This window comes from Ochotona curzoniae, unplaced genomic scaffold (genome assembly GCF_017591425.1).
Source record: "Ochotona curzoniae isolate NIBS_2020 unplaced genomic scaffold, NIBS_Ocur_1.0 contig_50, whole genome shotgun sequence".
NCBI lineage: Eukaryota > Metazoa > Chordata > Mammalia > Lagomorpha > Ochotonidae > Ochotona > Ochotona curzoniae.
Genome location: NW_024466446.1, coordinates 5,949,105 through 6,069,557, shown reverse-complemented (window position 1 = coordinate 6,069,557; position 120,453 = coordinate 5,949,105). Strand labels below are relative to the sequence as shown.

The window sequence follows — 120,453 nt, the reverse complement described above, 5'->3', positions numbered from 1 at the left end:
AAACCAACAGTTATTGAGTACCTCCTTGTAGTAGCCACTCATCTGTTTCCACAGTTCTCACTACAAGAAGCAGGTGTCACTGTCCCCCATTTTAGTGGGTGAACATCGGCCGTGGGGACAGTTGCAGGTGACTTATCAAAGGTGAGCTTCCCGCAGGAGCAGAGCCAGGCTGTAAGTTGAGGCAACGAGTCTTCCCTTGGTGATCTTTATTGCTCTGCCACATAAGCGCTCACCCGGGAAGAGAGAGAGAGAGAGAGAGAGAGAGAGAGAGAGAGAGAGAGAGAGAGAGAGTGAGTGTGTGTGTGTGTGTGGCAGACCAACTGCAGAGTCAGGTTCTATGAACCGTGATTTACTTTGAAGAACAAAATGTAAGCAGTACCTTCTTAGATTGAAAGTGGATCATTACATTGCAGCCTCCAGAGCTGTGTTCCTTGCAGATCGACACCCCTGTGCGCTGCTTTCCCCGATTCTCACGGCTACACCAACACTGTCTTCATTCTGCTGTAACACGATAGACCGAGGAGTGCTGGTTATAACTCTACATATTGACACTTGTCAAGAATGGCTTAAATAGCTAAATGTCTTGTTTTTATTGGACTTTTTTTTTTTTTTGGTTCATTCTTCGTAAGTATTGTAGTTTGTATCTAGAAAACAGGCACTTTTAGAAGGTCATAACCACAATGTAATTGTCACACAATTTTTGTTTGAAATGTCCTTAGTGGGTGTTTATATTGGTTTATTGGAATCGGTCTCCCAGTAAAGACCTCACACTGTCAATGATTGTGATTTTGTAAGTACCTTTAAATCTACACATCGCCTTATATTTATCCTCTCGGTCTTTTTTCCCCCACTCTCTTCACCTTCCACAGTTGTGTTTGATATTGAGTTGGTTTTGATGCATATCTGAAGCATAGAGCTGAGCATACTTTTAACAGGTTTCTCTTTACTTTATTCAGACTTTTTTTTTACTATTTGGCCCGAATTTCTCCTTAGGGCTGTCACTATCTTTTTGTTCATATAAGTGGAGTTTAAAAATAATATTTTAATAACATGAGTAACCAGGACTTTTAGTTGGAGAAGTTACTACTTCCAGATAGTGTCGTTCATTCAACAAATATGTGCACGCAAGTCAGTCTCAGGATTTGAGGTGAGCTTTGTGAAACTAGTACACTCCAGGTGTGCCCTCAGCTGTCTCAATGCTGAAAGGATAACTCAGCTGGCAGAAAAGGACCCTGCCTTTATACATTCAGCTTCGCATTTCGTTGTAAATCCTACTGGTAAGAGCTGGATAAAAAGAACTACTCTTACTTGCCCGTTTTCCCACCAGGGACTAAACATTTACCAATTCTTCTGAACGCCTTCAGTGTTGACAGTGAAAATCTGGGCAAATGGAGACTCTAAGGTGAACTGTGTCAGTCAGTGAATTCTAGAGAGATTTCATCGCGCTTGGAGTGGCAAGATTGGCAGCAATTCAGATGCTCAACTATCAAAACTGCTTGAGCAGGACCCTCGGAGCATGCCCCACATCAGGGACGTGGGATAGATGGGAGGCTGGCTGGGGCTTCTCCCTTTATCTCTCCCCTGACCCCAGATGCAGAAAGAACAATGATGTGAAAACAATGGCTACCCACGTTCCTGTAGCCCTTGACCCTTTGTGCCCTGATCAACTATGTAGAGATTATCAAAATAAAATAATTATCAAAAAAAAAAAGGTAGAACCATGGGACTTGCACTAGTGTTATGCAGAGAAAATTCTTTGAGTTTTGGTGACGGCTTAATCTATTGATTATTTTATGTCAAGGATCATGCTTGCAATACCAAATGTCATTTTTAAAATTGGGAGGAAGAATAGGTTTTTATACAAATTCATTTTCCCCTTATTATTTCCAAACTTCAATTTTTTAGTTTTTATTTCTTCCTTTGTACCTAAATATAATCCTGGATTGTGTGATTATAGTAAGGCCTTTTCTTTTAGAGCTTGAAAATGTTTCATTTTTTTGTGGCTGCCATGACCTTGATATGAAATCTGTTATTTATACAGTTCTTCCTTATGGATGTATGTTCTCTGGCTCCTTTCAAGAATTTGTCTTTAATTTTCAGAAATGTGTTCATATGTCTGAGAATGTTAGTTTCTTTGAGTTTACTCAGTTCTGAGTTCACTCTCTCTCTTGAATTTACACGGAAGTCTTGTGTCAAACTGGGCAAATTTTGAGCCGTTTTTTTTTTTTTTCCGATTAGTTTCAATACTTTTCTCCTTTTCTTGCCAACATGAATATTAGATTTCTTCTGTAAGTCTCTGAGATTTTATGCCTATTTTTATTCCGTTTACATTGTAGACATTGGGAATGACCTAGCTCACTGTCACTTATAGTCTTTAACCTTCTCATCTAGTGAGTCACAGAGAGGTCTTCCACCCACTGATCCCTGGGCCCATCTGAAGCCAGGATCCAGGAACTTCCTCCAGGTCTCCCCTGTGGCTGCGGGAGCTTGGGCACTTGGGCCAACTTCCTTTGTTTTCCTGGAAGCATTAGCAGGGAGCTGGATTAGAAGTGGAACAGTCCTGACTCTTAACAGGTGCCCACGTGGGATGCCGGCACGGTAGGTGACAGCTTTGCCCTTTATACCACAGTGCTGGCTTCCAAAGTGGGTTTTATTTTGTTGTTTCAACTTAACCCAGTTTTTTGTCTTCTAAAATTTCCACTTGGGTCTTTCTCATGCCAGTTGAAGTTGAGATTATCTCAGTTCTTGATATTATTGGAAATTTTTTAAAGAGATTTACTTTTTTTTATTTGAAAGCCAGATTTTACAGAGTGGAAAAAGAGAGAGAGGTCTGTCATCCACTGGTTCACTCCCCAAGTGGCCGCAATAGTGGGAACTGAGCTGATCCGAAGCCAGGAGCCAGGAGCTTCTTCCAGGTCTCCACTGCTTTTACAGGCCATAAATGGAGCTGGATGGGAGAGGTGTGGGCCCACATGGAATGCTGGGGCTGTAGGCAGAGGACTGGCTTTCTAAACCATACTGCCAGCCCCAGTAATTTTGTAGTATGTCCTAAATGTCAGTATCTTGAGACTGCGTTTTGAAGAAATAGAAGTGGGTCTGCATGCCCCTCCTGGCCCACCTCGCCCGGGTGTGGTTGGATCTCATTTTAGAATTCACCGCCTTTGCAGGGCTCTTCTGGTCTGTCCCAGTTGGATATGACCCTGAAAGCCTCTCTTTCCGCTCGCTCTGCTGACTGCACCCAGGGCAATGCCTGAGTGGCCAAGACGTCTGCACCAATTGAAAGAATCCCTCTCTTAAGCTCCCTTCTCTCTCTGATCTCCCCCCACCCTCTGGTTGGCATGGTTAGTGTGCTGCCCTTGGTAGCTGGTGACTCGGTGCAGTGGTTGGTCTTCGGGGTTCAGTCTCTCTCTCCCTTCAGCCTGGGGATGGGAGTTTATTTCCCTATGGTGTGGCCCTTTAAGTGGGTATGTTTAATGAACTGGTTCATGTTTGTTTTCCATCTTCTCTGCAAGGCCACTCTTCACAGTCCTTGGATGGGAAAGCAGGCTTGCTTTGCAGCCTGCCTCCCTGGACAGTGTGGAGTCCTAGGTTTCCCTGGTTTCTGAGCCCAAAGAAAGGAGGGAAAAAGATCAAGAAAAGCCCAGGAAGCCTAGTGCCAGGTTATTCCTCACATTGCACGGTGCCTTGCCAGACCATAGCCTTTTTTTTTTTTTTAACTTAAAGAAGCTTTGGATAGTTGCAGTGTATATTTCATCCATGATTTTGATTTATAATCGCTGGGAGGAATATATTTAGACCATCTTGTGTAGAACCTGAAGTCCCCAAAACAATCTTTCAAAAATGCGATTTTTTTTTAACATCTATGAAGCTTTGGTCACAGCTCTTCTGCCCCCCCCCCCACACACACACAGGTGTGCTTCTTGCAGCCTGGACAACAGCCTTGGCCTGCACTGACGGGGCCTGTGGGCAGGTCGTGGGGTGTCTGCAACCTGAGCAGGGGAGCTCCCAAGCCCTGTGATTTGTTGTCCTTCCTTCAAGCCCTAGGCCACCTTCCTAGACTAAACAGATTCTGGCACACACTGAAATTGTTGAAGAACCTTTGGTCGGCCGCTCTTGCCGGGGCCATGTCATGCTCAGCAGCATTGGACTTCAGCAGACACTGCCCCAAGGGAAAGTGGCTTTTCTGACAAACTAGCCCAATAGTGTTGCTAGCTAGTCCTCCACTTAACACCTTCCAGAATCCTGGCTGCTTGGCTGCCTCCCCCGCTGGCCCCAGCATGTGCTCCCCACTGTCTTCTGAAATGCACTGGCAGCAGCAGCTTCTGATGTGTGAACCATCTAGATTCTCTGTTGGAGCTAACAACGCTGGCGTAGTTCACGTCGTAGAAAATGTCTTGAATATATAATAAGCAAGTTGCCATTCTTTCTGCCAGGCTTTTAAAGCCTCTGTGTTGCTCGTTCCTTTGGCTGCCCGCTCAGTGTGAACGGGGGCTGGATCCACTTGTTTGTGGCAACACCATGGAGGCAAAATCTGCATTTTTTTCAGGCTGCTGACCTTAATCCTGAGGCTGTTGGATTCCATGCTGTTTTCTGGGAATTTATGACCATGACCTAGTTAGAGACTGAAGTCTTTGAGTCTCACCAAATTTTTGTTTTCTTTGCTTCAAATGATCTTTAAAAACACTTTTGTAATAAGTTAAAAATGTCTTACCCACAACTGAAGAGTACTTTTACTTGTGAGGTTCAAGTACAGTGCAACAGAAACAGGTCTAACGCCCACCCATTTCTTTTGCATCAGTTCTAAAGACCCTAAAACTCTTAGAAGAGCTGTCCTCTTTCATTTGAATTTTATTAGGAAACAGTTTTAGATGCTGGCATTGTGGAGGAGTCGGTTAAGCCGCCTCCTGAGTATACGTGAGTATCTCCTATGGGGGCAGCTCATGTCACAGCTGCTCCACTTGCAACCCAACTCCCTGTTAACGGCCAGGGAAAGGCAGCAGAGGATGGCCCAGGTGCTTCAGTCCCTGCCACTTCCAGGGAAGATCTAGAAGCTCCTGGTTTCGAACTGGCACAGCCCTGGCTTGTGTGGCCACTGGGAGTGAATCAGTGGATGGACTCTTTCTCTTGTCTTACCTTCTCTCCATAAACCTGCCTTTCAAATAAATAAACCTTCCATTTTAAAGAAAGGAAGGGCCTGGTACAATTGCTTAGTGGCTAAATCCTCACCTTGCATCTGCTGGGATCCCATGCAGGCCCCAGTTTCTGTCCTGGCTGCTCCACTTCCCATCCAGATCCCTGCTTGTGGCCTGGGAAAGCAATAGAGGATGGGTCAAGGCCATGAATTCTACTCGCATGGGAGATGCGAGTAGCTCCTGTCTCCTGGCTTCAGATCGGCTCAGCTCCTGCTGTTGCGGCCACTTGGGGAGTGAACCAGCGAACAGATCTTTCTTTATCTCCTCCTCTCTGTATGTCTGTCTTTCCAATAAAAAATAAAAATCTAAAAAAAAAAAGGAAAATAATTTGTAGTTGACTTTTTTACAACCTTATGCAGAATATGTTGAATTCAGAAGAAATTAGAGCTTGGCTTGCATTTTAGAGGTCAGCTTAAACAAAAGTCAACAATCTTTGACTTGATGTAGATCAAAATGAAATCTCGTTTTTATGAATTTGCAATGAACACTCCTCAAATGGAACAATAATATAAAAGAGAGGGGCTAACATAGAAAAGGCTTACTGCTTTTACAGAATACCTCTGTCGGCTCTAGGCACCATCTTGTGCTCCAAATTGACTTCATTTCCCAAAGAAATACCAGTAGGATTGATGAAATAGCAGAATTATGACTTCCATAGCATCGGGGACTTAAGTAGCCCCAGGAAACTGCATGTGGAGGAGGTGGTGAGGGAAGGGGCGGGCGGGGGGGGGGGAGTTCCAGAAGAAAAGACAAATGTGTCTGAAGGCTGGGAAGTTAGAGCTTAACAAAATGAAGCACCAGCTGAGAGATTCCGGGGCCCAGGCAGGAGGGGAGCAGAGAGAGGCGGCCAAGGGGTACAAACGGACAACACACAGTGTCGGCAGGGTGGAAGAGGCAGCTGGGGGCAGGGGCAATGACACATCAGCACACAGCAGCGTTAATCATGCATGTCCGGGTAGCTGCTCACGGCCACCGAAGGGAGCAGCCCTGGACTCCCATCTCTCATGGGCCTGGGGTGTTGGCAGTATTCCTGGCCTCTGTTAACCACCTCACAGACAGTCGCACCTTGGGGATGGTCACTCCCTTGCTTAAGATTCGGGTTCTTGCATCATATTTGGGCTCCCAAATGGTCCCTTCAGTTAACAGCATCTCTTGCCAGCTTGGTTTAGCGGATGTGGCGGGCACTGTGAGTCACAGCCGGCTGTGGAACTAGCCTGTCAGAGTGAGGCTGGAATACTAGAAACAGCCAAACCCAGGGAAAGGGTTCTTTCTCAAAATGCTAACATCTGCATTAAAAAAAAAAAAATCCAAAGCCCATCCCTTAAATGCAATGGAGTTCTAAACAAAGAATGCCAAGAGAAAAAAATTGTTTTTTGGGTTTTTGACTGATGACAGCAAGCTTCTAACTGCCAAGGCTGGGTCATGGTCAAAGTCAAGAGCCAAGAATTCAGTCTAGATTGCCCACATGCATGGCGAGGGCCAGTGCCTGCTGCTTCCTCCCATCTACCTGAGAACCTCAGAGGAGGAAGCTGTCAGCCCAGAGTTGTCAAACCCAGGTACTTCAGGGTGGGATACTCAGCTCTTCACCTCCAGCTAAACACCCTCGCCCGAGAGGCAGTTCATGGATCTGAGCGAGACTTCCCAAGACAAAATCGGAAGCTCAAGCCCAGATCAAGAACTCAGGTGCCATTTGATGGGCGTGGCAAGCTGTCCGAGACGGCAGTGGAGATGCTGAAACGCTGGCAGTCATTGACGGCCCACGGAGTGGGGGACCAACTTCGGATCAGATGTTGGCTGAGGGCAGGGATTTGCTACAGGGTGTGGATTTCATGAACCTACGCGTTTCCAACTAAGCTAGGCTCCTAGGCTCCTCTCACTGCTGCGAGTGGCCTGAGGTCCGTGCCAGCGGAGCGGTGGGCAGAGGGCATGTCTGTGTGCGTCCTCCTCGGGCTCCCCTGGTCTGTGCAACCCCATTCAACACGCACATTCTGCACAGCGCCATGACTGTACTTCATGCCAACATACTGTACACCTACCGAAAGTGTTCAACTGGATGTTTTCTACTTTGCCACAATAAAGCACTTTTTAAAGTTGAAAACACAATCTACACATTCTATGGAGAGGTCCCCTCTTCCATGCCTGGCCGACACCGGGACAGAACGGCGCAGAGCCAGTGCTGGAGATCAATTCCTGGATCTGTCCGCTCCTGCTGCTTTCCAGGCGTTGAACACCTAGTGTGTAGAAGGTCCTGGCTTGGTGACAGGGAGCGAAGACACACACTCTGTTCTCCGGGAACTTGGGCTGAGAAAGAGACAAAAACTGATTCTAGAGTAAAAATCATTCTTTTTTTATGCTAAGGATGTGGGAGGGAACAGACTAAAGGCCAAGACAGAAAACAGAGTTATCCACATGCCGCACTGGCAGCTGGGGGTGACAACCTAAACCCATGCTGGCCAGCTCTGTGTGAGCAGAAGTCCCCGCGCGGGGCCCTGGGGAAGCAGGGTTGCATGGAATCTGCACGCTTGCCTCTGCCCCTGGCCTTTGTCTAAAGTCTACAGTGAGTACGTGTCGCTGCCTGGGTTTGCAGCAGCCCTCGGAGACCCTGCGGCTGACAACTGCCTACCAGAGGAAGACTGCAGGGGCACCGCTTGGGGCCGGCGCCCTCTAGCATTAGGGGAGAAGAGAACCACTGCCTTCTGAACTTCCATGGTTGAGTTTCAGATACCTACAGCCCAACACAAGGCCAGAGTAACCTTCACCGCTGGCATCCCACCTGTTTCTTCGGCTAGTTGAAGGCAAAGCCGGTACCACCACGTGGCTGGCTGGGTGGAGCCTCGCTGCCCTTTGCTTCCCTCCAAAATTAGCAAATGGACCCAAAGGAGGGCGGGCTTCAAACTGAAATGTTTTTATTAGACTACTGATCAATGCAGATAAGAAAAAGGAACAACTTACGATAGAGGGGGGGAAAAAAGAGAGAAATATGGCAATGCTCTTTACAAATTAGAGAAATTAGAGGAAAAGGGCTTCTTCAGAGTGTACAAAATGTAAACATTCGCCCTGGGATTGCCCGAAGATGGCACAGTCCACAAGGACTTATTTGGAACGAAGTCTCCACTAGAGCGCAACATCTGCATGCCCGCCACACTGAAAGTTAGAATTTGCTAGCATACCCCCCAGGTCCCTGTGCCAAAAACCTACAGGACTGCCTCCCGGATCAATAACTGGTACATGGGGAGGCTGAGAACGAAGGCAAATCAATCCTGCAACAGTCAATTTCCACTTAGTCTGCTAACTGAGACAGTGATTACAAAAATATACACAGTATATAAAACCCCTACTGAGCCGGGGTGGGAGGTGAGAAGTTTCTCGCATGCCTAGTGCTGCAGAGGGCCGCATCCCAGCAGTCCCTGGGAGCCAGGGCGGGAGGCCTAAGAAGACGCCCTCTTCTGCTCAGAAAACGGGGACTCATAAACTTCCATGGGAGGGCAGGTGCAAACCAGGTGCTGGTCTCCATATATGTCATCGATGCGGGCAATGGTTGGCCAGAACTTGTTCTCTGGCTTCACAAAGGGCTGCAAAAGACAAAAGATGCAACACTGTGGAAGGTTCTGGTGGTTTTTGGGAGAGAGCAGATGGCAATGAGATTCCCATCCCACAGCTCAGGGGACAACATTTAGGCCAACAAGCACCTTGCAGGATGGGCAAACAGCAAAACAAAGCCAGAGAAACTCCACAACATCTCAGCCTGATCTAGACTCACACGGCCTGCGGCTCCTTAGAAAGGAAGATGGCACTCAGGGCCCTCCCTCGCCCGGGGGTTCTCACGCTGGGCACGAATGCTGGGCTCGGACCTCAGGCTTGGCAAAGCCAGCTCCTTTGCTCTGCGCTCCGTACCACCCCTGCCCCCCGCCACTTCCCACTTCCTAACGTGCTGTACCACTTGGCTTCCACATTGAAGTATGTCTAAATGGGGAGACGAGCTTAAAAAGGGGGCTCTCTAAGAATAAGCGCAGCACATACGTGGGAACACCACCCCGCTTGGCACAGTGAGAACTTACGAGCGGGAAGGCCGCCACCTCTCTGGAATACGGCCGGTCCCAGTTGGAGGATGTGACGCAGGTCAGGGAGTGTGGTGACATCTGAGCGTGGAGATGAGGAGTGAGAGGGAAGAGGGGTGAGAAGGGCGCCTGCGTTCCCCTCCCACCCGCACACAGAAAGCAGCTGTGCCCTTCCAGTTCAGTGAGGGGGACATTTTTGTTGTAAAATAGTTCAACTATCAGAAGGTGATGGTAACTACACAATAAACGTATCAGCCAAACACCAGTCAACTCGGTGTGTGACATTCGCGTCACAGTTGAACGCGACAGGCCGTGACAGTCACAGCATGGCGAGCTCTCGCCCGGCGAGCCCTCTCTCCTGAATTCTGTGTTTGCTGTGCTTAGCACGTCTCTTTTGCCTCGCAGATGAATAAACAGCCCTGAGCAAGACCTGATCATATGAAACCTTATATCCTCCAATGGGGAAGATTTCCCAATGGTTTTCTAAGTATTAAGTTCTTTGAGCAGTCTGTTTTGCCAGTTTTAAAAGCAGAGCATCCAGTGCAGTAGCCTAGCAGCTAAAGTCCTTGCCTTGCAAACGCCAGGATCCCACATGGGCGCCGGTTTTAATTCCGGCAGCGGCCACTTGGGGAGTGAATCATCAGACCCTAACCTCTTTGTCTCTCCTGCTCTCTGTATGTCTGAATTTCCAATAAAAATAAATCTTAAAAAAAAAAAAACAGCTAGAAAGAATCAACTGTGCACATAAAAAAGCAGAAATAAATAACAATAAAGAATGACCCTACTACATTGCCAGTGTGGCATCAAATGCCTTGATTGGCACCCGTCTCCTGCCAGTGCCTGCCCCCAGGCTCCGCTTCCCGGCAAGGCAGTTCTGGAACTTGTCCCAGCTCCCACCAGCATCCGAGACTTCTTGTCTGCTATGCAGCTACCAAGACACAGCCTGCGTGGGCTCCTCGGCTTAGGATCATTCAGCTAAACGCCAGGACCCAACAGGAAGCTTAGGGTTCTAACCTGACATATCATTACCATGTATTGGAAAGAGGCAAAAAAAAAAAAAAGCCTTGACAAACTTTTCTCCAACAGGAGGCAAATACATTGCAAAACATCCAGCTCGAATACCAATCCAGTTGTCCCCAGAACGGACAGTTCCAATGTAAAAAATTACGTGAGATAAATGCATACATTATATTGATGCTATAAATTCATGCTAGTGCATCTGACAATGATGGAGATTCACAAAGAATTCCTCAGCCAGGGTCCCTGAGCTTCTGAGAAGGTGCCCGTGGGGAGTCTACATCCCATCCCTGCATTAACCTTGACCTCACGCTGCTCTCACGTTGTTCAGGACGAGTTCAACCAGGGTGGCCAGAGCAGCCAGTTGTCAGGGGAATTTCCTTATCCTATACATGAATGCCATGGTCAGATATAAGTTCCGGGACTGCTGTCCAGATGCTGGTTTCTAAGGAAAGGAGCCCCTACGGCAAGTGCAGTGCCCCCGCACCTTCAGTGGGTTGACCTTGGGGTCAACGCGGCCATCCTCAATGTCGGCGATCTCCTGCCGGATGCTGATGAGGGCATCACAGAATCTGTCCAGCTCGGCCTTGTCCTCCGACTCGGTGGGCTCAACCATGAGCGTCCCTGCCACGGGCCAGGACATGGTGGGGGCGTGGAAGCCTGCAAGAGGGAACCAGGCTGACTGGCTGCAGCCTCCTCCCCGTGCAAGGAGATCTTCCCTGTCCCTTCTAAGGAAAGCATCCAACACACTTGCAAATAGATATGTGGGAATTCATCCTAGCACTCTGTAGAAGAACTTAAGAAAAGAGACACATCCAACAATTTGGTTTGGTTAAACAAATCTTACCAAGTCCCCCGTACAACGAAGTGTGCAAGCATGCACGAGTTTATAGATTGGTCAAGTGGGGTAAACACTCAAAGATACTAAGTGAAAAAACACCAAGCTATATAAAAGTGTTATCCTATTTTGTTATTAAAAAAAATACAAAACAGGATCCTTATGTGTTTTTAGAAGGGAGGAATCGTTGCAGAACACCAAAGGGTTGTCAAAAGGGAAGGCTGGGATTTTTCTTTCACCTTGAGGAGTTTCAGGATCTCTCCATAATAATCATACATAACTTGCAAGTAAGAGAAATAGCCAGATGTCAAAAGTAGTTAGGAACAAGAATTGTGGTCCCTGAGCTAAACCTGACATCTTCATTTTACGGATGAGGACACCTGAGGACTGGCTTTTATTCTGAACACGGGTGGAAGATGTTCATTTCCATGTTTCCAAAAACTTCCACATGGAAGCTGAACGAACTGAAAAGATGCACGGTGAACAGTTTTCCTGAACAAAAGGAAAAAAAAAATTTTGTTTCTCCCCTACTGACTGCACTACTTTCTGGGAAAAGACGAACAGCATCCCAGTGGAAACACCTGCCAGCTTTTCCTGCCCCAGCGGCTCCCAGACGTGGGGATGTGTCATCAGTTCCTGGCGGTGCCTGAGTCAGGTCTGAGTGTATAAGGGATTATCATCAGACACGTGGCTCACTTGAGGCCCGTGAGCACCCCTCGATTGTGCAGTGGAGTCGTCCACTTGACCATTCCTGAGCTCATCCATCGGGCCACCTCTCTTTTTGATATTCTTCCCTGCCGAAGCGCTCGGAGATGCATGATGAGCTGACGTTCAGGATTTGTTTGTGTGTTGTTGTGATAAAGCGTGCAGCTAACCACACTACATTTAACCGTGCCAAATACACCCGTGGGCTCCCTCCCTGCCTGTGCCACTGCAGGTGCACTGCGTGATGCAGGCAGCACAGACAAGCAGCGAGATGCCCTGACTCGGCCATTTCGCAGTTACTAGTGGAGAGGCAGTCACGGGAAAAACATTCAGGTTATGGAATTTGCCAAGAGATCTGGACCGGGTGACTGCTCGCCCCATGAACAGAATCTCTGGCTTGCACGTTTCTGTTAACTAGGAATCTACATAGAGATCACACAGATGGGACTCCCACTATGCCACAGTAAAACATTTCCATTCTTTCCACATTCTTTTGGAAAACATTTCTTTAAAATTCAGCTAGGACAGGGCCTGGCGCGGTAACCTAGCTGCTAAAGTCTTTTCCTTGCAAATGCAGGGATCCTATATGGGCGCTGGTTCTAATCACGGCAGCCCCTCTTTCCGTCCAGATTCCTGCTTGTGGCTTGGGAGAGCAGTCAAGGACGGCACAAAGCCTTGAGACCCTGTATCCTTGAGACTCTGTATCCACTGCAAGAGGCTCCTGGCTTTGAATTGGTGCAGCTCTAGCCCTTGCAGCCGCTTGGGGAGTAAATCAACGGATGGAAGATCTTCCTCTCTGTCTCTCCTCCTCTCTGTATATCTGACTTTCTAATAATAAAATAAACCTTTAAAAAAATTCAGCTAGGGTGTGGCCTAGTAGGGAAATAGTGGGCACCTCCCTCAGGGTTACCACCCTCACTGGACAGCACGAAACCCAGGCTAGGAGCAGGGGGGCTAGACAGAAAGGCACCTGCAAGTAGGTGTATGGGCTGGATAATAGGTTGGTTGGGTTGAACTAGGCTTCAATGTCCATTGACGTGCGTGAGAGATAAATGGGATGTGGGACAGACTGGACAAGCCTGCGGTACATACTGGCAAGCATGGGAACCAGGGTAGGGGGCAGAATTGGTAGGGGTTTTGGGGAGTCGTCCCAACTAGGCTGCAGCTCCAACTGGTTTGCATGAAGACCGAGTATGAAGTGGGTAGAATCGAGCTGGACTACAACACCCGTTGGTTCACAAGGAAGACAGGGCTGGAAGCCGAACGGACCCAGCAATCGCAACGACCAGCATATGCATAAGCTGATGGGTGTGACGAGCAGTGTTGGAGTCTGTACTAGCAAACTCACTTAAGAATCAGATCTGGGATCAACTCAGATGAAGTTTCTTTGGATATTTCTCCAACTGAACTGCTGATCTTGGAACCCCAACCATCAAGAGACTGTCAGCCAGTGGACTCTGAATAGGTTTCATTGCGGTTGGGACGGTGAGACTGGCAGCAATCCAGAACTGATGAACTATCAAAACTGTTTGAGCAGGACCCTTGGAGAGCGCCTGGATCGGGGATGGGTGGGAGGTAGGGTGGGGCTTTTCCCTTTGTTACTCCCAAACCCCAGATACAGGGCAAAATGATTATATTAGTGTGGAAACAATGATATTGCCCACTTTCACCCTGTAGCCCTTGATCCTTTGTACCCTAATGAACTAAGATTATTAAAAATAAAAAAAAAATCAGCTAGGACAGTGTATCTGTCAGAAGGTCAAATTTCCATCCTTTCTGAGAGTAGAAGGATGCTCAATACTATTAATAATATTGATAAAGTCTCTAGGAAGCTGCTTAGCAAAAAGTGCTATGCTAAGTGAATACAAGGATAAAGAGCCCGTGTTTCACAATGCTCAAAGAAAGTTGCTTTTCTTTTTTCTTGGGAAAACGGCTGATAGTAAAGAAGCAACTATGCCCCTTGGGCATTGCAGCACAGCAGGGAGAAGCCACCAGTGTGACCTCCACGTTGCAACCGCAGTACATGGGACCGAGTGCCACCTCTGCCCCTAGCTCCGACCCCACTTACCCCTGGATCCCACTCTTGGAGGAAGCCGATGGCTTCCAGTGCTGGGGTCCCTGCCACCAGTGGGACGCCCAGATGGAGTTCTGGGCTCCTGGCTACGGCCTGACCCTGCTCCAGCTGTTGTATTTGGAAATAAACCAGCAGACAGAAAATCTCTTCCTCTCCTTTCTGCCTTTCAGATAAATAAACAATACTGATGTATTATTATTATTATTATTTTAAGGAGCAGTTAAGCCATGATTGAGGTCGCTCTAAAACTCCAAGGCACCTGTCTCTAACTTGGCCAGGTGACTTCCTCCACTTCCCGCCACCCTGTGCCAGCCCACCTGTCCATGGACTCCAGTTATCAGGACAGAGTAAGAACTGACCAGAAATGTGGGCAGCAGCAAGCAATCATTTTCTTTGGGGTTAAAAATCAACTTGAGCTTTTTTTGCCTGGCTCTGATGGATCTGAGATGTGTGTTTCATTACCTTTCAAGGGCAGAACTGACACAGTCGAAGGCCAGTTGTGTCCTTTTCCCCCGTCTGTTTATTTCCAAGGTTGCCAAGAACCCTGGAGGCCCAGGAATCCCAAGGATCAGTTTACCACTTGTCTACCCTGTGTCTGCGGTGCGAGGAAGCGATCCGAGGCTGCCTGCACAGCGGCCGGAACCTTCACGCTCCTCCCGTTAAGGGCACTCACCGTAATCCTGAAGCCTCTTGGCCACGTCCACGGCCTCGATATTGGCAGACTTTTTGAAGGGTCTCGTGTCCAAAATGAATTCATGGGCCACAAAACCTGTCCAGGAAAATTGTTTCAGGTCAAGATTCACCTTGCTGACTTCTTGTACTCAAACAATGAAGGAATAATTCATTTTATGTATTATCCGTGAGGACCGAAAAGCTATAAGCATTTGGTAAGTTGACAGTTGGTCATGAAGACTTCACTCGATTCCGATCAGAAATACAAACTTGCAGCACATGGATCCAACATGTCTTGATTTCATTACACACCTGTTACATCTATTGCAGCATTCCACGTGAGGAGTCTGGGGATGACACTGCTTCTACTCTCAGGATCCAAAATCGACTAGAAGCTTCTAAATACAGTATCACCTCCTGAGCCTCTTATACAAGACATTTTGGGAACTAAGGAGCATTTGACACTTCTCAGCCACTGTATCCTCAATGCCAGGTAACTGCTACACATACTAACAAGACTCCGACAGAATCTGATGTGATTTTGAGGTTTGGCTTTGGAAGAGAATCAGAAATCAAGAGCAGCAAGGAGTTAACGAGGCTGGAGTCTGTGCGGATCTCTGGGTTCTGGCGTGCAAGCTGATGGCTTCCCGGGGTCCAGGCAGCTCCACGTCCCCACCCACCAGAAGCCGCTGCTCCATCATCAAGCACAAACCACTGAGTCCATCAGCATTTTGACAGAACATTCCTGGAGCTTCCATGCTTTTACCAGCTGCTGGAATTTCCTTCAAGGAAAGGATCACCTCATCAGATTCTTATAACCCTTAATCCAGTTTCTGGCTCCTCGGCACACACTGAGTCCCCTTATGACAGGCAGAGCCGACTTACGGCAAGTCTATTGGGCATAGCTTGGTCATCAGCCGCCCGGAGCGGTCTGTGAACTACTCTGTTGCACACACGATGTATGAATATGGAAGAACTGTTTGACTTTGTTTGGAAAGAAATAGATGGGAGCCTGAGGCTGAACAGATTGAGACTGCATATTTTTCTAACAATGGAGAATACATTTGTCAGGGAGTGGGATTTCCCAGGAGAAAATTCTATTCATGGGTAAGTACGCTCAGAAAAGAAAGTGTCCAAACAGAATAGCCCATGGAGAACACTGTGAGAATACTAAGTCCTTATCAAATAGTAACTTCAGGCCTCTTTGTTAATGGATATTTATTTACTTGAAAGACAACAGAGGCCACAGGAGGGACACACACACACAGCAGGATCCTCTACCCACTGATTTCCCTTGCAATCCTAGAATGTTCTGCCTCACTACCTTAGCCCGGGAGCCCAGCATCAACCTCTGTCCTCTCTCATCTAAAAGCCACCCCGAGCGCTGTGACAATGACAGGTGGGGGAAGGCTACTGGCAGCTCGCTGCTACAAAGGGCACTCAGAGGGAGACAGGAGGGACACGCATCGTTGGAGGCCAGCCAAGGGGACGGTCTTCCAGCAGGGATTCACTAACAGCTGGAAGACATCAACCAGAGCAGCCAGGGAAGGTTCACATTGAGCCACTGAGGCCGGCATTGTGAACCTGCGGGTGGCGTCCCGTCCTGGAGCGTCAGTTTGAGTACCAGTTGTTCTCTTTCTGGTCCATCTCCCTGCTAACGCACCTGGGAAGGCAGAGGATGATGGCTTGAGGGTCTGGGCCCCAGCTTCCCACGTGAGACACCCGCATGGAGTTCATGGTTACTGGCTGTGGTTCCTGGTCTAGACCCAACTTTTGTGGCTATTTGGGAGTGAACTAGCAGGTGGCAAGTCTGTCTTTCCCCTTTCAAACAAACAAAACAAAACAAAAGAGAAAGAAAAACCAAGCCACCCAAGATTTTATTTTCAGAGGGCACTCCAGAGCCTAGCGGTTTGGGAAAAGCTCCATTTAAAAAATGAAATTCAGATGTGATTGTGTTCAAATGGAAGTAGAAGTTGAGCTTTCTCCCTCCTTTCTCTGAGCCCCGGGAAAAGATGGAATTTATATTTGGTGTCTGTCACAGGTCAGATCAGGTGGTTTAGCTTTAGGAAAAAAGATACATAAGCCTTGCATGGAATATGGTTAAGTCAGGGCCATGGGAAGTAAAAACTGTACAAACTGTTCAACACAAGTTTGAGTTTTCACTGAGTACATGTTTTTGCTGGGCTGACCCATGACTACAAGTGAGAATCTGAAAAGATGCCAAGTCCGAGCAGGAGGAGGAGGAGGAGGAGGAGGAGAGATGGAGAAGTGTCTTGGCTCTAAGTGAGAATCATCTCGCTCTAGCCCCTAAGCCGATTGTTTCCTGAGACTGAAAACAACATGGGCATCTCAAAACCGTGCCACAGAGATGGGACTGTATCCTTAACCCTGCCTCCTCGAGGGGGCTGCCTGGGAATGTATGGAATTCAGGAGGTAACTGTCCTGTGGCCCATCAGGGTGGACACTCAAAGCTCCTTCAAGCTCTTCAGCTGCAATCCAGAGACCCTCCTTGGTTGTTCCTCCGAGCCTGAGGTCATGGAAACCGGGCCTCTGGTGTCAGCGGGATCATTTTCAGCCTGGAAATATGAAAAAGTCCAGCCCTGAAGAGCTGCAACCACCCATCCAGGAAGTAAGAGCTCCGCCGGAAGCCTGCTTAGGGACGCGGAGGCAGACTCAGGATCCTTTGGGTGAGGAAATCAGTGGGTACATAATGGGGATGCCAGCAACAGCCACTGCCGGGACCTCCGCTTAGATCTCACAGTGAGCCCAGCCTGGCCCAAGACTAGCCACTCGTGACACCTCTTGACAAACAGGATGCTGCTGACAGAAGTTCTTTTTCCCTTATGCTAGCAGAACAAATCCCTCTCCACACTTGCCTGTCACTTTTTTGTTTCTGGAAGACCAAAAGTTGGGATTACAGTTTCTCCATGAAATGGTACATAAAGACAGGCCTGGAATTAATTAAGGGCCCTGGCGTGGTGGCCTAGCAGCTAAAGTCCTCACCTTGCACATTCTGGGATCCCAAACAGGCGCCGGTTCTAATCCCGGCAGCTCCGCTTCCCATCCAGCTCCCTGCTTGTGGCCCGGGAAAGCAGTCGGGGATGGCCCAAAGCCTTGGGATCCCGCACCCACATGGGAGGCCCAGAAGAGGCTCCAGGCTCTGGGCTCTGGATTGGCGCAGCTCCGGCCGTTGAGGTCAGTTGGGGAGTGAATCATCGGATGCAAGATCTTCCTCTGTCTCTCCTCCTCTGACTTTCCAATAAAAATTAAAAAAATTTTTTTTTAAAAAAGGCCTGGAATTAACTGAAACAACTGCATCATGGTCGTCTGTGACCCCACAGTCTCAGAGCTGGGGAGTACTAAGGTGAGGAGCAATCTTCAGACAATGCCATTAAACACTGCAGAATACAACTTGTTTGTGAAGGACACATCTATTTTGAGTTTTCAACAGCTTTTGATGTCACAGACTTTTGGATACATTATAGATTCTGTAATCACCATCCTACCTCTGCTTGCAATGAGAAATACCATTCCATCATTTAATTATGGGGTGAAAATGTCAAAAATAAAGGCAAATTTCTTTCATCTTTTCCTGCTGTGTCTGCCTAGTGCACTTAAATGTTGAGCCTGCACTAGGTACCTGTTCTCTCAAGCATGACACTCCTCCTGCTCGCCCTAGCCACGTTCTCCCTTTAAAAAATGGAATTTCACATCACACAACTGCGAACACACAGAAAAATCACCGAGTGACACCATCCGTGGGTGAGTGCACAGTACGGTTTGCACGGCTATTTTAATAAAGCTATCAGACACATTGAACAGAAGACAGTTTTCAACAGTTAGGGAACAACCCCAAGCCTTATCTGCTAAACAGTAAGGTCATCTTCACAAGTTGGCAACGACAGCGTGTTTTCCAGTTTGTTTTTCCGTTTAACAGTCAGTCTTCCCTACGATGAAGGGCAGAGTCCCCGGCAACACACTGGGGCCTCATGGATCAAGAACTACAACACATCCGTGTCCTCAAAGAAGCAACTGGATAGTTCTTTTAATCTAAGTAAACATTACTAGCGAGAGCATTGTAATAAATGCAAACAGCAAGGGACAAAAACGAAGTAGAAGTGATGACGTCATGGTATAGTCACACAGTGATATTGATGTAGCCTCTGTTCAAGAATATCTAATGATACAGGAAAATGCTAATGGTATGGGAAAGCCAAGTTGAAGTTTAAAAATAGGCTTAAAAACTGTATTTGTGACATGATTTCAATTGTAGAAAAAGTAAGATAAAATAAAATACAGTGAAATATTCATACTGACAATGTGTGATTGCTAGGACCAGGGGACATAATATTCTTTAAGATTTTTTTTTTAATTCCAAAACTTCCATGATGAACATTTATACACAACTTCAACAACCAGATAAAATAAATATGTAAGCAATTAAGACACGGTGAAGACACCTGTGTCCCGTGTGTCACTGCCTGGATTCAGCGCCCAGCTTTGGCTGTCGACTCCAGCATCCTGCTGATGAGTCTGGGAGGCAGTGATGACGTTTGAGTGGTCTAACTACTCATGTGGAAGACCTGGAGTGGGCTTCTGGCTCCCAGCTGTGGCTGCAGCCCAGTACTGGCTGTTGTGTGTGGGCTACTAAATGGGAATGCTCGCCCTCTCTTTCTCTCTACCTCTAAAACAGAAAGAAAAGAGAGAGAGAAATAGCTGTGTCCTACTCAAGCAATGCCCACACATTCCCCTCATTGCTTCTCCATCTCCCATCCTCTGCTAGTTCTCAGTGCATTTTCCTCCTGGTGTCTACCTTACCATTTGTCCAAACTACATCCAAAGGTTACCAAAGCCTTGGTTACAAATGCCTTGGGAAAATGCTGTGGGGGTTCTAAAGCTCCCTCGGGTATGAAGTGCCTCTTCCTTGCATCTTAACGCAGTCCTCTGCCAGAGCTGTGCTGCATTCCTCCACGTTCTTGGCTTTTGCATTCCCAGGGTTCTACTCTCAGACTTGGGGCCCACTGCCAAGTATCCAGGTGTCTGTCTGATTCTTACCTGCATCACCATCCGTTACTGCCATGGTGACTTGGTTCTTTTTTTTTTTCCCAATCGTATGAAAGGCAGGGAGATAGTAAGAGATCTTTCATCTATCCATTCCCTTCCTCAAACTCTCTCAACAGCCAGGCCTAAAGTAGGCCATAGACAGGAGTGTAAGACTTATTTCAGGCCTCTCACGTGAAAAGTTCTTGAGCCATCATCTGTGACCTCCCAGGGTGCGCATGCGCAGGAAGCTGGTTCAGAAACAGACGCTTGTCCTGAACCCTGATACTCTGATGCAGAAGGTGGGCCCATCTGCTTTGCCAGATGCCCACACCACACCTCTCTCAATGAGTTTAACAGTCTCTCTGGGCAGCTGTTCTCCTGCTTATAATTCTTCAATTTAACCACCTGGAAGTTTTCCTAAGAACTTTACACTTTCCTCTGGAGTGGACAAAGAAACAGGAACCTTCCATCCCCTTCACAAAACCACATCCGGGTCGAAGTTTCTTTAGCCAAAACAAACCAAAGTGATAGTAGACTGAACTTGATACTTACCTCTTGCACCCCTAAAGAGAACTCTGTAGTGTTTCTCCAGTCTCTTGGCCATGTAGTTGGCATTTAATATAGCAATTTCTGTAGCCTGTTTAAGGCCCTTGCCCCCCATCATCTGAGCAGAAAGAAAAAGAGGCATCAACCACCAAACAAGTGCACCACATCATCCACACTCTACCCAGAAACCACCCCAGGTACATTCCAGCCACAGGGCAAGCCGCCTCGAGTCGGAATTATTCTACTAAATATACAACAAGTGGAAAACCCTAAGAAAGATATCTGTCCTCTCTCAGTCTAAAATAATGCTTTCTCTTTTGAATAGTAATTTTACATGTGTAACAGGACAAAGTTGACTGTCAACCACTGTGTTGTTGAAAGACAAAAAGGGATTGTTCTTAGGTTACTCTGCAGGTGGCTGAAGGAGCACCAGGAACCCACGAGATCCTTGCTGCAATAACCACTGAACAGATCTTTCATGGTTTGCCCGTTGTCATGGCAGTTTATGCTTAGCAAGTGCCATGGTCCGTCTTATTCTGCTGTTAACTAGCTCCTTGAATCATGTGGGATGAACAAAAATGACCAGCAAAGAGCTTAAAATCAGGGCTACACTAATGTTTATTGTCTATTTGCTTCTTGCAGTACGTACAATGGAAACTTGATAAATACCAAGCATATCGAAAGCAAATGGGAAACGAAAAGCAGAATACCAATAGCAAGTCTGACAGAGGACACATTTTCCTACGATAGTCAAAGAAAGCTTCCTAGATTAAGAGTTACTTGACTAGAAACATAAAAGGATTCAGATAAGCAAAGAGAAAAGGTAAAACACTTCGGATAAGAAAAGTAGAAAAAATCAAAGTGTGGACAAGTAGGCCATGTGACGGTCACCAAGCGGTCACTGTAGGGCAAGGTGGATTGGGACGACATTTTGTAAGTCTCAGACTTTTGCTTGAAAGGACTTGGACTTGGTTCAGCTGGCTACTGGCCTTCAGTCTATGCATCCGAGTCCCTGAGTACCGAGTCCCTGAGTACTGATGGCTCAGGCCCAACTCCAAATGCCTACTGGATTGGATTCTCTCTGGGATGTGGGCCTGTGTATGTCCCCCAAGGATTCCCTGTGGGCTGCTAAGGACCAGCAGGAAAGAGAAGAGGAAGCCAGGAGAGGCTTGTGGGCTCTGAGGGTGAATCTAGGTATCTTGTGGGAATGCCTGACATAGATGTCCGCAGACAGAAAAGAGGCCAATGATGCGAGAATCCAAGACTAATAAGTAACATCAGCCTGAAGTAAGAGAAACTCAAGGCCGAGGGGGTCCATTATTTATGTATTTTTTGAACCTAGGCTCTGCCTGCCAAGGTTGTTGCAGGCAGAGGACCAAATCAGCCTTGAGGGCATTTATTTTCTATATGTGGGAAGCCATGCTCAACCCAAACAGATTTATACAGACAACTCTAATTGAAGGAATCTGGGGGTCAAAAGAAACAAGGGAACTTGAATCAGGCCTTTTTTCGGTCTGGGGGAAGGGAGGCCAGTATGACCAAGATGTGTACAGAGTAAACTCTGGCCCTGCTGCTCCTGGGGGAAAAGACAAAGGAAGGGAACCCTGACTTCTGACTCAGCCTAATCGCCTCGAAGAGCACAGATCCACAGCCTTCAAGGGCAGAGAGCTTTTGGAAACTGCCCCCGCCAAAAAAAAGTTTTCTCCCACTTTTCAGTTTATCTGTTGGGACACAAAGAAACAGAAAGCAAAGAAAGATGTATTCCTAACATGTATGCCGGGAGCTCAATGAGAACGTGATGATTAGTCATCACAGCACTTCACTTGCAAGGGACTCTATAAATCCTGCCAGCAACCAAAATCATGTGGCTAGAACAGCCATATGACTCATGGGAACTTCACTGTGTCTGGAAAATGCTATCTGCTGCGTCAGTTTCCCTGACCCAGGATGCAAGCCCAACAAGAAATCACATGGTGGGAAGAACTAAAATGAACTGCAGCTGATTTCTTCAGGAAGGTCCTCTGTGCTTGCTGAGCCATTTCTTCCTTTTTAAACAAAGGGAGATGCCTAAGTTCTCAGTTTCCCCACCCACACATCACACACCAGCCCACCTCTGCACATTCTCCGGCCTCACCTTGATATAAGCCCAGGAGATAGGCAAGATGGAACTGGAGCCCCACGGGGCAGCACTGACAGTCCCTACAGGCCAGGCATCCTCATTTGGCTTTACCGAAATGATGGGATGATTGGGCAGGAAGGGCGCAAGGTGCTTCTTCCTGTATTGGTGTGAAGAACAAATGCAGAAGATGTAAAAAGATCTAGTCCATCCAAACCTGCAGATTCTGTACTCAAGGGAAGGTCTGTTACAGAGGAACTCTGACGGTGAAGAGGACCTGACGCCTGCTAAGGGACAGGTGTCCATGAAGGGCTCTTGGCTTCCCCCTCTGCAAGGGGCTGGCCCAGCATCCAGCAGCCTCCCAGTGGTTCACTCAACAGCTGTGATGGATTTTGCAGAGGCAGCAGGCATGGAACAGCATGTGGAGCCATGGACTCGCCAAGAGGTTGGAATGTTCCAGCTTCAGACCCCACCCTTCCAGCCCTAAGGACACACACATACTCTCTCAAGCACCTATGGGATCCAGAAGACTGATGAAAAGAAACTGCTCATGGCCTGCATGCTGGAAGCCAGCACATGAACGGTATTCACTGTATCTCCTCCAGAACTGAGGCGCTAGGCTCTCCCACTTACTTATGTAGGAAAACAACAAAACAGAGCAAACAAACACAAAGAAGGCCAAGTTCTCAGCCATCTTGAATACTGGTCCTTCTGGCATTTTTTTTTAATAGGAGTTCTGGAAAAGACTCCTCTCACTGAAGCACGAAAAATTTTCAGCAGCTAAGACATATGTTTTTAGCCTTACTATGACTTCATCCAATTATTTCTAGTAATAAGAAAGGCATGCTGCCTCCTTAATTATCTCAGATATAATAAGATTCAGGATGTAAAACATTCAACATCTTTGATCCAATTTATTTTAATGTAGCCATTAGCCAATTTAAAAAAATGTAAGAAAGAAGGAAAGAAAAGCTGCTTATAAATCTAAAAGTACAAAAATATTAGCACTTTTGGGCATTAATATTCCAGTTCTGATCTGTAACACTCAAATTCGCCTTTCATGTAGCTTGAATACACTTGCTCTATCTATGCAGGACTGGGAGTTCGGTGAAACCTCAGTGGTTAATAAAATCTAATTATACTTCTCTACAACCCACTGCTTCTCATCCAGCCCCAACAAGTGCATTATGCATGCGTGAAGACCCCGACGGGAAGAACAGCAGTAGCCTATCTCTTCATTCTATCTCCAGGGCCATGTGGGAACCAGCAGCCCAGAACTCACACTCCGATGGGCCCCATGCCAGGGCCACCTCCTCCATGTGGGATGCAGAAGGTCTTGTGCAGATTGAGGTGAGAGACATCAGACCCAAAATCTCCAGGACGGCAGAGCCCCACCTGCCACCAAGAGAAAGAGCCAAAAGTAAAACAGCCAGGGCTTGGGGAAGCACTCCAAGCAAAGGCCACCCCTGGCGACTTGGGACTGCCTTTCTCCTTACAGGAAAGACAAATCCTTGGCGGTCATGGGTACAGGTTCCCTAACAGCCCAGCTCTGCAGTCAAAATCTCATATCCCATAGGCAGAGCCACTTGCTGTTTCTATGGAAACAGTAACTGATCATTTAGCCCAATTTACATATAAAAACACAGATATGAACACACAGTCAAACCCCGATGATCCACCCCAACAGGGAGGAGAGGAATTTCTAACACAGGAAACAAGAGGATCCTTTTGCTATTCTCAGGCAGTCCTACCGTGCCCTGCAAATTCAGCATTGGGGATGATGCCCATTGTTGAATGGCCCATTGGGCACACACTCCCCTCCGCCTCCCTCTAGCATCTTCTTTTTTGGCATTCCAAAAGAAGGTGCTGGAGGGAGAAGGAGGGCGGCCACTTGACTCAGATTCCAGCTACAACATTCATTTGGCCTTCCTGCCATTTGAGTATCAAGACTAATTCTGAGTGTGGCCAAACAAAACAGAATTCACTTATGCCAATGAAGCAACTGGCAATTCGGGGCCAAAATTTGTAAAACTACGAAACAGCAAGAGAAGCAGAAAAGAGTCTGCAATGGCAATAAAATAAAGCGGGCAAAGGAATACCACAAAGTGTGGAGGAGAGCCAGACTGACCCCCCTCCTCCAGTGGCTCCTCTTACACAGGCCCTCCTCTCCACCACTCCAAGTGGTCAGGGGAGGTCCCAGGGGTCCTATTTTACAGCGGATGAAGTTGGAGCCTGATTACATGGCTTGTCCAAGGTCATAAGGAGAACAACATCTACCGGTAACCAGTACTTGGGTTTGATTTCCCTTGGTCTGACAGTCGTGGGATCTTGTTGACTTAGAGGTCTCCCCTGATCATCTAAGAATGCTTAGCTTCCTCCTGCTCTCCTTTAACCTTTTTACTCTTCTCTGGCCATGCACTCTAAAGTTGGTCATGAGCGGAGGCGGATTTATTGCCAGCCTCTGAGTTCAGTGTCACGTTTTAGGGTAACCCAAAAGGTCAGAAGAGAATTTTCCTTGACTTATTCACGTTCCCAGGGGTAACGAAGCCCTCTTCTCAGTCAGCAGGAGACAGGGAGCCAGCCTCATGGTCTCACCTGAGCATTCATATTTGCCCCATCCAGATACACCTGTCCTCCGTGCTGATGGATGAGGGCACACACATCACTGATACTCTCTTCAAACACTCCGTTGGTGGATGGGTACGTAATCATGATGGCTGCCAGGTTCTCCTTGTGTTTATCCACCTGCGAGAAAAAACAGAGAGGGAGACTAAGGGAGAAGACGTTTCTTGGCCAAACCATTGCTTTTTTACTTTTATTTGCGTTTATTATTTTTAAGGGGTTAAGAAAGGTCTGGCCCTTGACAATCCCAGCAGTGTGTCCAACAATGACAACAGCAATAAAAAGATCCACAGCCGCTCCTCCCCATCATTGATCATCCCAGAGAACTAGCAGGATCCTTTGGGTTCTTTCTCCATTGTCAAGACAAAGGCCTTAGGGAGATTTTTGGATATATTGGGTGCAATTCTTTAATCCGAGTTTTCTTTGGTTCAAGTCACCTCAAGAATGACCTCAGAACATGCCCTAGCTATCTCTACCTTCTTTCCCTCCTATTCTGTTGAAATTAGAATTGCCCATATGCAGTGGTCCTCCTCATTCTTCCTTCGGATACAAGGTAAGTATGTTACCAAAGGCACATTCCAGTGCTGCATTTTCACGGAGCAGCCACTCAGACCAGGGCATGTGCAAATAGGATGGGTTGGAATGGGGGGTGGGGGGGGGAAGAATCATATCCTACACTCATTGCAACTACTACTGTTCAGAATATTTTTGGTGAGGGGATGGAAGGCTGGGATGGATATGGACCAAAGAGATGGGCAACATCGTGTATTTTCAGCTTCCCTCTGAAGGCAACTGCATACAAGCTCCCAGTCTCCATGCCTAATCACCCTGACAATATCACATTGCTATTCCACTGATTTCCTTCCTTAAGATTCAGCCTCCAGTCCACTGGTGGAAGGCAGATATGGTTGCTTAGCAACCTCTTCCTGGAGGTTGGGAGGTTGGGAGAGGGGGTTGTTGCTAGAGAAAACAAGGTGTGGGAAGCGGCCTGCGATGCTGCAGAGTATGACTGGGACCGTCACAAGCCCGGACAGAATCTACATTTGTGTTTTAATTCCCAAACAGAGATTGAGTTTAAGCATGACTGGGAGTTTGGTTATTAACAGGGGAGAGCAGAGGGAGAGGGAAGGTTGGGCAGCAAGCTGCAGGCAGGTCCTGCTGCAAGTAGCACTGGCATTCTCACCATGAATAATTCATCCAGCCTCTTCCACAGGCACACATTAGAGGGCAGGGATTCTAGCTTAAAGAATCTTCTCTCTCTGGTGGGGAGAGGGTGAAGGTAGACTCCAGCCATTTTTTAACGAAGGATCAGAATTATGACTATCTTTTTTTTTAAAATTTTTTTTTCATATTATAGAGACAGATTTTCTGATTTTAAACACTTTCCCCCAGATCCATTCAGGGCAGAAACTTCGTCTTCTCATTGGAATGCAAGAGGCAGTGACACCCAGTGCCCAATGCTCGGCACCTCTGTCTAAAACCCAGACTCCCCACTTTGGTTAAAGAGAAGGTGAGTACCATTTCCTTGAGGTGAGTGACATCAACACTCCCGTATTTATCCACCTCCACAGGCTGGATCACCATGCCTGCCATGTGGGCGCTCGCTGGATTGGTTCCGTGTGCTGACTTTGGAATGAGACAAACCTAAGGAATGGAGAGAAAGGAAGCAAGGGCAGAGAAGAAATAACCAGCAAGCCATTAATAATGACAGATGAGTCTCACAGCATGCATGTGAGCACAAACAAAATGGGGACCACATGTTTTTATTTAAGCTGATTACCACGGCCTTAAAATCTGCTATAATTTAATTATTACTCTTATTGCAAAACAACATCCAAAAGAAGAATGCGCAAATCCGTTTCCCTAGAGAAAGGCATTTGGTGCAACAGTAAGACATCTCCTGGGATCCCTCATCTCATACCAGAGTGCCTGGTTCAAGCTCTGGTTCTCCACTTCTGATACAGAAGGCAACAGCTCACGTACTTGAGTCCCTACACCCACTTCAAAGAACCGAACTGAGTTCCAAGCTCCTGACTTTTTGGCCTCACCCAACCATGGCTGTTGAGGACATTTGGGGAGGGAGCCAGAGAATCAAAGATCTATGTCTGGTCTCCATTTCTCTGCCTTTCAAATAAAATGAAAAATAAACAAATAAGTTTTAAATATATATATATATTTCTACAAAAAATATGGTCAATGTTTGTGGGAGGTAGATGTTAGGATCCCCAGATTCAAGTAATTTTTCATTTCTTCCAAATTATGCAAACATAGGCAAACACACATTTGATGCAGGACAACAGAAAAATGCACCTCAATGCTCCTCGCAACAGAGAAACCTTTGCCAAAAGAGAGGCAAGGGTTACCCTGTAAGCCAGCTTCCCAATGGTCATCCCAGAAACAATGGCAAGATCCCCTTTGAAAAGGAATGGATGGGCATTGTAAGAAATGGGCTTATGAAGGGGAACAGCAGTTTCTGCCAAAAAAAAAAAAGCCACTTGAGCAACTACGTGCATATACTAGGAGTCTCTCATCAACAGTGAACAGAATACACTGTGTCTCCCCTGCTGACAGAAGGCATGTAGCCTCTTGAATGGCCATGGGCCTCATGCTGGCTGTGGCTGCCTAGCCTCAAATCCCTTTTTGTCACTGCAATCCTTTTTGTAGTTACAATTTGTTCTTTAATTTCTCAGAAGCAAAGCTGGTAGCACTACCGCGTCCTCTCTCGCAAGGCCTAAAAGGATCACTTGAGGAAACATCCCTTCGGGGAAGAATATTGACAAAAGGAAGGTGAAAAGGGAATGTTAAAGATGAATATTAAATATTTATAAGAACCCAGAATTGAGAATTCATACCAGACAAGTTCTATTAAAACAAAAGCATTTGAACAACAGCAACAAAATGTCAACCATCTTGTGGTAAGCTAAAACAATGAGCCCTCCCACAATAACCACGTCCAAATCCCTGGGGCCTGTGAACAGCAGAATAAGACTTTGCCTGTGTTGATTGAGTTAATGGAGGATCTGGAGATTGGAAAATTCATTCTGGGTTCTCAGTTGGGCTCTAAATGTATTCAGATGTGTCCTCACTAGAGGGAGGACGAAGGAATGGGTACAGAGAAGGGATGTAATGACTGAAGTGAGAAGCAGGAGTGATGGAAGGAAGGGACCAGAAACGCAAGAGAATTCAGACACTTGAAGAGGCAAGGAAATCAGTTCTCCCCAGATCCATGAGAAAGAACCAGTCTGCTAACAACTTGACATTAGCCCAGTGAAATGAACTTTAGATTCCAGTTCTGTGTGTGAGAAGATAAAAGTAAAAAGTGTTGTCCTAAGCTACTGAAGACTTACATAGAGAAAGATCTTCCATCCACTGGTTCACTCTCCAAATGGCTTCAGCAGCAGGAGCCAAGCCTATCTGAAGCCAGCAATCAAGAGTTTGTTTCAGGTCTCCCATGTTGGTGCAGGGCCCCTAGGATTTGGCCCACCCTCCACTGCTTTCCTAGGCCACAAGCAGGGAGCTGGATGGGACGTGGAACAGCTGGAACATGAACCATGCCCATATGGAGTTGTGGCACTTGCAGGTAAAAGATTAACTAATTGAGCCATTGTGCCAGCCCCTCTAAGTTATTAATTTTATAGCAGCCATCGGAAAGGAATACCACCCTGGCATGAAGAACAGAGAAAAAGTCTTAGTGCTTTTGCCAATGTCTTGTTTAGTATCGCTACTAGATCTCTCTGGTTTTCCCATGTGGACTTAGAGAACTGTATTATTATTATTTTTAATGTTAATTCTTCTTCACTCTAAAATCATAGTAGTATGAAGGACAAGGAGGTAGCAGGACCCAGATTTTAGGATGTGGTCTAAATGAATTCAAGTGTTGGTGCATTTGAAGTAAACGTGGTTCCTAATCCCCAGGTGTCTGGCATCGAATCTGCATAGATCATCCTCAAAGACTTGCACAAGCAATGAAGCACCAAGGATGTTCTTGTGCAAGGAGACTGACGCCTTCTCACCAGTCAAATCCAGATGCCAAAGATCATGACTCCACCGAGGCAGCTAAGAAACAGGATGGTTACCAAGCAGCTTTTGGGGTTTTTGTTTCCTTGAGCCTATAAATTAATAACTATACCTAAAATGTTCTTTGAATAGAAAACACAAGCTCTGATCAACAGTTATTTGATTAGAAAATTTAGATAATAACTAAAAAAAAAACTTTTTAGGACTCTTCCTGGGACACAAGTGCTAAATATTTGTTAAATAGATCTGTATTTGCCCAAATTAAACTGTTAATCAAGAACTTGAGCATTCTGTTTTAGGAACCTCTGAGCAAATTGTGAACCTGAGAGCAAACGGGAAAAATAATTTCCAAAAGCCACTTGAAAGCATCTTGCAAGAAAAGAACCATCAAAGAACCCTGGTGGTTTGGTAGCACATGACTTCCCCAAATTCATTTTCAGAGAAGGGATGTATTTTACTGGATCCCATTAGCAGCTATTGTGTGTCAGCAGCTGCTTCAGACATCACTGATGTGAAAAAAAAAAAATCTTCCCTGATGATTTGAATAATGTCATTTTCTTCCATAATTAAAATCTTTGATCCAGAAGGATGCACTCACTTCTAGACTCTTGGGGGTTGTGTTGCCACAAGCTCGGCATCTGGGTGGTCCCTTCCTTCTCACCACCCCCAAGCACAGGCATCCAGCTCCCACAAACACTGGCAACTTTGGTCTCAGCAGTCTATCCATCAAGGAAAGAATGGGCCCCAGTGTTCCCTTCCAGGATTCCCACCACACTCGGGAAGCTTGAGGCGAAGGAAGGCAACAGCGAGAGGTTTCTGGGACCACTCCACCATGTGGAATCCGCAAAGGAAATACAAAGAAGGTATCACCTTGCATTCTCTCACTGAACAATCAAACTCCCAAGTTTTCTTTCTACTTCTGGGAGAGAGCTGAGGCTCTTGTACCCCAAGAGCAATGATAAGCTTAAATGAACCTTCCTGTAAAAGTCAGAGTGTCGGGGCCAGCAGGGTAGTGCAGTGTGTCAGGCTGCAGCCTGTGCACTGGTATTCCCTATCAGAATGTCAGTTTGAGACTCGGGTACCTGGGAAAGTAGTGGATGGATCAAGTACTTGGACCCTGCCACCCATGTGGGAAACCAGGATAGAGTTCCAGGCTCCTGGCTTTGACCTGGCCCAGCCTTGACTGTCATGGTCACTTAAAGAATGAACCAAAAAGATGGAAGGCCTCTTCTTCTCTTATTTTGCCTTTCAAATAAATAAAATAATTTTTTTAAAGTCAGATAGTCTGTCATAAGCACAAAAAAATCCAGTAAACAAACTCAGGTTGGAATGTCAGGGTCTGTATTTAACCAACTCATCATCTGCTCTCTTTCTGGATTGTTGCAGAATGCCTTCGTCCGAGCTGAGGGTTCAACAACTTACCAAGCTCAGGAGCGGCCTTTGTTTTCAGCTATCGTTAAAATGATTCTGTTCCCCAGCCAGGATGAAGGCCTTGGAAGATTCGCATACGTAAACAGGATAAGAAAGGAAGACAAGAAGAGAGAAGATGCCCCTTCTTTTTCTCTGTTTCTGAAGTGACATGGTTTCAAAAAAAACTTCACGGCAAAACCTGGGCCATTCAGCCATAAGCAATATTCCAGTTTTAATAAAACTAGAAATGTCCTAAGACTGGGTCACCACACACACCACCCCTCTACACTGGGCAGCCAGCACGATCCTGCATCATTTTCTCAAACTCTCGTGTGCCCTGCAGACCCTGTTACCCCGATACTTGCCCCTTCTTTCTGTTGCCTCTGAGGACTCCAACTCCAGAGCTCACAGAAACCCTAATTTGCAAAAGAAGAAAGTAGAAACACAGGAACAACCACACTCCCAGGTCTGGGTTACATCAACCATCACATGTGCCGACCGCCGGGGGTCAGGGTAATTCTCTGCACCTGCAGGCAGGGCCTAGCTTCTCAGAGCAAAGGAAACAATGGGCAGAATGGTGACTCTGCTTCATGTTTATTTTCTTACTTAGAGCTGGAGAACCATGGAGTGGAGAGTGTATGTACCCACAAATCTTTCTCAAGCAAACCTACGCTCAGAGTTCTGTGTAGGCACAGGAGGGGGGGATACCACAGAATCAAAGGGTGGTCTCTGCCCTGCGTGCAGGCCCAGGCCAGGGCTGAGTCAGGGCAAGCAGGCTCAGAGGAGCAAGATTCCTGCCCTTAACTCCCTACAGAGAGCTGCCGCAGGGCCAACTGGCTGACTTTCCCATTCTGACTTGGAGCCAAAGCCTTTTATCTCTTACTGGTTTCCCTTGACATGCACAAGTGGGGTGTCTTGGAAGCCAGAATCACCAGGATCGGTTCACAGAAATTTGGAGCTTGACTCAGTGTCCTTGGTTTCCAAGAAGGCTAGGAGGGGATTACCCACAACACGAAGGAGACCCTGGGAGCTGGGCCTGCCGCTGACCCCCAGGGAGCGAGAGCCAGTTCTTCATCCTCACCGTTCTGTGTCTCTCGCCTTTCCAGTCTAAGTAAGCTCGGATAGTGGCCAGTCCAGCATACTCCCCTTGGGCTCCGCTGGGGGAGAAAAAAGCAAGAAGAAAAGGATGAGGGCTTTGATCTTTTGACTTGAATTTAGGCATTTACTTTTTAATGGAGAACCAGTCACACATTACCAACAGGTGACACAAAGTTACTCCCCAAGACTCTGAGAATCAGCTTGGCTAGGAGCCTCTGCTTGAGCCTAGATCTCCACTAACCAAAGCAAGCACATCCAGTTTGAGCACCAAAGTCTGCCCATTCCTACCCAAAGACAGACCTGCCAACCCCTGTGCAGCACCATGCACTACCCCCAGAAAGATATACATTCTGGAACATTCCAGAATTTTACCAAAATGGAGACAAAGAAACAAGGCATAAATGTGTACATATCATTCTAACAATTCACTACCCATTTATAGTCAACCTTGTTTCTAAGAAACTGGAGCGTCCTCTGCCCCGAGGGCCAGGAGTGACAGAAGGCGACTTCAGCATAGAATTGGCCAGTCTCAAAGAGCCGTGTGCCTTCTTGGTAAGCACGCCGTGCCCCGCATAGGTCGGGCCTTTCCTTCACGGAGCATTCACCTGACCCACACGATCTGAGACACTGGCTTCCTCGTCACTTGAACCAACACGACTTTATCTCTTTCTGCTCTCTTCAGAGAGAACGGTGATGACTCCTGTTTTTCTAACTATGGAGAAGATTGTTTTTTTTGTTAATCTGAGAATAGGAGAATAAATACATGATACTCCAGCATACCAGCCATGACCTCGGTGACCTCATCGGTAAAACGGAGATCAATAATTGCACCCGTTTTATAGCATCTGTATGATGAACGGTGAGATGACCCATGGAAAATGCTTACCAGTCAAATCCTAACCGTTTCTCAACTCCTTCCAATTCTCTGCCATGCCTTCCTAAAAGCTTCCAGAACGGCTCTATCCATGTTGTAAATGACAGGATTTCACCTCTCCCTTTTTTGGGGGTGAACAGTACTCCACGGTGAGTTTTGTTCTGCATATAGATACACAAATTCACCAGCAGCATTGTCTGAAGAGACCGTATTTTCTCCAATTCTGTTCTTACCACCATGTTGAAAGATCAGATTTATATCTGTGTGCTCAATGGGAATTTCATTGGTTTTTCTGTGTCTGTTTTTAATGCCCCAGCAGATCGCTTTGGTTATTATAGCTTTTGCATTTTCGAAGTCAGGTAGTATAATGCCAGCTGCTTTGTGTTTTTCTTTTCTTTTTGTTCAAGATTGCTTTAGATACGTAGGATTTCTGTGGTTCCCTGAGAATACGAGGATTGGTTTTTTCCGGTATTGTGAAGAATGGCCCTGCTGTCTAGATAGAACTTACATTGTCTCCGCAGATCACTTCAGGTAGCATGGCCACTTTAATACCACTGGTGCCTCCAACCTATGAACATTCTTAATTTTTCTATGTCCTTTTTGATTTCTTTGCGAAAGTTACAGTTTTAATTGTAGAAATCTTTTATCACTTTGGCTAATCCTTTAGTTTTTGTAGCTATTGTAAATGGCACTGCTTTCTTGATGTCTTTCTCAAAAACAATTCACTATTGGAGAATACGAACTGAACAGTTTCTTCCGATGTTTATTTAGTAACTCCGTGTTGGCCAACTCAAGATCTGCATACTATATGACCCAGCAATAGCACTCCTAGGAATATATCCAAAGCACCTGTTTTACGACAAACCAACATGCATCCCTATGTTCATTGCAGCACAATCAGTAATTGCAAAAACATGGAAGCAACCGAAATGCCCATCAGCAGAAGATTGGATAAGAAAGCTTTGGTTCATCTACTCCATGGAATACTACTCAGCTATTAAAAAAACAAAATGCAGTTCTTTGTGGCTAAATGGGCCCAACTGGAAACTATAATGCTAAGGGAAATGAGCGAATCCCAAAAGGTTAGATACCACATGTTTGCCTTGATTTAACTTGTAATTTTTGTTTGGTTGTTGGTTATTTTTTGAACCTGTCATTGATACTGTCTCAACCCAGATGTTTCGAAGAATGGAACTTGCATTATTTCTAACATATGGTTTACTCAATACTATGTCAATTAATTCCATAATGTTGTATATTGATACTGAGGTTTTGTTGGGGCTTTTAACTGACCGGATCTTTACTCTGTTAGCCCTATCTTCAGACCAGAGAAGGTCTCCCCAAGAGGCCACTGAACTTATCTGGACAATAAGACGCTGGACTTTATGCTAGGTATGTGCTTGCAAGGAAGGAATCTCCACTGAACTTGAACTGTGGTTATGCAGCAAGGTGGAGGAATCCACCATGGAGGGAGGGGTAAGGGAGGGGTGGGGGAAATCCCCAGTGCCTATAAAACTGTATCACATAATACAATGTTAACAACAATAAAAAAAAAAATACTGAACCTCCTCCAGGGGTGGAGACTGGCCAGTCTGAAGGCTGTGTAAGACTCAGGAATTCACAGGGTCAGGCCCAGACAAAGCAACCACGGATGTGACCTGAAATTCAGGAAATCTATAGCAGGCTAATTTTTAAGTTGATGATTTTATATGGTCTGCGAGTGATATAAATATCCAAATGCCTTTTGATAAGAAAAATGTTCCCCGTGCCGTAAATCCTCTTTCCTTGATAAACACTGCCACCAAGTGGTCAGAAACAGAAGGGCTAGAAATAAAACATAAGGAACGGATATGGTAAAACTAACTACAGTGAAATGACCGCAGTAGCCTTTGCCAAAATGGCTTACTTCAGGGGTAGATGCAGTGGGCTAGGCCATCACCTGCAAGGCCAGAAACCCAAAGGGGAGGCCAGCTCAAGTCCTAGCAACTTCTCCTTTGCTCTACTGTTTCGTTACTGCACTAGGGACAGCGCTGGGAGACGGACAGGATGGAGTGCCTGGATACTGGCTGTTTGGGAACCACCAAATTGCAAATCTTTTCTTCTCTCCCTCCTTCTGCATTACCCTGCTTTTGAAATGAATAAATAAAACTATTTTAAAAATTCACTTTGGTTCATAGCAACCCTACCAGACAAAGATTGGCACTGTTTCTATTTTACAGGTGAGATGAAGAGGTGACTGGTAAGTGCCAGTACAGATGTCTTTGAAGCAATGGGACCTTGAGCAGCCAAACTTCACAGACCCAAACACTTTTCCTCTAAAACTTAAAAGCAGACCCAAACATCTTTTCCTCTAAAACACAGACCCAAAACATCTTTCCTCTAAAACACAGACCCAAACATCTTTTCCTCTAAAACTTAAAAGCCTCTAGAATGTTCTTATCAATCTAATTTGATGTAAGCTGAACTTATATTTAACCTTTGTGTTGGTAAAGCAATAACTCTAAGTCCAGCTGGAACCAGCAGAGTGCCTTCCAGCAGTGCTTCTCAAACTCCTCTGTGGTTCCCAGCTAACTGTCACCAGAAATCAGCTGAGAACTTACCAGAACTACAAGTTGTTAAACCCCACCTCAAGCATACAAAATCCAAAATACTAAGGGTGCACCCAAGCATTAAGAACCACTGCTCTAACATTCTTACAAACTCAAACATCAAATATAGTTCTGAAAGTACAATGAAATCAACGGAGACCACTGATCCTCAATATTTCACATTTCCTTCCAAAATGACTTTCTTATTTTTCATCCTTCTTCCTTTTCCTGTTTCACTGAACTTCTTCGAGAACTGTCTCTAATAACAGAATTAACAGGTCTTTCAAATCTGGCCTCTGGAGCATCCTGCATCGGGAACAGCACTCAGTACAGAAGGAGAAGATCAATGGCGATCAACAGCCCTTGAGCTGAGTAAAGAACGGGAGGGAGATGGCAAGGAGCAAATATTTGACCCTCACTGCTCTGAGCTTTTGCTTTATCCGTAGGATGGTTCCATAAGCTGTTCAAGAGTTGGGTTTCAAAAGCCTCTTTGAGAATCAGTCATTTAGTGAAACCTCCTTTTTAAGATTTTTTTTTTAAGATTTATTTTTATTATTTTTTCATTGGAAAGGCGGATATACAGAGAGGAGAGACAGAGAGGAAGATCTTCCGTCCGATGATTCACTCCCCAAGTGAGCGCAACGGGCCGATACTATGCCGATCCGAAGCCAGGAGCCTCTTCCGGGTCTCCCACACGGGTGCAGGTTCCCAAAGCTTTTGGCCGTCCTCGACTGCTTTCCCAGGCCACAGGCAGGGAGCTGGAAGGGAAGCGGGGCTGCCGGGATTAGAACCGGCGCCCATATGGGATCCCGGGTGTGCAAGGCGAGGACCTTTAACCACTTGCGCCACCGCGCCGGGCCCAAGATTTTTTTTGTTGGAAAGTCAGAATTACAGAGAGAAGGAGAGACAGAGAGAAAAATCTTCCATCCACTAATCCACTCTCCAAGCGGCCGCAACGGTCAGAGCTGAGCTGACCTGAAGCCAGGAGCCTAGAGCCTCTTCTGGGTCTCTCCATGGGTGGCAGGGTCCCGAGGCTCCGGGCTGTCCTCTATTGCCTTCCCAGGCCACTGGCAGAGAGCTGGAAGGGAAGCAGCCAGGACACGAACTGGCACCCAAATGGGATCCCAGGTGCGTGCAAGGCAAGAACTTTAGCTGCTAGGCTACCATGCCGGAGTCTACACCTTCGTTTTTAACGTTCCTCCAAGTCAATTCATCTCCCACCCAGAAAAGCTCATTAGAATCATGGGTCAAAAACTACCGCTTGGTCTCCAGCCCCAGAGTAAATTCCAACCCTATTGGTTTGCAAAGTGGGTGAGGCATCAGTAGGTTGCCAAAGGTCAATCTAAGAGGCAGCCTGACCCTTAGTGCCTCAGCAAGGGCAGTGGCTTTAAAAGAGTGGTAGCCAGGAGCCCGGTGCAGTAGCTTAGTGGCTAAAAGAGTGGTAGCCAGATGAGCAGCAGCAGCAGGTGGGAATCCGTTGGAAGCAGACGGCCTGGGGCTCCCAGGCAGACTTCCTCCCCAGACACTCTGGAGCTTACACTTTGACAAGCTTTGCAGACGCTTCTCACGCACTGCCATCTTCCCAGGAAGCGAGTCTGGCAAGGACATCAACGGTGAACTGCATCTACATTCAGAACTCACAGTTTGCAGTTTTTCAGTGCCAAACTACTTCCTCAGCCTGATAAGCCAAGTGAGCTAATCAGAATTCACTTCAGATCACCGTGGACGGTGTTCATGTTTCTGCCGTAAGCACTACATCAACATTCGAAACCAGCAATTCCAAGGGTGAGCTGGAGAACGGAGTGGAGAGTCTCCCGGGGACAGGCTACCGCAGGCCTTGCTGGGCTCAGTGGGAAATGGAAAGGTAATTAAGTATTCTTGGGCTCCTTTCTCCAAGCTGGGAATGCTCTGAGTTAGTAGTTTGAGCAAATTCTTGACAACTGCAGAAAATAGGAATAAGCTTCTAGGCACTTTTTTTTTTCAACCCTATAAACATCCGTAGGCTCTAACTGTCCCAAGGGAAACAAGACCAAGACGGCTTGGCTATGTTAAACAAAATTTATGGTTATGTCTTAGTTTGTTCAGGTTCCTACGATCAAGTATCCATAAAGTGGGTGGCTTATAAATATAGCACTGGAGGCTGGGAGACCGACATCGAGCTGCTGTCAGATCCACTGTGATGTAGGTGTTGTTTTGTTTTGTTACAGGGAAGATATTCAGATGTCTAGTAAGCATATGAAAACATGCACAGCATCACAAATTACTCCAAAATTGTAAATTAGGATCAAGGTAAGTACTGCTTAACACCTACATCAGGCTGGTTATTACTTCTAAAAAAAAATTGAAAGTAGTAAGTACTGGTGTAACATTGGCCTCCCATATATGGCCACTGGTTCAAATCCCGGCTGCCCACTTTCAATCCAGCTCCCTGATAATGCATCTGAGAGTCAGTGTATTTGGTTTCAAAAAATGTGTGTCTTTCCCATGTATCCTAGGTTACTGGTTACTGCTAAAACCAGGTTACTGCTTAAAATCTGGTTTCTTTCTGTTTCAAGAAGATGAAGTAATAAATGCCTCAGCTTAAAAACAACCTGATCTCGCATTCCTGACACAGGAATTTGCGGTTTGCTGATTCCATTTGAGGTCGCGAGTGGTAAGGTGGCTGGCAGAGGAACACACCTGGGGTAGTGTGAGGCAGAGCACCTAGAGGAGACACGATGGCTTTCTGCTAAAGCCATTGTTAAGATACGTTAGCTCACACGGATCACCTGCCTATCTTTCCACCCATCCATCCATCCTCACAAACACAGAGGTGACAAATGCAGTGGTTTCCCAACGAGCAATACTGATTTCTTTAAGGATTCTTTTTTGTCCAGCCTCCGAATCCTAGGTGCAAAGGAGTCTGTATTTTTAACATTTATCCCGGAGATTTTGCTGGAATATTTCAAAGCGTTTGAAAAAAAAATCACTGTTCTTCAAAGTTTTTACTTTGTAAAGAGACTTGAGACCATAAGAGCGGGAGGGGCTTTCCAAAGCTAATGACAAAGACAACGGACTCTCCAAGACACAAACACTGCTGCCTGCTGAGGGTTAACGTACGCTTGAGTTTGCTTCTCTGTGCTGTGGTCTGATATAAAAGCTGCTTCCAAAAGAGGGTCCACAAGGAACCCCATCTCTTGACAATGCCTATTCAAGTGCCGTCCATTCTGGGCCGACCGACCCTGTGACTTGCTCAGGCAAGTTAACACAGAGAGAATCCCTCGACAATGATATTGCAAAGCTAGGTCCTAAGAGGCTAGGTTCTAAGAGTTTCCTGGTTCTGTCTATATCCTGTGGTAGCATTCCATTTTGAATCCAGACATCATATTGTAAGGAAACTCAAGGAACCAGGAAAGAGATACACACGAAAAAGGACCAAAGGCTTGGGCCACAGCCTCAACCATCTTCGGTGGCGCTCCCAGCCAGCGATCCGTCACCGACCTCCCACCCTTGGCCCTTACTGCTAAATTATCTTAGTGGAGTGGAAGTCAACTCACAGAATGCTACAAAACAATAAACTGCTGTTTAAACCTCTGGGTGGTAGAGAACATTTTTGTATTATATAAAAAAAAAAAGAAAGAAAAAGAAAGAAAAAGAAGACAACAGCAGTTACAGGGAAAGAAATTTCCTTACCTGTTGGGCTGAAAAGAGATTTGGTCGTAGCCCGTGAGTTCACACAAATCCTTCTCAAGTTCTCGGAAGAGCTGCTGGTAGCCTTGGGCTTGCTCCAGAGGCACGAAGGGGTGGATGTTTGCAAATTCTTTCCATGTGATGGGCTGAATGAAAAGTGGACAAAAGTGCATGCAAACATTGCAAGGTAATAACAAAGATGACCTTAATAATGGTTATGGTGTCAATGATGCCATCCAACAAAGAGGATGCCTTCTATCAGCCTGGGGCGCTTTCAAGATTTATTTAAGACTTTATTTAAGACCCCAGATTTATTTAAGACTCATATACTCCTATAAAGGAAGCATTATTACGGGGCCAGGAGGCACAGAAATATAATCTTCAATACCTTTTCAGGAACAAAAAATGCCCCAAGATAGATTAAGTTCATAAAACTCAATAAATTGTTGTTAAGTATGCTTTATTTATTTCTCTTACATAGATTGTAAATTATTCTCATTCTTCACTAAACAGAATAATAAGCATAAAAAATGGAAAAAAATTTACTATCACAATATAAAAATAATTTGTTTTGGCTCATGTAATTTGTTATATTAAAATAAACCAAAAAAGTCAGAACAACTTAGCTTTGTAAAATGGACCATGATCCAAAAGACTTTTGTCCACCATAATAGCAAGTTACCAAAATCTTCTGGTAATTTGAGGAATACTTTTAACCTTTTAATCCCTATGATTCAGAAATCGTGAATAGATTTCTAAAAAAGATGCAAGATTCTTAACTCTGTCTGAAGTGAACACATTGATAAGGCAGAAACTATTGGGCCTGGCACAATGGCCTGGTGGCGGAATCCTCACCGCGCAACTGCCAACATCCCATATGGGCACCGGTGCATGTCCTGGATGCTCTACTTTCCATCCAGTTATCATCCTGGCAGTCCCCCGCTTCCCATCCAGCTCCCTGCTTGTGGCTTGGGAAAGCAGTGGAGGACATTCCAAGGTCTTGGGACCCTGCACCTACGTGGGAGACCTGGAGGAATCTCCTGGCTCCTGGCTTTGGATCGACTCAGCTCCAACCATTGCAGTCATTTAGGGAGTGAACCAGTAGATGGAAGATCTTTTTCTTTGTCTCTCCATCTCTCTGTAAATCTGCCTTTCCAATAAAAATAAAGGTATCTTAAAGATACAAATTCTTAACGTGGTGAATTATATTTAAAAGGAAGGACGGGAGTCATGAATATTGCAATTATTCTAATTTAAAAATCAATTTTACTCATAGATTTAATGATCAATTAATGGGAAATATAGGGCTTTACACATGTTATTCACACTGTCAAATAGGAAGATACAGAATTAGCAGTTATGAAATCATAATCCCAGTTGCTTTCTCTACTACCAGCTTTTGTAAAGCTAGATCATTGTCCCACTAAGTGTCTCATATATGAGTAAGTTATTGGGGTTGCCATTTGCAGTGCTGATATCCCATATGGGTGCCAGTTCAAGTCCTGGCTGCTCTACTTTTGCTACAGCTCCCTGTCAATGTGCCCAGGAAAGCAGTGGAAGATTGGCTAAGTGCTTGCACCCCTGCACCCATGTGGGAGACTCCAGTGAAGCTCCTGGATTCTGGCCTTGGTCTATCCCTGCTCTGCTCATTACAGCCATTTGGGGAGTGAACCAGAAGATGGAAGACTGGCTTCTCTTTGTCTCTCTCTGTCTCCATAACTGTGACTTTCAAAAAAGTAAATAAAAAATAAGGAAGCAACGACTTACTGAGAGTTCGGATGAACTATTGAGTTTCATGGTGCAGGATCCCTTTAAGAACAACCAAATGCATCACATTAATGGTTTCATATAGTCCACCTTCCAACCCCCATTCTTCCAATATGGCCACCTCTTTTGCTCTTGGTGCAGAATATTAAATACAATCCAAAGAGGAATTGGAAGTGAGAAAAAGGCTACAAACAGCTACCAGTGGAATCATGCTGTGAACGAGGGAGATGTCTTTGTTTTCCAGCTTCTTCATATACCGGACGATGTTTGTTTCTGAGTGATATCTGTGAACACAAAACACAGGACTGGGGCCAATAAACTCAGAAAAGCATCTGTACACTTCTTCCTGAAAAACAAGACACACAGAGCTCTCCCTTCAAAAATGCAGATCGATTTTGGCCATGGACTCTGTTATCAACTACATTTCAGAGGGAAGGGTGTCCAAGACGAGTAGCATGTCCTATGGTCATGACAGCAAGGCAGTGAAGAAGATGAAGCAGTGTTCCTGGGTATGAACTAGAGAGACAAGCAACACTGTTCCCGGCAGTGCCAGGGAACAGAGCCACGGGCTTTGCAAAAGTCAGGAATGGGATCCTTAGAGAGAAGCAGTATTAGGGAGCCAAGGCTGGGCCAGCCTCCATCCCAGTCCCCATCAGAAGGAGCTCCTTATCGAGTTTCCCAGCTTATCGTCAAGGCACCAAGGCAGAAATCATGCAAACCCCACGAACCTGTTGAACACCTGATGTGTGAGGAATGGGCTAGTTCTCTTGAATGCAGAGACTGGAATACCTTTGAGCTCTTCGCCCATGCATTCAGCAACCAGCTCCTGCGCGGAGAGATCAACAGAAAATAAAAGCAAAGAGCTGACCCGGAGTCCTGTGTGAACGCTCAGGCTTCCAGTGGCTGAGCCCCAAGATGTTCACAATGGATTAAAGGCAAGTATACAGGCTAAAACTGCCCATCTCTTAATGGAAAATAGGGAAGGCAAATCTACAAGACCTTGGGTTTGGCAATGGCTTCTTAAATATAATACCAAAAGCATAAGCAACCACAGAAAAAAAGTAGATAAATTAGACTTCATTGAAATTTTTAAAAAATGTGTATGAAGAGACACTATCAAGAAAGTGAAAGGAGGACATCACACAGAATGAGAGAAAATATTGGCAAATTGTGTAACAGATAGGGCTTTCCCTCCAGAGCACAGAACTGAACACACGGCTTGCTCCTCACCCCTCCCCAGGGTCATCCTGGGCCTCCGGCGTACACTCCAGAAATATTCCTCAAATCCCTGTGCCAACCAGCTGGCACTAAGTGTAGCACAGAGGTCGAGAGGAGCTGATTCAGTCCTGTTTTCATAAATAATAAATAGCGTCAACATGAACACTATGATGCTTCACGGATAACGAACAATGTTTAACTGGTTCTGAAATCCTCTTCAAAGAGGGTACAACCAAGTCAGCGCCGTTCAACACCCTGGAAGGCCTGGGTTTCCACAGTAAAGGCTTCTTTTCATGGACTCATTCAACAAATATTTATATAGAGTGATGACTGTGTGTCTGGCAGTGTGGAGTGTGGTGATTGAGGAACCCTCACCACAGGCCTGGGTCAGCCATGACTAGAGTCTTTCATTCACACAGGAATGGCACATCTCCCCAGTACTTCACTATTTTAGAAAGCAACTCAGTCACACTAACTTGCTAGTATTGCTCATGCAATCTCTCCCGTCATGGTCTTTGTGGTTGCCTTTCCCCTATGCGGAACACCGCTGACTCCATCTGCCTTCTCCTCCATAAGGGAACTGGTTCTGGATCACTCACATCTCAGTTTAGCATCACTTTTCCCAGGCCATGTGGAAGCCTGGTCCTCCATGCTTCCTGAGCACCTGCATGTGTCACCTGAGTTATAAAGCTGGGCTAATGAGTCTGGATTCCCATCAGACTGAAGGCCCTGGAAGGGCAAGATACACCCTCATGGCCTAGCGTAGAACCAGATACATAGTATATTGTCAATAACTAATTTATCACATGAATCAGTACTCAAACTTTCCCAGAACTGACAAAACATCAGTGCTGTGAATATCTACATTAGAAAAGATCTCAGTGAAACACCACTGACAATCCTCCCAGCTAGCCTGGCTGCTCAGTCCTGGCTGGGACCCTTCAACACTGACCTTAGCTGTCAGCAGTCACAGTGGTAAGGGACACTCAGTGGCATATGTTCACAGCCTGCTGCCCAATACTACACCCAGGTCTCCCCCGACTCACACTAAAGACCCAGGGAAGGCTAAGCTCAAGCAGAGAATACTACCTCGAAGAGTCTTTATGAGAAAGAGCTGTTTCTATTATACTTACTGCCGATGACTCACAGCCAAAGATCCACAGCAAATCATCCAGATCTTTTTCATTGACTGTTTCATCAAGAGAAACACCGAGCTACAGAAACAAAGACGAAATGAAGACATCAGCTCGGCTCCAAGATCAGGGGAGGAAAACTGAGAAAGATCAAATGGGAAAAAAATGCTGGACCCAACTGCCAGTCAGTATAAAAGACAGAGGTATCCCTGCATCCAAGCTGGTTCTTTGGAAAAAGTGACTAGACCAGTCAGAGACTTCACAGTTTTGAGTTTCGCAAGCCACAGTGGACTTCTAATAGTCCTATACGGCTGCAGGGAGTCCTCGTGGAAGTAGATATATTTATCTTTTTCTTCCCTTTCATTATTATTGTATCACTTGTCCAAGCCTTTACCTTGAACAAAACGTGTAAGGAGGAATATTGTGAATGAAATGTGTGCCTCAGAGTTCCACATATGCAAACACAAAGCCTTGAGGAGAACCAAGGACAAATCACTTTCTGTTTGAAAAGGTCCCAGTTTCCCTGCTTTGAAATCATCAGGATTGTTTAAAAATACTGGAAACTTGTCTTACGGTGCCGTCGCCATAGATACGAAGATTGATTTGTCGCTGAGCGGCCCTGTCCAGCACCTCCTTCACTGGGCAGCCACACTGAATCTTCAGCGTGTCAAAGAACAGGTGATGCTGCAGTTTATGCCCCGCTCGCTTGAGGCCTGGAGGAGACAGGAGAGGACCAATCTGACACAGCACCCTGCCGCTTGGCCATTGATACTTCCACAGAGAAATAAGAGGGAACTTCTACTGAATGTATTCCTGATAAGAGGGAACTTCTATTGAGTGTAATCTTTCAATGGTGGCTTTACGGCAAAAGATGAAATTTCTTTTCATCATTATTCAATAGCAAATAATAAAAACCATGTTAAAAAGGAAAAGAAATCACTAGCATTCAGAAATAAATGCTGCTTCCTTTTGGTATTCATGAGGCTGCCTCACGAAGTTTATCTAAAAATGGAATTAAAGCGCAAGTTGATTTTCAGGTTAAAAAAAATGGGATCCTATCTCGCAGGGTCTTCAAAGGATCAGCACTGTGGCACAGCACATACAGCTGCTGCCTGTGGTGCTGGCATCCCACATCAGAACCCTGGTTCAAGTCCCAGCTGCTCTGTGGGTGCTCTGGCTCTCTGCTCAGATGCCTGGGAGTGCAGCAGAGGATGATGCAAATATTTCAGGAGATCTGAGCGCAGGAATGGCTCCTGGCTTCAGGCCAACCCAGCCTGGTTGTTGTAGTCATTTGAGGAATGAACCAGCAGAGAGAAGCTTGCTCTGGCTCTCTCTTTCTTGCCACGATTTTCAAATTAATAAACAGGCAAATAAATATTTTAGCAATTTTGTGAAAAAATGTGTATCATGAAAAAAAAAAAACTGGTTTAAAATTTTTGCACCGAGATAAACCTATTTTTCATTTTCAATGAAATTTTGAATTCCTCTAGAAATAGTATGTGTGTCTGTTTTACATCATATATGTCTCATTCATTTTTTAATGACTAATACATCATGAACATTTTTGTTTTTTCATAGATCATCATTCATACTATTTTCAATGGCTGTGTGAAACAAAACCTTTGGATGCACTGTAATTAAACAATTTATACACAGACATTTGGGATGTTTTCCAAATAGAGCTATCATAAACAACTTCTCAGTGGACATTCTTTACATAATAATCTGATTTTTTTTCCTTTACATATATTCCACAAAAAGAATTTGTGGATTAAATGACGGGCATAAATTTAAAGCTTTTGAATTCTATTCTTTAAGTGCCATCAAGTCACATCAATATGGTATCAACAGTCTTATTAATCTTTGTCTATCTGACGAGAGAAATAATATTATATTATTATAATTATTTTTTGTGATTAACAGCATGGTTGAAATTTAATGTATTCACAGAATATTTATATGCTTAAATTTTAAAAATCACATTTAATGTCCTATACCCATTTTTTAATCAGAGAGTTCTTTTTCGATTATTTATTCATTGGAAAGGTAGAGTTACTGAGAAAGAGGGAGACGGACCCACACACACAACAGAAAGAGAGAGAGAAAAAGAGAGAGAGAGAGAGAAATCTTCCATCTATCGGTTACTCCCCAAGTGGCCCCACAATGGCCAGAGCTGGGTTGATGCGAAGCTGGGAGTCAGGAATTTATTCCAGGTCTCCCATGTGGGTGCAGGGGCCCAAGGCTTTGAGCCGTTCTCCGCTGCCTGTCCAGGCCATTAGCAGGGAGCTGGATAGGAGAAGGAGCAGCTGGGACATGAACTGGCTCTCATATGGAATGCCAGTGACACAGAACAACCCTATCAGAATGTTCTTCATTCCGTGTTTAGGGGTAAAAGAAAGCAAGAGCTCTCTATAAAAATGCTAACAATCCATCACAGATGTTGGAAATGGTTTTCCTAGTTTCTCACCTGACTTTTACATTTAGAGATAGTACTGGGCATGCAGCGAGTTTTCAATGTTACCTACTCAACTTCACCAGTCTTGTTAAGGCCAAAAGTTTTAAAATAGATAACCAACTTACCTTCAGACAAAATCAAAGTGGCATTATGTACCCTTCTAGCAATATGCTTCAGTCCATGGGAACCATGATAAACGGCAAACATGGCAGCCATGTTGGCCAGGAGGGCCTGAAAGGATAAAGAACATTTAAAGAATCATATTTAACAATGTGATGCAAGATGAGTAGTGAGAGGAAACAATTATTGGACTAGGAGGTCAAACCTGAAAAGAAACAAATGGACAAAAAAAAAGGTCTTATTTCTTGCATTCCTTATTATTTTTCAGGACTGTTTATAAGCTTCCTGACCACCTACAGGATAATACAGCATCCTAGCTAACCTGGAGTCACTATACAAAACCCTCAAATGTGCCTAACATCATGGAATTTCATCCACGCAGGCTGCCACCAGATATCAAGAAGAAAGCCTGAGTATTGGAAGACAATGAGGAATAAAGACCTCAGTGGGGTCAGGGGCAAGCAAGGAGAGGGTTGAAGATTTTCATACTCAAGTAGTTCTTCAGGAAGAGAATGAATAACCAGAAATAAGTCTGGGCAATTTTCAAACACTCAAAAACTCAGAGAATACACATTCCCTAAGTCCTTAAGAAAGGCCTAGGCTGAATTTCAGCCAAGCAAGATATAACTGGAGAGAATTTGTGCCAAAGGATTAACCAAGACGAAAATGCAGGATGCAAGAAAACCAACATGAGTTGGCAGGAGATGCATTGGAAAGAGAAAACCAGGACCTGCTGGTGAAGGATCGTTCTCTTTTTGCACTGAGGTTTCAGGGAAGTGTGTGTCCTGATGTTACAGAGCAGCACTGATGTTTCTGCAAGAAGGGCAGCTGCTGAGAGCAGGTCTCCCGTGGGAGGCAGCTCCTGAGAGCAGGTCTCCCATGGGAGGCAAGGACGGCTTCACCGTGATGACGTCCGAGGAACATAAGAGAGATCAAACCATGACCAGGGTCGGAAATCAAAATCAAGGACATCTGCGAAGAAAAGGACAGAAGCTCACTTCCTGCTTCTTACCTTAAGCTCATACCTCACCTGCTTTTCCACCCTAGAGCCTTCCAGTGGACAACAGCCTTTGAACGAGGTACACTAGTCCAAATTCAGGTGTCAGACTTACCACCGGCCCAGTCAGCAGTCCTTTCCATTTTATTAGTCAGCAATATGGTATCTGATACATAAGATGAGCAGTTCGAGGTCTACCTTTCCTGGCTAATAATCCCAGCAACAATTCACAAAGCAGATACTCTACTGAAAAACAAAGCACTTCGCCACTGGACGATGCTCAACACTGAATTCTATCGTATGTATGATGCATGTATGTATTTTCATGATATGGTTCCTTAGGCTCAGGGATTTACCCTCTACCATCCCCATTCCTGACCCCCACGGTCTCCCCAATTATTATAACAATCGCATATTCCTTCAACAACACAATAGAATGCTGGACTTTCTACCGCTGTATATATCTGCAATGTGATACAACTTAAATAGAAGGATGGACTTGTGGCTGTTGCTGAATCTATTTTGTTAAGTACGCCTGTTCACTGCTAGACTGTTAAAAAAAAAAACACACAACCCTATGAGGCTGTTGCAAAATAAGAAACACTGCCAAAAGACACCAGGAAATGAAGATAAAATAGTCAATGAAGAAAATGAGAAGACATCAGAAAGCACAGAAGTAGATTTTCTCAGACTAAAATTCCTACAGAGCAACACAACAATTAGAATACAGAGGAATTCCAAAACTTCCAGCTGTTGACAGGGCAAGTCTGAGACTCACATGACATGTTAGGCCCACACGCCCACAGCTGTGCTGCTGCAACACGGAGCCCAAGCCCGACCGTCACAGAATACACTGCGGATAACCATCACAACAGCACTGCCGTTTGGTGCACATTCCTTGAAAATCTAGAAGTAATCCTTTCCAGTCTCAGGACTCTATGCCAATGTACTCATCAACAAATTGGTAGGAAATAGAAAATCATTTTTAAAAATACTTGAGGGTTTATAGTAATAAAAAAAAAAGATGAAAAAAAAAACTTGAGAGCGGATGGTGCTGTGGCACAGTGAATAAAGCCACTACCTACAGGTTCTCCACTTCCAACTCAGCTTCTTCCTCATGATCAGGGAAAAGCAACAGAAGATGATCCAGCGTTTGGGCCCCTGTTAGCCATGTGGGAGCTCTGGAAGAAGCTCCTGGCTCCTGGCTTCAGCCTGGACTAGCTCAGGTCATCACAGCTTTTTGGAGAGTAAGCCAGCAGATGAAAAGATTCTCATTCTCTCTTTTCCTCTCTGTAATTCTGCCTTTCACATAAATAAATCTTTAAAAGTGTATAAATGAAAGACACTAGAATAAAAAAAAATTTTTAAAGAAGCAAAGATAGATCAAGAAAAGAAAACTAAAATTTCTTGCAAACTTACAATTTTGGAAAAAAGAAAGATTTATGAGATTGCAGTAACACAGGTGGCAGCTATAAAATGCCATAATGCCATAAAACCACCCCCTGAAAAAAAATTTTTAAATAAAATCAGGCCCTGTGCAATAGCTTAGTGGCTAAAGTCCTCACGTTGCACGTGCCAGGACCCGATATGGATACCCATTCTAATCCTAGCGGCCCCACTTCCCATCCAGCTCCCTGCTTGTGGCCTAGGAAAGCAGTCGAGGACAGCTCAAGGCCTTGGGACCCTGCACCCACGTGGGAGACCCAGCAAGAGACTCCGGGATCCTGCCTTTAGATCGTCGTAGCTTCGGCTATTGTGGTGACTTGGGCAATGAATCAGTGATGGAAGATCTTTCTCTCTGTCTCTCCTTCTGTTTGTATGTCTGACTTTCCAATAAAAATAAATAAAGCTTTTTAAAAAAAAATCAGGATATTTAAGAAAGGTATTAAAAACTAACATTGAAGCTAAACAAGCTCATGAAAAGCTGACAATGCTCAATATCTTTAGCTATTAACGAAATGTAAATCAAAGGCTTAATGAAACATTACTTTATACACACTGGGACGGTAATAAAAATGTAGGGAATAGCAAATGTTTTTGAAAATGCGTAATACCATCACATACTGGGAATGCAACATGCTGTAGTCACTGTGGAACACAGTCCAGAAGTCCCTCAAAGCGTTAGCGGCAGAGTTATCAGACAACCCAGCAATTTCACTTTTATATAAAGAGAGCTGAAAACACACCCATGGGAAAATCTGCATAGCAATCAATGCTCCTAGCACCATCATAGCATTCAGAAGTTTCCAGCGTTGTTCGACGCAGCAATGAAGAAATGGCTTGGGAAGTCCACCACCCAACATCAAAGTGCCTGGATTTGGTCCCAGCACTATTCCCAACTCTCTCTGCAAGTGTACCCTGAGAGGCAGCCAGGGATGGCAGAGGTCCTGGACTGAGTTCCAAGTTCCTGATGAGGCCCAGCACTGGCTCACCACTTGGAGAATGAACCAAATGTGAGATCTCTTTTTGAATGCTTCAGTTCATGTCTCAACTGCTCCATCTCCCATTCAGCTTCCTGCTTATGGCCTGGGAAAGCAGTGGAGGATGGCCCAAAGCCTTGGGACCCTGTACTCAAGTGGGAGACCTGAAAGAAAGTCCTGGCTTCAGATCAGCCCAGCTCTAGCCACTGGAGAATGAACCCTTAGATGGAAGATCTCTATGTCTTTCCTCTCTATAGCTCTTTCAAATAAAAATCAATAAATCTTAAAAAAAAAAAAAGATAATGCAACTTTGTGAACATTAAAGCACTGAACTAGGCTAGGTGTTGTGACACAGTGGGTTATAAGCCTGCCACTGAGTATTGGTTCGAGTCCTGGTGACTACACTTTTCAGTCCTGCTCAGGTAAGCAACGGATAATGGTCAATTAGTTGAGACACCCGTATGAAAACCCTGCCTTCTGGCTTCCTCCTAGCTCAGCTCCAGCTATTGCTTCCATTTGGGGAGGCAACCAGTGGATGCAAAAGATCTCTCATTTAGTGTGTGTGTGTTTTTCTCTGTCATTCAAACAAATACACAAACAAATAAGTAAATAAATACCAAAACCATTGAACTGAATAAAGCGTGAATCTGTCAGTGAGTTACAGCTCCATAAAAATGCTAATGAAATGTAAACCTTCCTTCAATGCTAAAGAGAGTGACTTGCTGGGGTAGAGGCTGAGAGGTGAGAGATTATACAGTCTACCACATCCTGAAGAGTTAGAGCTCTGTAGAAACCTCAGAGATGTTCAGACTTGTTGACAAGTTCACTGACACACGTGCAGCGACGTCACCTGAGCTGTACAAATGTTGCTCGTGGCCTTGTCTCTCCGGATATGTTGCTCTCTTGTCTGAAGGGCAAGACGGTACACTTCTTTCCCGGTGGCATCTCTGGACCAGAAATGAAGATTCCAATTAGCACAGAGATTCACAGCAGCAGGAGTTTCCATACATGCACCTGCTTCCTTCCTTCCCAGCTTGATACGAACTCAACAGGGGAATTCATTACCAAGCTTAACAGAATGAAGCTGATTGAGGATTACGTTTTGTCATGAGTTTCCTGCCAGATGCACAGAAAGGGAGCTATATGGGAGAATACAAGTTCTGTGCTAGAAATGCAAGTTGGTAGGGTAGAACGTAAAAGAATGTTAATAACCCATTCACTTATCTATAATGAAATGTCCTTCCCTAGTATTTGCTTCTCTGCCTCTCTAATAAAGAAAAACAAAATTTTTAGAAATTTGAATAAATACAAGGTTTAGAAATCTTTTTTTTAAAAAAGATTTATTTATTTTTATTGGAAAGTCAGATATACAGAGAGGAAGAAAGACAGAGAAGAAGATCTCCCATCCATTGATTCACTCCCCAAGCAGCTGCCATGGCAGGCGCTGAGCCAATCTGAAACCGGGAGCCAGGAGTCTCTTCTGGGCCTCCCATGTGGGTGCAGGGTCCCAAAGCTTTGGGCCATCCTTGACTGCTTTCCCAGGCCACCAGCAGGGAGCTGGATGGGAGGCAAGGCTGTCAGGATTAGAACCGGTGCCCATATTGGGTCCCGGCATGTGCAAGGTGAGGACTTTAGCCACTAGACCACCATGTCGTGCCCAAGATTTAGCAATCTTAATCATGCCTTTGGATCTATTTTTCAGTAGGTAAGAAAGGCATTGTAAAAATCAGCCGAGAATAAATAATATGCTAAAGTTTCTAACCTCTGCCTCATTTGTTCTAGTGAGGAGATAATATAGAAATTAATATAAGAAATGTCATCAAACTGTTATTTTTACACTAAAAAGCAAGCAGCCTTTCAACAGTACAACACAGGTTGGAGGCCTTTTAAAATGTCACATCACCATTGCTTTCCTAATTGGTTCACTTATGCCATGCTAAATGTATCCAGTAATCCATCTAAGTTCTTCATCTCTCAAAGTTCCTTCATGAAAAGCACTCAAGAAACTACATTTGTAAAGGGGCATTTGATGTAGTGCTTAGACACAACTTGAGCTGCCACCCCAATTCCTGCCCACTGCTAATATAGACCTGGAAGACAGCAGACAATGGCACAGCAGGTGGGTCCTTGGCACCCACGTGGGAGAACGGCTTTGTTCAGCTCTAGCCCCAGCTGTTGTTGCCATTTGTGGAGTGAATCAATCAATGGGAGAGCTGTGTGTCTCTGCTTTTCAAATACATTTATTAAAAAAAAAAAGGAAAGAAATTTGGAAATTACTCAAATGTCCAAGCAGAAAGAGTCTCTAGGAAAAAATATGGATCACATTCCATGGCATGTGCTTTGTAATCCCTTTATATTCCTATTGATTTTATTAAATGTTTATATATTTTGTCTAGTTGAAAGGCAGACCTTGAGAGAGAAAGAATAAAAAGACTTCCATCTGCTGGTTCACTTCCCAAACCTCTGAATCAGGGACATGTATGTCATCAGGCTGATGCTGGGGACTCAGAACTCCATCTTTCATATGGGTGGCAGGGGTCAAGCATTGCAGCCAGCAGTGGTTGCCTCCTGGGTGAATTATCGGCAGCTGACTGGAAGCGGAGTAGCTAGGACTTAGACTGGTGTTCTGGCATAGGAGTGTCTCAAGTGACGGTTTAACCTGCACAGCACCTGTTCTTTATTTATATAACTGCATGATAGCATATTGTTGACAAAGATACTGGCTGGACATAACAAAAACAGACACACACAAAAAAACCCCTAAAACACTCAGTCTCTCAAGGCTTTATTCAACCTAAATAAATTCACTTCTATGACTGTAATACTAATATACTGTAAACTAGACATTAAAGTTTTTCAAACATGTACACATTTACAGTGTTTGAGAAGTACCAGTTCATAATTGAAAGAGATTATCTCTTCTTCCTAAGGAAGTCAAGAAGGGCCAGTTAAACTCAGAGAGAAAAAATAGTAACATATTTTGATCGGGAGAAGGAATAGGGGAAAATAATAACCATAAAAGAAGAGGAAGAACACAAGATGTTTTACCTTGTTACCCCCACCATCCTTCCGGGCATCATTCTCACTAAGTTTTCTTTAACAGCAAAAAATGCAGCATGTGGTCCCCCATAGCCTAGCGGCACTCCAAATCGTTGGGAGTTCCCCAGAGCTACGTCCACCCCAAATTCTCCAGGTGGCTTCAAAATACACAAGGCTAAAAGATCAGTTGCACAGCAGGTCAGGCTCTAGGAAGAAAATAAGGGGAAAGGGGCAGAAGTATTACCTTCCCATCAGAACAGCGGGAAAGTACATGGCAAATGATCTCAACTCTGGGCAAATGGGAGGAGCTGGTTCATATTGTCAGTTCCGTTTGCTCATTTATTTGTTCAAACAGTGTTTGCTGCGGGCCTACCATATGATGGGAGTCAGTGAACTATGCAGGAAGGAGGTGGGCAGAAAAGTATTAACATTCCATGTGATATGGCAAAGGAAGTAGAAGAATAAAGAATGAGAAAGAGAGGAAGGAAAGAAGGGAGGGAGGGAAGAAGGAAGGGAGAGAGGGAGGGAGGGAGGAAGGAAAGAAAAAGAGAAGAGAGGAAGGAAGAGGGGTAGAGGTTGGACAAACCTGCAAGGGTCCCAATCTGGGAAGTTCACTTACTCCAGTCTGATGGGCCCTCTCCACAAGTTCTGTGAAGTCTTCCACCTTCCCTTCTGTGTCTGGGTACTGAAACAACACTCCACTGACATCTTTTTCACTGAAGTCCATTTCATGTGGTAGCTTGAGCTCCACAAGGATTCCTTTGTATCTGGAAAGATGGACAAAGAATCATCATGCTATAACAAGTGAAAACCAAACTAACTCAAGTATCTTTTACAGTGAGACAGCTTTTGTTCTCTCTGCCTTCCCTCAACATCCTGATTGCACTCCACACCACCTGGTCCTCAGTGTTAAAAGGGTCTCACGCCAACTCAAGTGCACCCAACAGCTGATTCTATTCCTGTCTTCGGCGGTTAAAACCTACAGAACTAATACCTACATCAACAGAGCCATCGCCACTTGCACCTGGGACCAGTCTTGGGGGAATGAAAACCCATCAGTAATATGGGCAAGAACTTTCTCAGAATCCTTAAAACATAGTATCAATTCTATATTGGATAACTCCTCTGAGGGGACAGAGATCTGTGCTAAGCAAGGGTGAGAGTGTCCAACTGCTACAAATGAGGAAGCATAGGGTAGTGGCTCAGCCATGTTTCCTTTGCCTGATTATAGCATAAAGTAAACATAATATGCCTTAACCCATAGCAATGACACAAAGGTATTACAATCTCTAACGGTCACAAGGCCCACTGTTCCCCTATTTTTTAAAGTTTCTGAAACATCGTTGAAATAATTTTAACATCTAAAATTCTTTCAACATAGAAACTCAATATAAGTAAGGGCATCTATACCCATTTTATATATATCTGCATATTTCCCCTCATTTCTGACATAATTTACTTAGCAGAGAGAATCTTGCAATAAGGTGATAGGAAAAGCAAAACTCAACAACCCCAACTTAAACCAGATTCACTTCCAATCAATGGAAGTGAAAGAAACAGCAGAGATAAGTATATTCATCTTGAGTTCAAAACACAAATAAAATTAATTACTTGGCTCTAGTCTGGATGACAGCTATTGTCTGTGGGTGGCAGCGAGGGTCAACAAAAAATTTCTTCCTTTTGTTGTGTCTGTTCAAAAGAAAAAACATATTTGAATACGAAATGTAAAGAAATCAGAATATCCTTTAAGAATGCTTACCAAATATGGAAAAAGTGAGCACAGCATAAAAAAATACTGCATCATCAATGATTACTGGCATTTCCTGACTGGAATTTCATTTAAATCCAATTCTCATTTTAACAATCCAGCAAAATCACTCTTAAAATGATTCAAAAGTTAAAAAAAAAAATACACCATGAGAGAAAAGAAAGAGCAATGATGAAGTACAAGTGAAAATTTTAAATTTAACTCTTCTAAATAAAACAGCTTCAGATGTCACTGCCAATGGAGTGCTTTAAGGATGCGTGTTATAACAGGGCCACATGCTTATTGTAGGAGAGGGGTTGAATCTAGGACCCAAGTCCTGGGAATTCTCTACCAGTGGTTTGGAAACCAAAACCCTGTAAGGTAAAAACAGGTCCTATGAAACAGGGAGCAGACAGATCATCTAACAGCTAACTCACTGTTTCCTCTTTGAGAAAGTCCTTGCACCTGCTAAGGACTTTTATTTCAAATTGCTAAGACAACGCACTGTAGAGGCCACGGGGCCTTTCTGTACATCCCCGACCCACCTTACACGGAACTGACATTCTCCAAACAGCACTTCAGAAGGAACTCTGCCTGTTGCTCGGAGGGAATCCAACCTGGCTTCAAACCCCCTGCCTTCAGTGAGGGCAGGCTCAGTCCCTACTCGCTTTATCCTCACACTACTGCCCGCCTTAAATGAAGTCTTTCCTTCTTTAACTAGCTATCTTCTTAAAAACCTTCAAATTCTAAAATGCTAAAACCTAACATCTTTTTTTTTAAGGCAAGACAGAGATGGGAGAGCAGTGAAAGGGTAGGCACAAAAGAGACATGATGAAAATTGGTGAAAAGAGAATATTAACTAGAGAGGTGGAGGGTCATGGGGTTCTTTTATGGCATCTGTGTCTGCAAAACCAAGACAAAAACATGAGGCTACCCCCTAAGAATGTTCAGGAAGCGGAAGGCTCAGCGGCAGCAGACACTTCCTGTTTGATGACTACGTCTGGTTCTCATACTCCCTGCCACCCCCACTCCAAGTCAGTGGACTCCAAGATGGGACTCACAGCGGGCATTCAACAGGCTGGAAGCACACACCTCAGATAGACACATCGCAAATGTGGCAGATTGCTCACCCAGATGAGAATCCCACCAGAAAGTTCACCCTCCAGTACTCTCACAGGAACAATGGTTAACCAGGCACCACGACCCAGAAGCTCTACTTTGAGAATTCAACCCTCAGGAAATAGGCAGAAATTTTGGCAAAGATTTATTACTAAGGAATGTACATGAAGCAGTATTACTAATAGTAAAATGTGGAAATAAACGAAATGGATAATAGAGGTCAGAGGTTAAATAAATGATGGTACTTTCACGCCGTTGTGTACAACCATGCACCAGATCTTGCATTCTAAAAAAAAAAAAAAAAAAAACTGATGAAATAGTAAAATTTTATAAAATGGGAGGCGGAGCAAGCTATAAGCATGAACTGTAACCCAGGAACACTTGACGTGAAACAGCAATTGTGTATGAGAATTTCATATTACCTTGTAGATTGTCAGTTCCTGCCCGGCATCCCCTCCCTGTTAGCAGAGCCCATAACTATGTGGTCACCTAAAACCTCCCACTTCTGGGAGGGCCGTTGGGTGCGGCAGTGACACACCCCATATGCAAGTGTCCGCTTTGGGTACTAGCTCATCTGCTTCTTTCTACCCTTCCAGTAAAATTTAGGAAAAAAAATTTAACTTTGTTTGCCCAGGTCACCTGTAAGGAGGAGTGGCCAATGAAGCGTAAGTGAAAGCTGTTGAGTGAGGGCTTCCAAGACACTTTTCTAGCTTTACCCAGCTAGAAATCCTCTCTACCATTTGCCATTTTGGCTTCCTGAGGGCAGAGGTCCTGGCTAGAGCGCCAGCAGTTATCGCATATCTGTGGGAATGGAAACCTTTTTAGATAGCAGAGAAAGGGGCTAGTCTCGTGGCACAGAGGGTTAGGCACCTGCAGGTTCCAGTCCTGGCTGTTCCACTTCTGATCCCATCCCCTACTTGTGTGCCTGGAGAAGGAACAAAACCCTAGTGTTAAGGCTCCTGCCACACACGGCAGTCATTGTAGCCACTTGGGGGAGTGAACCAGCAGAGGAGTAATCTCTCTTTCCCGCTCTCTGTAGCTGCCTTTCAAATAAATTTAATAAACACTTTTAAAAAAATTATTGGATCTGTCAGTATTCTTTTTTCAGATTTATTTTTATTGGAAGGTTACATATACAGAGAGGAAGAGAGACAAAGAGGAAGATCTTCCATCCATTGATTCATTCCTCAAGCGGCCACAATGGCCGAAGCTGTGCCGATCCAAAGCCAGGAGCCAGGAGCCTCTTCTGGGTCTCCCGGCAGGTGCAGAGTCCCAAGGCTTTGGTCAGTCCTCTACTGCTTTCCCAGGCCACAAGCAGGGAGCTGGATAGGAAGCGGGGCCCATATGGGATCCTGGCGCATGCTGGGGGAGAACTTTAGCTACTAGGCTACTGTGCTGGGCCCTAAATAATAAACATTTAAAGATGCCAGAAAGAGAACATGCAAGAGCGAGCATGGGCCCTGGATAAGATCTTTGGGTTGGAATAACACCCCTGAAGTCAATATTATCTCAAGCTTTAACATTATATAAGAAAGGAAAAAGTGCTTTTCTTGTACAATGCTAAGCAATAATGGCTTTTTTATTTACTTATTTTAACATACTTATTTCTTTGAAATGCAGAATGACAGAGAGGAACAGTGAGCTAGAGGGAGGGAGATAATGGGAGAGAAAGACAAAGAGATCTGCCACTTACTTGCTCGTGCCCCACATGCCCCCATCAGCTGGGGTGGACCAGCCAAAGCCAGGACAAGGAACGCCATCAGATCTTCCACGTGGTGGCAAGGGACCCAAGCGCTTGGGCCATCTCGGTGACTCCAGGCGCATTAGTAGGAGGCTAGATCAGAAGCAGAGTAACCCAAGGCCAAACAAGGCATTCTGCTCGGAGACGTGGGCAGCTCAACCGGGCGCACCACAACGCCCGCCCCAAAGGCAATAACTCTTTGTTTTTAATTTATTTAGTTATCTGAAAGGCAGAATGACAGAGAGGAGACTGAGAGACCCGCCACCTGCTGGTTCACTCCTGAAATGGCTGCAAAAGGCCAGGCCACTCTGAAGCCAGGAGCCTATAACTCCATTTGGGTCCCCCACATGGCTGGCAGGTGCCCAGGCACTGGGGCCATCTTCTCAGGAACATGAGCAGAAGAACAGCAGCCTGGACTCGACACGGTGTTTCTAGGGAATGCTGGTGTGGTAGGCAGCCACCTCACGTGACGGGAATTAGTCTGCTGTGTTTCAATGTCAGTCTCCCCCAGAAGTAGCTTTTTAAACACCATTTGCTATTTCAGAAAAATACATATATATATGTGTGTATATATATATATATATATAAAACACATTTATTTATTTCTGTTGGAAAGTCAGAATTACAGAGAGAAGGAAAGGCGGAGAGAAAAATCTTCAATCTGGGCCCAGTGCAATAGCCTAGCAGCTAAAGTCCTCACCTTGCACGCGCCGGGATCCCACAGGGGAGCCTGTTCTAACCCCGACAGCTTCACTTCCCATTCAGCTCCCTGACTGAGGCCTAGGAAAGCAGTCGAGGGCGGCCCAAAACCTTGAGACCCTGCACCCACGTGGAAGATCCAGAGGAGGCTCCTGACACCTGGCTTCAGATCAGCATACCTCTGACTTTGTGGCCGCTTGGGGAGTGAATCAACGAACGGATGATCCACCTCTTGGTCTCTCCTCTCTGTATATCTGACTTTCCAATAAAAACAAAATAAGTCATAAAAAAAAAAAGAAAGAAAAGGCAACAATAAATAAATAAATAAATAAATAAATATATATATATATATATATATAAAATCTTCCATCTGTTAATCGACTCCCCAAGTGGCCACAACAGCCAGAGCTGTCCCAGTCTGAAGCCAGGAGCCAGGAGTTTTTTTCAGGTCTCCCATGTGGGTGCAGGGTCCCAAGGCTTTGGACCGTCCTTGACTGCTTTCCCCGGCCACAAGCAGGGAGCTGGATGGGAAGTGGAGCAGCCAGGACAAGAACCAGTACCTATATGGGATGCCGGCACACGTAAGGCAACAACTTTAACCACTAGGCTACCTCACCTGCCTCCCTCTATATATTTTATATTTGAGCTGCAATAGACAAAATGTTTCTTTTACACACAAGGCCCTCTGTTGATGTGTTTGTGCACGAATGTACACATGCAGGTGTGGCCAATCACTGGGCAGTGTGGGGGACAGTGGGTCTGTCCACACAGCAGGAGATGACACCACTCACGCAGAGGGCACCTCAGGCAGAGCCTCTTACCTGTAGCACAGCTGCATCGCTTCAGCAGCCGCCGTGGCCTCATCCAGCAGGGAGGCGTTGGCCGTGTCCATGCCCGTCATGTCACACACCATGGTCTGGTAGTTGAGTAAGCTCTCCAGCCTGCCCTGAGATATCTCTGGTTGGTACGGAGTGTACTGGGTGATCCTGTGAGGGAAAGCAAAAGGCTCTGCCCAGGCTGTGCCACCACTATGCAGAAAACCACCACCACGCCTGCGATTTGGAACTCGGTTCCAGAAACTCAGCTTTATCCTCCTGAGAATTACAGAGCATACCCGGCAGTGTCCCTTTAAGAAAGCTCAGAACTGAATCGCACTAACATTACCTTTATTCTTATGTTTTACCCCTCTGCATTTTTCAAATCTTACACTGCTATTTTAGTTATTTCATTATGCATATGTGTATCTTCTAGTGTAAACTGGTTTTTAAAATCCCCTGGAGTCTGGGTATGATATTATAAGTACAAATTTCACTTCCTATTCTCTCTCCTCTAGACAAAAAAAAAAAACACTGTTCACAGCTCTCAATAGGAAATTATCTAAGAATCTAATATCTAATTCGCCAAGTCTTTTAAAAAAAATCTTACATAAACCAAAAGTTCTATGAACTCCCCAAGAAATTAACAGGGTCTGTTTGAGAATTCTCACTGCCCAGTTCCCAAGAGCCTACGACAGTGAACTCCACAGCTATCTAAATGCAGGATACAATCAGAAGGCAGACTAGGCGCGCATGGTGACTTACAGCCTTCAGACATTAGGCACGGATGTGGCTTCAGCCGTGAGTTAACCTGGATTCTTTATCCTTCGCTTCATTCCCTCATTCACTCACCCATCCTCCAAATACCGACTCCCTACAAAGTGCCAGCCACTACTATGGATTCATAACCAAGAGCTCCTAGTCTCAAGTGTGTATTGAAGAGGAAAAGAAAAGGCAACAAAGAAATGAATCTAGACCCACAAATGTTTTAAAGAAACTGAGTCACAGGATAGAGCATGACTCAAGATTTGTGAAAGAATGAAAACCTTTCCATCCAAAAATCAAAGTCACTTTGTGACTGTGGGTCAAATCTAGGTCCACGCCTTTGCACAGAATGACAATGGTCACATCTCTATTGTTTTTGTACTTTCCAGCCAAAAGAGGTATAAGAAAACGTTTCAGCTGATTTGATTGCTTTGTTTTGCTTTTCACTTGTTCAGACCTTTTCCATTCCTATTCTGGAAATCATGTTCAGGATATCTCCACTCATCTCCCTTCTTTCAAAATAGACTTTGAAATCAGTATCATTTTATCCCTGCTGTTTGAGTTTCCTTTAACATTTATCTTGAAAGCAGAGAGGAAGAGAAGGTCTATTGGCAGGTGGTACAATGTCAGAACTTTACCTGAAACGTTTATTAATATAGCAGTGTGTGTGCGTCTACATATGGCAGAATAAAGTTTTGCTTTCATTAACTTCTTGGGCAAACTGGCCTAGCAACTGTAAGCTAGCTTGGCAGATTCTAAGTGAGCGGTGAACTGGAATGAATGAGGACACAATGCTTGGTGCAGGCAAATACAATCGGGATCAGCAGAAACGGGGCCATCAAAAAGGCACAGACAATGGGCAGCTGTGATCTCAGATCAGGCAAGACCTTCACACACGACTTGTCACCAGGAAGACGGACGCAGCACTACTCCTGTCATACGCAGTGACTGTGTGACTCACATGCGGCTTCCTTTGGTTCAGAATCCGGCTACGACACAGACACACACACAATCAGCTGTGTACTGATTGTTATAATCTAAACAGGAAAGATGCAGCATATCCACAAAGACAACACGAAGACAGAAAGCAATGCTCTAGCACGTTGAGGCTGCAAATGGCACTTGCACACGCTGCGTTACAACAACACCAGCCCTGCATATGTTTTAAAACTTACCATACAATTAATATTTTCAATGACCCAAAAGCTTCTCTTGAAAAGCATTCCTTCTCCTTTTTGGTCTCCCAGGTTTTATTTTTTAAAGATTTATTTGTTTATTTATTTACTTATTTATCAGAAATGCAGAGGGTCACAGGCAAAGAGACACAGATCTCCCGTTGACTGGTTCACTCCCTAAATGCCTTCAACAGACAGGGCTGGGCCAGGTGGAAGCCAGGCCCCAGGAGGACAGCAAGGCGTCACCAGGATCACAGCACCCCGAGCCCCCAGGCCTTCTGCTGCTGCTTTCCCAGTCGCGGTTGCAGCTGAGACTTGAACTGGTGCCCTGGCATAACGTGCCCACGTCCCAAGTGGTGCCATGACACTGCCATAGTGACATTTCCCAGAGGATTTGCTGTTACACTTGAGTATTATTAGATAGCTCTAATTTAAAATAACTTTCTTCTGCAAATTCATCATCTTCTGTCTAACCTGCTCTTTCCCCAACTAGGCTTCAGTTTTTCTTCCTGAAATTTTTTCAGAGCCATACTACTTCTGAAAATGTTAGTCCTAATGTTAAAAAAAAATTTAGCCCCAAATAACTATAGATTTCCGCTGACTTTCCCCATAAAGTCCATCCTTTTCTTCATTGTTTTCCTTGTCCCATGTGATGCTTAAAATAGGAAACACCTAATACTTGAAGTTTAAAAGTATGTACTTGATTCCTCTGCTCACATACCCCTAATGGATCCCTATTAACCACAGAAAAAGTCCCAAACTTCCAAGCTCAGTCCCTCATCTCAGACTGTGCTGTCCACTTGATGCAAAAGAACCAACACTCTGCTGTTTAATGTTCCACTCCTTTCTTGTTCAACATTCTTCTTATTCAATCCACTCATGCATTCAAGATTAGGGTAACGCCAATTAGCACTGCCAATGGCAGAGAACTTTAAAAATGCTGTTTGGTGGCATAAGTTTGGCTCAGGGATTAAAATTGCACTTTGGATGCCAAACATCGCAACCTGGAATGCCCCAGTTCAAGCACCAGTTGCACTTCCAATTCTGCTTCCTGCTAAAGTGCATCTGGGGAGGTGGCAATGATGGCTCAAGTACTTAGGGTCCCTGCTATGTTCTTGGGGGTCAGGCCTTGAGTTTTGGGCTCCTGGCTTCAGTGTGGACCAGAGCGCATGTGCAGAGTCACTCAGTGGATGGAACATCCACTAAAAGCACAATCCTGTCTAATTGTAAACTTTTCAAGTCCATGGCTTTTTGTTTTAATACTACTGAAACAAACCAGGAATTAATGCTCTTATAAATGATCTAGGAATAAAAGCATTTAACAGAGTGGTTCCGGTATCTGTCCCACTTTGGAGTATCTGGATTCGCTAGCCAATTCTGCCTATGATTCAGTCTTCAAGTAATTACATTCCTACCATTCATGTGGGAGACCTAGATCAAGTTCCCAGCTGAGCTCCAACCATTGTGGACAACTGGGGAGTAAACCAGCTTCTGAAAACACTCTATTACATTAATTAAAAAAAAATAATAATAGGGCCCGGCGCAGTGGCGCAGTGGTTAAGGTCCTCGCCTTGCACGCCCAGGATCCCATTTGGGCGCTGGTTCTAATCCCAGCAGCCCCGCTTCCCTTCCAGCTCCCTGCCTGTGGCCCGGGAAAGCAGTCGAGGACGGCCCAAGGCTTTGGGACCCTGCACCCACGTGGGAGACCCAGAAGAGGCTCCTGGCTTTGGATTGGCATAGTATCGGCCCGTTGCGCTCACTTGGGGAGTGAATCATCGGATGGAAGATCTTCCTCTCTGTCTCTGCTCTCTGTATATCCGCCTTTCCAATAAAAAAAATAATAAAAATAAATCCTTTTTTTTTAAAGATTTATTTTATTTTTATTGGAAAGGCGGATCCTCCGTCCAATGATTCACTCCCCAAGTGAGCGCAACGGTCTATGCTATGCCGATCCGAAGCCAGGAGCCTCTTCCGGGTCTCCCACACGGGTGCAGGGTCCCAAAGCTTTGGGCCATCCTCGACTGCTTTCCCAGGCCACAAGCAGGGAGCTGCATGGGAAGCGGGGCTGCCGGGATTAGAACCGGCACCCATATGGGATCCTGGGGGTGCAAGGCGAGGACCTTAACCACTGCGCCACCACGCCGGGCCCAATAAAAATAAATCTTTTAAAAATAATAATAATAATTATACAGAGGTTGGCATCATGGCTTAACAGAATAATCCTCCACCTGCAGGTGCTTGTATCCCCTATGGGTGCTGCTTATAGTACCGGCTGCTTCACTTCCCATCCAGCTCACTACTTATAGGCCGAGAAAGTAGTGGAGGATGACCCAAGTCCTCGGGTTCCTGCACCTGTGTGGGAGACCTGATGATGCTCCTGACTTCGGAATGGTTCAGCTCTGCTGTTGCGGCCACTTGGAGAGTAAACTAGTAGATGGAAGATCTTTCTCTTTGTCTCTCCTTCTACCTTTCAAATGATAAATATGTAAATCTTTCTAATTTTTAAGAACAGTAGTCTATGAAAATATCTCTTAGATCAGTGAGTCTTAGATCCAAGGAGAATAAATAAGTCCTTGTTTTAGGAGAAAAAAATCCACCAAATAGCCTGTTGTCATGAATATGAATTTGCTTGCCTTAATTAGATAAGGCAAAATGAGAAAAAGAAAACCATGTCTGTGACCCTTCAAGTCTTTGTTCCAACAGTCTGAGTCAATGGTTCTGTTTTCAAATGTATTTTTATAGGAAAAGATCTGTGTATCCAGCAAGGCGTTGGTTTCATGTCAGATACGATACTTGACATATTCTGCATGTTATGAACATTGATTTCAGAATAATCATTGACTCTATCATCTTGGCTGTGACTTCCCTTTAGAATTGGAAAGGAAGGAGGTCGCAGGGATTTGCAGTAAGACAAACACCTCAAGAGAGTCTCTTGTTTCAATCCTGCTGATAAACTTACACAAAATAGAAACAGAGAGAATATAGAGATTCTGATATTAGTCACTGATGTTGATCCTGGGCAGGGCCTTGCAGAATCATTCATGGAGCTGATGTAAATCTCTTGCCGAGAGCCCCCCATGTCTGTATTCCTTCCAGGCTATGCTGCCATTTGTTTTCGCCTCACGTCACCGGAATTTGTTGGTTCCATCTCTATGGCAACTATTCAGACGGATGACAATATGAAATCTCCCACCCCGTGTGTGCAGCCCTCCCTATCAGCAAGGCAGGGTGCAGTGACCACTGTCGGGTGGAGATGAGCTTTCGGGGACAGAAAGAGGCAGGGAGACGTGCCCCAGAACAGGAAGTTACAAAGCCAACACCGTCTCCCTCTTCATAGGTTGTCCGCTCCTAATGTAAATGAACGCATTTGCTCAAAGTCAAGAAGAAATATTTCAAATATTCTGCATGGCCACCTCCAGCAGAGATGAACGGTCAGTATTTTGATGGTCGAGCGCTGCGGCCTTTTCTTGTACCTCTGAGGCTTCTGAAGCCTCGGAGAGAGACAGGTAATGGCCTCTGAAATCAACTTCAATGTTCATCACTCCAATTTTTACTAGTACCACAGTGGAAACGAAGCCTTGAGCAACGTAACGCATTCACACAGATACCCAAAGCAGAAAACCTCGCTTTATTAACGAGGGGATGCAAGCATAGTGAAAGTGAAAGTTCTGGGGAGCAGTTCTGATGACACGCACGACAAAAGTGACTCCTGCAAGCACACCAGTAACCGCAGGCAGGACGAGGCACGCTCACCCCCACGACTGCATTTCCAGTCATGAGAAAGCACACAGAATATGCCAAATGCTTCCCGAAGTCTAAGGGTTTATTTCTTTATGTGTTGGGAACATGTGCTGCAGTTGATGCTTATACGTGTTCATCTGAAAGAGAAATCTCTGCATCGGAATGACCTGCGGATTGCAGACACTCCCATCATACCAGCCCTGCTAGAAATTAAAGTTATATCTTACCAAAACTGGTTTCTCACACACACACCATACCTAGGAATTAATCGTTCCCACCCCCGCCCCCCACTTCAGTTTGGTTTGAAACTTCTCTATAATTTTAAAGTCCAGTATATATATTTTTTAAAAAAGTTCCTTTTTAGACTAAGGCATCATTTGAAATAAAGTTTCCACTCAGATTCTGCCGTACAAACCAGCACTAGCTGAAAAAGGAGGGAATGAGCAGCTGGGCCTTCACTGCTTCTCACACGTTACCAGCTCACGGACTGCCCTTCCCTGTCCTAAGACACTTGGTAAGCCATGGCATCTGTATACCAAGGGGTACCCAGAGTGCCCCTCCTGCATCATTGGACCTCTAGCTGGTTCCTTCTATCACACAGTAGACAGCAATGCAGAACAACAACCCAGCATGGAAACGGCCAGGGCTTTTCCCTGGAATGCAGAAGCATTCTCAGTTGTGTTCCAACTCCAGAGGCCTGGAGCGGCCCGGAGGCCCGGCCACCCCCAACTCCAGAGGCCTGGAGCGGTCCGGAGGCCCGGCCACCCCCAACTCCAGAGGCCTGGAGCGGTCCGGAGGCCCGGCCATTTGGATGGAACGGCCAGCACGTGCGCGCACGCATGCAAACCTTGCGGCAGAATAGCTCATCTGATTGGAGAGCCGAGAGCAAGGCAGTGCGCCTGGTAGCTCAGATTCTTCTCTACGAGAACACGTGTTCGCTCAATAAACTGCCGCTTACAAAGATGGCATTATGCTTTCTACTCACCGGATATAATGTGCTCTTTTTTCAGTAGGTTGCGGACCCAGAATATGAGGAGGAGGGAAGGGACATGTTTCTCTGTCACCTTAAAGTTCTGACCGTACACAAAATATTCTCTTTTAGATCCCTAAATGGGTCGAGTTAGCACCGATATAGGCTCTAATCCTGGGGTCACCAAAAAGCAACAAGATCCTAAACCTGTCCACTTGCAGAACTGACATCATGTTCAAACAGAGTGCCGAGATTTAATTAGAGAAAGATGTTGCCCGCATTGGTCATTTCGAGTACTCAAAGAATATAACGAATAAAAGTGGAGAAAGAAGCTTCTGTTTTCTCAAGATTTGAACAAGGAAAATTCCCTGCGTCAGGCAGTTCTAGATGTTACAGAGACAGCCTCTGGGGGGGTTGGATATCAACTGGGTTCAAGAATCCAAAGGTGGGGGATGGGAAAGCTGATGCAAATCCCTGTACACCTGTTCTTTAAGCAGGAGCTGTTTTACAGAGCAGCATTATGGCCGCTGCCTGTGATGCAGGCATTTCTACAAGCACCGCTTAGGGCCCTGACCAGCTCTCTGCCAACACACCAGGCAAAGCAGCCCAAGATGGCCCGAGAGCGTGGGCTCCTGCGCCCATGGCCATGGCTCCTGGCTCTGGGCCAGGCCGCTGCAGCCGACCAGGCAGTGAACCAGCTCTCTCAGCAAACCTTTCAGAACAAAAGAATACTCTACCATCCTGAGTTCTCCAGCAAGTTGCGCAAAATCGTCTGGGGCACTGAGCAGTTATAATAGCCCATGCCGATATACGATCTCCAGATCAGATTTTTCTTTGAAATAGCTCGCAGAGTTGAAAGGATTTCATTTTCACCTGAATGGGGGAAAGAGAGAAACGTTATAACAGAAAATGTCCCGGAATAGATATACATATCACAATTTTTTCTGGGTTTTGTTGTTTTTCTTGCTTTGCCAGAATTATTCCAGTCTAACACTTGCTTCACATGAGGTTTCTTCTGCTTCCTTCACATTTATAATGTATCTAAACTCTGTCTTACGCTGATTAAAATATCGCCTTTTCTTTTCACGCTGTCTTAGACTTTCTGGAATCAGACAAGGTTTCAGTCTTCAATAACAGAATCAACATTTCTTCCAAGATGATTCTATGAAGTCAGACATATTCCCTTTGTGTTACTGGAAAGCTATAAAGCCTGTCATACATATATAAAAAAAAAACAGGGGCCTGCACAATGATGCAGCAAGCTAATCCTTTGCCTGTGGCACCAGCATCCTGTACGGGTGCTGGTTCAAGTCCTGCCTGCTCCACTTCCCATCCAGCTTCCTGCTTATGGCCTGGGAAAGCATTAGAGGATGGCTCAAAACATTGGGAACCCACACCCTTATGTGATCCAGGAGCTCCTGGACCCTGGCTCCTGGCTCTGGATCGGCTCAGCTCTGGCCATTGTGGCCATTGCAGCCATGTGGGGAGTGAGCCACCAGATGAAGGATCTTTCTCTCTGTCTTGCCTTCTCTACATAAATCTGATGTCCATTTCCAACAAAAATAAACAAATCGTTTAGAAATACATTAGTTGTAATAAAAAGAACACACGAGGTTTTAGCCAGCATTCCCTTTAAGGCACATGGATGACTATGAATTATAAAAGATGACTCTTGGTTATAGACGAGATCCTAATTTTGGTTATTCATACATGATAACAAAATAATACTAGCATGTGATAAATTATTGAGCACTCATTCTGCCAGGAATTATATCACATTTTTTTTGTACAGTCTAGCAAACCGAGTCTTGAAGGGGATTACTTGCCCAAGGTCACATAGTTTTAAGGTATTAAGATTCCTGTGTCTCTAATTGCAGATTCCACACTTGAACCCCCTGGCTGATGCTGACACCTGGTACGTTTTCAGCGTTGTGTGCAGAGGTGTTTTTAAGACACAAATGATATCGTGTGGTTGACTATCAGCCCTTCTGCATATGTACACCATGCAGCTGGAATTGAACTAGGATGCAATTACTTAGTAAAATTCCTGGCTCCTTTGAAGATCTTAAGGACACAGTAACTCAAACCTTGAAATCGATTTTATTGTTGCTGCTGCTTCAGAGAAAAGCCAAACCAGGACAACAAACCAGCCTGGAAGATGTCCACGTTGCTTTAACCCTGCTAAGCTCTAAATACAGTTCACATGGATCCTTTTCTCCCCTCCGTGGAAACACTCACCCACAATCTACTCGCACACCACACGTGCTCAAAGGAAACAAAACAAGTCCCCATGCCGGCGCAGCTGAAGGACTGAACGGACAGTTCAGTGGCCATCAGTTTCACCAGGAAGCGTAATTCCGCGCCTTACAGAGCGCATGTGGTTTTGCCTTTGCAGTGGAAGTTTAAGAAATAAGTGAAAGTACAGAAACCTTGAAGAAACATGCAAAGACAGAATCCTTAAGCACAATCAGGAAACTCAATCACTTCCCAATTACCTTGGGGCAGAGTGAGTCCGGAGCCCAGTAGGAGGGGAAATTAATTAGCAGTGCCTGGCAGGCAAAGCAAGTTTCTTCCAAATCCTGGATAAGAGGGACAGGTCCCTGCTACGCATTCTGCCACAGGGACACAAGGTCAAGATCTCCAGTGGGAACAATCTGTGAAGGGCTTTGTCAAATATAACCATTCTATACATGAGCTGGACAAGCCCTGGAGAGGAGACCAAGACCAACACAACAGTCCAAGAGGATGTTGGGGTTGGATTGTGTCTCCCCAAAATGACATGTTAAAACCCTAATCTCCAATACCTGTGAAAAGTCGTCTTATTTGGGATCAAGGTCCTTCCTGCTAGAATGCTGGAATTCTACATCAGAATGCGAATCTGAGTCCAGGCTAGTCCACTTCTAACTCAGCACTTGGAAGACACTGGAGACTGGTCCAAATGTTTGAGTCCCTGTCACCCACGTGGGAGACCAGGATGCAGCTCCTGGGCTCCTGGCTTTGGCCTGGTCCAGCCCGGCTCGCTGTGGCCACAGCAGAGTGAACTACCAATTGGAAGGAGATCTCTCTCTTGCCCTCACTCTGTCACTCTATCTTTCGAAGGCATTTGCTTGTCTGTTTGTTTGAAAGAGATAGACACGAGTTTAACTATTATGCCAAGAGCCACAATCATGGTCACTCAAGGTCAAGTCATCTGAAAAATGCCCCTGCGTCTGACTCAAGATCTGGAAGGTGGTCAGGAAATTTATAGCAATCTTCAAGTTCAGTGCTAGAATCCAAGCAGAATCCTGAACTGAAACGAAAGCCAAGCTCTCTCCCTGCTAGGAACAAAGATCCCGTGCTCTTTCTGCAGACACAAGGGCTCCGTGGCATTGCTTTAACTATACACCCTAAACACTTGTTGGACAGAGCACTGGCAATGGAGGGTGACAAACCTTGCTTTTTCTGTTGGATCATTCTGTTATTTCTTAGCTAAGTGGTTTTAGTACTGCTGCTATGAGAGAGGCCCTGGGGTTTCTGTTGGTTCCCACTGAGAAGAAAGACAGGGCTAAGGTTTTTATTACAAGCGTGCAGACAGAGGCCTCCATCTAGGAAAGGAGTAAGATTCAGAGTCTAGGACTCCCCAAAGAGAAGGAGAATGACAGACAATGGGGGTGCCAATTCAGTCCTGACAATCAATTCCCAAAGACCAGATTCTTGATGGCAAAGCTAAATTGAGTGGGACAACTGCAGGGGATGCGTGACAGCCTTGGTTTTTGTTCACTTGACAGAAAGAACTCAGGCACCAGGATAGTTCCACCGGACCACACAGAAAGCAGCAGGAGGCTGAAGCATAAGGAAACTCACACGGTGTTCCAGTTTGGTGGATAGCGCCTAGGCAATGCTGCAGGCAATACCAGGCCCAGCACGGTAGCCTAGTGGCTAAAATCTTTGCCTTGCATGCGCTGGGATCCCATAGGGGTGCCAGTTCTAATCCCTGCAACCCCACTTCCCATCCAGCCCCCGGCCTGTGGCCTGCAAAGTAGTCAAGGACGGCCCACAGCCTTCCCACCTGTGTGGGAGACCCTGAAGAAACTCTGGGCTCCTGGCTCCGGATCGGCACAGCTCTGGCCATTGAAGCCACTTGGGGAGTGAATGAACGGACAGAGGATCTTCTTCTCTGTCTCTCCTCCTGTTGAAAACAATGTGACTTAATAGAATGAGCTGTCCCCTGAACATCACGTTCTTGAGCCATCAAGAGTAGGTTAAGTACCTAGTCAAGCATCTGAAATCATAAACGGTGTGAGAAAACCAATCACTCATCCATTGCTTATCAGGGATCAAATTTCCCATTAGAAGCCAAGATGGTCTGGGACTTCCCATAGAGTTAAGCCGTCTGTTTATGTGATACGAGCTAACATCTCAGGGCTTCTCCAGCCACATATGACAAACAGCATTCCCCAAGTACACAGTTTATTGTGTGTCTTGAATCTTAAAAAAAATTTTTTTTTATTATTTATTATGAAAGTCAGCTATGGAGTAAGAGAAGAAGAGACTGGGAGGGTGTGAGTTTCCATCAACTGCTTCACTCCCCAGAGGGCTGCAATGGACAGCACTGGCCAACCTGAAGCCAGGAGCCAGGAGCTGGTTCTCCCAGTGAGTGCCAGGAGCCCAAACACATGGGCCATGTTCTACTGCTTTACCCAGGCCGTTGGCAGGGAGCTGGATGGGAAGTGGAGCAGCTGGGCCAGCTTTACTTGCTACACCATAACGCTGACCCCTAATTTTTTTCAAATCTGTTCACATTTCCCACACACATTCATGGACTCTTAAGTCAGTCAATCGTGCAGAAGACCCAATTCAGTGCATTTAGGAATCTAGTACGACTAATAGTCTCCAGGATGCCAAAATAGCAATGGACGGGAAGAAAAGGAGAGAAGAGGGAAAAGTTTTAATTAGAAATTTACTTGTTGGCTCTGCTTGAAACCAAATTTGGCAGAAACAGGAATGTAAGTTTGAGATTTGGGGGAGTGATGAGTTCTACAAAAGAAAACTCAGATCCTTAACTCATAATAGTTACCACTGTTCTCCCTTGGAAAAGAATTTCTGTTCTAGAGGGGGGAAAAAAAAGTGTAGGGTTCTCATTCCCAAAAGTGGCCACTTTCTGTTCCAGTTAATAAGAGCGTTATAAACTCAATCCCTGAGCTGCAGGAAGCAACAAAGAGACGACGACAAGATCAAACCCGCCCGCAAAGCAAGCTGCCCAGCAGCGCACATTCCTCACACTTTTCCTTTTCCATTTGATCAAAAAAAATCAGAGCTTGTTCCTGGGCTCAGGCCTCATGTCGGACTGTGGACTACAATGAAGCTAACCAGGGAGAAAATGCGGCAGATGGAGGAAAGGCGACCGCACGAACAAACACTGGCATTTTCTAGCTGCAGCCCACAGCGGGGCAGGGCGGCCAGGCACTGCGCAGGGGAAGGAGCTGGGCCACCCTGCAGTCTCCAAGCAGCAACTCCTTTTGTGGTGGAATAAACTCCCGCAGCTGACCTTGTTTATCCCTTTGCCTGGGCGCATTGCATAACAGCCCGAGCCTCCACCAGTGGCCCCCGGCATCACTCCCCAAGAACCAGCAGGTGAGGATTCCTAAGCCTTCTGCTTCTATGCTGGATAAATGCTTCCTCCATAGTGGTTCCACACCAAAGCCTAATAGCAACACCCGTGCCACTCGCTCCTGCAAGGTAACCACTGTGCACCAATCACTGCACTCCCTAAACACAGAGCTGTTAAATGCCTGCACTGAGTAGGGCTAGGTTTTAACTTGTGATATACACACATTTGCATAAGAACTGAAAAAAATGCTATTGCAATAATCAGGCAAGTTGAATGAGTGAAGACGCTGCTAGGGCTAGGCAGTCATACATACAGGAGGGAACTAAACATTCATGGGAAATGGAATTAAGAGGTACATTTATGTTGGTGCAACAGTGCAATTGTGTATGTAACTTTCCCAAAATATGACTCTCTATGAACTTTTTTTTAATTTAAAACACAGAGATAGAGCTTTCTCATTTGCTGGTTCATCTCCTTTCCCCCCCACCCGCCTCCAATGCCTGCAACTGGGATGTTTAAAAAGTGTTTATTCATTTATTTATATTTTAAAGACAAAGAGAGAGAGCAGCATCTTCCATCCCAAATGCTTGGAATGAACCAGTTGGTGAAAGCTGATGTTCTCTCCGCATTCCGAGCCAAGCTGAAAGTAGGCACCTAGAGCACCATGCAGGTCTCCCACGTGAATAATAGCGACTCAAAAACCGGAGCTCCCATTTGCTTCTCCCCGTGTGTGCACTGGCACAGCACTGAGTCAGAAGTGGAGAAGGCTGGACTCGAACCAGGCACATCAATATGGTATGTGGGCATGCCAAGTGGCAGCTCAGCTTGCTGCACCACAACATCTGCCCATTCCATGAACTTTTTGAAAACTCCACATACACATTTTTCCCCCAACCCTTAACCTCAACCCCTAAGCATGGTGCTGCAATAGTTTTGGCTTCAACTATATGAAAAAAAAAATGTATCCATACTTAGTTTTGATTCTTTAATAATTAAAATACCAGACCTTGGGTCCTAAAGGGTTACATATCTATTGCTGATATTTTTAAAAGAATAAATATGCATATACTTGTTTATTAACAGAACATCTCTGAGATAATTCATTTATACAACGTAACACAGGAAGTCCTAAGATTTCCTGTGTAACTTTGTGCTTTTGGGTTCTGAACACAGGTACCTGTACTAACTGTTCCAAAACGCCGGAAAGGAAATCCTCTTTGTGAAATACACGAATGCAGACTCGTGCCAGTCTGACACTGACACCCTCTGGTCAGCACAGCCAGCAGAGCCTTGCACAGAGCAGCCGCTAACCAGTATCAGCGCCTCCTCCCAACCCTTGCCCTCCTTGCACTTGGCAAGATACTCAGAAGAGGTCCAAGGCAGCCATCAGCACTGAAAACCAACGCTCTCCTGTTTGGATTTGCCCAGACACCGTCACCTGTTTGAGAAAGGCCCTTCCCTGCCAGCAGCCCAAGGGGAAATCTGAGGCCAGCATTCGAGTACAGAGGCAGCCCTGGTGGGTTTTCCTGCCAACACACAGATCTTTGGTTTCAAGGCCATGCAGGAAACCACAGCGGGTAGGGTCAGGGTGTCAATGGATACAGATTGTGAATGACAGCATATGTTAGTACTGTCTGATTTTCTGTAGGACTAGAATTGGGATACAAAGTGAGTCTTCATGCTTAACCCTTCCTAATCTCACCGTATTATTTAGAGCACTCCTTTCCTCTAACTGCCAGGCTTACGCCCACTGACACAGCCTGTAGAATCTACTCGGCTAGTTTCCACCCTGTTGATTTGCACAGGAAGAATTTCACAATCAAGGTGTGCAGTCCCAGAATGTGCTCATCTCAGGGAGCCAGACAATGCATACAGCTTCCACACATTGTAGAATGGAAATCCTTGACACGGAGAATCAGGCAGAGGGGTGAGCACCTGGCCAGGGCCGCAGCAGGCAAGCCTCAGCTGGGGCTCTGCATCCCCGCCCCCTCATCCTGCAGCCTCTTTCTTGTCTTCCTAAACCACCTGATTCAGTCTCCGTGAAGATTCCGAGGGGCTAGAGCCGACCCTGGGATGCCTCTACAAAGGAGTGGAGGCAGAGCCTGCGTGTGCCCAGCGGCTCTCTGGCCCCACAAAGGATTATTTCCTGCAGCTCTCGCCGCTCTCTGAAAGACACAGAGCTTCAAACTCCTACTCACTGCAGGAAAACCAGACAAGCCTCCAGAGAACGGATGGAAGGCTGAGGGACTGTGATGGTATTGTACACCTTCGACCTGAGCCATACTCATTTTTGGGGGAACACCATAGCTTCTCCTCATTAAAAAAGAAATAAATACAGAAAAGCACTGTCATTCATAATATTTATCTGGAATATCAGCTGATCTGCGTAATCAGACCAAGCAGTTAGTTTGAAATCAGAATGAGCATAAGTTCTGGAGGACTTGTTTTATTTTTCTCTCTCTGCTGCTCCGTGGGTATGCTGCTACGGCCCGCCGAGAAATAACAAGAAAAGAAAGAAGTGTATATTGTAAGAGTCCAACTCAAACAACAGATTATCCTTGGGAAGAGATTTTTTTGAAACAGATCAAAGGAATATGCATATAAAGAAATGTGTGGTTCAATTAATCAAGAATGCCACCAAGTACCTTGTAATCTCTTTGTAGGTAGGAGCAGAGTGGGTTGCCAGGAACACAACAGGTGCTCAGCAAATATGGAACAATGGTCTTTCAAAGAAAATTCACCTAAACTCTCATATAGAGCTAGCTCCACAACTGATCCATCAAGGAGCCTGTTACAACAAATCAGTGCAAACACTGTTCTCACATCTGGTTCAACACATCCCAAAAAGCACCTGGGAACATTTGTGACTTTTAAATAAATTAATTAAAAAAAAATTTGCTTTAAGGGCACAGCAGCGCATAGGCTCATATGGGTGCCAGTGCAAGTGCCAGCTGCTCCACTTCCAATCCAGCTCCCTGCTTGTGCAGTGGGAAAGCAGTCGAGGATAGTCCAAGTCCTTGGGGCCCTGAACCCACGCGGAAGACCCAGAAGAAGCTCCTGGCTCCTGGCTTTGGATCAGCTCAGCTCTACCTGTTGTGGCCATTTGGGGAGTGAACCAACAGTTGGAAGACTTCTCTTTCTTTCTGTAATTCTGGCTTTCCAATAAAAACAAAAATAAATGTTAAAAAATTAACGTGGACACCCAGCCAGCCACTTCTGATCCACTCCCTGTTTATGGCCTGGCAGAGGAGGGTGGTCCAAGTGCTTGGGCCTCTGCACCCTGTGGGAGACCACAGGAAGAAGCTCCTGCCTCCCGTGACCGTTTGGCGGAGTAAACCAGCAGAAGGAAATCTCTCTGTCCCTTTGTCTCTCTCTGAAAACAAAAACTGACTTCATTAATTTGTGTACTATTTTTTTAAACATTTATTTATTTATTTATTATTACAAAGTCAGATATACATAGAGAGGAGGAGAGATAGAGAGAAAGATCTTCCGTCCAATGAATCACTCCCCAAGTGACCGCAACGGCCTGTGCTGTGCTGATCCGGAGCCAGGAGCCAGGAGCCAGGAACTTCCTCCAGGTCGCCCACACAGGTGAAACGTCCCAAGGCTTTGGGCCATTCTTTACTGCTTTCCCAGGCCACAAGCAGGGAGCTGGATGGGGGATGGAGCTACAGGGATTAGAACCGGCACCCATCTGGGCTTCTGGCGTGTTCAAGGTGAGGACTTCAGGCGCTAGGCCACGCCGCCAGGCCCAATTTGTGTACTATTTTCAATATAGGACCAAGCAGACAAAGCCAACTAAACATCCCTATCCAGCTATACTGGATGTTCTGCCCGGCGGGCCAATAGCCTTCTCCCTTTTGCACTCTGAAATCGTCCTCTCCTCTAGCAAAATACAAGTTGATTCCTTCGGCATTTCTCAGTTGGTTCATTCTAACTGATCCACATTTGTTGGATGAAAGTCTACTGAAATAATCCCAGCTAAAGATGAAACGCCAGCTCCTACAAGCTGGCAACTGACAGAGGCTCCTACAGGCTGGCAACTGACAGAGCCAGGAAGGGTCAAAGAAGAGCTTGGTCATGGATGGGAGCCCACAGGCAAGACCTGGCAATGGGTACCACACCAAAGACAACTGATGCCCACGAGCTGGAGGGCAGCTGTTCCATGCCAGGTGCCTCTGGTGTGTCAGTGCAAGGGAATGTCCAACTTCACTGGGTGACAACGTCACTATCGAATGCTGTTACACAATGTCCCCTCCTGGTCACTGCCCTCCATTAACACTTAGTTCTCATAAATCTATCAAGAGTCATTCTGACAGCTCAGCTCTTTATCTCTGGCTGAATAATTTGACATAAGGATATTCCATTTCTCTTCTCTCTTCCAAAACATGCTAAGCAGTGTGCAATGTGGCATCAACATTAATCCCGCAGCATCTGTAGGACTGGTTCAATCTTGGTCAGTCTGATTCTATTCAGATAACTTCGCTGAAAAGACTGCACAGCTGGGCCCGGCGTGGTGGCGCAAGTGGTTAAAGGTCCTCGCCTTGCACGCCCGGGATCCCATATGGGCGCCGGTTCTAATCCCGGCAGCCCCGCTTCCCTTCCAGCTCCCTGCCTGTGGCCTGGGAAAGCAGTTGAGGACGGCCAAAAGCTTTGGGAACCTGCACCCGTGTGGGAGACCCGGAAGAGGCTCCTGGCTTCGGATCGGCATAGTATCGGCCCGTTGCGCTCACTTGGGGAGTGAATCATCGGACGGAAGATCTTCCTCTCTGTCTCTCCTCTCTGTATATCCGCCTTTCCAATGAAAAAATAATAAAAATAAATCTTTAAAAAAAAAAAGACTGCACAGCTAAGCGTACACACCTAAAAGGTATTGACTAGGTTTGTTAATGGTATTAATCACAAAATTGAAGTGATTAATACCCAGGAAATGCAAAATCACAAAAAGCTAACATCTCGGAATGACACCATGCAGAGAAACCAATGTCTAGTCCTGTGTTTGTGTGTATGTAGGTAAGTGAGGCCAATTTCACCTGAGCAGGATCAAATACAAGATTTTCACCTGAGTCACTTTGCTTGTTTTTCCACACAGTGACCTACAGGGAGGCCAACTGGTGTTTTTCGAAACATCAAAGGAGGGTAGAACAGCCTTCATGCCCAACTAACCCCCTTGACTTCCCTGTTCTTCTGGGGTCAGGCCACTCTGTACACACTGATCCCTCTACCTATAGCCAACCTCCCCCAGTCTGTCCAGTAGAACAAACCCTTCCACACTCAGCCTTCGAAGTGTTCTTCCATGACCCCATCCATCACTCTGGCGGATGGGGACCTGGGTAGTCCTATACTTGTGCCTTAAATATGCTGCTGCATTTCCACAGGGGCAACTGGCATATGGCAGAGCGAGTCCAGTTTAACTGGATGTGTGCATGTCTGTAAACTGTATTCTATGGAAGAGTTCCTATTCGGGGTGCTTACTGCCTTGCCGGGTACCTCATGAAGGCAGTGGACCCACACCACCAGGATGTGCATTCTCTCTCCGGCACGTATTCGCTGTGAAAGTGGGCAAGCTGTGCCTTCTCTACAGACCATGGCTTCTTCCTTCCTAAGGTGGAGGCGATCATGGTCATTAACTTGTGCTAAGGATTCGATGAAATAAGTAACTATACCAAAAGCATTTTGAAAAGCACCTCCCACATGGTAAAACACTGCAAAACGTTGAAGACCATTCAATTACACATATGAACTACCCCAAAATATTGCCAATGCTTAGAACTTCCAGAATCTTTTCATTCGATGATGAGAGCACTGAAGTTTCACATAACTAGTTCGTACTACAGCTCAGACAGGACAGGTCAACATTTGGTCTAGAATTCTCCCTGATTACATGAACCAACGTATGGATAATGCTACTGCACTATGAAAAAAAAGATGCTATTAGAGGCAACAAGCATTGACAGGATCTCCCCAAGTAAAGAACATGAGTTGATTAGGACATGCGCGTATCTCAGAGTAAAACACCAAGGCGTTGCCAATACATCCTCCCAGCCCATCCAGTTAAGGCACCTCCCCCTACCACAGCCATGCCAGCTTACTATTCCAAGAAGCAGACTTTGCTGAAGATTGGGTGCCTTTCAGGGCAAGGGAATACTCCTGACTCTGCAAAAAATTTTCCTTGATTCACTTCAGACTAATCAGATGGAACCAGAATAAAACCTCACAGAAGCTGCTAGGTTTAAAGTTTACACTCACATTGCAAATGATCAGGAGCCTATTTCTTTCTTTCTTTCTTTTTTTTTTTTTTTAGATTTATTTATTTTTATTGGAAAGGCAGACATACAAAGAGGAGGAGACACAGAGAGGAAAGTCTTCCATCTGATGATTCACTCCCCAAGTGGCTGCAACGGCTCGAGCTGAGCCAACCCGAAGTCAGGAGCCAAGAGTTTCTTCTGGGTCTCCCATGCGGGTGCAGGGTCCCAAGGCTGTGGGCCGTCCTCGACTGCTTTCCCAGGCCACAAGCAGGGAGCTGGATGGGAAGCAGTGCTGTAAGGATTAGAACCGGCGCCCATATTGGATTCCGGCGTGTTCAAGGTGAGGACTTTAACCACTACACTATCGCGCAGGGCCCACGGGCCTATTTCTAAGGACAGAAAATGGAATTCCTTGATGTTCAAAATGTTCAGCTGGGACCCGGCGCTGTAGTCTAGTAGTTAAAGTCCTTGCCTTGCATGTGCTGGGATCCCAGACTGGTGTTGGTTCTAAACCCAGCAGTCCTGCTTCCCATCCAGCTCCCTGCTTGTGGTCTGGGAAAGTAGTAGAGGATGGCCCAAAACCTTGGGATCCTGCACCCATGAAGGAGATAGAGAGGAGGCTCCAGGTTCTTGGTTTTGGATCACCTCAGTTCCAACTGTGGTGACCACGGGGGGAGTAAATATCTTCCTCTCTGTCTCTCCTACTCTCTATATATCTGACTTTCTGATAAAAATAAATAAATCTCTTTTTTTTAAAAAAAAAAAGCAGCTAACCTAAACATTTTCTGGCTTTGAAAGTACCAGGAAAACATTCATTTGCTCAAATATTCACCTCAGGTTTGTTTCATTTATATAATTTACATTTTAATTTTCATCTATTTGAAAGTCAGAAGGCCAGCAGCATGGTATGATACACTAAGCCTTCTGCTGCAGTGCCAGCATCCCATGTGGGCATTCACTCATGTCCTGGCTGCTCCCTTCCAATCCAGCTCCCTGCTTATGAGGTGGGAAAGCAGTGGATGATGGATGGCTCAAGTCCTTGGGCCCCTGCACCCACAGGGGAGACGCGGAAGACGCTCCTGGCTTCAGATCAGCTCAGCCCTGGCCGTTGCGGCCATCAAGGGAGTGAACCAACCAACGGATGGAAGGTTTCCGTTTCCGTTGATTTCCACTGCTCTGCCTTTCAATCAGATGAAGATAAATGCTTAAGACACACATGCACCTCCATTCCTCACACACTCAATGAATTCTGATTTCCTGAATGCGAAATGAATAACGCCTCCAGCTATCTCTGGTCTTGGTTAGTTGAATCCGACAACATGGGCCTAACTCTTCCAGGAGCCAGCAAGGCGTGTGGCACATAGCTCAGGGCATGTCAGCCGGCTGGTGCTGGAACAGAGTCCTTACCGCGCATCAGCATCTCACGGCATTCACTTTAAAAGCAATGCTTTGGTATAAAAGGATTTCATGGACTTCATACACACAATTCTAAGAAGACAAGCATATTTCCTTCCCTCCTTTAGCAAACCCTCCTTCTTTTCTTCCTTTCCCCCCTCTAATTTTGCAATAACATCATTTACTTAAAAATCACACACTCGATGCACAGTGCTTTCAACCACAAAGTGTCTCCTCACTTAACTCCGAGACAAAAAAAAAAAATACATGTATTTTTTTTTATGATACAAAATGAGAGGAACAGATGAGAAATTTTGTTTTCAAAAAGGGCTTTTTAAATTCTTTCAGGGTGCCCTTGATGGTAAATGCCTCCCCAACTCCAAGGTGATCAAAAACTCACGCAAAAATTATCTCTGGAAGATAATTAAACATTTCAACATAAAAGGATTCTAACAGTAGAGTGAGCTTTCTCCATCACCCATAAATCTTAAACTGGGCACACACACACATATTTCTATGTTTGAAAAAAGAAAACGTGAAAATGTCTGTGGCCTTTAAGTAGATACGGAACAAAAACTGGATGTGAGAGAACATTAATGCGGCTGTGATGCGAAGATCCCCGAGTTTTCCTCCAAGTTGTCACTTCCCAAAGCTGTGTGAACTCAGGGGAACTCCTTTTCCCTGTCTGAGTGGGTCCAGATCAGTGACCTGCAGGTGACAGCCTTGCTGGCAGGGCCAGGAGAGGTGCCTACATGCTCCGAAGTCCTGGGGTTAAGCAGGACTTCAGCTTCTCTGGGAACCAGACACCCCGTCCTCTGAGCTGCCCACCCTGGTTTTATTTTCACGAACAGGTTTCTGGTCCTGAGAAAGGCTCCCGCAGAACTGGACTTTCAGAGGCCTAGGAAGGTTAAACAAGCCAGAGCCCGCTAGGGCAGAGGGAGCCCTTTCCCCCACTTACAAATAGGGTCTTCCATTTTCAAGGGTCTTTTCAAGCGGATGCTGGCGGGGACCGTCTTCTCAATCAGCTCCTCAATGCTCTAAAACCGAAACACAAGTGGGTGAAGGCGGAGGAAAGTGACTCTGAGGAAACTTCGCTTTTCCATCTACAAAGGCTGTAGCACTAAAATCGCTCAAGGGAGGCGGGGGGGGGGGGGGAGAAGGGGGAACGGTTCTTTTCCTTTCTTCTTTTTTTAAAAGCAAAGAAGAATTTTGAGTAAGTCAGAAATCGTTTGGAGGGAAGAAAATCTTGAACGGGAGCGGCGATTTAGCCCCTCCCGCCCGGATTTCAGGCGGCAACCGGAGATAACCGGTTAAGCCCACTCTATGGAGGAGGTCTTCCTCCCCCCTCCTCCTAGGCTAGAGCTCCTGGCAGGGATACTTAAGTTAGGGGAGGTTTAAATGTACAGATTTGAGACCAGAAGGGTGAACGCAAGAAAAAAAAAAAAGTTCAAGTGGTGGGAGACGGGACCAGGAGCAAGCGTGTGCGCAAACGTGGGAACAAGCGTGTCCACGCCAAGGCCCGACCCTGCGTGCAGGTCCCATGCCGAGAGCAGCAGGATTAGGGGCAGGATCCCCAAGGTCGCACGGGCAGAACCCGAGAGGGACAGAGGGGGAGGCCCCAGAGGGCCGGGTGGAGGTCCTTACCGCCAGCCCTAAGGCCTGGAGCATCTCCCGCTGGTCTTTGTCCCGGGGGCCGATGTGCCTCTCAGCAAAGTCGTCGTGTCTGGGCAGGAGGCGCTCCAGGACGCGTGAGGCCCCCGTCGTGCCGCTGTCCCCACCACCGCTGCTGCTGTCCCGGACCCGTGGTGCCAAACGAGGCCCAGAGCCCCCAGCCAGGCGGCGGCCACCCCCGACTCCAGGTCTCAGGCGCAGCCCCCACGCCCTGGCACACGACTGCATGGATGCGGCCACCGTCCCTTGTCACTGCTTTGAAGAGGGTCAGCCGCACTCTCAGCCCGGCTTCTGGTCTCGGTCCCCCCAGTTGGCGGCTGCGTCGGGCCTAGAGGCACTTTCTGTTGGACCCAGACGGATGGACCGCAGGGGACAATGAATGGGCGCCCTGCACAGCCCGCCGGACACTTGCGCAAACTTCTTGCTCCAGCAGAGGCACCTGCTCCGCACCCTTTAAGCGTCTCCCTGGAGGCGGGCGGTAGGATGGGGCCAGGGAGCCCTTGGCCAATGGGAGGGGGAAAGGGGGCGGGGACTTCCCCTTCCCTATCCCCTCCTCAGACCCTCAGTGGACTCGGCTCCTCTCAGCCTGGAGCCTGCCAGTCACGCCTACTCCTAGGCGGGTTGGTGCTGGGGGCTGGGGCGCTCCAGGCGCTTCCTGCCAGGGCGTGATGTGGCACCTGCATGGAGTAAGGCTGGACAAGTCTGAGCCTCTGTGCGAGGTTCCTGAGAAGATGATTCCAAACTGTTGGTTAGTCTCCGTTAGTGAATTTTAGGGCATCTTTCCTTATGGAAACTGACATAGACAGATGTGGATTATTATTATTATTAGTTGTGAATACGATGCATTTTCAAAATTCCACTTCTCTTAACATGAGGGAAAAAAGAACAAAAGTTATCAGAATATTTAATGTACTTAGACTAGAGAAAAATAGAACCTGCCCACTTCCTTTTTTCTCCTGTAACCTTCCTTCAATCACAACACTCCAAGTTGTATAGCTGAGAGACACAAATGTTGGCCAGAGAGAAGCAGGCATTTAGGCTGTTAATTAATAGAATGGATTAATGCCTAGAATGGATTCATGCCTCTCTCTTACAGTGGGTTTGATCCCCAACTATAATTCCTGCTAACGCCGGCATCTCAGGTGAGCAACAGTTTAAGTCATGGCTGTGTAATTTCTGCTCGAGCTCCCAGCTAAGGTGCCACGGAAGGCAACAGAAGATGGTCCAAGTGCTAGGAAACCTGCTGTCCACATGGGAGACCAGGATGGAGTTCCAGGCTCCTGATGCAGCCTGGCCCAACCACAGCCATCGCAGTCCTTCCCTCTCTCTGTTTAAATGTCACAGCTTGGAAGCAAGGATGGTCATGTCAGCGTGGCCTGTAAATACTTACTGACTTAGGATTTTTTTTTAAGATTCTTTTTGAAATTTTTATTGGAAAGTCAGATATACCGAGAGGAGGAGAGACAGACAGGAAGATCTTCTGTCCTCAACAGTCAGAGCTGAACTGATCCGAAGCCAGGAGCTTCCTCCAGGTCTCCCACAGCGGTGCAGGGTCCCAAGGCTTTGGGCCATCCTCTGCTGCTTTCCCAGGCCACAGCCAGGGAGCTGGATGGGAAGTGGAGCTGCCGGGATTAGAAGCCCTTAGGAAGCAGTGATGATAATGAGTCAGTTAATTGGGTTTCTGCTTCCACGTGCAAGATCAGGTTTGAGGTTTGGGTTCCGATTTCGCTCTGACCCAGCGCCAACTGGGGAAGCGAGGCTCCCTTACATATGGCTACTTAGAAATAAGTTCTAATGTTCTTTTCTTTTTTCAGATGTATTCTATTTTTATTGAAAAATCAGATATTCAGAGAGGAAGAGAGACAGAGAGGAAAATCTTCTGTCCAATGACCCACTCACCAAGTGGCCAGAGCCGTGCCAATCCGAAGCCAGGAACCAGGAGGCAGGAGCCTCTTCTGGGTCTCCCACGCGGGCGCAGGGTAAGCTCAGCTCTGGTCATTGCAGGCACTTGGGGAGTGACTTGTCTCTCTCTCTGTACAGCCTTTTCAATTAAAATAAATAACTCTTTTAAAAATCTGAAAGGTAAGAGTTTTTTTTTTTTTAATGAATTATCTTTGTCTCTCCTCACCCCCATGATGTTTTTCAAGCAAATAAATATACCAATAAACAAATCTCTAAAAATGAACCAACATTCTCAATAACTTTGTGACAAATCTGAAAATAAACAAGGACACAGCATATTTATTGAAAGTTGTTTGGAAATTCCAGCTTCAAATTTCATTAAAAAGTATAAAGTATTGGCTAGGAGAACTGCTGTCCTTCTCCAGGCCACTCCTGGACTGCCACCACTGTGGCCCAAGTGTAGCCAGAACTACGCCCAGCGTGGCTGGGAACCCAAGCTGGGAGAACCACCATGCCAAGAGCCCTCAGGAAGGTCATGTGGAAATGACACAGAAACGAAGGGACGGTTGAAGTGCGGAAGATCGAAGAGATAAACGGTTAGTGAAGAAAGAAGAATGTCCGGAATGTTCCTTGAGAAGGAAAGCTGGAAAGATTCAGATGTTGATGCTGATTCTGAAGCACAACATGTAACACTGCAAGGCACTGCCGAGTGCCGTGAGTGATCACACTGGCCCAGCAAGAAAACTATTATCCGCTGCCAGAAAGCCACCAACTGATGGCCTAAGGAAACCTGCGATTTAAGCTATTCTAGTCAAACATCTAAAAAGGGCTGATAACCCTTCTTACAGCTGGAAGCGGGTTGGGCTTATGGGGAACTTCCTTACAGACTCAAGCTGTTGTGCAGTCTAATGCAGTACTCTGATTCTGAAACTTCTCCACTTCACGGCACCAGCAGAGCGGGCCTGGAGAAACAGCCTTGGTGGTCATATGAGTGGAAGCTGTAAGACCTGTCATTTATCCTCCGTCGCCAACACCTTCCTTCAGCGCTTGGGTCATCTTTAATCTGTGGGAATAAGGATTCTCCACCACGTGTGAAGAGTGTTCAGGAGGACTTTCCAGCTTTCTGGGTACATACAGATACAGAGCAGAATTAGAGGGTTATTGATTCAAGGGTTGCGCCCCTTCCGAGCATCCAACAAGTGATAGTTTAAACAGCAGCGCCCACAGCAGTTGGCAACATAGTGACAGGTGAGCAGGGCTAGGTTATTATCAATTGTGATGTCCTGTCACACTTCCCAAAGCTCTTAGCACACCGAAAGAGAAGATAAAGAAGAAAGCAGTATGGCTCCTTTCTTAGCATGGCAGCAGACAGAGCAGCAACCAGTTCAACTGGCTGGATTGACCCCTATGACCCCGCATCCGCCTGCTAAGTGAAACTTTGGAACACAGAAAAGAAGCTCTTTGGCTAATTAGCAACTTAACACAAGTGGCAGAAAATATCAAGTTGAGTACCTTGTATAGCAGAATGTTAATATCACCATTCTGTGATTTACTGCCAATAAAAGAGTCTCAAATTGTCCAGGTGGTTCTACACGGTTTCAAAAACATTCTGATCATGGTTGATGAGGAAGTAAGCCCAACAGTTCAGTAATGTAGGAATGCAGAGGCTTGGAGAAAATCGAAGTTTTGCAGTTACATGAAAATGACAACACACAAATTAGCACTTGAAATAAGAGCTCAGTATTTCTCTGAGGATCCTATCCCTCCTCCTTGCCTCGTTGCTGAAACAGCACAAGGAGCTACTTACAATGTTGACCCATCGGCCGAGCATCAAATAAAAATAACCTAATTTTTAAGTTTGTGGCAGTGCAGCATCTTTCTCACATCCAGCAGGAAGTCCCTGCAGATGGCTACCAAAACAACAACAGCAATAAAAAAAAAACTCCAAAACACATATGTCTTTTCACTTGGACGCTTCTGAAGCATGTTTCAATCATGTTGCAGTTGCCAAAGGTCACTCCCACACGGACTGTAAAAGCGTTTGCAGGATTTCCTGAACTGTTTTAGAATTCTCCTTAACAGTCTCAACTACCCTCCCTGTTCTTCCCTGTTCTCCAGTACCACACGCTGATGGCTGCAGTCTCCAGTGTAGAATATCACATAGCGGTGGCAGTCAGCCGCCCACAGATATCCCTTTGCAAGCTGGTGCTGTGTGAATCAAGACAATGCAGTATAATGCTTAATAGACACTGGCAGATTAAAGAGACGTGGTAATGTTCTGAGTCTCCATCATTGTCCTCCACAAATACATTCCTTTTCTTTTTTTTTTAAGATTTATTTATTTTCTGTTGGAAAGGCCAACAATTCCTATTTTGTCTTATATTTTAAGTGCAAATGAACATTTATTAGTGAATGTTATCATCAATACTGACATGCATTCGCTTTAATTCAATTTCTTGTGATTTAACCAGTTTTGAATTATAATCGTGCCATTTCACAGATAAAGGGAACTAAGTGTATTGTCGAAGTCTCTGCTTATGTTTCTACTCTGCCATCCTAAACACACACTTCTATCTTGTAGTCTAAAATAGCTATCCTTGGGCCCTACGCAGTAGCCTAGTGGCTAAAGTCCTCACCTTGCATGCATGGGGATCCCATATGTGTGCCGGTTCGTGTCCCAGCTACTCCACTTCCCTTCCAGCTCCCTGCAGATGGCCTGGGAAAGCAGATGAGGACGGCCCAAAGCCTTGGGACCCTGCATCCACGTGGGAGATCCAGAAGAGATTCCTGGCTCCTGGGTTCGGATCGGCTAGTTTCTGCCATTGTGGCTGCTTGGGGAGTGAATTAGCAGGTGGAAGATCTGTCTTTTTGTATCTCCTTCTCTCTGTAAATCTAACTTTCTAATAAAAGTAAATAAATCTTAAAAAAAAATAGCTATCCAAGTCCTGGCTATTATTTCTACATTCAATCCATCAGGAAGACAAATGAAAGAAACAGCTAATGCCTCTTTATTAGGGATAAACTGCTCTATGACTTACTATGGGTTACATCCCGATTCAACGCTCAAGTGTAAGCTGAAAATATCGCAACTCAGAAACACACTTCCTTTAACTAAAACATCCAAGAGGAGCTTCGTGGGAAAGAAAACGCTTCCTTCAGCTTACAGCTTGGAATTTACGGTTTAGAATCAGGTGGTCCAAAAGTATACAGAGGCTGACCACGGCAGGTGAAAAGAAGTGAACACCCACACACTCAGTAAACCAAGAGCAGACAGCTAGTCAGAACTTGAATTCAGAAATAAACCCTATCCTGTATCACCGTCTGAGGGCTTGGCCCCAGTGACCTAAAGGCCTCCCACGCACTCCGCCTTCCAGGGCCACACAGAGAATGTCTGTGTCTTTAACCCATCAACCATTAACAGTAAGGCATCCGAGTTCATACAGCCACATGATCTGGTTGGAGATAAGTTCTTCCCAAACCACAATACCTAACCTATGATACAGCTTAGTGTATGGTAGACAATTAGTTCCTTGCTATCACATCCATCATGGCTGCCACTGCCCACGATTACCAAAAGAGTATCACACCACAGATTGCCAGCCCAGGAAAAGACAAAAATTCAGTTCCCTTTCTCCTACATGTGCATCACTTTCACACCAACACACAACATTGACTATTTGTACTTCTGGGATGTCATACACAGAACATTCGCTGCATCTCAGTAGCCAGAAAAACAGTCAAGTGGCAATACGGGTGATGAGCACAGCTTGGAAATAGAAAAAGGATAGAACACCTGTGTGCCCATGGGGAAAAAAAATAGGGCTCCATTACAAAATGAGAGGAACATATTTGATGTTAAAGTGATTAAAATTGCATGGGAGAGCTAGATTGTAGTCCTGGTTCCTGGCGCTGCTCCCTGTCCACCTCTGGCTTCTCAGGATATTTGAAAGTTAACCACTGGATCTTACTATCTGTTCACCAATCTCCCCTGATGTGTTGTATTGTCAACTGAAACATGTATGCTAGTAGATTGTAACTCTAATTTTTGTTTTTGAGATAGAAATTTGATTTGTTATGTGTCTGCTAACTGCAGCGAGGAACTTGGACCTCGCTGCAGTTAATCACACACATGGACTACTGACTGATGGTCAGTAGCCAAAATTTATCAACAGCAAAAAACTTAGAGACTGGGAGTCACGTAGGCATAAGGAAGGAAGGTTTGAAAGAGGATGTGGTCTACATGCTAGCAAGCAAAAGGGAGTAAGCAAGGTATTCTTGCAGGGTACTTAAAATTAACAGCATAGAGGAGAAGAAGCGCCTCTCTTTGGTCTGTTATCAAAGCTGGAGGATTAGGGAGTTCCTGTGCCTGTGCTTTTCCTTTCCAACTCCTCAAGACCTTTGGCTTGGGTTCCCGGAGATTTCTCACAGGGTTACAGCCGGTTACACCTGTGAGTCTCCCTACTGTCCTCTCCTCATCAATTGTCTCCAATGTGGGTTCAGGGTTTCAAGGCTTTGGGCCATCCTCCATTGCTTTCTCAGTACATAAGCAGGGAGCTAGATGGGAAGTGGAGCAGCTAAGACACGAACTGGTGCCCATATGGGATTCCAGAATGTATAAGGCAAGGCTATACACATTGAGCCATTGCACCAGACCCCCACGCTTTCAAGAGTATTTCTCATTTAAATGATTTCTCTGTGAATCTGTCACAGGGGGGGATCTGGCCCAAGTAAGAACAGTTAAGGGTAGAGAGAAAAGTATTTGGCCTCTCCTATGGTACTCAACAGGACAGAATCCTCATCAAATCTCTCATCCCTGAGATGGACATGCATTTCCTAGACATTTCAATTACAGACAGAAGGGGAAAAAAACTAACATTTATAGAAGACTTACTTACACCTAATACCTTCATATATATTCATGGATTTCTGAAAGATAAATTGACTTGCCTGAGGTCACAAAGCTAGGAAGAAGAAATGAGAGTCAGGATTTAGTATCTAGATTCCAAGTTCTCTCCCACATTATTCATGAGTGTTCCTAAGTGAGAATGAAATGCCAGAAGTAAAGAAAATTCAAGTGAACACCAATGGCATAATAGTGGGTTTAATGTCATGTTAAAGATGAAGTTATGGCATATGAAGGTATTTCAAAACATTCATGTAAAATGGAATAAAAATGAGGCCAGTGCAATGACTTCACAGAAATATAATCCTCTACCTCAAGTGTCAGCATCCCATATAGGTGCCAGTTGGTGTCCCAGTGGCTCCACGCTGATCCAGGTTCTGCTATGGCCTGGGAAAGCAGCAGAGGATACTTCAAGTTTTGGGGATCATGCACCCATGTGGAAGACCCGGAAGAAGTTATCAATGCTGCCTTTCAGGTCTGCACTAGCTGAAAGCCAGAATCAGGAACTCCGCCAGTTACTGAGCTCATCCACTTGGATATAAGATGTGGGTGCCCCATTGGTTAGGTCCAATGCCCACCCCAACCTGCCTCTTATATAGATTACAGATTTCTAGTAAGACAGCAAAATAGCACTGGCGTCTAGATGATGCTTTGCTCCCCAAAAGAAGAGCTGTAGAAGGATTTTGTGCTAGATTGGTGCCAGAATTTTCTTTCCTGACTTGACTGTGGAGGACATGGGAGCAGAGAAAATAGGAATATCAGTGGCATCCTATCTTTTCCCACTCTACATCTAATAGACATAGCTGTGTTAACTCGTTTTCTCCTTCAAAAGCAATTACTGCCTTGTTAATCCTCACTAACAACTCACAGTTAAAGTCCTCTCAACAGATGAGCCCACTCAGTTCTCAACTGGGGACCTCTAAAATTCCCACTAGAATCCCTGGATTTATTTGCCCCAGAGTAAAAAGGCAAAAGGCAGGAGTGAACACTTAGCCTCGTTGTTAAGCTGCCCACATTTCCTATGGGAGGGTCTGTCTCTGGTCCCTGCTTCCTGGCTAATGTAGAAATGCTGATGCCACAAGCACCTCGATTTCTGCCACTTTTAGGAAAAACATGGATAGCACTCACAGCTCAGGCTTTGGTCATGCCTTCTGCAGAAATCTGAGAATGAACTCGCACTTCAGAGTGTTCTCTCTGCTTTGTTCTGCCTCTGTCTTCAACAAATCCATTTCTAAAGATGAAACTGAAATAGGAGGGAGAGAAAGAGGAAGCCAAATTCAGAAAGGTAACTGGCCATGATGGAAAAGAAAATGCATTTAAGAGAATTGGCTTTCAAGTCTTTGATCAGCACACAGCATATACAGTGTACTATGTGGAAGGGCAGAAAGTAAAAGCCTTTACTTGAAGAATAGGTAGTGTGCACACAGCATCTGCTTCCAGACTTGGGCTGTTCTCATGTGTGTACAAGATCTTAATGCAGAATGGCTTTGGCTCAACACAATCTTTTGGTTCTTAACTGCCTCATATGGATTACAAATTCCACCATTTAACTAGTAAGTTCTGCTCTTTCTATAGATTCAGTAGAAAAGAAAATTTTCTTATTCTAGACCTTCTCTTTGAATTTTAATGTTTTTTTTTAAAAATCTTACTCTGGGTGTTGGTGTTGTGGCACAATAGGTTAAGTCATCCCCTGCAATTTTGGCATCCCATGTGGAGTTGATTGGAATTCCAACTGCCCCACTTCCAATCCAGCTCCCTGCCAATATGCCTCGGAAGGTAGAAGACATCCTAAGTGCTTGGGCCTCTCCTACCACCATGGGAACCCTGGATAGAACTCTAGCTTCATGATTTCAGTCTGGCCTAGCCCTGGCTATGGTCATTTGGGAAGTGAACCAGTGGATGAAAGGTCTTTGTCCCTCTCCCTTTCTTTCCTCCTTACTCCCCTGCCTTCTCTCCCTATCTTCCTGTAGCTATACCTTTCAACTAAATAGATGAATAATTCTTTTTAAAAACAACTTTAAAATGTGTTTTGTAATGGAAAAGATGTTACACAGAAAGCATTATGCTCTGGCTAATTGAGGTGGCTACTCCAAGAGAATAACCATTTGCAGGGATGGGGGAGTTGGAATTCAGCTCTCTGCCAAAAGCCCAGTGGTTGAGTACCCCGCTCTGTCACCACCTGTCAGTATTACTGTTTCAATAAGTCCATTAAACTTGTTCTTCTCTGTTTCTCATTATAAACTATAATATCTGTGTTACAAATAATTCCTCACTTTTCTCCTTTTCCTCTTATACTATACTAACCAAAGCACTCATCTTTGCAATTCCAAATATTTAGAGAGCTTGCTGTTTTTATTTGCTTTCATCACAATTTCCTAACTAGAGTAAATCAACATGATGCAATAGGAACAAGAACTCTGGTCATTTATTGAACTGAAATTTTGTCATGATTGATCACAAATCTAAAGTGGCAAGTTATTCACAAAATGTGAGAATATGATACATTCAGAGTAATGCCAGGTATAGGAAAACGGAATAGGATATCTAGGAATTGTTGCCACACTGGTTTTAGTCCAGGTTGCTCTACTTCCAGCCCTGATCCCTGGGAAAGCAGTAGAAGATGGCCCTACTACTTGGGTCCCTGAATCCACATGGGAGACCCAGAAGTAGCTCCTGGCTCCTGGATTTGGACTGGCCCAACTCTGGATATTGCCAACTATTTTGGGGTGTGAACCATTAAATGGAAGATCTCTCTATCTCTCTCCATCCTTTCTGTAATTATGTCTCTCAAATAAAGGCATACATCTGTTTTTTAAAAGTGATTAGGAGGGCCCGGCGTGGTGGCGCAAGTGGTTAAGGTCCTCGCCTTGCACGCCCGGGATCCCATATGGGCGCCGGTTCTAATCCCGGCAGCCCCGCTTCCCTTCCAGCTCCCTGCCTGTGGCCTGGGAAAGCAGTCCAGGACAGCCAAAAGCTTTGGGACCCTGCACCTGCATCGGAGACCCAGAAGAGGCTCCTGGCTTCGGATCGGCATAGCATCGGCTGTTGCGCTCACTTGGGGAGTGAATCATCGGACGGAAGATCTTCCTCTCTGTCTCTCCTCTCTGTATATCCGCCTTTCCAATAAAAAAATAATCTTTAAAAAAAAAGAAATCACCAATGGGAACAGGTACATTTGTTTTCCTCACTGCTGTATACCCACGGGCTAGCACATGTGATGGCTCAGTGGCTAAATCTTCAACTTACACCCATGGTATTCCATGTGGACACTGGCTCATGTCCCAGCTGCTCCACTTCCCATCCAGATCCCTGCTTGTGGCCCAGGAAAGCAGTCGAGGACAACCAAAAGCTTTAGGACCCTGCACCTGCGTGGAAGACCTGGAAGAAGCTCCTGGTTCATGGTTCCTGGCTTCAGATTGGCTCAGCTCCAGCTGTTGTGGCAACTTGGGGAATGAACCACTGGAATGAAGATCTTTAAGTCTGTATCTCCCTTTCTCTATAAATCTGCCTTTCCAATAAGCATAAATCCTGTAGAAATAAATAAAAAAATAAAAGAAGCCTTAGAAGCAAATTTTCTAGGATAACAGCTGCATATCTTGCTCAGAATTACATAAGCAGGAAAAGGAAAGTTACTTAGGAACTTTATTTTTCTATATATTTGTTGTGTTTTGCTTATTCAAAAGAAAAAGAAAGAAAGAGAGAGAGAGAAGAGATTCTTCCAGCCACTGGTTCACTTCCAAAAACCCACAAAAGCCTGGCTCTCCATCCGGGTCTCCCCATGGGTGTCTTGGACCCCAATACTTGAACTGTTACCTGCTGCCTCCCAGCATGAGTGACAACTGATAGGAAACAAACAGAAGTGAAGCGGGAACTCCAATCCATGCTCTGCATTTTAGATATGGCCCTCCCAAAGGGTTTCTCCATCATTGCACCACCAGGCCTGCCCTGAGAAACTCTATTTTTAATCGTTTTTAAATGTCCCATACAATGAATTCTTATGTGTGCATTAAATAACTCCTTTGCTGATATGTATATGTTCGTTTGTAATAGTAGTAAGATTTTCTGTTATAGTTTTTAAAAGCCACTGCGTGTCTCTTCTTTTGAAGTCTGACAGGAGGTTAGCCCCTTTCACAGTCAATATTTCTAAGTAAAATTCAGGAGCATACTAAGAATCAAGAATTACGGATGGGAGCATGTAGAGTTCTTGATGTTGATCAGTTTTATTCCTGCTTTTACAGGCCTCCTCCAGCCCCCTTTTTCTCTGGGAAGACAAGGCAGGATAATGCTTCTGTTGGTGGAGACAACGCTTTTTTTTTTTTTTAATGTGGTAAAGGTGACATGACACAAATTAAGCACTTTTTTTTTTTTGATGGTCAATAGCTGAAGTTTATTAGTGGCTTTTATAAAGGGAGGAGGCTTTGAAGACTTTCCACAGTTCCCACAAGCCTGTCTGCAGAATCAAGCAATAACTTCCACATCCTTGTCTGTAAGTATCTTTTTGTTTTGTATAGCCAATCAAGTGTCCTCGTTCAAATGATATTCAATCAGTTGTTCTCACACAAATGACATCCACTCGATAGTCTCATGCAAATGACACCCAATCAACTGTCCTCCGAAAGGACTGTCCATGACACCTGTACCCCTCTCTGCTGCCTTCCCCCACACTCAGGTTACAGAGTGGTGTCAGCTTCCAGCCCGGCTGGGACGGGGAAGAGGCAGGTGTCTGGGAAGTTCTGCTTGTCCCTGCAGGATTCACACCTGCGGCCAGGGGGAGGGTGCAAGGGGGAGGGGGTCAGATTTCCACTCATGAACAGCTCTAGGTATATGTAAGGACAGAAGCTTGGATTTCAGAACAGAAACATTGGGGTTCAAGTTCTCGGGGGAGCTGTTTGACACAGGTTCTGGAATGACATCTGACCTGTCCCCCCAGGTTGCTGGGTGGATCCTGCCAGGCGTTGCACCTGTGTGAGAAGGCCATGGTCTGGGGTGGGCATTTAGACCACTGGTTCAGACTGGTTGAAGCTTTCCCCCTCTGTCTCTCAAATTAAAAAGAAACTATAAGAATAGAGTAGCAGCCATACACACGTGCAAAGGGCTTGTTAAACATGCTTCCAAGAGGTACCCACCACTTCTGTTTGTGCAAAAATCTCCTATACTGGTAAATCTTGACAGTGATCCAGCATTCTAAAGTTTCTTTGGCCTCAAGCAAGAGACCTGGCTGCAGACCACGTTGAGAATATGGTTACGTCATCAGTTTCTTCGGGGGGGGGGGGAGGAATTATTCTATTTGTTTCATAACAGAATAGAGAATTGGATTAAAAAATCAAGTCATCATATATTTAAACCCACACCTATAGATGAATCAGGAGACTTCTCATAGCAACTTCTATATGCTGAGAGAGCATTATTCTTCCAGCTTCCGGATTCAAACACAGGTCAATCAGAAGGAAAACGAGTCATCCCCACAGTCAGAATGAAACACACACACAAATATAGACATATATATATACACACACATATATATGACTGTGCATTTAAATTCCAGTAGTCTAATAATCTAGAGAAGGACACAGTAGTCCAGTAACAAATAAAATAAAACATAATTAAACCTAATATTAGTGGGGAGAAGGGAAAAAAAAAGTAGGAAAATACTCTTGAACATAGTTTTAAACCTTTTTTCTTCTAAACAAGAGCGTTACTTGATATCAGTAAAATATGAAGAAGACTCTTGGTATTTATAGGTGAGGGATAAGAAAAAGGGTGGAGCCAAAGCCAGAGAGGCAGTGGGAAAGAGAGACAGGGAGAAAGATCTTCATCCACTGATTCATTCTCCAAACACCCAGGTCTATGCCTGGCGCAAAGCAGGAACCAAGAGCACAGTCCAGGTCTTCCCATGGGTGGCATGGGCCCAAGTACGTAGGGCCATCATCTGCTACTTTCCCAGAGTGCATATTGGCAGGAAGCTGGGGTCAGAAGTGGAGCTGGGACTTGAACTCAGGCATGCTGATACAGGACATGGACATGCCAAGTGGTGTCTTGACCGTGGCAATGAATCACTGGCCAGATTTTGAGTTTTTAATGGAAGGAATGTGAGAATGCTGCTAGAAGAGAGGGCTGACTCGAACTCCAGGACAGTGAGTTGCGGGGGGGGCGGAGGGGTGCACAGGGAAGTACAGAAAAAGCCAATGTGAATCTAGAGTGGAGATCAGAGATTAGGTCTAGAGAATGGGGCCCAAGAACCTTCCACTTGTGAGGACAGGACAAGATGGACTTCATGGACTGTGTTTAAGCAGGTTCTCTGGGAAGGAATTCAATCAGGTATGTCCAACCAATCTGGAGGGTCACCTACATTTAAGGAGGCTGAGCAGAGCCCCTGAAGGAAGCCCGGAGGATTCTCGAGAAAGACAGCAGAGAGGACGGTACAGAGTCCTGGAGAGGAGAAAAATGTCAGTAGGTTAGCTGCCCCAGCGACCCAGGGCGAGAGTGAGTGCTCAGGGTTAGGATGCAGAGTCCCACCCACTGCTTGAGATGGGAGGTGAGTCAAGAAGGAAGGACAGTCCCACAGTAGCTCGAGGAATAGCAATGAGAGAGCTTTGGGCAGACACTGACCCTTGAGGAATGGCGATACCTTTCTGCGGATCATATCACCTGAGGCCTTTCCACCTGAGCTGACTAGTTCTGGCCACAGTGGTGTAATCCAGCACTCCCTGTTCAGAGCTTTCCACCAGCAGAATTCACAGAATCAAGTTCAAAGTCCACTCAGGGGCCACCTTGTGAAAAAAGCAAACAAACCACGGGTGTTTTCTCTTAAGTCCCATTATCTCTACAAAATGACCTCTGGAACAGCACATAGAACTTCTTCCATTCATTTTGGAAAGTGAGTAAATTGCTTATAAAGACACTGTGGGGAAAAAATAGATATTGTAAGATGAACAATTCAATTCATACATTAGGGGAGATTAGACTCCAAACAAACAAATAGAATAGCACGTCAAAAAGGATGAGGATAACGAAATGAAAAGACAGATTTAGTTTCTGGCAGGAATTTTTAAAGGTACTCATAGTTGTTTGTTTGTTTTTTTTTTTAATAACATGCGTATTCTACCAGCTTTTTGAAGACCCTACAGTTCTCACAAATAAATCATTACATAAACAGGACAAAAGCTGAGTAGAATCTAGATGAAATACATGCAGGGATGAGAAACAACCTTTTTCCCCAGCCCGTCTTACCCTCTAGAGCGTCAACCCTGTAAATAGATTTGCAACAGAAAGACGAACAGAAGTCCATGAACATTTGCATCTTGCAGGTGTACACAGAACACCCGGATAAGTAACCCAAATGAATGGTTTGAAATTTGGCTTGTACAGGGGTCTTCAAAAACTCCACAGGAAATGCATATTACGGAAAAAATGTATGCATAGATCTCAAAATTCTTTGCACTACTACAAATAAACCTTTTAATGCAATTTTTCAGCAAATACTTTGAAGTGTCTTCACACCACATCTCAGGATAAACAAAGAAAACGGAATTTTGGACTTTCGGATGAGGAAGTGAGTAATGGGGAAATGAGTATGGAAACTGTAGTGAAACATACAATGTGCATTTAGTTCTGTGCCTTCCTAACCGATGAGTCCGCTTCTTCGTGGGGGGCATCTCTTAGAAACTGCAATTTGATTTATAAATTTCCTTTCCAAAAGAAAAAACTTGTGCTGTGATCTTAGAACTTCTCTCCCATGCAGCTGATTCTCAATAACCTTCAACCCAAAATAATCCCAAAAGCAAAAGGCGTATTTTGGGATGCCACATTCTGGTTTCTCTCTCTCTCTCTCTCTCTCTCTCTCATGCACGCCTGTGCACACACACACATACACTTTTCTTAGGCTGGGACTAGCTGGTCCTGGTCCAGATGGCAGCATCTCAAGTGACAGCCCTGAGGGGTGAGGAGAGCTCTTGCAGGACCAGCAGCCAGAACATCACCTTAGGTCATTGTTGAAGCACCCTAGGTAGGCAGACATTCTAGGCAATTCACTCCCAACACAGATGCAGATATATACTTCTAGAACTGATGGTGAGAGGCCCTAAGGTACTGAGCTAACATATCTCCTTAGTGTTTCAGATTATTTGGGTAGCAGCATCACCCAAAGATGCAGACTGGGTGAGGCAGCTGCCTAAGATGCTGGCAGTGAGTTTGAGTCCAGGCTATTCCACTCCAGCTCCTTGCTAACATGTTTGGGAAAGCAAGCAGAAGATGGCTCAGGTCCTTGGGTCCCTGCACCCACATGGGAGAGCTGGATGAAGCTTCAGCCTGGTCCAGCCCTGGCTGCTGTGGTCAGTTTGGAATCTATCCAGCCATAGGTTGTTATCTTTTTCTTTTTCATAATATGCATTTACTGCAAAGTTTTTGAAGACCCTAAGCCCTGGTTGTTACAAATCAGCTGACGGAATACCTTTATCTGTCTCCCTCTGTGCAGTTCTTTCAAACAAATAAAACTTACTAAAACTTGGGTGCAATGCAGGAGTCCTGTTCCAGACAAAATCACAGTGACTGGAAACAAGGAGTAAGATGCCTCCATTTCCACTTGGTGCTAAGCGGGAAAACGAAGTTTCCACATATTTCTTTTCTTTAGAGACCAGATTAGTCGATTAAACTCAGGGTCTGGGTGGGTCAAGGCCTGTAGCCAGGACAGAGTAAGAGATTTGAGGCCAGAATTGGGTCAGCCAATGCCAGAGCCACATGGTTAGCTTGGCCTTGAGTCTTGAAGTCTACAGAAGCATTCTGGTGGTCCAACGCCTCTATTTCTAGTCCAGAATCCTCAGGCTAGTTGGTCCCTGAATTTGGCTGTTCTGAGATTAGGAGTCTCCTGAATTTCTAGGCCATGGGTTCCAAGGATAAAAGCATAATTGGGTAATAACTGAACATGCTACAGATCTTTTTCTCTTAGCTGCAAGGAACAATAAACAAAGAAGCAGCTTAGTCTCCAAAGGTGCTCCGTTCATCCCTACTGAGGAGATACCAACAGTGCTAACCTCTGACCCGAGACTAGAATGACCAGGAGCCTGTAAACCAAGCATCAGCTTTTCTGTTTTAAATTTCCGCCTCAGTGCAGGCATGTCTCATTCACTCCCCGCAGAGTTCTGCATCTGGAACATTCCCAATGCCAAATATGCCACCACTCCCTATTAACCATTGGCATTTTTCTTTCACTCTGGGTTAACTCAGCAGGAAAGTGGGCTGTTCAAGGGCTGGAAAGCTCAAGATGGGGACAGATTGCACAAGTCAAGGGTTGAAGACAATCTCTACAGATACATGAGCTGAGAACGTAACACTTCCAGAAGCTTTAGCAGCCTGAAGCTGGGCCAATCTATTGAACTGTGTACAAAAGCACAGACAGTTCTTCCTCCACACTGCATACGGATGTGACAGCCTTCTCCTCGGTGACTCGGTGGCCTTCGGACTCCTCATGCAAGAAGCCTGTTCTGCGCCAGTCTGACCAGCGGGAGCAGTGACCCAGATGGGGAGCCCATGCTGCTCCCCTACCGGGCTTGCACCCCTCCTCCCAGTTTCATATGGAATGGTGGGTGCTGTGGCCCAGTCTGGTATCACCCACCTCATTGTGGCATTTGACAGTGGGTGATGTAGCCTGGCCTGGCCTGCCGGATCTGTGCCCAGTTCCAGCTCAGGCTGGTGGGTGCTGCAGCCTAGCCTAGCCTAGCCTAGCCAGTGCCAGTCCATCCCAGCACATGCAAGGTGAGGACTTCAGCTACTAGGCTATTGGGCCGGACCCATGGACTGTAATATTTTCTATGTGCTTCTGGGTGTGGCATCCACTACTCTGGCTAAGCCAGCGGAGGCATAGATCTACAGCAACAGAAACCTTGTCAATGCAAGTCCCTCAGAAGTCATTCCTCACCTGGACGTGAGCTCTCAGGTGCCTGCATGCCCCCACCCATGCCATCCCCCAGAACCTCGGTAAGCCCACAGCCCAAGCCCTCAGAGTGTGCTGCCAGGTGGCCTGAGGGCTCCTCTGCTATGGTATTAGACAAGTATGAGAGCTAGGACCAGGGCAGATCAGGCCAGGCAGGGCTGCAGAGCCTGTTGGCCGCCTGTGGGCTGGGGAGAGGCAGACTGGTGCACGCATGGCCCAGAGTAAATGCAGGCTAATTGGGCTTTGCCACCGCAGCATCAACTGGCAGGTGCAGGGACTGGAGACAAGTCCTGTCAAGCTACACTGCAGAACCACCTGCAGAGTATAAGATCTGGGGTTGGGAGTAAGCCTAGTAGGGAAAACGTGGGCACTTCTTAGATGGGGGGCAATTCCCACTGGTGAGCATGGGGTGGGCCTGGCTAGGCAGGCAATAGCACCCACCAGCACGAATGTGGGCTGGATAATGGAGTCGGTTAGTTTGAACTAGGCTCCAATGCCCATTGATGTATATGAGAGCTGAATCTGATGTGGGACAGACTAAACCAGTCTGCTGTACATACTGGCAAGCAGAGGAACCGGGGTTAGGGGGTAGGCCTGGTGGGGGTTTTGGGGGTCGTTCTGCCTAGGCTGTAGGCAGAGCCTACATGTACTGCTGTACACTGCTGGTGTACATGAAGGCCAAGTGTATGGTGGGTTGGGTTAAGCTGGGCCACAGCATCATTGATTTGTGTAAGAGATGGGGCTGGAGACAAAGATGACCCAGCAAGTGCAGTCATGGGCAGTGTGTGTATGAGCAGATGTGGCTGACAGGCTGAGCCAGATCCCATACTGGCAAGCACGCACACGAGTCACGTCTGGGATCACCTCAACTGGGCTGCTAGACTCAGAGCTCCAGCCATGGGGAGAACTGTAGGATTGGTGGGCTGCCCACAGAGTGCATGAGTCAGAACTGGGCCTCCCCAGTGGATTAGACAGAGCAGTGGATGGCGTGCCCAGATGCCCATGGAGGATAGGGCAGGTAGAGGACATCTAGTACCACAGCAGAGGAAGGAGAGCAGAACAAACTAGAAACTACCCCAGCCAAGCACTGACAGCAAGTATCTGGCTGAGCGGAGACTCGAAGGTGAATTACGTCACCCAGTGGACCTTGGAAGGATTTCCTCATCCTTGGATCAGTGAGATCAACAGCATTTCAGAACTGTCAAAGCCACTTCAATAGAACCCTGGGAGCACGCTCCACATCAGGGACTCTGGAACAATGTCGGGTGGCCGTTCCCCATCCCCGGGTACGGAGGTGGCTGGGAAGCTGGGTGTGTTTTTCCCCTTCTTTCCCCTCTCTCCATAGGAAGAAGAAAAAAAAATGGAAACACCGGTCTTACCCATTTCCTGCTTATCCTTGACTCTTCCCACTCTGATCAACTATGTAAACACCATCAAAAATACAAAGAAAACAAAAATAAAAAGTGTATCTGGGCCCGGAGTGATGGCTCTATTGGCTAATCCTCACCTTGCAATTGCCAGGATCCCACTGAGTGCCAGTTTGTGCCCTGGCTGTTCCACTTTCCATCCAGCTCTCTGCCTGTTCCCTGGGAAAGCAGCAGAGGACGGCTCAAAGCCTTGGGACCCTGCACCCATTGGGTAAGCAGGCAGAAGCTCCTGGCTCCTGGCTTTGGACTGGCTCAGTTGCACCTGTTATGGCCATGTGGGAAGTGAAACAGCAGGTGGAAGATCTTTCTATCTCTCTATAAATCTGCCTTTCCAATAAAAATAAATAAAAGTTAAAAAAAATCTTTTGAATACAATTATAAAATGAAAAAAACAAAAAAAAAAGACAGAGAATATTGAAAGTTGACAAGACAGTATTACTGTCAGCCTGAGCAACTGCTTCAGAACTTGGGCTGTAGGACTGGGAGTTTCATTGTCTCACTCCGCGACACCAAACCTGGGTCTGACTCTATTGTTCATGCTTCAACCATTCTAAGTGTACAAGAAAGCACAGAGGGAGCTCCACGTCCCTGTCATCTTGTAAGAACCGTCATTTTAACTGGGATTTAGAGAGAAGGATCCACAGCTGGGACCTGATCCAACTGGGACACACACTTCGTGGCTTAGTGGTTGGCATGTCTGGCTCCAGAATTAAGAAAAAAGAAGTATTTGCGTGAACAGGCTTAGGTGAAAGGGGTCAAGAGCGTAACGCTCCTGTCCTCTCTGAGTGTGGGATAAGACCAGCAGGCAACGTGTAAAACAAAGAGGAGTCGAACCCGAGCAGGGCACTGGGTGAAAGAAACATTTCATGATCTTATTTCACGGGTATCTTCTGTGTCATGGAGGATTTTAAAAAATCTTCTGTTCCCCTTTCCTTCATTTATTTCTTTTTATTGGAAAGTCAGATACACAGAGAGGAGGAAAGACAGAGAGGAAGATCTTCCGTCTGATGATTCACTCCACAAGTGGCTGCAATGGCCAGAGCTGAGCCAATCTGAACACAGGAGCCAGGAGATTCTTCCAGGTCTCCCACATGGGTACAGGGTCCCAAGACCTTGGGCCGTCCTTGACTGTTTTCCCAGGACACAAGCAGGGAGCTGGATGGGAAGTGGGGCTGTTGGGACATGAACTGGCACCCAAATGGGATCCTGGAGTGTTCAATGCGAGTACTTTAGCTGCCAGGCCACCGCACCGGGCCCCTGTCCCCCTTTCTAAAATAGAACTGTTTATACACATTTCCAGTAAACTAGATAGATGCTGTTTTAGTCTCGGACTCTTCACTTGCTGTGTTTTTCTTTGTTCATGTTACCCTGAGATTTTTTTTTTTTTCCAACCTGGCCTATCAAAACGCAACCATTTTGTTTAAATCCTAGAGACGTATCTGCCTCATCTTCTGAATTTGAAACGAAGAGTAGCAATTGTTACTCACCTGCCATGCTTCCGTCTATCATTTTTTAATCTGTGTGCTGTGGGGTGGGTTACTTGATATCCACAAGACTCAATTTCCAAACTCAAAAATGAGAATCTTAATAACTGCCAAACATGATGAAGGTAGAACTGAGTACAATGCTGGACAGAAATTTCCCGCACGACTTCTGGTGTAAAATACCGTAAAATGATGAACACGACCCACATTTCCTGCATCCAATAAAGTTTAGCCTGGGAGAAGAGAATGCACACACACCTTGTCCTGTTCCATTAACATACACGGGGCTTCTTTCTCCCTCAGCATGCAGCAGCCCTGAGGGTTAGACGAGAATATGCCCAGTCAAAACATGCTTTCCTCCCCAAGGCAGAGAGGGATGTTGCTAAATCACTAGGGACTCCGCGACGCAGCAGGCAATATCAAAAGCGAACACTCAAGTGCTTTTCTTTGTCATTTTCCCATGAGCAGGTTCTCTACACGCCTCGTACAACAATGTCCTAAGAGTTATTACATGCGAACTTGATCAGTTAACACTTGTCATATTCCTGTCCCTCAAGAGATATTCCGATCGCGCCAATCAGGAGGATCCATTTGGGTGTGTTTGTGTGCCTTCTGTGTGGGGGAGAGGAGAAGGGGTGTGGAGTGGAGGAAAGACCGGTTTCTCTGACACAGCAAATTTTGCTCGAACATTGCCACCTAGTGGTCACAAACCGAATAGTTCTAACCCCAACGTACAGCTTCGCTTTAGCAGAGAACGGATTTAACAAGGGTGGTAATTAAGAAACTGAAGGGGACTGGTGGTGTGGCAGTGGGCATCCATCCCATTTAAGTGCCTTTTTACACAGAGAGGAGGAGAGACAGAGAGGAAGATCTTCCGTCCACTGATTCAAGAGCCCCCTCCAGGTCTCCCTCGTGGCTGCAGGAGCCCGAGGCCTTGGACCATCCTCTACTGCTTTCCCAGGCACACTGCCACAGAGTCAGCTGGGAAGCCAAGCAGCTGATTTCAGAACCGGCACCCACATGGGATGCTGTGACAGAAGCAGAGGATTAGCCTGCCATGACACTTCTCTGGCCTGGAAGTTATCTTCTAGTCGTGGAGTACCGAGCACTGTCTGAAGCCATCTCGCTGGGCATGGAAAGGGCAACGGAGATGCAGGGCAAGTCTCTGCTCTGGATAAGGACAAATGTGAACACGCGGTGCTTCCTGTGCTAAGCTGGGGCTTTGCAGGGTGCACCCTAAGGGGAAGGGTGAGCCACAACCAGCTGACTTTGGGAAAGGTTACTTTGGCATGGACTATAACGGAGGAGAAGCAAGATTAAGAAAAAAAATGGGCCCGGGGTGGTAGCTTAGTGGCTTAAGTCTTAGCCTTGAAAGCGCCAGGATCCCATATGGGCGCCGGTACTAATCCTAGTGGCCCCGCTTCCCATCCAGCTCCCTGCTTGTGGCCTGAGAAAGCAGTTGAGGGCGGCCCAAAGCCTTGGGACCCTGCACCTGCATTGGAGACCTGGAAGAGGCTCCAGGCTCCTGGCTTCGGATCGGCTCAACTCTGGCCATTGCAGCCACTTGGTGGAGTGAATCATTGGACGTAAGATCTTTCCGTCTCTCCTCCTCTCTGTATATCTGCCTTTCCAATAAAAATAAATAAATCTTATATTTTTTTAAAAGTCCCATCTCTTAGTAGATGTTGCTCAAATCTGTAACAGGCATTCAATTCACAAACCTCTATTCCTCCAAAGCAAACCCAGCCTGAGCGGGCAGAAACAGAGACGGCAGTCCTGTCTGGGAGAAGCTCCAACACCAATACCTTTGCAAGGACGAGGGAGAAATAGCACCACGGTGACGCACCACAGAAACACACAGCGAAAAAGAAAATTCTGACATCGGAACTGCCATGACACCCACGGTGAAACCACCATGACAACCGACGGAAGCACCGACCTGCTGCTCTGTGCACACAGAGATAGCAAAACCTTCACCTTGCAAAAACAACAACAACAACAACAAAAAACCCTCCAGAGATAAAACTCACAGAGAAAAAAACGTTCTTCAACACAAGACTGTAAGAAAGAGTTCTCCACGTTGCAACCCCAAGTGGCATGCTTGGACTGTCGGATTTGGCAGATACCCCCACCAGGTTAAAATTTTTTCCCTCTATTCCTGGTTTTTCGTGAGACTTTGCAAGTACTTAATCTCTCCTGCATTTCCGAAGGAGATATTCTATGCATCCATTAATATTCCGAGTTACAGTAACTCGTCCTCGAGTGTTGCAACAACCTAACGTGCTCCGAACGCATTTCTTTCATATACAGCGATTCCATAGACTTGGTTCATATTGCCGAGAGATTTTTAACCAGATGCAAAACTGGTGTAGAATTTCCCTTTAATGTACTCTTCCGGGCGGTTCTTTCCCCCTACAACGCGGCTACGTTTCATGCGAAGCTGGAGGACACTCCCTGCCTGTCCACAGAGGGCTCCGCTCACCACGCAACAGTTTCACCTCCGCACTTGGCCGGACTTTTACAGATTTTGCGTTTGGACTTCTGACTTGGGACTGTCCGCCATGGTGCCCTGGAGCCCTCCAACTAGCCTCTCAACGCACTGTTCCACACTTCAAGTTGTTCTCGTGCTTTTCCTTTTGATGGACTAGTTTATCAGGCAGAGGGAAGTCAATTTTCCCTCCACTGGTTCATTTCCCCCCAAAAAAGTCCGGCCCGGGCTGAAGCCGGGAGTCCGGAAGTGCAGCCCTGTACCCCGGGCCTCGCTCGAACCGGAAACAGGATTCCTTCTCCACAGAGGCCGTGGGCCGTGGGACGGGGAGACCCTAGCAGGCTGGGGGTGGTCCTGCCTCACACAGGGGCACCGGCCCCCGATCCTCGGACTCTGAAAGCCGCGTCTCCGCGCCACCCCGGAGCGGCGCCCCCACAGGCCCGCCATGCCACCAGGTCCTGTCAGGCCGTGCCCTGTGGAGAGCTTCCGGTGTCCGGCCTGCCTGTCCGGGTACACCAAGAAGGGAGCCAGGGACGTGAGGGCGGGGGAGGAAGGGAGAGCCCCGATACCCGAGGGACAGGAAGATTCGAGAACTGCGGGGAGGGGGGGCCAGAACCGAACCTGAGGCCTGTCAGACTCACGCCATTGCGGCTCCGCCCCATCCCGGAGCGGACCACGTGACACCCGCGTCGCCCGCGCGCGAGACTCTGCCGCCTGAGGGGGGCGAGCGCGCTTGCTCAGCGCGCGCATGCGCGCACTCCGGCGCATGCGCAGGACTCCGCTAGGGGGCTTGACAGCCCGCATCGCATGACATTTTGTTGTGTGGGAAACGCAGGCGTCAAAACCATGAAACGATTCGCTGGTTTTTGTTAGAACACTTCTCTCTGTTGTGTCCTTCCCATTTTAGATTCTTTGATTCATGCATATATAAGAATGAGAACATTTCCATTAGATCCTCGCTCGTCCGCCTCCTCCTGAGAAGAGAGGAGAGCGCTGGTGAGCTGATGCAAGGCTGGGCTCAAGCAAGGAGCTCCATCTGGGTCTCCTGTGCTGGTGGCAGGACTCCAAGCATTCGGGCCATCTGCTGCTGTTTTCCCCCAGGGCATTAGCAGGGAGCTGGACAGGGAGTGGAGCTGTCCTCACCTTCCCAAACCACCAGGCTATGGGCTGCTGGCGCCCTGGGCTTCGGTTTTACCCACTTTGCCACAGTGCTGTTATGGTAAACAACTATATTCCACCCTGAGTTTCTTGGATGTCATGGGGCTGGAACAGGAGAAATGTTTGTGGAAACAAAGAAGAGCTTGGTAAGTTCTAAAAATTCTTATCTCTAAAATTGCCAAGGGGTGTGGGTGACCCAAGGAATCTGTTATCCTTATTCTTCTGGGTTGTTGTTTTTTCTTGGATAATAGAAATTTCTAGAGAAAAGAAAGCCAAGCCTTTGCAAATCTTCCTCTTTTTTTCTAGAGGAAAGCCAGATGCAGATGTCATTTTGACAAAGAGCAGAGAAAGTGATCCAAAACCAACACAATATTCTTGAAGACTCCATCCCTTTTAGACTGCTGAATACTCTCTCAACCAAGTGAGCTGAGGACAGATGATGATTTCCAAGCTGGGCTCTTGAGTTCTCAGGGTTGGCCCGTGATCTGGGCAGGGGAGGAAGCACACACTTTAGGTGAGTTTTGTTCCTTGTAGAGGACACGGAACAGGAGAGAGCCAGCCATGTCACTGCAAGTGTGGGTACAGACCCCTGGAGGAGACCTGCTGGTTGGGGAAGATGCCACAGGTGATATATTGTCATGCCCTTGTGTATCGGATGCTATGATCTGACCTCAAGGATAATGGGCAGACAATGAGAGAGAGAGAGAGAGAGAGAGAGAGAGAGAGAGAGAGGAGGAAAAGCTTCACCAGACTAATGATAAGGCTCATCTGGAATTGGAATCAAGGAGATGACTCGTGTTTTATGAATGAGACTCTGGACAGGCAGAAAAAGCCTCATAGTCATGACTGGCTGTTAGTGATGAACTTCCACACAAGATTTCCTGGTGACTAAAATTTCATCGAAAGCAATACACCCACCAAACCAAACACATCCCAGCCCTGTTCTGCAGCCAGGGCTCTGGCTGGGCCTTGCAGCCGGGGCCCTGCGTCCAAGGACAGGGTCTCGGTTTTCTTATCAGTCTGTGCAGTTGAATGGACTATTTCAATTAATCACTGTGGTAGGACCCATGAGCTCAGGACTGGGTATGGCTGGTAAAAGGTGTTTTTTTTTTTTCATGTTTTCTCCAAATTTTCATAATATTCTTGGATTGCCATTATAACCAGAATATGAATAAAAAGAAGCTTGCATGGCGCTAACAACCTGCATCTTGGGGCAGAGTGGTCAGTGATTTCCAGTTTTCATTGTGAGTTTAGTGCATGGAGTGCCACTTTTGGACTTTGGAGCTTATATCTTCAGAAGAGGAGTAGAGGGAGAATGGTGAGGCATTTAGTGTTTTTGTTCTACCTCATCACTCTTCTCAAGAACTATAGAGGTTGTTAAGAAACAACAACGAAAAACCGGAGTAGTGATAAGAATTCCAGGGGTCCCTGGAACAGAAGGAAAAAAAAGACATGGTGCAATTCTTCAGGAACCAGAACCCAGATCACTACAGGTAAGTCATAAAAGGGACTCTGGTCACTGAAAGGACCGAAGTCTGAGAGACATGAAAAGGCAGAGGACTTTTAAGAACCGGTGGCTTCCAGCGCACTCACCCTGAGGCATCTTCAAGGTAGACAGGTTTTCATTTGCAGCAGCAAAATCTGTGCACTTTTGGCTGATGATGTCCTAACAGGCCCCCTCCAGGCTCTGAAACACCAGGCACTTGGTTCCAGGAACTTCTGGGATTCCCATGGGACAGCATGGCCTAAGGAATAACCCTCAAGCCAGAGCAGAATAACCATGAAAGGACTTCAAGTCCCTTTATAGTTTGCTGCGTAGCAGGGGGAGTTTGGTTTGCACTGAACAGGTGATGAGGGAGAACGTTCTTGCCACCTCTTATTAGCTGAGGGTAAAACCAACTGGGACAGAGGCTAAGTGTGCACCTGTTAGGTAAGGTGGCAAAGCACCTGTGGAAAGGAAGCCTCTGGAAGCCTTGGGAGCAGCACAAGAAGTTATTATTAAAAGGTTCTGCCCATATCCTGACATAGTCCTTACAAGAATCCTCACTGCTCATTCCCAAGTGGGCTACTCAGTCTACTATCACTGGATAATGAAAATTTGGAAAATCATCTTTCTGATTCACACTCAGCAAACCCTTTCTCCAGGAGAAGGTGGAGGAGGGGAAGGAGAAACAATGAAAAGGAAGGGACCACATTCCCTTATGAGCCCCAGTTAAAACGCAGACTGTGCACTCAACTGCCTGCCTGGTCCATTCTGTGTGTCTCAGATCCTAGTCCTTTGCGGAGTCAACCCCCTGCTCTGTCAGCTGTGTTCTCTCCATTAAACTGGATCACCTTGCTTAGCCCAGTCTGAATGATGGCTGGAATCTTGGGTTCTATTCTCACTCCTCCCTGCCCTGGGAACCACACCAGATATAGCAACTCAGATGTAGTAACACAGGGTGTGTCTGTGTCTGTGTGTGTGTGTGTGTGGGGGGGGTGATGAGGACTCTTCTTCCATGGGGAAGGAAGGTGATGATTCCCAAAGGGAGGGGTGGGTCCTCACTGACCCTGTGGGATCACAGAACCAGAGAGCGCGCTGAAGGAAAGGCAATGGTGGCAGCTGGGCAGAGGGTTGGGGGCTGCATGTTGCGTGCTGGAAGATGACCTGGAGGCTGAGTGCTGGGCAGGGGTGTGGGCTCTTGGGTTTGTTCCATGAGCTATGGAGCAGATCTTGTGCAGCAAGAACCTAGCATTGTTGTGCCCCCCACCAGCTCCGTTGTCCACACCAAGAACCGCATTACTGGTTCTTGCCCTCTGGTTCTTGCTTCCTTCTCCAGCCCTGTGACCCTGGTCTTAAAAATACTTTCATTCTCCAGGCTTCAGGTTATCCATCTGGGGAATGGGGCTGAATGTCACGGGATGATGGATGTCTCAATTTGAGGCAGAGTGCACAGTGCTTGGGATGTCATTGAGATCTACTTCTGATTTCATGAGGCCAAATGAAGGTTAATTGGTGGGGCAGGGGGGAGGGGACCTGTGGGGTTGCCACGAATCTTCAGTTTTTCAGACTGTGTGATACTATAGTGAGGAAGGCTATAAAATGAGGTGTGTATGTGTCAGAAGGTTGTAGGTTTTACATATAATCTGGAGGTGTCTATAATAGCCCAGAGGATGCACTTAAAGTTGTACACAAATACTGTGCCATTTTATGTAAGGGACTTTAGCAACTACTGATTTGGTATCCAGGGGAGGGTTTATAGAACCAATTCGCTGGAACACAGAGAAGCACATGTGTGTGTGTGTGTGTGTGTGTGTGTGTGTGTGTTTAAATGTCACAGAGAATGCACACCCTAAAGATTTCAAATGTATGCACCAGAATAAGTGTACACTAAATTATGATCATGAGACTAAGCAGGAGTTTATCTGAGGCCTAAGCAAAGATATAACATCAGTTTCAATAGAGACTCACATGAATTCTGGTAAAACCCAAACAAGAACACATATCAAATTTTATGGTGACGCTTGGGGAATCAGATGATGAGTCCCCTGAGGCTTTGCCAAGCGTTCCCAGTGGCAACGCTCCAGAAGACCATGGCCAGGCTGAAATCAGGTGCCTGAAACTCCATCTGGATCACTCATGCAGGTGGCAACACCCCAGGCCTCTGAGCCATCACTGCCTCCCAGCTCTGCATTAGCAGGCAGCTGGATCAGAAGTGAGAGGTGACACATATGTATTACTGATTTTACAATATAGGATTTAAGCTACAGAATAGGAAGGAGGAAGAAAAGGGAATCCCACTCCAGGATTTCACTTTTTCCACTGGGAAAGGGGGTAGTCTATTTTCTATTTTCTTTTTCCTGGAAACTTTGTTAATTGAAAGGCAAAATGTCAGAGACAGAGGCAGCCTTAGAGAGACCTTTTGTCCGCTAGCTCACTTCCCAAAAGGCAACCATACTGACTGACGTGCGCCTGCGCATGGTGCAGGGTGGAGTCCACGAACAGACGGAGGAAGGGTCCAAGGGCCCGCGCACAGAGATGCGTCAGGAGAAGGAGGCAGTGCCTGACATCCTGGCAGGCATTGTCCTCCTAGGGGAGCAAAAGCAGCACGCAGGGGACAACACTGAAGTCTCCTGAGACACACGTCTTTGCTTCTCATGCTCTGGAACACGGGCAAGCTTCCAGTCTCCTGGAGGGGCCCAGCCATTCTTGTGGGAGATGAGGATCCCCTCTCTGCAGCTGCAATCCCCTCCCACCGAGGCCCGGCATCTCTCACTGACTTCCGCTTCAAAGGAATGGAACACGGATCTTAGAGAGTGTGGAAGTCTACTGGTGAATGAGGAACAATTATTCACTGTTAAGCAGAGGCACTTTGTGCAAACGAGAGTGCAAAAGTCTGTATACGTGCTTGCTCTCAATTGGGCAAATTATTTCCAGAGGAATGAGTAAGATTCTATCTATATTGAAGTACATACTTGCCTGTACACTTGCCTTTCACTAGGGGAAGGAACAGGATTATTGACTTTATTCTCTATTAAAAATCTTGTTTAAATAAAATAAAGGCCACTGAATAACAAACAAGAACATCAAGTAAAAATGCAATGCCCCCAACATTCCCGCTCTTCCCAGGAGCAGAGATAACCATTCGTGGTTTATTCTGCTTTCTTCTAGGCTTTCTCCATGTCTCGGCCCGTGTCTGTTTCTTCAAGCACACAGAGACCCGCTGATTGTTTTGTCTTCAAAAGTGGTCATGGTCTGCCATTTGACTTTTGCACTTAACAATATGTGTTGGACGGCTATCCATATTTCCACACAAGTAATAGTTACCAAACATTGCCCTCGTGAGAAACATTCAGAGTGCTCAAATAAGTCTGTAACGTGTGACTGTTTCTGTAGGATGAATGTGGATTTGCTGGGGCCAAGAATATGACCATTTGAAGAGCAAGGAACATTCCATAGTTGCTAGATCAAAGAATGGCACTAATTTACAGCAGCAAGCTTGGAAACTGGTGTGACCAGTTTTCACAAGGTGGCAAAAATGAGTATTTAAAACACATCGAGTGCTTACTGGAATTTGCTTCTCTTTGCCCAGCCTCTGGGGATGGGGTGGGCAGTCGGGTGGTATCTATAGAGAGAACGGGGATTCCTCACCCAAGCTGATGCCCACCAGCAGAGCTCTGGGATTTGGGAATCTGCTACGACGCAGGGAAAAACAGAAGGCTTGGAGGCCCTGAGGGAAGCCACACACAGATGCTGAAGAGGATGGGGGAAAGATGAGGCTCAGATAGCCAGACATCAGAGCCCTTATCTGCAGGAATTCACAAGTGTTCATGATTGCAAGCAGACAGGCCCTCTCGGTGGTCACACTTGGCCTCCAGTAGCAACCTCTGCTCTGAAATGTAGAAATGACTGCCCCAAGCAAACCTCAAAGTACCAGATGCTCACTTAGGGAGAGGAAAAGCAATGTGCCCTAGGCTAAATCCAAAATCGCAAAGTTGTTTGTATAAATCAGTTATATTTTTATCTTCATTTTAAGATTTTAAAGTTTTGGGTCCAGCGCGATAACATAGTGGTTAAAGTCCTTGCCTTGCACGCACCAGGAATCCCATATGGTCGCTGGTTTAATTCTGGCAGCCCTGTTTCCCATCCAGCTCCCCGCTTGTGGCCTGGGACAGCAGTCAAGGACGGCCCAAAGCCTTGGGACCCTGCTCTCACGTGGGAGACCTGGAAGAGCTCCTGGCTCCTGGCTTCGGATTGGCTCAGCTCCACCCATTGCAGCCGCTTGGGTAGTGAACCATCAGATGGAAGATTTTCCTCTCTGTCTCTCCTCCTCTCTGTATATCCGCTTGTCCAATAAAAATAAATAAATACATCTTTTTTTTCATTTGTATTATATGTTTTACAATCTTTACATAGTTAATTAGGGCAAAAAGGTTCAAGGACTATAGGAAAGTGGGTAAGACCATAATTTCCACATTGTTTCCTTCATGTATCTGAGGTAAAGGGGAATATTGAGGGAGAAGTCCCACCCAGTCTCCCACCCATCCCAGGTCCCGATGTGGGGCATGCGCCGAGGGTCTTACTCAAGAGGTTTTGATAATTCAACAGTTATGAATTGCTGCCAGTCTCACCATTCTAAGCACGATGAGGTCATTGAAGAATCCACTGATTGACATAGTCCATCTTAGAGTCTCCATTTGCCCAGTATTTCGCTGCCAACATATAGCTGAGATGGTTGATTGACTTGTTCTGTCCTCTGTCTGTTCTTGGTTAGGGTTCTAAGTCCGGCAGTTCAATTGGGGAGATCCCCAAAGAGACTCTGTCTGAAGTGTTCTCAGACCAGATTCTTGTATGTGCTAGCAAGCACAGGGCCCGGCACAGTCCATCGCCCCAGTCAGCTGGTGGTTGCAACTGCTGGGTCGGTTCTGTTTCCAGTGTTGTCTTCCATGTGAACCAATGGGTGTTGCAGTCCAGCCTGGTTCTGCTCAGCACACACTCAGCCCTCACATCAACCAGTGGGAGCTGCAGCCTAGTCGGAGTGACCCACAGTAACCCCCACTTTCTTCCTTTCATAGACCTAAATGGGAAGACTTAAAGAAGGACCACAGATTTGCCAGGAGTAAGTATCAGGAATGGGCTCAACCCCATCAGAACCCCGTCCCCCCCCCAAAAAAGCTTTTTGAACTCAGTATCAAATCTTAACCCAAATCTTTATCAAAGTAAATTTCTTCTAGACCCGGCTGCAGTCCACCATAAAGCTGAAAGAGAATGCGGCCCAGGCTGTACCGCGGATTCCATGGGAACCAGGAAACATGGAAAACTTCTCTGGAATTACAGGCCCCAAAATACCTGGATAACCAGAGCCCTCCAGGAAGATGCTGCAATGCCCCTGCCCCGGGGGGGGGTAGCTCACCTCCTCCACCCTGAGTTCACCTAGGCAGGTGCAGCCCATCCCGGGCAGACATGGAAAAGCATCCTGCAAATGGCTGGAGACCCAGGCCCCGCCCAGGAGCCGTCGCAGCCAATTGCAGCTGGAGTCAAGCATTGGGGCGGAGTTGGCCAAGTGCAGAGGCGGGACTTCACAGCTTTTCTACAGGCACACCTGGGCTACACCTGGGACCTAAGCTTCTGCTGAAGAGCTGAGTGCTCCTGGACCACTGTGGCCGCACCAGGTGAGATTCCCCGGCCCCTGGAATTGGAGGAGCAGACCCTTGTAGGGACATGGTGGAATATGTGGTTGGGACCTTTTCCCAAGGAACAAAAGATCTGGCAGACCTGAAGGTGGAGAAATGGGTAAGGGAATTTGCAAAGCTCAGGGAATGCAGAGACGATTGGGGAGGGTCTCAGGTTGTGCCAGTCAGTCAGACTTAGTCCTGGCCTAGCTGGGGAAGGGCAGCTGGATGCCTGCACACCCCACCGCCGTGCTCCTGAGCATCCTCTGGCCCTCAGCGGATGTGTGCAGAAAGCAGGAGCAGGCCCCTGTCCTTGGCAAGTTCCTGTGACTGTAGGTTGACATCTCCGTGGCTCAGGTGAGGTAGGCTACTTTCCTTCCCAGGACCTCCTGGGAGGGAGTTCAAGAAGGGTTCCAATCAAGAAGAAATTCCCAGACATATCTTTTCTTTTGCTGTATGAATATTTTAGCCATGGAAAAGATGTGGGGGGTGGCCCTCCCAATCTGTAGGGGAGGCGTCCTTTCTCTACTAGGAATCAGAGAGTCCTATAATTTGGACTTTTCCTAAGTACATCAGTTAGAATTGATTAAAAAAAAAAAAACACCCTGGGTCAACCATTTTTTTAGGGTTGCAAAAGCTCCTGTTTGGTTAAGCTCCCAACGGTGACATATTTCCATACCCCTCTCATAACTGAACTCAATGCACAGAAGATGCCCCTGCTTGGAGCGTGGGGTGGGAGACTTTTTCTTTTGGTGGCTGCATCAAAGACTTCCGCGCACCTGTTCTTCCCCCAGTCCCATCCTCAGCCTCTCTAACAGTCTTTGGGTGAATACCTGGGGGAAAACTTTAAATACCTAATCCCACATTAGTCACTTGATTTTCTCAAGGAGAATAAGATGGTCTCTGAGAAGAGAAAGTCTAATCTAATATTTCCTCCTCTCTAGGTTTTGCACCATGAATCCTTCACTCTGGCTGCCTCTCCTTGTCTTGGGAATCACCACAGCCATCCCAGTGTTCAATCAAAGTTTGGACACACAATGGTCCCAGTGGAAGGCACAGCATGGGAGGGTGTATGCCCAGGTGGGTGCCATGTGAACCTGTCCTAGGAGACCCCAAGGAGAGCAGGAGTTTGTAGCCAGAGAGCATCTTCTAGAGACCAGCTCCTCCCAGGCCAGAACCTGGGGTACCCATAGTGAGCACAGTCTGGGCAGATCCACCTGCTGTGTCTCAGCATGGAGACCAGCTCCTAGAGAACCACCCCGGTCGGGGTGTGTCTGCAGGTCTGCTTGGTGAGGTGGGCTGGCTTGTAAGAAAGGGTAATGACCATCAGCCATATGATTGCCTCTAGGATGAAGAAGGGCAGAGGAGAGCTGTGTGGGAGAAGAACATGAGGATGATTGACCAGCACAATGAGGAATACAGCCAAGGGAAGCATGGCTTCACCATGGCCATGAACGCCTTCGGTGACATGGTGAGTGTGCTGGGGGTCACTTCACGCCATGCTTCCTCTCTTTGACTCTTTCCCGGAGTAACCTCTTGTCTTTCAACTTTGTGTTTATTCTCCCTTGCAGGCCAGTGAAGAATTCGGGCAGATGATGAATGGCTTTCTCTACAAGGAACAGAGGACGGGGGAAATGTTCTCTGAGCCTCCGTTGCTTCAGGTTCCCCCGTCTGTGGACTGGAGGGAGAAGGGCTACGTGACTCCTGTGAAGGATCAGGTAGGATGCTGCCGGGTTCAGCCCTCCAATCTCCCGGCCCAGAGAAGGCCAGAGTGATGGACATCTTCAGTGGGCTGTGGAGAGACGCGTTCAGATACGTGCTCAGCTGTGTGAGCTGCTGCCAGCATCCTGCTGGTTGCGTGCTGATTGACAGCTTCTCCCTTCCGTTTTCAGCGTCGCTGTGGTTCCTGCTGGGCTTTCAGTGCCACTGGCGTCCTGGAAGGCCAGATGTTCCGGAAAACGGGCCGCCTTGTCTCCCTGAGCGAACAGAACCTTATAGACTGCTCTCAGCCCCAAGGCAATGGTGGCTGTCGTGGCGGCCTGGCGTATCGAGCCTTCCAGTATGTGAAGGAGAACGGGGGCCTGGACTCGGAGGACTCTTACCCCTACGAAGGGAGGGTGAGTGGAGCTTCTCAGAGAGGAGTGGCACGTTGTTCAGAGTACATCTTACTATTTATGCAAATTGTTGGTTCCATCATTCTACGTGACTCAGTGTTGTACAGTTTGTTTGCACAATGTTCTCATGTAGCTGTCCTTGCTTGTGTAACAGGGAGATTGTATACACATTGTGTGTGCCACACAAATTCCTGGACTGTGAACATTTTCCTTACTGATGGGTACGTGTAAGGGCCCTCACTTGAGCCCTTCCAAGCCCACTGGCAGTGTTCCACCTGCTGGGATGATTTATAAGAGCGTTCATTTAGCTCGCTCAGTGTTGTGTTTCTGACTCAGGTTCACCGGGAAGTACATGGCCATCACCAATCTCTTCCCCCTTTGCCTTGAATAGAATCTACCCTGTCGCTACAATCCACAGAACTCCGTGGCTAACGTCACAGGCTTCGTGCGCATCCCTGCTCGGGAAGAGGCCTTGATGAAGGCTGTGGCTACCGTGGGGCCCATTGCTGTCTCTCTGGATGCAAGTCATCCTTCTTTCCAATTCTATAAAGAAGGTTAGTGCTTTTATTTCTAGAAATGGATGCAGAAAAACTGAGACCTCAGAAAATGATGGATTGTCTGGTGTGTAAAATTTAGCATGCATACTTTAGGTGCATGATTTCAGATTGTTGTTCAATTTATGCCTGCGGTATTTGCGCATGTTTCAGTCGAGGTTGTGTTTAGCATATCCCCGTGAATTTAAGCGCTTGCTCATTTTTTCCACAGTAGTGATATCCTTTGCTGTAGAGCTTAATTTATTTAATTTTTCTTCAACTGCTTGATATTAAAGATCTTTCAAGAGACTTCTGCTTCTGTAATATAATCTGACAGCAGCCTCTGATTCAAATAAGCTCACGTGTTATTTCTTAAGATCTATGTTCCCTAAGTAGAATTACAAGACTTCAGAGTGGTCTTTTTTTAGATCGCCACATAATTTTTTTTTAAAAAATATGGATTTATTCTCCTTTGTATTTCTGCTGGTCCGAAATGAGATCCTAGAATCCTAGCCTTGATGACAATCTCTCCGGTTGTTAAGTCTTATCTAGAATGTATACCACATGTTTGACTTTCTAAAAGCTTCCCTGTGGTAAGGGACAGGTGGGAGCCCCTCAGCTGACTTCTGGTTTTTTTCCCTCAGGCATTTATTATGAACCTGCCTGCAGAAGGAAGCACCTTAACCACGCTTTGCTGGTGGTTGGCTATGGCTCTGAAGGGTCAGAAATGGAAAACAACGCATACTGGTTGGTCAAGAACAGGTACAAACTCCCCCAGATGCTTCTGTTGACCACTAAGAGGGAATTGTCAGTAGCAGTCAACAGTTGGAGGCAGGTGCACAAACCCTCAGCATACTTCTGAAATCCTAGAAGTCTTCCTCCCAGGAAGGGTGAGCTTCAAAGTGCCACATGTGATTTAGCATTGACAGAGTCGCAAGCTTGCTGGAGGGCTATGAGTACGACATTTCTGCCTGCCCTCTAAATTTTTTAGAAAAAGATTATTTTTATTAGAAAGGGAGATTTTACAGAGTGGAGACAAAGATCTTCCATCTCCTAGATCACGCCCCAATGACCACAATTGCTGGAGCTGGGTTAGTCCAAAGCCAGGAGCCAGGAGCCTCCTGTATGTCTTCTACGTGGGTGCAAGGGGCTAAGGGTTTGGGCCATGCTTCACTGATTTCTCAGTCCTTGAGCAGGAAGTTGGATGGAAAGTGGAGCAGCTAGGGCATGAAGCAACACTCCTATGGAATGCTGGTGCTCTCATGTGGAGGATCAGCCAATTGGCCCATTGCGCCAGCCCTTGCATTCTAAATTTTTAGAACTATCATAATCCCAAAACCCCTGTCAAAAAAAAGACAGCCTATGCTTTTATTTTTATGCTTATGATGTTGCAGTCTCTTACGACGTTCGAGTCTTGGAGACAGAGATAAGAAGTGATGTGGCAGATTTAGATTCATCAATGTTTAAAACATCAACATAGTATCTGCTTCTCCTGCACTCTGTTAAGTCTGTGACCTCGGCCACACTGTTTAAGTTAGAAGTCATTGTTAATAAACCCTGTGCATTTTGTTCTCTCTGTGAAATGGACAACCTGCTTTTCTTTCAGCTGGGGTCAAAAATGGGGTATGCACGGCTACTTTAAGCTAGCCAAAGACCGAAACAACCACTGTGGAATCGTGACAGAAGCCAGCTATCCCACCGTGTGAGCTGATGGCCAGCTATGCCACTGTGTGAGCTGATGGCCCGCTATGCCACCGTGTGAGCTGATGGCTGGTGCCAAGGAACCACTTGATTGAGGACTTGAGTATCTGAAAGAGGAATTCTGCTTTCAACTTGACCATTTGGTACTGGATAAGATGTGAACACTTGTATTCCTGAAGATCCCCAACTTGTGATTTGAATTCTCTGACATTTTCACACCTGTTCAAACCTACCCACCATTGTAATGACTACTATGAGAATTTTGCATTCCTGACTTACTTGGTGACTTTGGAGTTTTATAGTTTTAAGTATGCATATGATTTTTCTTTTCTTATTTTTTTTTTACAAATAAAACTTTAATTTCTAATACAGCGGTGAGCCTTCTTTTTCTTTTCAGTGTGATCTAAGATGAAATTGGGTTATACAGAAGCGTCAGCATGCCGGTGACACAAGAGGAGAAAGTGGGCAGCCTTTTGGCTCTTCTTGTAGTCCAACCATGGTTTCACTCCCCAGGGTTTCTTGGCCACACTCAACCATGGTCAGAAAACATTCAGTAGAAATGTTCAGAAGTCAGTTGTTCATGGCTGTGCGGTAGCATGCCTTTCTGAGTCCGGCAGCTCCCTCTCACTCTTTAGTGCTCGGGATGGGAATTCTTCCTCTGTGTAGTACTTCAATCCTAAACCCTCCAGGTAGTCATTTAGTAGAGGTTTTGGTTATCAGAATGACTTGAAGTAACAGCAGTCCCTATGTTCTGGTCACTCTTTACCTAATTCTGTCTCCAGTGCACCCGGCCATTTTATTTCTACATTGCATTAGGCTTGCTCTATTTTATTGTTGTTATTCGTGTCTTAGCCAACCTCATTTGTAAGTTAAACGTCACCATGGGTATATATGTATGTTAGAAGTCATGTTATAGATGGGATGTGGTATCATGCGCAGCTGCAAGCATCCCCTGGGAATCTTGGCTAAAGTCCTTGCCTTGTACATGATGGGATTCCATACGAGTGCCGGTTCATATCCTGACTATTCCACTTCCCGTCCAGCTCCCTGCTTGTGGCCTGGGAAAGCAGTCGAGGACAGCCCAAAGCCTTGGGACCCTGCACCCGCGTGGGAGACCTGGAAGAATTTCTGGCTCCTGGCTTCAGATTGGCTCAGCTCCACTTGTGACCACTTGGGGAGTGGGAGATCTTCTGTTTCTCCTCTTCTGTGAATCTAACTTTCCAATAAAAATAATTTTTAAAAAACCCTCTTCTCATGTGACTTACATTTTTTAATGTTTTGTCTTCCATTATATATATATATTTCTTTGTAGATGTGTTCTACATTACTGTGACATGAATTCCTAGAAACAAAAGTCCTTGCTGGAAGGTTCATCTGATGTGTAATTCTGCCTCTGGGTAATGAAAACATCCATCTCCTCACAATTTGCAAATAACTCCTTCTAGAGGCAAAAAATAATTTGTTGCTTTAATTTCCACATCTTTTGATGGAGTATTCTAATTTCAGCCATATTCCACATTCAAACTATTAGGGTTCTTACCATAATGTTTATTAAATGTAGAGCATTATTTATGCGATAAATAATTCATGCTAGCCGTAATAATTCTGTGCCTTGTGCCGGCACTTCATATGTGAGCATGATTTAATTCAATTCTCTCCTCACAGTAGCCTTACGAAGCAAGAATCATTGTTCCAACATGTAAGTGGAAAAACAAAATATTTTGGCCATGCTGGACAAGTAGTTACAAAACTCTGTTTTCAACCTTCTTATAGAAAAATGCAAATAGTCTTCTTATTTATTACATGTGAAAACATACAGCACTGTGCAGCAGCAAGCTATTTTCTGGCATTGTGAATTGTTTATGTGATGAAATAGCTCATTTACAGCTAAACGCCGGGATTAGAACCGGCGCCCATATGGGATCCCAGCACATTCAAGGTGAGGACTTTGGCCGCTAGGCCACGCTGCCGGGCCTTTATTCACTCTTGAAATGCCTCCCATCACAGCACAGATACTCGGCAGAGCAGTGTGAAGCGCTCAGAGCTGCCATCACACGGGCTGACCCCCTGAGCTGGCAAGAACCAAGTTTTACAATCCTGTCTAGATCTTTTCATCTCTTTCGCTTCTAGCCTCTCCCAGGGTGTGGCTTGCAGGCTCTTGTGGCTTGTACAATCCTATGATTTCAACAGGACCAGCTGACAGTGTCCACCAAGAGTTAGCCTGAATGAGACACTTTGAACATCGTCATGCCTGGGCCACTCCCACCCTGGCCTCTGCCCCTGAGGATGACCAACACCTTGGACAGTGCAGCTCCCAGCAGTCCATGCTATAGGAATGTGCCCTTCTCTCCACACACTCACACTTTTCTCACCGACATTTAGCCCTGGGGAGCACTCACGAGCCAGCAGCCACCTAGGGCCATGGTTCTGGGAAGGCACAGCAGCTGTCCTTGCTGGGGAATATTCCTGCATTCCTGGCACCTCCCAGCGTCCCCTTCCATCCAGTGCAGGGGAAAGGGCTGACTACTCCTGATCGCTCCACGGCCCACTGTCTCGGGCCAGAGCCTCCAGCTGAGACAGCTGAGTCTCGTGGCGTTTACAGCTGTAAACCTCCCTCTGAGAACTGCTTTTACAGCATCGAATGTTTTGGTATGCTTGTCGTGTTGTTTTCATGTTCATTTATCCCACAAAAATGCTTTTAAATTTTAATATTTTGTTCCCATATTATTTGAAAGACATGGAGACAGACACAGAGAATTCCCGTGTGCTAACTCACTGCTCAAACGTCTGCAACAAAGTCAGGCACCCGGGGCCCATTCCAGGTCTTGGATGTGGGTGGCAGCGACTCACGCACTTTGCCACCATCTGCAGCCAAAGCGCCAGCCCTCCATTGAATTTTTCATTCCATTTACACCAAGTTTCAGATACGCGATTCCTGTTACATTTCCAAAGTATGACTTCCGCCTTTCTGTTAAATATTGCTAAGAAGTTTCTGCATTATCCCTCTGCATTTACCTGAAATCCACTGAGCTTTCTAAAAGACACTTTGAATTGCCTGAGATCACACATCTCGTAACTTTAATTTGTTCTTTTGTATATTGATAACTCCAGAAATGTTCTGGATGTTTGTAGATGCACGCTAGCATTTAAACATTGAAAAAGCCTTGCCTTGGTCCTGGCACGGTGGCGCAGTGGTTAAGGTCCTCACCTTGCACGCCCGGGATCCCATATGGGCGCCGGTTCTAATCCCGGCAGCTCCTGCTTCCCTTCCAGCTCCCTGCCTGTGGCCTGGGAAAGCAGTCAGGACGGCCCAAAGCTTTGGGACCCTGCACCCGCGTGGGAGACCCAGAAGAGGCATAGCATCGGCCGTTGCACTCACTGGGGAGTGAATCATCGGACAGAAGATCTTCCTCTCTGTCTCTCCTCTCTCCTCTCTCCTTTCCAATAAAAACATAATAAAAATAAGTCTTTTTATAAAAAAAAAGCTTTGCCTTAATTCCAGTCTGGCAATGGTTTTACCTGTCTTCTTCAATGACTCTTTTAAAAACTTAAACACAACCAAGTCTGAGATGCCCAATACTTAGTGAAGTTTGTCATTCCTTGATGAACAGGGCGCTTCCACTTCTGGCCAGCAGATGGGGCAAGAAGCAGCTCCCTGGGAAGGCAGCTTTCACCGGCCCAGATGTGGACATAAGGGCCTGGGGTCCAGAAGGAGGGTCCATCCAGGGCTTGTAGTTCACCAAAGCTACAAGACCATCCTGAGACCCCGGGAGGACAGAGATGGCAATTGCTGCATCCGTTTGAGCTCAGGCCTTGAGTCACTCTCTCAGTGGATGTGGGTGTCTTCGAGGTGTGGGGTACACAGGGCGTGGGGGAGGCCTCCTCAGGACAGAGGAGAGGCTGCTGTGTGGTGGAGCCTGGCCGGGTCAGCACCTGGAGGAGGCTGCTGTGTCTGTGCCATGGGAGGGAGATTGGCTCAGGGCTGGTCTCAGGACAGAAACTCCCCGCTGGTACCCAGGGACCCTCTGTGTGTCTCCTCCACTCCCCTCTACTTCTTCTCTCGAGTCTTCACTTTGAGAGAAGGAGAGACAGAACATTCTGCCCCCTGGTTGAGTCCTCAAGTGGCAGCAATGGCTGGAGCAGGAGCCAAAGCCAGGAGCTTCTTCCGGTCTCCCCCACGTGGGTGCAGGGTCTCGAGGACTTGGGCTGTCCTTGACTGCTTTCCCAGGCCACAAGCAGGGAGCTGGATGGGAAGTGGAGCAGTTGGGATACGAAAATGGGATCCCGGCACACGCAAGGCATGGACTTTAGCCACTAGGCTACCACCCAGACCCCACGTGTTTTTTATGTCTTTTTCTGAAACCACATATATCTGAAGTTTTGATTTCCTTAAAAAAAAATAGTGCAACTTCATTATGGAAATGGAAATAACATGACATGAAGACAGGACAATGAACCCTGGAACTTGCTGTGGCCCTTTCTGGCCCCAAAGCCCAGCACAAGCTTATCAATAAGCTCTTGTTGGAAGCCTAAACAGCCAAAGGAAAACAAATATATGATTGACAAAAATACAGTCATGGAGCCGGGAGACAATGTATCTTGGTTATACCTTATTCTAATTACAGGTAGAGGAGTCATAATGCATACCGTGTGAGGTTCCCCCGCGTGGAGCACTCACGGGATCATGGGGGGACACTCGTGCTGCCAGTGGAACCTGGCCGAGCCTGTCTGTGGTGACTCCGTTTTGGGAATGTATCGTGGAATTAGCTCTGGCTGAAGCCACATGAGGCCACTAACGGATGATTCAATCAAGCTCACAGATGCAAAAGAAGAGCAAGGCAGGTCTGTTCCCAGGCTGCTGCTGCAAGGTGGCGTCCGACAACCATGCCCATCTGTAGAATGACATCAGTCATAAAAAAGTATACAGTCTTGCCATTTGCAGCCACAGGGATGGGTGCAAACGCTCCCCCACTTGGCACAAACTCAGTGGCATCTGTTATTTTTCATCTTTTCAATGATTACCATCTACCTGGAGTGAAGCTCTTTCTCACCGTGGTCTTGATCGACATTTCCTGGATGTTTAGCGAGGCCGAGCGCACTGATCATGTACCTGTTCACCACGACTGCATCTTTTTTTTGAGAAATGTCTGTTTTCGTCTCTGTCTGTTGTCATTGGATTGCTCAGTGGATTGCTTGAATTGTGTGATCCTTACATATTCTGGTACCAAATCTTTTATCAAACAAATAACTTACAAATACTTTTCTTTCATTTCTTACGTGGTCTTCTGATGATGGTTTCTTTGTTCTCTGCAGAAGTTCTCCCCTTTGATGAAGCCCCATTGGTTCATTTTTGCTTTATTGTGCAAACTACTACGGCTCACCCGGGAAAGGACAGCTTCACTCCCTGCACTGGCTGCCACTGGTCCCTGTTTCCCACGATGTTGCCTTTATGTTTAAACTAATGAATAGCTAAAGTAGGTTTTATCGAATTGAATTGTTCTTGAACTGCTGGGTTAAACTTAACTTTATTGTGATGTATCTTTGCTTTTTTATTCTTTTTTTTGTAAAATATATTTTATTTGCTCAAAAGGCAGAGTTACAGGAAAAGAGAGAAAAGACAAAGAGAGGAGTGGAGTAGGGAGTGGAGAGAAGGAGAGAGAGAGAGAGAGAGAGAGAGAGAGAGAGAGAGAGAGAGGAGAGAGAGAGAGGAGAGAGTTTCTACTCACTGCTCAAATGACTGCAACATCTGGGTGTGCCAGACTGCAGCCAGGCACTTGAGCTGGACCCCCCACGTGTGTGCAGGGGACCAAGCACTTGAGCTATCTTTTGCTGTTTTCCCAGGCACATTAGCAGGGAGCTGGATCAGAACTGGAGCTGCTGGGACTCGAACTGGTGTCCAAACAGAATGCCAGCACCATGCTGTGGCAAGAGGCTGAACCAGTCACACCACAGCACCACTGTGCCCGCATCACTGTGTCTGATACTTCTCGGGGGGCGCGCTTAGGAAGCAGGAATCATGTTACTGCTTGTTCCACCTGCATCCCGCATTGGATTCCCTGGACTGAGTCCCAGCTCTGTTCCCAACCCAGCTTCCTGCTAATGCACACCCCGGCAGGACTTGGCTTCAGCCTGACTCAGCAATCTGGACATTTGGGATTGAACCAAAAGATGTGAGATCTCTCCTTCTCTTTGCCTTTAAAATTCAATGAAACAAAATGAAGGGAATACTTCTGAATCTGATGTCACTATTTCACTGCATCGTTTGTGCCTCTCCATGTCCACATACAAGCATAGCA

At 46.1% G+C, this 120,453-nt stretch overlaps 2 protein-coding genes and 1 pseudogene across 2 annotated transcripts; 2 read left to right on the top strand and 1 right to left on the bottom strand.

Annotated features, from left to right (window-relative positions):
• Window positions 1-8,083: 8,083 nt before the first annotated feature.
• On the bottom strand, window positions 8,084-79,822 carry GLDC (glycine decarboxylase). The gene is made up of 25 exons (XM_040988874.1): window positions 79,341-79,822; window positions 78,655-78,733; window positions 65,198-65,333; window positions 57,816-57,980; window positions 53,300-53,377; window positions 52,308-52,455; window positions 51,698-51,894; window positions 49,500-49,596; window positions 45,238-45,343; window positions 43,231-43,370; window positions 42,658-42,738; window positions 41,035-41,132; window positions 40,506-40,590; window positions 40,307-40,348; window positions 38,543-38,685; window positions 31,392-31,467; window positions 26,402-26,527; window positions 24,857-25,006; window positions 23,544-23,656; window positions 22,280-22,421; window positions 20,152-20,263; window positions 14,558-14,653; window positions 10,755-10,927; window positions 9,251-9,331; window positions 8,084-8,764 (listed from the first exon to the last, which is right to left on the bottom strand). The coding sequence occupies exons 1-25, from the start codon at window positions 79,593-79,595 to the stop codon at window positions 8,621-8,623; spliced, it is 3,063 nt and encodes a 1,020-aa protein (XP_040844808.1). The 5' UTR covers window positions 79,596-79,822; the 3' UTR covers window positions 8,084-8,620.
• Window positions 79,823-80,035: 213 nt separating this feature from the next.
• LOC121162012 lies at window positions 80,036-83,118 on the top strand (annotated as a pseudogene).
• A 27,645-nt stretch (window positions 83,119-110,763) lies between these two features.
• LOC121161995 (procathepsin L-like) lies at window positions 110,764-114,162 on the top strand. Its single transcript, XM_040988739.1, has 7 exons — window positions 110,764-110,889; window positions 111,158-111,280; window positions 111,381-111,527; window positions 111,702-111,926; window positions 112,315-112,477; window positions 113,101-113,218; window positions 114,063-114,162. The coding sequence occupies exons 1-7, from the start codon at window positions 110,764-110,766 to the stop codon at window positions 114,160-114,162; spliced, it is 1,002 nt and encodes a 333-aa protein (XP_040844673.1).
• Window positions 114,163-120,453: the final 6,291 nt, after the last annotated feature.

What these genes read in the sequence shown, in the direction of transcription:
- LOC121161995 (XM_040988739.1), top strand. Translation starts at nt 110,764, where the DNA reads ATGAATCCTTCACTCTGGCTGCCTCTCCTTGTCTTGGGAATCACCACA. An exon ending in TGACTCCTGTGAAGGATCAG is followed by an intron (nt 111,528 to 111,701) that starts GTAGGATGCTGC and finishes TTCCGTTTTCAG; the next exon opens with CGTCGCTGTGGTTCCTGCTG. An exon ending in CTTACCCCTACGAAGGGAGG is followed by an intron (nt 111,927 to 112,314) that starts GTGAGTGGAGCT and finishes TGCCTTGAATAG; the next exon opens with AATCTACCCTGTCGCTACAA.
- GLDC (XM_040988874.1), bottom strand. Translation starts at nt 79,595, where the DNA reads ATGCAGTCGTGTGCCAGGGCGTGGGGGCTGCGCCTGAGACCTGGAGTC. An exon ending in ATAGTTCATCCGAACTCTCA is followed by an intron (nt 38,686 to 40,306) that starts GTAAGTCGTTGC and finishes CTTTTCATTCAG; the next exon opens with CCCATCACATGGAAAGAATT. An exon ending in CCAAGGTCAACCCACTGAAG is followed by an intron (nt 9,332 to 10,754) that starts GTGCGGGGGCAC and finishes CTCCACGCTCAG; the next exon opens with ATGTCACCACACTCCCTGAC.